The 144,179-nt window shown below is 42.6% G+C and overlaps 2 protein-coding genes across 2 annotated transcripts in view; both read right to left on the bottom strand.

The window, feature by feature from the left end:
* Positions 1 to 13,175, bottom strand: part of LOC306928663 (CCR4-NOT transcription complex subunit 4-like) — a gene marked incomplete at its 3' end in the record, with an annotated part of 379,642 nt that extends 366,467 nt beyond the window's left edge. Inside the window, exon 1 of the mRNA XM_079508933.1 lies at positions 12,969 to 13,175. The remainder of the gene's footprint in view (positions 1 to 12,968) is intronic.
* Positions 13,176 to 34,028: 20,853 nt separating this feature from the next.
* Positions 34,029 to 121,404, bottom strand: gabrb2b (gamma-aminobutyric acid type A receptor subunit beta2b). The gene is made up of 10 exons (XM_079507382.1): positions 121,189 to 121,404; positions 120,938 to 121,038; positions 120,194 to 120,261; positions 78,878 to 79,098; positions 63,391 to 63,473; positions 46,806 to 46,943; positions 42,288 to 42,440; positions 39,105 to 39,349; positions 36,900 to 37,040; positions 34,029 to 35,667 (listed from the first exon to the last, which is right to left on the bottom strand). The coding sequence occupies exons 1-10, from the start codon at positions 121,275 to 121,277 to the stop codon at positions 35,320 to 35,322; spliced, it is 1,587 nt and encodes a 528-aa protein (XP_079363508.1). The 5' UTR covers positions 121,278 to 121,404; the 3' UTR covers positions 34,029 to 35,319.
* Positions 121,405 to 144,179: the final 22,775 nt, after the last annotated feature.

Genomic DNA, 144,179 nt, shown 5'->3' with positions numbered 1-144,179 from the left:
CTCTGGGTAACATCATCAGGGAACACTCGGACGACACTCAATTATATCTATCAATGAAACCGAATGAAACGGATCAACTAGTCAAACTTCAAGCATGTCTACTCCTCAACTCTGACAAAACGGAAGTTATCGTGATTGGCCCTAAGCCCCTAAGAGACAAACTAGCCGACGAGAACTTTTCCCTAGATGGCATTACCTTGGCCTCCAAGGCCACTGTAAAGAAAACTTGTCCACGCATTTGTTACCTCAAGGCTGGACTACTGCAACTCGCTATTATCAGGCTGCCCAAGTAAGTCTCTGAAAAGCCTACAGCTAGTTCAAAATGCTGCGGCGCGTGTGCTGACAGGTACCAGAAGAAGAGACGCAGAGCGTTTAGGTCCCAGGCACCCCCGCTGTGGAACCTTCTCCCGGCTTCGGTCCGTGGGGCTGAACCGCTCTGCACATTCAAGACTAGGTTTTTTAGGTTAAAAACCTTTCTCTACGACAAAGCCTATAGCTAGACTTGTCTTCAGTACTCGCTCACCCGACAAAGTCATAAGGGTGAGAACTGAGTAAGGGGAACCTCCCGCCAAAACCCGCACCTGTGTTGTGTGTCTGCTAAATGCCAAAATCGTACATCGTTTGTGTGGGTTTGTCTCCCAGCAGTGCTTGTAATATACACTGTATAGGCTCCAGTAAGGCCTGCCACTAACTCAACATCCGGGGAATCCCTCCCCGGAGTCTCTTTTCGTCTTCCACTTCGCAGTTCCGTGGACCTCTAATATTAACCCCCAACTGACTGCCGAGTGTGACCGTGGACCAGGCCTCTTCATGGATCCCATCAGAAGTGTGACTGTGGACCCGGCCTCCTCACAGAGCACGACCTGGACCAGACGTGGACCAGGCCCCTCCACGGAGCCCACCCTGTCTATCTCTCTTCTATTCTTTCTTCCTATTCTTCCTACTTGAGACAACTTGTTGTGATTTGACACTTTATTAAAACTTTAATAAAATTGAATTGAATCGAATGACTGACTCACATCTTAATGACTGCCTCAGACTGGCAATCACTATCAACCAGATTTCAAAAGGCTTGCCAATCAACAAAGGATATTCAAAAACAAGATTAAACGGGGCAGGCGTCTGATCTGCCCAACAGCTACAACAACAATATAGCCTATGAACTATAGGCTGAACTGAACTAAAAAACAGAGAAAAGAGAACCTACAAACCAAATTATTAATATTATTATTAGCTTGTAGCTACTATGCTCTTTGGGGCATTTCCACAATACAGCAATGAATTGATAAGTACTACAAGGATTTGAATAGGCCTACTTGTATTAAAAAATGCTTGTTTTCTTTATATGGGCAGCCACCTGTAAATAACATTTCCTTTTTTTTTAATTGCTTTTAATTTAAATTTATGATTTTTTTATTTTTTATTTTTTGTTGACCCACTGTTTGGGAAACAGTGGGGTAACCGGTACTTGCTAATCTGTGCTACGGTTACGGGAAATTAAATTGGTGCCTGCATGCGTGGAACACTGAGAAAACACTGCTTGGTTATTATCGATCATCAGTTACAGATACAGACCAAGAGTGAACATGTTTTAACTGCTCATTTGGTGTGCCAGCCCATTCAGTCTGTTAAACATGCCAAACTCCCACTGTACCTTCGACAGGCAGCCTCTGTAGACATTTTTAAAGCACAGCTCAAGACCCACTTCTACACCCTTGCTTTTAATTGATTTTTTTTTTTTATTATTCATGTCCTCACTGTATTGCATTACTGCTTTTGTTTTTTAATGTTTATGCCTTGCTTTTTTCTTTTTTTTTCTCTCTTCATTGCTCTGTAAAGCACTTTGAGCTGCATTTCATGTCATGAAAGGTGCTATATAAATAAAGTTTTATTATTATTATTATTATTGCTATAGCTGTACATCCAATGAAGTGGTACAAATTAGGTCATTTAACTATGGAATTGTGCGTTTTTCATCACTCAAAATCCCCATACATGGGCCGTCATCAAACCCTGTACACTCAAGACACTGCCCCCGCTGCCACCTGTTCTGACATTCCATATGTTGATCTGACCTCATCAAACCCGGTACACAAGACACGTTCCATATATGGCCAGTGCACGCTTCTCGCCCTCAGGCGTGTTGCTGGTAATTGGTGTGGTTTATAGTAATATTAAATGTATTGACTGTCACACAACAGAGTCGCATGCTACTAAGTATAGTAGATTTTCAAGCTCCCAACATGTCACATTGTGATGCATTGCAAGCTTAAAGAGCCTGTGATCAGCCTGCAGACACAGCCTTCATACAACCAAGTACAAATGATTCTTTGGGAACTTCAACTGTTCACTGTGCAGTGTGACAGACATGCAGACAGACAAACAGACAGTCCCCGTCAGCCCCCAGAGCCCCTGTCTCCTTTCCCTGTCTGCACTGGCAGATTCCTACATAATTATACAACATTTGTGCCCAGCGAGGGTGCCCAGTGGGCCCCACCTGGCACCGGCAGCCTGTGGTGGGGCTCTCACAGCACCTCTCTTCCTCTGCACATGCTACTCGCAGGAAATGGAGGTCATTCAAAAGATGACCTAATCGCCGCTGTACATCCTGCGGTGTCATGACACGGAGTGATGTCACCACCTTTTTCTTTTAAGCAGCAGAGAGACAGAATTTTAGACTGGTCATATTCCTGCTCATATTTTCCATTTGTTACATTGATCTCTAACAGGGACATTAGTTAAGCTGCAATCAGGGACTCTTTTTACTTTCTTTTTTATTACACTGTCAATGCAAGCTTCTTTAACCCATTCAATCCAGGAAAGCATCCGTGTCATGTGTGTGTGTCAGTGTGTGTGTGTGTGTGTGTGTGTGTGTGTATTTTTTCCTACATTTTTATCCCACAATTTTGCAATTTTGTCTCCCTTTTGACTGATACCTGTCCATTTCAAACTCTAGACGGGCCTGGCCCAAAGTTATTAGTGCAGCCATGCCCGGCAGCCGGAAACAGGCCCGAAAATTAAGGCCAGGCCCTACCTGGGCCCTTATCAAACCCTGTACACTCAAGACACTGCCCCCGCTGACACCCTTAGATCTCCATATATGGAGCTGACCTGTTCTGACATTCCATATGTTGATCTGACCTCATCAAACCCTGTACACTCAAGACACGCTCCATATATGGCCAGTTGGTTCCTGTCCTCTATGCACAAAGAGATGCACAACACTGCGAAACAAATTATTCGCTGCACACAACCACAATAAAAAGCGTCTGGACAACGTAATCATTTTTGAAGGTCATAATCTAAAGTAAAACTGAATGCAAGATGCACACACAAAAATCAATACACCACCCACATACATTATGTGAACAATTTTCTGAGACACATCATTACTGCAAACGTGCAATCATTAGAATGCCATTCCCCACATACTGTGACAGACTAGTCAACAATAACAGAGAAAGCAACAATGATTTTTATCTTGTTATCCTACTATAGTGTGAACAACATTGATTGTTTTATAATTTAAGCCTGCTGCTAACAGAGTCTCCATGTGTGCTAGTGTAGCCTACTTAACAACAAGCTTTTCTTCCACAACATAACGAGTTCACACGCACGCAGACAGCATTACATTCACAGAAAACCCCCCAATGATGGAACTGCAGAATTTTTGATTAATTTCAAACTGTTTAATTGAATAATTTATTAACAGCAATTAATCGATTAACAATTAACATCCCTACTTGACACACTTGCAGTAGTGATTAATAAATCCTCTTGATTCTTGAAGGCTGACAAACAAAAAACTAGGCTATGTTTTTCTCTGGCCAGAACACTATAGTGAATTATAGATATGGAGTTTATCTGAATATCAAAGGAAAGACACAGCAGCAGCACCTACAGTAAAATCCTCAATTGTTGAGCTTGGTTAACTGAAAATGAAATACGGTATAGTCATTCACCTAAAGACTGTCTTCCTGGTAAAGAGGCCTCCCTCCCAGGCATGGTGGCTTGGATGGAGATACAGTAAGGGGCAATTCACACTATGGTCCCGGGTTCGGACTCGGGACCACTTGTCAGATGTTGTGGTAATGTGAATGATGCGTACCGTTCCCGGGAGCGGATCTCCTAACCGTCCCCGAGACCGCATGGGGGGCGGGTCTCTGGACCGTTGAAGTGTATTCAGATACGGATCGTTCCAATGTGAATGCATGCGTACCTAAAGAAGGAAGTGGACTGTTTTTTTTAGAACGTGACATGATCTCTAGTCGACGAGCCAAGCGTCAACAAAGAAAAACACAGACGCTGCACGAAGCGTAACACCAGCTCATTTCTCAACGCCGCCCGTCGCCGATCTACAAGCTCACAACGCATCGCAGCGCGACGCGTTGTGAGCTTGCAGATCTGCTATGTTGAATTTGCTCTTGGACTACACGTGGCTCTTGGGCTTTGCTTGGCATAGTTTCCAAAGTAAAACAAAATAATAATAATGCTAAAGTAGAATCCATTAAACTAATATCAAACACGACCCTGGAGCACAGAACTGACTGACACAGTGAATAGCAGGCAGGCTGACAGTGACGTAGTATAACGGCAACGAGCCAAAAGAGGCAATGCAATGCAGTGTCTGGATTTATTGGAGACAATGTCACAGAGTTGATGGTCTGTCCGTGCGCACCAGTCATCAAGCACACCACCATCTGGAGGATCAAAGTGTGCTATGCAAGTGTACCCGGGTGCGCTGTTGAATCTCGAGCAATGTGAATCATGGCCATCGGGGACCAGGCAACCGTATTCGGAAACAGTTCCAATGAAACGGATTCAGTCCCTCTCAGTGTGAATTGCCTATAAGAGACTACTCTGGGCAAGGAAGGGTTAATTATCTTAATGCTGCTGCTGCATTCACCCTGGCAGCTACAAAGACAAATTCTACCATTCTATTTCAATGGAAGCCAGCGACATGAAGATACAAAGACATCCCAGGCCCCCGGAGCGGTGAAGCCACGCTACCCAACTGGCCAAAGCTGGAACGGTATGTGTTCTTGTTAACCTTTGGTGCCCTTGCCTAAATTGAGGACAGAACAACTGGTGGAAGAGACCCTATATAGTGGAGGAGCATAGGGAGAGATAAGGGTGATTTCGTTCTAATTAGTCTAAAAACGGCAAATTTTGCACAGATGTAGCCCAGGGCATGCTCGAACGATTTAGCTAGGGCGCCCGACCCGGCGACCTTCAGGGCAAACCACAAATCCATATTGCCACCCTGAAGAATCTATACAAGGCAAAATGTTCTAAATTTAATTATGCTTTAGTAGCATCATGTGACGTGTCAAACTAGGGGGTTTTCATGATTCTGAATCCATTCCAAGCAGTTTTGCAAAAAAAGAAACTATCCTTGGGCTACATCCGGCCATAACCACTTGGCACTTGCCCAAATGTGCTGACCTCATCACATTTGTGATGACGGCTATGGCCATTTTTAGCCCAACAAGTGTTTTTTTGTGCAGAACGAATGCTTGGAATGGATTCAGAATTTCAGAATCATGAAAACCCCCTAGATTGACATGTCACATGCTACTTAAAGCATAATGAAATGTAGAAATGTTTCCCTATAGATAGTTAATGGTGGCCATATGGATTTGGCCGCTTGGGCGCCCTAGCTAAATCATTCGAGCACGCCCTGGGCTACATCTGTGCAAAGGTTGGTGCTTTAAAGCCCAAACCACACCCAAAGGGGCGGGCCCTTTGGTGTGGTTTGGGTTTTAGACAAATTAGCACGAAATATCCCTATATGCTCTTAACACGAGGCCTGCCGGGAACATAGGAATTTTAAAACGTAGAATCTTGTGGCCTGCCACAAACGGAAAAGCCGTTTTAACAGCGATGTATTAATTAATGCATGTTTTAATACGATCGTATCGAAATCTACCGTCAGTTAGCTTTGTTATGCTTCTGACACAATGGGCGCGGCCATTTTGAAAATGCGCGCGCATCCACTTACATTGCCGGCTCTGGTTTCAGACGGCTTTATCTCACAGAAGCGACATTGCAGAGGACGCTTTGTCCCAGACAAGCGTTTTCAACGGCCTGTAGCAGGCGCTGTGATACTCGCGGTCAGCTTTTTCCACCGCCGAGCGAGACAACAACAACCGGTCATGATACCACACACAGCAGCTTTTCACAGGAACAATGCGATTACGGATATTTGGATCTTCAAAGTAAGTGTTACGCGCGATAAAACCTTGGCAATACGCAATCGAGGGATTAATGAATGGCGGCAGGCAGACGGTTAAGACTCCTGCTGTAAAATGACCATAGTTTTACATATTCTTCCCAGTTTAGAAGGCACGTTCTTGCAGACATGGCAACTTCATCATTTTCACCATGTTGAGTGGTTTCAGCAGGAGGGTGAAAACAGATGCTGACTGTCATCATGACCTGTGCTTTACTGTGTGTGTGCGTGCGTGTTCTGTCACTGTGCCCTAAGGATTACGCCTATGGATTGCCATGGGCATTTCTTTGTTAACCCATTTTGGGCGGGATCCCCTTTTGGTGTTTTAAACATTATGTTATAATTTAGCTATTGAAAAATAGCAGATCTACAAGCTCATAGCGCGCCACCGAGTGGCGCGCTATGAACTTGTAGGTCTGCTATTTTTGAAAAATCGTTAAAATGTGCCTCAAGTCTTTCCGAAAATTGTCATGATTTAGAAAAATAAATAAATACATTTCGACGTCAGGCCTGAATGGGTTAATGCGAGTCGTACTACTGTATGTACAGTATGCATGGCACCCATGACACCTTTTTAGTCTCACTCAAGGAACATCTGTCTGGCAGAATGGCTGATCAGTGTTGTACTCAGCCTGGAGCAGCCCCCAGACCAATGCCGTTTGCAAACACTCCAACTAGGTTACACCTCCAGATGTGGTGTGTACTGGCTAACTGCTCACCTTCGTTGCCCTACTTTATGGAATATATGTGCATCACTGCAGTCGCCCCTTTGCGGTAGAATGCACAATGCTACTTTTGTCAATACTGGTTGCATTGACCCGTGTTTAGTAGGGAAATAGAGATAAGCTACATGACAAAAGGTGCCTTCATCATTATTTTTGCCTATAGCTAGTCGCACTAGCATAAGAACATGTGTAACTATCCGGCCACGATGCGGTAACATGTATCCTAGAAATCAATCTGGTGCCATTAGAAAGGCTCTAAGCTCGTTCGTTTTGTCCTCCCTCTCCATTTTCATCGTCAGCTGATGTGCAACAAAACCTTATGGCTGTCTGTAATGTTTCTTGGCTGATTTTTCGGAGCTTAATGGATGGAGCATGGTAATAAAACCAGACAGGTTCAGTGTGTTTTGATTGCCTCTGGGACCACGCGAATTAACAATAAATGCCTGCTCTGGATAAGAGTATAACCCAAATGGTAGCCCAGTTATTCAGCGAACTGAATAACTGGGATCCAGAACCCGTTGGGATCCAGAACCGGGAGTAACCGGATCCAACATTGATCCATCACATTTGGAACCGTTTCAGGAACCGCTTTTATCACACCGTCAGAGCTGGTATGGACTTCACGTCTGCTATGCAATTACAATAACGGAGGTTCTCAAACTTTAAAATTCCTTGGACCATCGTAACTCTGAGAGTGTATAAATAGAACCAACCAATGGACGTGTAAGATTGGGTCCATGTGATTCCATGTTTGTGAACACTCAGAGTTACAGACCTGTAACGGCCCATTTGGAACCCCCTGGCCTAATTGGAATCATTAAAGGGAACCGTTAGAGATTAATTACGTCAATAACGTCAAGGACAATGATGGGGTTAAGGAACCAGAATCGTTAAGATCACAACCCTAGGAATGACACGCGCACACACACACACACACACACACACACACACACACACACACACAGCTTCCAATCTCCATGCATATGGACTAAAATTAGGTCTACAAAGAAAACAATCATTTGGGCTTCGGCTGTAACCTTATACACAAAATGCCAAACGATGCCTAAACCTATAAAGAAATCTACGACACTCACTCAGACACACGTGCACACACCTCATGCCACACCTCGTGATGACATTTGTTGGCAAATGTTAAGGTTTACGAAAAACGGATGCAGTGATCCTGAAGGGGTGTGTGTGTGCGAGATATATATATATATTTATACACACACCATAGCAGATGGTTGAGACAACAGTGGTTGAAATAATGGACTGACACACCCCTGCCTACAAGAATGTGTACTTCAGGTGTGTGTCATGTGATGTGAATGTCTCTTCACAATCGAGGGGTCATTGCGTTCCCAAATATCTCCATCTTTCTCTCTCTCAATTCAAAGGATCTCTCTCTCTCTCTCTCACACACAGTCTCTCTCGTCATCAAGCATGACCTATTTCCATAAACTCTCACAGCAGCTATCTTCCATGGATGGTAGTGCATATATAATACTGAGCATGCTGCTGCATTTATGCTTGTACCATGTGCATCCACATTTAACATCAAAGGGCATATGATTAATATGCATGACCGAAGCAGCATGGGACATTCCTCTGAGAAACAGTGAACTGGAAAGACCATCCTATGAGGGGGAGAGAGAGATAGAGTGTGTGTGTGTGTGTGTGTGTGTGTGTGTGTGTGTGTGTGTGTGTGTGTGTGTGTGTGTGTACTGTGTGTGTGTGTGTGTGTGTGTACGTTAAAGTGTGTTGTGTGTATGTATAGTGTGTATCTCAGTTGCCCTCAAGTCTCTCACTACTTGATAAATGAACATTTGGACTCATGCAGTCACAGCCTGGCGTCCATTCATGAGAGGATAGAGCCAATATGGCTATTAGCCTGTTTTCAAAAGGCATCTATCTTGTAAGGCCTGGCCTCTCGGCTGGCATTTACAACACAGCAGCCAGAGTAATTTAGAATAGAACCGATTACCCTTATTGAAATTCATATTGGGGTTCCCCCCCCTCTCCATTTCATTTTATGATGAGGATTGATTGCTGTCAATCTGAAGGGTATATGGAGGATTTCAGAGGGGTTTATGGGGAGGTGGGGGTCTACTTCGCGGTCATGAGCAGACGACTTCAAATGGCTGCGACAGCTGCCTGGTGACAAGACAGCATGACTGACTCAGCACGCAGCGAGGTTGGAACGGAAGGAGACGGAGCCCATTTTTGGATAGATGGGGGGAATTGTGTGTGTGTGTGTGTGTGTGTGTGTGTGTGTGTGTGTGCGCGTGCGTGCGTAGGCTACATGTGCATGGGCAATGAATGTGAGAATGTATGAGAAGGAACAGGTTGCAGGGCTGCAGGCAATCTTCCCTTCAAAGAAATCACACCCGTGTGAAGGCGCTTTACCAACATCACATATGACATATGACATCAATTTAACACAAAATAGCAGTTTATAAGAATCGTGGTCCCTTATTGGCAGAGGTTTTCCTCCGACATGCATATGCCAATTTGCTCAGTGACAGACAAAACAAACATTAAACTCTTTTAATGTTTGTCTAGACAAGACACACATTAAACCTGTGTATAGGAGGGCCCCTCAAAAATCAGACCAGTCTGAAGTGAGTGGTGCAACAGCGCCCCCTGTTGGTAGGCTACTCTAAACATAGGGATGGACATTGATGTTAAAAAAAAGTCCTCTAGCAACGCCCCACCGCAACCTGCTGCATTCACCAGAGTAAAATAATAGGCCTATAGAGCGTCGCAGTCCCGCCTCCTACCAGGGACCAGGAAATGAATCCCAATGCATTTTTCCCATAGACATTTCAACAAGTATTTATTTAAAGACGGTTACACCGCGGACAAAGCCAACTCGAGTCGTGACAACTCATGACAACACAAACAAAGAAAGTGTTGTAACCTGCCGTTTTTTTCTTCTTTCTAATTATTATTTCGGCCCCAAAAATTGTGTTTGTTGTCATGATTTGTCACGACTCGAGTTGGCTTTGTCCGCAGCGTAAACGTCTTTAAATAAATACTTTTTGAAATGTCTATGAGGAAAATGAACGGAGAATCATTTCCTGGTCCCTGGTAGGAGGCGGGACTGCAACGCTCTATAGCCCCTAGGATGACCCGAGGCCCACCACTTAAAAACCACATGCTACGGTGCCCAAATCTCCCTGACCACCTAACTTCAGATTTGGGCATAATTACACCATTGCTTCAGTTTCAGTTCATTTGACAACCTTCTTTCAACTTTGGGCACTTTTACATGTAGGCTGACCCAAAGTTGAAACAGTCCTCATCATTGGATATGTTGTTCCCACAATCGAGAAGAGTATTTTACCCTTTACTGGAGGCCCTAAAATTAGAAACTACAAATCATTTCAAAGTAAAAAGTTCCAGCATTTGTCTTCACAGTAAGCTGAATTATAAAATGTGTGAATAGAGTTTCTAGGTGAAAGTAATGTGTTGACGTGCCATAGAGCTGCCATTGAGCCCCATTATAAATTTATCAAATTTGAAAGCACTATATTTCTAAAACTATGAAACATTTCAAAGATTTCTTTTCAGGCAAACATGTCCACCGTAAGATGAACCTAAATAGGTTTGAATGGGGTTTCTAGGTGTAAGTATGTAGGACTAGTAGCATGCCAAAGTTTGTGCTATTGCCATTGAGAATGCATTGGGCGTTTAAGTTAAATACGGGGAGAAAATATGACAGCAAACTGCCTGTCATATTTTCTCCCTATTCCAAAGCCCCCCCCCCCCCAGGTACATTATATATTTAAACTATTTTCAGCAATGGTACACTTATTTTTTCAGTGGGTAGATCTTGTTGAGCTGGTCATTTTGAAAGTAGATCTCACGTCATAAATGTTTGGGCACCCCTGTTCTAGCCCCTAGGATGACCCGAGGCCCACCACTTAAAAACCACATGCTACGGTGCCCAAATCTGAATTTAGGTGCTCAAATGAACTCAAACTGAAGCAATTCAGTAAAGGCCAACACTTCCTCCTGGGGTCATTTTAGGGGCTGGGACCTCCAGTAAAAGGCCTAAATACTCTCCAAGAGTTGGGGAACAACATATCAAGAGAGTGGAGTGGTAGGTCCTTGGATTGACCCAGGACCAGTGATTAAATGTACCCCACTGAAAAATAGCAGATCTACAAGCTTGTAGCGTGGCACTCGGTGCCGCACTACAAGCTTGTAGATCTGCCCAAAGTTGAAGGGCTTCAACCTTGGGTACTGGGTAGCTGAAGTTGAAGCTCTGCCCTTCAACTTTGGGCACTTTTACATGTAGGCTGAACCAAAGTTGAAACAGTTGCAAGGGGGACATCTTTGGGCATGGGGTCCTCATCGTTGGATATGTTGTTCCCACAACCAAGAAGAGTATTTTACCCTTTACTGGAGGTCCTAGGCCCTAAAATGACCCCATGAGGAAGCGTTGACCTTTACTGAATTGCTTCAGTTTCAGTTCATTTGACCACCTAACTTCAGATTTGGGCACTTTTACATGTAGGCTGACCCAAAGTTGAAACAGTTGCCAGGGGGACATCTATGGGCCTGGGGTCCTCATCATTGGATATGTTGTTCCCACAACCGAGAAGAGTATTTTACCTTTTACTGGAGGTCCTAGGCCCTAAAATGACCCCATGAGGAAGCGTTGACCTTTACTGAATTGCTTCAGTTTCAGGTAATTTGACCACCTAACTTCAGATTTGGGCACCCTAACATGTGGTCTTTAAGTGGTGGGCCTGTGGTCATCTTAGTGGCTAGGAGGTCCATTGAAAGGCCTACATACTCTCCCAAGATGGAGGAACAACATTTTACAATCTGGGAACCCTAGGCCTTTGTATGGCTATTGGCTACAGTGCGACTGGTTCAATCCTACTCTAAATCTAGGCCTAAGACGTGACACCTCAAAGTGGGGTACATTGCATCCACTGGTCAATCCAAGGGCCTACCACTCCACTCTCTTGATATGTTCTTTCCCAACTCTTGGAGAGTATGTAGGCCTTTCCCTGGACCTTCTAGCGGCTAGAAGGTCCAGGGAAAGTCCTACATTGTAGGACTAGTAGCATGCCAAAGTTTTTGCTATTGCCATTGAGAATGCATTGGGCGTTTAAGTTAAATAACTCAGAAACTACAAATCATTTCAAAGTAAAAAGTTCCAGCATGTGTCTCCACAGTAAGCTGAATTATAAAGTGTGAATAGAGTTTCTAGGTGAAAGTAATTTTTTGACGTGCCATAGAGCTTCCATTGAGCCCCATTATACATTTCTCAAATTTGAAAGCACTACATTTCTAAAACTATGAAACATTTCAAAGATTTATTTTCAGGCAAACATAAGATGAACCTAAATAGGTTTGAATGGGGTTTCTAGGTGTAAGTATGTAGGACTAGTAGCATGCCAAAGTTTGTGCTATTGCCATTGAGAATGCATTGGGCGTTTAAGTTAAATACGGGGAGGAAATATGACAGCAAACTGCCTGTCATATTTTCTCCCTATTCCAAAGCCCCCCCAGGTACATTATATATTTACCAGTTGAGCTGGTCATTTTGAAAGTAGATCTCACGTCATAAATGTGTGGGCACCCCTGCTCTATACTAATGCCACAGTGCCATACCACTGCCAGGGCTCAGTACTGCATACACACACACATAATATTATCACCAAATAAGCCACAACATTAACAGGAACAGAGAATTTAGACTAGATCAAAGAAGTAGCCTATACCACACAGACAGAAGTTCACAGCATGTTCAACTTAAAAAAGGTGTGTGTGTGTGTGTGTGTGTGTGTGTGTGTGTGTGTGTGTGTGTGTGTGTGTGTGTGAGTACACACGCGTGTGTGCATGTGTGTGTGTGTGTGTGTGTGTGTGTGTGTGTGTGTGTGTGTGTGTGTGTGTGTGTGTCACCATGGTAGTCCTGTCATGAACTATAGCCTCAAACTCAAACCTCAACAGACATGTAGAAAAGGAAAAACATCGACATGAAGGATGCTTACCTCATGCATTCTTCTTGACTTTATTGGTGCAGCAAAATCCATTATTCCGTCAACGGACATGATTATCATGTTCCATTCCATTAGCAATATCGTCTTTTGAGGTTTAAATGGTGGGTCCTGTGGCTTTTGGTCCGTGATTTACACATGTGCTAAGCTAAATAATAAATACTTAAACACGGCTTGACCAAAACAACAGCTCACTTTCATTGTTTCAGAGTTCAGACGTGAAAAAAGGGCAGCAGCTGCAGGCATGTCGTTAACTTTGAGAAGCTATTCAGGTGCGTCTAAAATAATTTAGATAATAGCCTATACGCACGCAGTGACACATTCCATAATTATTTGTATAGCACCAGCCTGTGTGTCGTGTTGCTTAATTAGCAATTAAGCAGCAAACTTTGAATTCTAGCTTGCCCATAACCATAGAGTAATATACATATCAGAATGTTTACAATGTAAACAGGATACAGGCTTCCGCAGCCGCTCCTCCTGTCTGTGACCAACTGACGATGGGATTGGGTAATAAACATCAACCTGTCAATCACGCACGTGAACGTAACACCACCCACAGTCAGTGGTGGAAAATTAAGTTTCTAAAACTCCGAAAATAAAACTCTGAGGAAAATGTACAAAAGTACATTTATCAAAATGTAGCCTACTTTAAAGTAGGCCTACCAAATGTAGAAAGTCCGCTCATTATGCATAATGTCCAATTTCACAAGTTTTCAAATATAAAATGTGTAAAGATCTTTTGAAAATAGCAGAGCTACAATCGGCTATTTTCAAATGGACGAAATGTATATAGGCTATATTTAAGTGGTTAATTTATATGAGCTTATAACCATGTGTTTTGTAATAATAACTTATATACGTTTTCAAATAATAAATAGTAAAGCAGGAGGTGTAGTGGAATGTCTACTGCCTACTGAAAATTGGAAATACTCCAAAAGTAAAGTACTTTGACTTGCATTTTAGAAATTCAGAGCATTTTTTGTCTCTGGCTTTCATTGCACTCAGTATTTCCGAATTCATCCATAGTTCCGAGCTGGTTTGACCCTGATGGTTCTCAAAGGAGCCATGTTGTTCAGTATTGATGTAAATTTGGTTTTGGCCTGACCAGGTAAACACAGCCGAAGGTGATACATTATTGTGGTTGTGGATGTGTTTTGTTTAGTTTTACTGTGGATACATGGACAGCTCTATGCAGTTCAACTTATGCTGGCACAGATTCAGCTGTTTGCCAATAAAAATTCTCAAATGTTGAGAAAATACATTTTTACATATTTCTCTTTTTCAGCGAACCCTGTTATTAATAATTGATACAAAGTATCCTGTGTGAGCTGTGCTTCTGCAGTATCTCCTGTCAGAGAGTGACTTAAGTTCCTTATTTGTATTCATTCAATTGTATCCCCTGAAATACTCATCTGGCCTCAAGAAAAGAGCATTGACTTTATTGGCGGGGGTCATCTGTGTCATACTATATAGCCTACTGTGTACAGAAAACCCATTTGCTGTTATCAACTTGATGATCGTGTGTGCGGATTGACTATTCTTGTGCTTTTACTTTATGGTGCCTTTTATTTTTCTGCCAAGCCTGTGAAAAGCTGAATGTCATAAATAAAAGTACAAAGAGAAAAACAGAGGGGCAGTAATCAAGTACATGGAGGTCAGGTGAAGAATTATAAAAAATCACACCCGTTTGAAGTGAGGGGCGCTCTTATCATCGTACATCATCCAATAAAACAAAAATACGAAAATAAATATCAATAAATTAACATTAACATTTTATAAAATGTGTAAAGATCTTTTGAAAATAGCAGAGCTACAAGCTCACAATGTGGTGAGGCATTATTGACCTTGTATCGGCTATTTTCAAATGGACGAAATGTATATAGGCTATATTTAAGTGGTTCATTTATATGAGCTTATAACCATGTGTTTTGTAATAATAACTTATATACGTTTTAAAATAATAAATAGTAAAGCAGGAGGTGTAGTGGAATGTCTACTGCCTACTGAAAATTGGTACAAGTCAATGCAAGTCAAAGTACTTTGACTTGCATTTTAGAAATTCAGAGCATTTTTTGTCTCTGGCTTTCATTGCAGTCAGTATGTCCGAATTCATCCATGGTTCAGAGCGGGTTTGACCCTGATGGTTCTCAAAGGAGCCATGTTGTTCAGTATTGATGTAAATTTGGTTTTGGCCTGACCAGGTAAACACAGCCGAAGGTAATACATTATTGTGGTTGTGGATGTGTTTTGTTTAGTTTTACTGTGGATACATGGACAGCTCTATGCAGTTCAACTTATGCTGGCACAGATTCAGCTGTTTGCCAATAAAAATTCTCAAATGTTGAGAAAATACATTTTTACATATTTCTCTTTTTCAGCGAACCCTGTTATTAATAATTGATACAAAGTATCCTGTGTGAGCTGTGCTTCTGCAGTATCTCCTGTCAGAGAGTGACTTAAGTTCCTTATTTGTATTCATTCAATTGTATCCCCTGAAATACTCATCTGGCCTCAAGAAAAGAGCATTGACTTTATTGGTGGGGGTCATCTGTGTCATACTATATAGCCTACTGTGTACAGAAAACCCATTTGCTGTTATCAACTTGATGATCGTGTGCGCGGATTGACTATTCTTGTGCTTTTACCTTTATGGTGCCTTTTATTTTTCTGCCAAGCCTGTGAAAAGCTGAATGTCATAAATAAAACCACACCCGTGTGAACTGAGTGGTGTATGGTCTTATATAGACTGATCAGCTGTGGTCTGACGTAATGTCTGACGTAATGAAATCACACCCGTGTGAACTGGGTGACCATAGCAACCATGCTCATTTTTTGAGCACAGACAGACAGACAGACAGACTAACAAAGCCAGTTGTAGGAGTGGTTTACACCACTCAAAAAGTACAAAGAGAAAAACAGAGGGGCAGTAATCAAGTACATGGAGGTCAGGTGAAGTGAAGAATTATAAAAAATCACACCCGTGTGAAGTGAGGGGCGCTCTTATCATCGTACATCATCCAATAAAACAAAAATACGAAAATAAATATCAATAAATTAACATTATTTATTAATGAATGTCTTCTGTTCTCCGATAACCTCTTAGACTGCATCCTCTTTGCATTTATTTTCTTAGATAATTCTAACTTGTCCTCCATTGTCCTACCTATTGTTATCAAAGTTTCATCCCTGATATTCCCTTCTGCATGTACTGTACATTTTTATCACAACCTATTTCTACACCTTTCGTATCAAGAGCTATCTTCTGTGTCTTATCCTGTTTTCTCAAATTTTACCATGTTATCTGTCTCTGCGTTCCTTTTTCGGTGAAGTAGAGGTTTTTTGTCTTGATATCGCTCCCATCCCCTCTTTGATTTCATCCACCCTACTTGTCTTTGCTTAGCCAACTGAATCTTCTTGTCCATAATCTTTCTGTCTGCTTGTTTCTCTCTGCTTGTTTCTCCCTCCGATTTGCTCCGATACACACGACGTAAATTCCCCTTTCATTGTCAATGGCAAGTGTGACACGAGTTAGGACAAAGAGAAATATGTATGTACCCCCCCCCCCCCCCCCCACACACACACACACACACACACACACACACACACACACACACACACACACAGACACACACACAGACACACACACACTATCCACCCACGCACATGGCATAGCATGTGAGCCATGCTGAAGACAAAGTGGGATCCCCAGCGAATGTGGAAAACAGCACCACATCCATCAGAAAATAGAAAATGTGATGAAACAAAGCAAACAAGGGATGGGGGTGGAGATGGAGAGGGAGGCTATGAAAAGATGTAAGTGATGTAGAAGGGGAGGGGGTAAGGGAAGGGGGTCAGAAAGAGTAGAGAGAGCGAGGCTCAGAAGAGCCCATGAAGCTTTCTTTTTCATCCTCTCTCTTTAAGCCACGCTGGATGTGCAAGCTGAGGGATACAACCATATTACCACGAGTTCTGAGTTCAGAGTACATGAACAATATACTGGACGGAACTGACAACTCTGAAGCCTTGTACAGGAAGACAGTGAAAGCTGTTCTTCCTGAGGAGGCTCACATCCTCCAATATGTAAACGGGTCCTCTTCTTTGCGTGGTAATTAATATTAAATATATTTGTAAATATATTTTCATGAACGTAAATGACAAACAGATTCTCAACTAGCAATCGAAGATTGTGAAAGAAATTATGTCTAGCTTGAGAGAATATACCTGTTAAACTCACGATTGTCCGGTAAGACCGGACTGGACCCAATCTGGAGGTGCCTCCGGAGGGGAAGATGAGGAGGCTGGATGCTATCCTCGAGAACCCCTCCCACCCCCTCTATAATGTGCTATAATTGTTTAAGCAGAAGGGAGTTCCAACCGCGCCTCTAGCCTATGGCAGGCCAGTCTGGTGCATCTCAGAGGTAGGACAGGTTACAGGAGGAAAGGAGGCACTGGAGCAACTCAGACAGTTTAAGCCCTTATTTTATTATCATGGTGCAACTAAAAAAGCGACAACGCTTCGATGTATCAGTCACATGCATCTTTGTCAGGTTGTACCCTGATAATAAAATAAGGTCTTAAACTGTCTGAGTTGCTCCAGTGCCTCCTTTCCTCGTGCTATAATTGTTTATTTTATTGTATCTGTATTCTCTCTCTTACCTCAACTTCTCCGTTGTTTCATTCTTACTGTTGATGCTACAACACCTGAATTTCCCCCACGGGATAGATGAAGGTGTATCTTTCCGCAACATTAGAGAAATTGGAGATTACAGTATGTTTGCAGGTAAATTTATAGCTTCAAATTCAATGAATATAAATTGTAATTCAAATCAACTGTATAACAGTGAGTAACCTTTTTTTGTCAGGAAGGATTTCAGTGCTCAGGCCAGTGACTTTATATCTCTGCTGTTTGAAAGAAACAATTGTAGCCTGGCTAATAAGTCAGACTCGTATCACACTGTCGTGTGCCGGCAGGGACATTATTATTATTTATGAAAATAAATAAAAAATAAATAAAGGAATAAAGAAAAAAGAAGAAAAAGAAAGATGACTAAATGGGTGGAGTTAGCTGGTTTGGCAGATAGTTTGAGGATCCAATGGAGTTAGGAGGTTTTCGCCAAAGCACTTTTTAATACTTTACATTGGTTAAATATTTTTGTAAACAAACACACAGACGAGACAGAAAAAAAACTTTACCTTTATTTTATATTTTTTATGGAGGGACAGACAATATAGGCTGACAGGAAATGGGAAGAGAGATGGGGCAGGCGATGACATGTAGTAAAGGCCACTGGGATTGGGAGTCGAACTCGCGGCACACTGCCAGACTGGATTACCAGCCAAGGTGCCTGGACTACTGAGCCACAGCCCTGCAGGCCTCTTCCTGATATCCTAACTGGAGAACAATTGATACATACAGACACAGTAGCTTGTTCCTGTTACCCAAGTAACAGGACAATCTCTCTCTGTCTCTCTCTCTCTCTCTCTCTCTCTCTCTCTCCCCCCCCCCCCCCCCCCCCCCCCACACACACACACACACGCACACACACACACATGTTAACTTGCTGACAGTATCATCACTCTAATCAGAGTCCTAATTAGTCTGCTGGCGGCGTCCTATTAACATATATTCCTCCTAATTAACCAGGGCGAGCGCGCGCGCGCACACACACACACGCACGCACGCACGCACGCACGCACGCACGCACGCACGCACGCACGCGCGCGCACACACACACACACACACACACACACACACACACACACACACACACACACACACACACACACACACACACACACGCACGCACACACACACACACACACACACACACACACATGCACACACACACACACACACACACACACACACAAGAAGATGCGCTGCTATACATTATTCCATTGGAGGTGGGGTGGTAAAACATGCAAAATGGAGGAAATAAAAGAGCAAAGCCTGTGTGGATGGCATACTATCTGTACACGACTTTGCTGTTTTATTTCCTCCATCTACACAGTTTGCCACAGTGGCTTTCAGGAGGTGGCGTGATTGAAAGCCTACCTGGAGCCACCAGCTTGTAGCACATGGCTCAGTGCCTGGCAGATGGTCAGCTCTACTAAGACAGGATAAGATGAACTGGTATTGATCCAGGCAGAGGAAGACTCAGGTGTCACAGCAACAACAGCAGTGAGAATGAAGCACATGTAGGAAGAGCACAAGTCAAGAATCAAACTAAGATAGATAAATAGAATAAAATAAAATAAAAGGAAAATAAAGGTCAAATTAAATACTGAGCAGCTGGGCCCTATACAGATCAGATATACTATTAACACACTCACGTTATCCATCAAATAGTTAATGGATCATTTACAAACTGTTAATGTGTTAATATTACTTTTTACATGTTTGATAATAGTTATTGTAAAGTCTTACTGTACCAATCAGTGGAATCATTTCTCTGCAATAATTTGCTCATTATAGATGACCAACGACAGTTCAATTAAATACTTAAGCATACATATTCTCATACAAAATGACCATATCATACATGTTCAGAGGCTAATGAAACACACATGTGGCACACCGCACTACGTATATTGCACACACATACAGTACAGTACCCAGTACATGGTTACTCAGATGGGCGGAACTACATGTGTCTTACAGGGGCATTCTCACTCGCATATTGAGTGAGCCAAGGGACATACTGGTGGCAATCAGATTCTTCGACAAACAGCCTTTTTCAGCTATATAACAACCATATATACACCCTATATTCACACTGATGAAGGCTGGATAGCCGAAACGTTTGTCCTGTGATGTAGAGAATAAACCGTTTGAAAGTATATTCTTGGAGGACATATTCCCTACTTCTTCTCCACTTTTTTCTTAACCACTTATACAAACTCCCAACACTTGTAGATCGGCAGCTTTGCAATTCTTTAATTAAACGTATCCCCACCGGTGATACAATGTAGTGGTGGTGGGGAATAGGGGGGGATATCGAAAGCAAAGAAATGGATTTCCCTTCCATCCACCCCAGCAAATCAAACCCTATTATCATTCCAGCCAAGGTGTCTGGACCACTGAGCCATGGCCCAGGCGCGAATTAATGTTTTGTCAAGTTGTAATGGTCGTTTATCTCAATCTGAGCCCTAAAATGCTTTAGATCCGTGCGTGCGCGTGCACGAGGAGATTTTGGATATTCGATGACTACACACCATGGGAGCTACACATACTTTCAACGAGAGACCCGGAAAAGAATTCCCCGTTCATTTTCCTCATAGACTTTTCAAAAAGTATTTATTTAAAGACGTTTACGCCACGGACAAAGCCAACTCGAGTTGTAACAAATCATGACAATAAACACAATGTTTTGGGCCGATCAAATAATTAGAAAGAAGAAGAAAAGGGCAGGTTACAACACTATTTGTTTTGTTTTTTATCTTACAAATTATTTGATTTGCCCAAAACATTGTGTTTATTGTCATGATTTGTCACAACTCGAGTTGGCTTTATCCGCAGCGTAAACGTCTTTAAATAAATCCTTTTTGAAAAGTCTATGAGGAAAATGAACGGGGAATTATTTTCCGGGTCTCTCGTTGTCATGAAAGGGGGCGGACTGCGACGCTCTATACCGGAGGCTAACGATGGCTGCTAAAAACTGTAAATAAAATACTATTAATTCTGGATTAAATGACATTAAACAAACCCGAGAGATCTTGTGTTGGCAAAATGGCGGTTGCGAGCACGAATCCAGAGACTTTGCGTGTGTGGCAAATATTGTGTTAAGAGCTGGCTATATCAGTATTCAGTTCTCTCTCTCCCTCCCAGCTGTAGCAGAGTTTGGCTGTGTTTTGGGTTTTATTTACCAGTAGATTTCCTTTACAATTTATTCCATGCAAACTTTACATGTGTTACTTTGGAATTATTCTCTGTCACATTTGATTGTGAAATGATTCACCATGCCGTTTTGGGGGAGAGAGAGCTTTGTCAGTCCCTGGTAGTTTTTTTTGTCCCTTATAGCTTTTCTTTTTGTTTGCAACCACTTTGCACTTAAACCCAGTGAATACATTTCACCTGTGTCTGCCTTGTTGTTTTTTTTATTTGTATTTGTTTAATTTGTTTTAAACATAAATCTGCTATATTCAGCAAATGTCCCCTCCCAGAATACAGATGCTAGGGTTCAAGTGGCTAAATGAATAGCCCATATTCTTGGTGTTCTATTCCCCTGCTAGGTTGGTTCTGCTTAGGGAATACATTGTTTGAATAGTGTGGCAGTGAATGTGGGAAGGACGTTCTGCTCGGGAACACCTCAGTGGCTTCTGGGGAAGGGTCATAGGTTTAACCAGTTGCCTTCCCAGTTCCCACCCCAGGGAGTGAACAAACACAACAATTTATCCAAACGTGGATGGAGTCCGAGCCTCACTGTATGGGCCACAGAAATGCTTCTGCTCAAGGTGTTAAATAAGGTGTGTGTGTGTGTGTGTGTGTGTGTGTGTGCGCGTGCGTGCGGTGTGTGTGTGTGTGTGTATAGCTTAACTGATCATTTTAGATTTAGTCCTCAAAAGTTGAGGACGAAATGTGTGGACGGAACTCGTCCGCAGATATTGTGCGCTGTGATTGGCTGGAAGGTGTGTCATTCTGCACTGTGATTGGCTGAGCATCACATAATGGGTGTGCCACAGGACACCCGTTATAAGTGGCAGATAGAGGGGGGAGACAGAAGGGTGAGAGAGAAGGGGGGGAGAGGGGGGAGCTGAGAAAGAGGGGGAGAGAGAGAGAGAAGGGGAGAGAGGTAGCCTATAGGATTGGGTATGTCAATAACGGGTATGGACTAGTACATTTAATATAGATCTACAAGCTTTCAATGCATCCAACCACGGCATATTAATTGAGAGCTCTCCCATGACCTGATGAAGGCCAACTGTGGCCGAAGCGTTGTGCCATGAAAAAGGTCTGTGTTTTAATGTAAACACTTTGGACCTAGCTTCCAGTGCCTTGAATAGGGTGGCCTATTCCAGGCACCAGGCACGTGCAGAGGGGGAGGCTAGGGGGGCTTGAGCGCCTGCCCTTTTGCCTCAAAGTTCCCTTTCCCTCACAAAAAACATCCAGTCAATCTGCGTGACATGTCATTTAGACTTTAAAACAAGGAATGTGTTAAAGTAGTCTTGCATCCTCGATCCACACTTGTAAAGGGGTTATGATTATTATAATTGAAAGCTGAAGATGAGCATAGCCTCCTTCCCCCAAGAGAAATAAAACAGGTGTGCAGGGGAATTAAAATAAACAGGGCCGTTTCTCAAAATATGTTTCAAACCTTCATAAATAATCAACAGACGTACACAAATCTCACAGGTGCCTTGAAGTTGAATGAGGTGAAACTGTTTGTAATAAAAAACAAAATCTAACTGATTATGTTTGGGTGGTTTAATTTGTATGTGACAGCCATCTATGGCTTAGTGAAGGCATGCATGCTGTGCCAGCTGTCTGAATCCTCTGCCAACATCCTTCAATGTGTTTGGACTGTCTAGGGAAGAAGATGATCTTGCATCTGCAAATCTCCTTGGCAATCCTATGGACAACTCTAAAAACGATTGACTTTGGTACATAAAAAAAAGACCTGCTGTCACCTGATAAGACATCCCATATGGGCCCACCACAAAACACAGATACGGACCTCGAAAATGATGTCTCCAGACACGAGCCTCTCCTGGTGATTTTTTTTTAGAAAACTGTTGAAAGCATGCCTATAATGTCATTCTTCACATCTGTGTACATCCTGAGGACTATTCAGCCGGGCATATCGGGTGGTGTGCAGAAACTCCAAATTTACAAAGAAATAATTCATTAACAAGGATTCAAGGGCAAACCTCTACAAATCAGAGATCAGAGATTCTTTTCACTAGTTTATCTTTGCTAAATTGCACTGTTTTGACATTATTAAATTATGTTTTGGCAATTACCACTCTGTAAGGCAAGATTCTGAAAGATGTTCAATAATCAAGCGAAACAGGCAGCCAGTCCCTTAAGTAAAAAAATAAAAGGAAGAAAAAAAAGAGAAGCTGTCCCAGACATATTGCAATCATAACAAGCTGTTTCAGCCTCTTGCATTCAAGAAGCACTTAGTGTACACTCTATCTACATACTGTAGTGTACAGTCAAAGTGGCTTTGAATATGGGCTCTATTATGGAGGATTCTTCTCAGACTCCTTCAGTGGTTAATGGATCAGTGTACGAAGCACCAAAGAATGCTGACCACTTTGATATTGAAGTTTCTGATAAACACTTGTATTAAAGTAAACGTAAAAACTCTTCTGAAAAGTAAACTGGCAGAAGATGACATTTTGTCTGATGAAGATGTGGGTAAACAATGAACATGATTTTACCTGCAGTGACTGCCAAGGCTTTAACATTTGAACAACAAAAGGAGTTGTGAATATTTAAATTGTGAAGTCAATTATAAATGATACAGCATAAACAATTTGAATTGTGATGAAACAGATACATTGGAACTGGAACACTGTAAATTAAAGTTGATAGGCAAGGGAAAGACGTATGGCACCTGTGCTGTTCAGGAAGAAAACTGACATGGTTGATCTGAGGTATTGTAAGATTTAATGAGCTTCAAGGATGAATAACTTCTCTCACCTTAAGCCAATGTCACAGCGAGAGCGAGAAGCACCCTGAGAGCTACGTACGCTCAAATTGGGGTAGATGTCAAGGACATTTTCCTGATATGTATGAAGCATCTCAGATGGCGATGAGACGTGTGTGGAGAAAGCTCTGACAGCACCCTTAACCTCCAGCACCAGATTCTCTGCATCAATGTCAATCAAGTGTTTTCTCCAGTCTCTGGCATGCAGCATTCATCCAGTTTCCCCATGCAGTGCACACTGCTTCTCATCATGCCATGGTATGCCATACCTGTATAGCTTATATAAGAAAACCTCTCTTCCACTGCAACCAGAGTTGTCTATAAAGGACAGGGAAAGACTCCCTTTTGAAGCACTTCTCTGCAGTTGACACAGTTTGTTCTCTTCCTTCGTACTCAAACTGTCTAATTCTGTTTTGCTGGCACCCTTCTGGCCAACTCATGTCCACTTCAGTATTCTGCTATCTCTCTGGCATTTGTTTTGACAGAGAGGTGAGACCATTCTTACGATATTCCTGCAGGTATTCTGACACTCCTAGGGTATATTTTCTCAGTGTCACGAGGCACGACTGAAATATTTGGGCCCTGCAGGAACTTGCTCACTTTGTTGAACACAACACATCGCACCGTACGGTCCTAATCACAAAGGGCTGGCAGATGCTGAAACAACATCTGCCTCCAGTTGTCGTGCCACACGTTCCTTAAGGTAAGGTATGGCTTTTGCCTCTATTCTCCACAGAGAATATAGATGCACTTTGCATCCTCAGGCCAACGCCTAGCTAGGTGCCCAGAATGCAAAAGCTTGATTGCCAGAGGTAATGCGTGGGCGGAACAACCAAGCGGGCCCTGTCTAAGGCTGCAGGCTGTGCTCAGGCTCTTGAGAGAACAGGATATCTAAAATGTAATTATAAGAGCGTGGCCTTGCAAGGCTTTAAAGGTAATACAATCATAAAACCCAACTCACTGGCAATGTGTGAAGAGAAACTAGGATTGGTGTAAAACTGTTTTACTGTACCAATTAACCCATTCTGGACGGGAACCCCTTTTGGTGTTTTAAGCCTTATGTCATACTTTAGCTATTGAAAAATAGCAGATCTACAAGCTCATAGCGCGGCACTCGGTGCCGCGCTATGAGCTTGTAGGTCTTTCAGGAAAAAAATGATTTAGAAGACATTTTGTAGAATCGTCTTGTAGAATGCTTGCATCCTGACTGAAAAGGCCAGTCCATTTTGTAGAATCGTCTTGTAGAATGCTTGCATCCTGACTGAAAAGGCCAATCCATTTGTTTAAAAAAAAGTTCAAATCATATCAGATGAGCCATTTCATAACTGAGAAAGAGTTAGTTTGGGGATTACAGCATTTTGTATGCTGGTTCTGGGACCCCTCTCACAGTGTACACAGACTATAATCCCTTTACCACTTTGCGGAATTTTCATTGCATATTTTCTAATATCACCCCCTTCACATGTTTAATGAACCATGCCCCCTAGCTATTTTAAGATATTTTTCTTGGTTTTCGCCTTTTTTCTTTCTTTTTAGAGCGATAGATGAAAGTAGGCTGACAGGAAATGGGGAGAGAGATGGGGGGGGGGGGGGGGGGGGGGGTTGACACGTACGCAGTAAAGGCTGTCGGGATCGGGAGTCGAACCCGCGGCACACTGCCAGACTGGTTTACAGCCAAGGTGCCCAGACAACTACGCCAGGGCGGCCCCCTAGCTATTTTTAAACACTCTGCAAACCTTTGACGAGACCCCTTGTTCAAGCCAGAGATCACCATGTAATGTTTCCGTCAAACCAACAATTCCCCATTTGACCTTTACAACGGTACATTTCTTTCAAAACCCACCTTTACCATAAGTCATCTTTGCTGTGCTAAATACAGAAAGTGACAGTGGCTGTCAGCAGTAAGAGTTGCCTGTCACCATGAGCCTGAACCCCATTAGCAGGTGCCTGGAGAACAGCAACAGATTATCAACAGAACGTCTACAACCACTGATTAGATGCAGAGGCATCATTTCAGAAGAAGTGGTGGCAAAAAAAAACATAACACTTAAAGTTACGACCTATTTAAAAGATAGCAAAATTAGCCTGTGTATGAGTTCACAATTATGCAACACATTCCCAAAATATAAATGAAATTGAAAGATTGAAAAAGGCTAATGAATGTATGGTTGCAGACAAGAAAACACTTATGTGTCAAATGTCACACAGTCTTTTAGTTTGAAAGCCTACATTAGGCGGTGGCAATAAGCCTATCTCACAGAATTTCCCCGCCCCCTTAATACGCCCCCTTTCGGGGTTAGTGGTGATAGCGTGACGTCACTCCATAGACGCTACATGTTAACAGAGGTAATTTAAGAAGTCTACAACTTTTGTTTTCTCAAGGTAAGGTTTGTTCTATCTGTTCGAGCCGATTTACCATCTTGTTTGCTTCATAATAATATTGGTCTGTCACATTTTTACATTAGAGAATCTAAGTACATTAGAAAATGTACTTAGATTCTCCAGAGAAAAAAACGTGTAAATGCTAATGTTAAATGACACCACTATTTACCGGAAGTGGGCGTGGAAAGCGGGCTGTGAGATAGGCCTATTGCTATCCCCATCAGACCCATGGTACCCTAAACGAAATTATATCCCGAATTAGATGTAAGGAAGGCACAGCGGGGCCTGGGCCGTGGCTCAGCGGTCCAGGCACCTTGGCCGGTCTGGCAGTGTGCCGCGGGTTCGACTCCCGATCCCGACGGCCTTTACTGCATGTCACTCCCCCATCTCTCTCCCCCATTTCCTGTCAGCCTACTGTCAGGAACAGTGGAAGGTACAGTACTAGGAAGAAAGAGAAGGAGGAAGTAAAATAAATAATGTACTCCCAGATGAAGAACTTTTAGGTTCTCTCTGCTCAGATTCACAATGATTAACCCATTTTGACCTGAGATCAGATTCTAAAAATGTCTTCTACATCCTGACAGTTTTCTGAAAAAGCTATGTTTCTATGTCAGTCGTTCTTCGATTTTTCAAAAATAGCAGACCTACAAGCTCGTAGCGCGCCACTCGGTGGCGCGCTATGAGCTTGTAGATCTGCTATTTTTCAATAGCTAAAGCATAACATAATGCTAACACCAAAAAGAAAGAAAGAAAGAAAGAAAGAAAGAAAGAAAGAAAGAAAGATTTGTCCTCTCTACTCCTGGCATATAGCTTAAACGTGCATGCTGAACTTCCTGCCCTATATGCTTCTGTCCAATGCACCTTCATTTGCCCTTATGAAATAAAACATAATTAGATTAAGTAGCTGGCTACAGCATTTTCCTTTCTGATCGGCACTACTCTGGCTTAGAGGTTTTTCAACCTCTATAACCTTAGCTTAGTGTAACTAAGCTCAAGTACACATTTTAGGTAGGCCTATACTTGTTTGTTGGTTTTTACTTTTCTTCAGTATTTCTATTTTCCATTCCACTGCATCTCAGAGGTAAATATATTGTAGTTTTTACACTTTGGCTATTTTCATCACAAATGTCATTCCGAACAATCACTTTTGGCGTCTTCACTTTTCTATCCTCAATTTTTACGAGGCAGCCAATCAGGACGATAGGTTTGTCAGTACAGCCAATGAGAAACATAGGTCTCAACTACAGCAACTGGGCGTGAAAGCACCGCAGAGTGACCATCTGTGCTTACACAGCAGCTGGTGAAAAGACTATAGGCCTACCTGAAACGTTACTTATTTTATTCATTAATTTTTAATTATCCCCATAGAGAAAGATCAAAAAGCTATACAGATGAGCAGTAAAGGGTACCATGTGTTGCTCTGCAGATTCACTTAACATTTTCAGAGAGATGGGAGTCATTGGTAGATAGTACGTCTCCACCCCTGATGGAAAGCAACACATGGTGCATGCATCTGAAAGGCTGCTTTGATCTGCATTCCTGCAGGGAAACGGACACACCTTTGGTGGATGTATTAACATAATCAGAATACATTTTATTCACACACAGACAGGCGAGCGTCTGTACGTCCGTCCATCCGTGTGTGTGTGTGTGTGTGTGTGTGTGTGATTATCCACCTGTTCCCACTGTTCCATGAGCCTTTTGCGTTGTGTGTTCACAGTGTTGCCAGATTTTGCAAGAGAAACAAGTGGCCAGGTCTATGAAAACAAGCACAAATCTACAAGATCTACAAGCTCACGGTGACACGTTCTGAGGTTGTACATCTAGCTGTTATTTTCCGAATTATTGAGAATAAATACAAATATTTTGAATACACAAATCTTGTATGGGTGTCCCTGGCACAAAATATTTTCAGATGGATGTCCATGGACAATTAGGCTAGATATTAATCTGCCAATCTGGGGTTCCTTGACGTGAAGAAATGTGGGAACCACTGGTTTAAACAATATTAGGGAGCAAGCCCAAATAAGCAATTACTTTATACTTTAGAAACAAGCCCAAAAAACAATCAGCAACTACTGTACCAATATTTACAAGTGACTTTACAGAAAAACAAGCCAAAGGTCGCTTAAAAAGCAGACATGGCAACACTGGCTGTGACAACTGAATATAGGAAGTTGGGAGGAAGTGAAGCAGAAGCACACACAACTTCCATGCGCGGCCAAAGGAAGCAGAATGCCGCTGAGGCAAGCTTTTCCGGGAATCTGGCCGACGCGGCAACCTGCCGTGTGGGTGGAGCTTCATTTCCATCCACCAGCTGTCTAAAAAAACGGAAATGACGCAAAACACAGCTTCTTCTGTCATGGAATCTAAAGTGTGCTCAGACCCAAGGAGATCCAGTATACATTCCTGCTGAAACAGGTGAATAGAGACAAGGAAGGAACTCAATTCCAGAATGAGTGGGACTAGCCAATCACTCACTGTGACTAGCCAATTTGTTCGGCTGAAGCTGTGCAACTATTGCCTTGTCGTTGATAGTCTGTGCATGTAAAAAAAAAAAAAGCATTCTCCTGCTAATCTAGTTACACCAACATTGTTGTGGTGAAGCAGTGTTTGTCTCATTGGCCAATGTCTGCACCTAATTTCATCACCATCATTTTTCGACCACGGTCGAGATCATGGCTTTCACAATGCCACGCCAGACTTTGCGGTCCTTCATTGCCATCCTCAGTTCCTGCTTACTGATGCATGTGTCCCTATAGATGACATCAGGGAACGACTTGCTTTGAGGCAGGATTCCAGAGAAGAAGGGAAGATATAACCTCATTGTCAGCTCTGTAGCAGTGGCCGGCAAACTGTGTTCTTCTGGATCGGACTAGTGAAGAAACACGGGGAAGGTTGCCGTATATTAGATTAGTCCTAATTTAGGCCCTGCACACCTATGACTCGCACACATCTGCACGTTCTGTACAGTAAAGAGAAGGTGTTACTGCTTCAGACTCTCCACTGAGTGCCCCTTTCTAACATATCTATCTGTGTGTACAGTATGTAAGCATTCCACACTGTACATAACAAAATAAACTATCATCATCAAATCACATTCAATTCCGTGAAGGTAGTCTGTAACTACGGGTTCATTTGGTTCCATTTGTACACTCTCAGAATTATGGGGGTCCTAAAAGTTTAAAAGGTCTGTACTGGACTCCGAAGTTCATAGTAAGTTGATCAGTTTCATACATATTCTGAAGAAAGTTTGGACACTGACATTCAGTAATTGGGTTTTCTAATCAAAATAATGTAAAAACTAAAAACTAAATATAACATTTGCCACAGACAAGGACAAGTCTTTGCCTCCGACACATTTGTCTGTGTACGGTCATATTGATGACCACTGAATGTAGAAGGATGCAATGAGAACTTGTCTCAAGCCATTTCACTTCCCTGCATTAAGTTTCCTATACATTATGTAAAATAATGATCGATTTGCCGTTTGTAACTTTTTGTAAAAAAGTTTGTAACTTTGCATTCTTTTTACACACCTTTAAGTTGACGTTGTCTAGTCTTTCTAAATGTCTCTGAAGTACGGCTGTTAAGGCAACCTTACTTTATTAGTGTACAATAGCTCATAGTCGAAGTCAGGCTTTTGGTGTGACTCATTTGAAAATTAAGTTGTTGGATTTTTACCATTTGTGTTATGTTCTGTGTTGAACTTTTAACTAGAACAATAATGCTCTTCTCCATTCTCTCTGCCTCCTCTCAACAAAGCAATTGGGCTATACAGAGAACACATCAAGCCATGCACATGTTTAGAACTATATACAATATTTATTGACAACACACTCATCTCCATAGTTTTTCAATGTAGTAAAGACAGACTTTATTCTTGGGTTTATATTTAGGAAGGTACAGCTCTGGTTTGTCTGGGAATGTTCTAGTGAGTGGCACATACAGAAGATAGGTAAAGGTGTTGTGGGGGGAGAGGATAGATCCTGCTCGGTCCGGAGTGAAGTCCAGGCCAGCAGGAGGCTATTGCTTAACTTATACTCCGTTGTAAGACAATGTCGCACGACAAAAATAGCTGATCCACAAGCTCACAATGCACCGCACCGATGTGCGCTGTGAGCTTGTAGATGAGCTATTTTCCGCACACGATGTCATCATACAATGAAGTATAAATCGAGCTTAAGGCTTCTTTAGTGAGTGTGTGCAAACATACACTGGAACCAGGAGGTGTCATTTAGGCTTTCTTATGTCAACTCCATCCATATATTTTGCCCTAGACAAGGACTATGTTTTACTGCTGCCGGGCAAAAACCTTGGATTTCCAAAATATCAACTGTTAGCCAATTGCAAACCACTGGTTTGTCGAATCTCTATCTTTTAAGGCAGTGGTTCTCAAAGTTCCCAGGCGTCCTTGAAGGGGTTTCAGGGGGTCCCCAGAAAAATGTGTTAATACAGCATAAACATACAGCTGCTGTTTGGAAATACCAAAATGTAAACTCAAAACACATCGCATCGTGAGCTTGTTCAACACAAGTCTGTATGGGGTCCCTGGCATAACAATATTATCTGATGGGGGGGTCTCCCAAATTAGTATTAGTTTGTGGATCCCCGACTTGAAAATGTTTGAGAACCACTGTATTAAGGCAGGCGTGCTCGGCTGAGCGAGCCGCTAGCCAAGCAAGTACCCATGCCGAGCGGAGTGATGCAACCGACGACCCAATGCCATCTGATTTACTTACAGACAGTTATAATCTACTTTGAAACTATACAAAATAGCCTACTTGATATTGGAAATCTAGTCTGAGTCCACATGATCCGCATTGGGAAAGGTAAAAAGGTGATGTTCTTCCTTTTAACAGGAAACGTCAACATTCACCTGTGTTTTCTCTACCGACCAGACTGGACGACGAGTACATTTGAACTCGGCCCACTGAGAATTGTGTAAACGTTCTATATCGAGCAAATCTGTGAACTAGGTGGAGGTGCTAGTTTTTTTTTCTTTTTCTTACCAACAGTATTGTTGCTTTAATACATAGGAGTATAGAAGTATAAAAATATCTGACAGAAATAAAGTGGTGAGGTACAAACACAAAGTGAAGAGCCTTGTTTTATGAAATACAACTTTTTTTCTGCCAGTTTGAGTAGCCTCGGAAACCCAGACGTTTGATGTGTTGAAACACAACTACTGGCCGACATACATACAGTATACTCTCTCTGACTCAAACACACTACATATACAGTATAATCATAATAACAATAACAATAATAATCATACTTATAATAATCATAACATACTGCAAATGTAGAAATGAAACAACAGTTAATATAGTAGCATTACTGGGCAGTGATTGAGATTGGTCTATTGGCAGCATGGGTGTTATTGTATTTGGAAATCATTTAAAGCAAATCAAGGTTTAGTCGTCGTACCCCCCCCCCCCTACTAATCCAAGTTCAAATATTCCCATGAACGATTTCGAAGTACTTCCTAAATTACAATTGTGGTTTTGTTAGAGTGACTCATGCTAACCTGAGATGGGAGTAATTCCTTCCTTCCTGCTCTGTTACAGTAGATGCATTATCAGTCTCTTTTTCAAATCACTTGTGAAAGAAAATGTGTGTGTGTGTGAAAATGTAGCTCAGATTGTGTCATATTTAGCTGATCATTGGTAACAGAAATGATTATATTTTGCTGACACATTATATTGACAGCTCATATTAATATCAACTACATTCTTTATAACATTTTATAATTTGGCAAAAACTAAAGATGTGGTTAGACAACGGTATGTATAGAGCAAAATTAAAAAATAATATATTTTCTGTAGGTGATCACGCTTTCTTTATAAAATATGTACATTATTTGCTTTACAACATCTTCAACCATGACATTGATTTGCATTCTCTTTACATAAATGACTTGGAAATGTCCTTGTTTATGTTTTCATTAGAAATCTCTGGTATTTATCTACAAAGCTGCTATTCTCCAATTAATGATTAAGACACTATTTCATATAAACCTGGGTTCAACCAGTTTGGGGATGTGTTATGAGACAGACTCTAAATAAGAGTCGGACGCATCCCTATCGGTAGAAAATCTTAAAATGTTACAATAGGCCTAACAATATATAAGAGTCTGGAATGTTGCTAGCTAGGGTGTAGCTGTGACTAACAAACTGAAAGAATGTCAATGATGACATCTGTTCAAATAATAACGTGCACTACTAATTTGTTAGTTTGTGCAGTTTGCTATTAATATCAATCAACACATTCTGACCTTGTTGTAGAAGCTGATGTTTGCTTTACGATGAGAACTGTGATATCCGTGTCAGGTGTTGAAAAGAGTATGTGTTGGAAGCTGAGTTGAGTTATAATCATATGTGGAGCAAATGCAACCGTTTGGTTTGTTTAATCATAGCAGATGTGAGTGATGATAGTTGTACTGTGACAACAGGAAACAAAGTAGCTAATAACATGTACTATGAGAGGATCAAACAATAAGCAAAATCTCAATTGATTTTATACTAAATTCGTATTTAAATTATGAATGAATACATTGTCATAGATCTAATAGAAAACAGAATTCATACTGTAGTTTATATTTGGTTTAAGGAGACTATGAATGAATAAATTGTTCATTTGAGACAATTAGAGCATGCATACCGTATGCAATTGGAGATGGCATGGCTACATTTAAAGTATTTTAAGTACAATGGAAATAGAAATATTTATGATTGAGTGTTACTCTTTTGAAATGGCTAATAATGACTAATCTGCTATGATAAATCCCTATTGTTTTAGGTAGGAAGCATGTGAGACAAGGCTATGGTTATAATTGTCATTTCAATGCAATTCTGTAAGATCTGTCAAAACGTGAAATCCCATGAAACACACTGTGCAACCGCATGGCCATAATGCATACTGTACTGGGCATTACTGTGCAACCGCATGGCCATAATGCATACTGTACTGGGCATTACTGTGCAACCGCATGGCCATAATGCATACTGTACTGGGCATTACTGTGCAACCGCATGGCCATAATGCATACTGTACTGGGCATTACTGTGCAACCGCATGGCCATAATGCATACTGTACTGGGCATTACTGTGCAACCGCATGGCCATAATGCATACTGTACTGGGCATTACTGTGCAACCGCATGGCCATAATGCATACTGTACTGGGCATTACTGTGCAACCGCATGGCCATAATGCATACTGTACTGGGCATTAAGATGAACGGAAAACACATTACTTCTCTTCCCTCTCTCCCTTTCCATGTCACATGAATAATTCCAACATTTTCCATGTTGCCATGAAGCTGTGACTTTTTCTTTTTTGTGTGCCCACAGGTCATGCTTGTGGTTAAAATAGCAAGTGTAACCATAGCCATGTTTAATCATGCTCATTCACAGGCAGACTCCATAAGGAACGCACAGGCCAAGGGCTCACCAGCACCAAGTATTTAGAGCAATGACCATAGAGCCACTATGGCTTTCAAGAACTTATGTGCAACTTGTGTGCAAATTTGTATATAAAATCTACCTATCGTATAGTAGTTAAAGGCAGAGCATCATGATCATGTTCTCAGCTGTGAAAACTGTCATTTTGGGACGCCAACCCGACTGTAATTTGTAGAATAGCAGAACAAACAATATATGACTATATATACTGGCTATCGCTAATTATTATATATAAGAATTGCAGTAATCTGGCAGGAGAAGAATATATATGACCAACAAAAAGGAACATGTCATCTGGCATAAAAAGATGACACTTTGTCAGTAGATATAAGAAATATTGTGCTTTTTCATGCACTCTGGTCTTTTCTGTGGATCAAAAACAGGCTTTTCCTTCCATAATTAATACATTACATTAATATTCATTGGGACCTATTTTAAATAACAATTGATATCCAAAGTCAGAGCTGACATAAACATTACGGGTTACATTATCAATATTTATAAAATCTTAGACAGAGGATATTTATATGTACAGTGGCTCAAGGAATGAGGCAATTCATTTCTTTCACATTGATAAGTGCTGGCGCAATGGGTTAGTCCTTAAAAAACAATATAGGTACCGTACAACAATGTGTCACGTATATGTTTAGTAATGATTTCCTATGAAGTAACTTTCTATACTATATATATATTTATATAATGTATTCTTTATAACAATTCGACACAGTGGACTGGATCACCCTTCTCTAAGTAAATAGATGACTAAACCGATGCAAACATTGGTTTGTTTTATGTCATCTCTTGGCTTTTCTGTATTGAGGCAATTCATTTGCTGACCATCAATGAGCTTGAATGCTAGTTGCACCTACACCTGGAATGTTTAGAATGGTCTTAGTTTGTTACCTAATTTCATCATAAAAACAATTCAAAATGCTTTATGGAATAGAGTTAAATGTTAGAAATAAATGATGCAGTGTCTTCATTATAAGTAGAAAACAATGTTTGCGTTTCACAATGATTTAACTTTACACAGCATTGTAAAATGCAAAACAGCTTCAGAATATCAAGAAGAAAACAATTCTAATATAGATTATTTTCTGTCTTAAATAATTTATCTTAGAAAAAAACGAAAAAAAAACATCAAATATTGTTGTACTTGTATTCTCATGTGTTGATAAAAAATATTGGATAATCTAAAACCAATATCTATGTAACTTATTCCTTACTAAGATTTTGGCAACAGATTCTATTTTCTGTAGAGTTAGCAAAATAAAAAACATAAAAATATATGCAAACAAACATTGTAAAATGGCAAAATACACAATTCACAAAATAATCAGTGTAAAATTATAAACAGTTACTCAGAAACAGGCACCATGTATATGTTTTTAATCTCTCCTATAAGGTTTCTATGTGTTAGCCAGCAATTGTGGTGTTCCAACTTAACCCCTCGAACCCCAGCATGCCCATTCTGGGGGGGGGGGGGGGGGGGGGGGGGGGACCCCATATAGTTGAAGGGAGTCCCTCAGGGCTCTGTACTAGTGTTTTGTCTGTTTTCTGTTATGGTGTGGGGAAAGCTTTAGCTGAAAATAGCCACTCGACAAGCCAACAAGGTGATGCAATACGGCGGGTTGTGAGCTTGTTGATCTGCCGTTTTGGTGGGGTGGGGTTTAAGTGGTTAAGGTGGATCCAGTCCTGACATTGATATAGTATATACGTCTCGTCTTGCAAGATCGCACACAAATAAATTAAACAAACCAGATACAAAATGGAAACAAACAACATTTTCTTGTTTTTGTTTTTTGCCCTTATGAAGTGAACAGCCCCCACTCCACCCTTCCCTAATTAACGTAATAAAGCCAATACACGACGTTGAAGAAGGAGAAGACAGTGGGGAAGATGATCCTCGACCACTTGTCAATAGAGTTCACGTCGGCCAAGTCGGGGATGTTGACTTTGAGCTGCGAGGCGTGCCTCCGTAGCCGGCCCTTCTTCTGGGTGTTGTGGCGCTCCAGCGCATTGCGGCCGAAGTTGTGCCTCGCCAGCCCCGCCTTACGATACTGTAGGGCGGAGCTGTCGTACGTCAGCATGGTGTTCCGCGGGTCGTTGAGGCCGAGGGCCAGCTCTGATGGCCCCATGTCGTTCTTAATGTCCAGGGTGCCCAGGAGGATGTTCTCATGCGAGTCCATCTGCCGGTGCAAAATCAACTCATTTATTCATTAACACTCTAATTGCCCGGGGTTATTTAATCCATTAAATTATAGCGCCCAATCGATTTATAGCAACGGAGCACTTTTACCGACGGACCGGATGTTGTTTCGGATGTGGCTGTAGCAGCTAAATGATTTAGATCGCGAGTTATTAACGTTTTAAGATTTTCGTTGTCGTCGGCTAAACGGGGGGGGAACATTTTCGATGACGTCTCACTGTTGCGCAACATTGAGGATTGCGCAACAGGCACTCCTAGGCTGTGGAGTGATGCGATCCGTTTTCATATCAATAAACTTCGTCTTTTGGATAAAACTTTGTCTTGGGCGCTGGGTGCTACCAATAGAAAGGACGGTGAACTTCATCCTGGGCGATTGGGGTGTTAACAAACTGGAGCACAGTCGTCACTGAAGTGGGGCTTGGCACGTGCACTGTGTAATCTATGAACAAGACTACAAAGTCGGTTTAATCAACAGTTTTAAGACCAGAAGACACTGAAATAAAAAGGGTCAGAAATTGCAGCTAGCAAAGACAGAATTACTGTATGTGAAAACATTATTGCCAGTCATAGACAATATACCACTTGTTGCAATTCAATACCACTGTATTTTTATTTGATTTACGCCTAGCATTATTTATGTTTTATTTCAGATGGTCATGGTAATTAGAAAGGGCACGGGCACGAGGAGAGACATTTGAGACAAGACAGGGGTCGGATTCAAACCCGACTTCATCGGGCTTACGACTAAGGATTATGGTCTATGCACTAATTGGCTGAGCCATCAGGTACTCTGGAAAAGTGTTGTGTTTTCACTCTTTTGAGTTTCAACTAGAGATGTCCCGATACTGTATCGGTATCGGGAAAAGTATCGGATCGGCCCTTTTTTGTCATATCGGGTCATATCGGTATCGGTGAATATGCCAGTCTAACCACAGATCCCACACAGGGGTAAGGGGTTGACACTATGGCAGGTAAATACAATGTTGGGACATGTGGAGTTTGCTTTGGAGTTGCCCAAACTGCAAGTGCACATTTGAGTGAGGAATCTGCTATAAACACAACACGAGAAATATAGCTAGATAGCTATAAACACAACATGAGATCACGACACTGGTATCGGTATTCGGTATCGGTCAACACAGAAATGGAGGTATCGGGATCGGATCGGAAGCGAAAAAAGTGTATCGGGACATCCCTAGTTTCAACCAATACCTTGTTCTTTTGATCGCTTAATCCTAGTCCTGCATCATCCACAAAGATGGGCTCCCACATTGAGTCATGCCCATCCAGATCCCTCTGTTTCATTCTGGCATACAAAGTATCATCCCGCCCGAGAGCATTTCCCACCAGCCACTGTAAGCATACAAAATTTGTCATGGTTATTTGACGTTGCAAAGGGTAAAGTAATGGGGATGGGTTTGGCGAGCTGCAGTTATGAGTGCATTCAAAAGGTAATTGCTTTCTTCATCATCTCCGAGAGGCTGGACCAGCCGGGTATGGAGATGATGTTTTCACACCGGTCCGTCTGTACGTGTCTGTGTTTTCTGAGTTATTCTTGATCATAGCACAACTCACACTATACTGGAACTCGATTTTTGCCATTTTACATATTTGTTCCATAACTCGGGCAGGGGGCCTATTCTAGATTAAAATTGCCCAATGGGGCCCTCACATGCCCCCCGTCAAATGCACATATACTGTATGGAGTCAAATGCAACATGCACATCATGACGTCAGACACAACATAAAACAAATTGATGTCCTTGGGGACCCAGGCAGTCAAATGTACATACAGTTTATGGAGATTTTCAACATGCATTGATGTCAGACAATATAAACCATCCAATCGTGAACTGATGTCAGACATAACCAAACCGGCAGGGCCCTGCAGATATACGGAGATCGATCATGCACTGATATGAGACAACTAACACTCCTGAGGATAGAATGCATGCTTTGAGGGCCAGAAAAGCAGCTGAGAACAGGCAAGACCAGGTAAGTGACACCGACCATGCAGCGATGTGCACAAAGCAGTCAGATCAACATGCACTGATGTCAGACACAACATGAACTCCAAATAGCAGGATCGGTGTTGCAACAAAGGTGAATCAACCCCCATTTGGAAATGCACCCAAAAAGCGCTTTCACTTCTGACCATAATAGAGAGTGACAGAGACTGTAATCACTGGATACACCTATCCAGTGATTACAGATGTAGAATAGCTTTGTATACTTGTGTCATTGGTAGCACATCAATTCTGAGTACAGATTCAAAATCAATGGAAAATCATGTAAAACTGTCTAAACATAATCATAGTGAATCTTAAATATAATGAAAAGAAAAATGACACTTAAAATTTGAATCAAAACATTAATTAAAGACCGTGTGTAAACAAAATCACAACAAGACTTTATATAAAATATAAAAATAAATGAAATACTGCTTCAATTTTTCTTCTTCAGCCTTTTTAATTATTGTTATTATCTTTTACAGATTATTTAAACATTTTACTGAACTCTCAGATTTTTGTCAGTGGGTGTTCCACTGCTCAGCTGCCTTGACTGATTAAACTATATTAGATGTTTTGACAGGATATCTTGTTAACTTTGTGCCAGAAATGCATACATGTTTACCTGCGATGACGTACACGTCATAAAAAACTTCCCCCCCCTGCAGCTTCCTCCGTTACGGACGACTGCAACCCATGACTTATACATCTCTGGGTAGGTCACCCTGCCTGCCGGAGATATACTCCAACGAGCACACCTTTCTAGATGTATTTTGGCTAGGCTAGGTTAGTATCCATCTATTATATCATGGGAGAAAAGTAACTGCTCGTTGTTGTATTCACCAATAACTTGTCAGAACTACGAACTCATACTGTTTGTATATGAACTCCATTATACAGTAGGCATTGTAATAATATTGCTCTCATGAGAGAAAACTCAGTTTTTCTACCACTTTTCCTTTCTATCGGTGTATAGGGATTCCAGGGATTCTTTAAAAATAACGTATTTTTGCTGTCCATAATCCATCACTGTGCTATGATTTGGTGAGTGTCCTTGACTTTTTGACTTATTTGGTTTAGCTCCAAAAGGAATTTAAAGTGGACTATGAGCGTAATACGCTAAGGCAATTGGCAGATAGAACTTTCTACCTCTCTTTCAGATGCCTGTGTGTCTCATCTGTATTCCAAACATGGGCAGTAAAAGTGTATTACCGGTATACTGTTTTTCCTTGGCACAGGACAGTAGTCACTAATACTATAACATACTAGGTTTTACTGGACTCCTTAGAAAAACAAGGAGAACAAAGTTACTCAAGATGAATGTTGTACTGGGCAGTTTATGAAGAAATCACCCTTGTTAAACCCTATACAGTACTGTATTCATGAGAAGGAAGCTGTTGCTACCTACCTTGTTTGGATCCATCCTCAGCTTCTCATTGTTGGCCAGTGCCGTCTTCTCTGCTGCCTTCTTCTGGCGCTGAGGGCCCCGTCCAAAGAAGATGTAGTTGACCAACGCATACTCCAGAAGAGCCAGGAACACAAAGACGAAGCAACCCATCAGGTACATGTCGATGGCCTTGACATATGGGATTTTGGGGAGCGTCTCTCTCAGATGGGTGTTAATGGTGGTCATGGTCAGCACCGTAGTGATACCTGGGAGGGGAAGAGACAGGCCACGTTCATTTCAAAATAGGAAAGGTTAAGAGAGAGTTAGGATCTATCGTTTTGTTTGGGATACTAACTGGCACGGAGAGAAATGTAACTTCACCTCCCACACAGTTAGTATCAAAGTGTCAAGATTTAGTTAGTGCCAGAGTTAGTGTCCAAGTGTCCGTGAGCAAGACGCTGAACCCCAAATTTCTCCCGATTTGCAGGTTGGTGCCTTGGATTGTTTCCTCCACGATTGGTGTATGAATGTGTGTGTAAATGGGTGAATAAAATGCAATTCAATCTATTAAATCTCATCAAAATGCAATAGAGGACATACAGTAGACAGTGCATTCAAATTTGTTTCCCCATGAGGAAGAAGAGTATTATAATGAAGTTGTAACTTTGTTTCATTAGGAATGGGTCCTCTTCAATCTTTTCTGTTCTAAGTTAATGAGATGTTGACATTGCTGAGGAGTTATTTTATTTACTGTATATGAACAGTATATGACACTCCTGAATGTGAAAGCACCTGTGTGGTTCACACAATAATAATTCTCCACCTGATTAAGTCGGCCACGGCCAGTGTAATCCCTCAGTTTGCCCTGTGAGTTTAAACTCTGCATACAACGTGGTGCACCTTAAGTGATTAAAGGATTTGAAATTCATATCTAAACCTTGGTCTATGCTCATTAGCAGCGAACCCCTGCAGAGAAAATGTGTTGCTCAAAACCTTCAAAAGCCTCAAGCTTGCATGCCCTCGGTGAGGGCAAGCCGAGGGGATAGTTACTGTCAGCCTGTCTCTGCAATTCGATACATTGACTTTGTAGTTACTCTGACTGACACCATACGAGCCCCCACTGACTATCGCAGGGCTGTCGAAGGCCTTGCTTCATGCTTCAACTTTAATTAATCTGTAAAATGAAAACTGAGAAGGAGTCTGTCACTGAAGTTGGCCGACTTCACAAATGTGCTAGTCATCAAACCTGCCTCATTACTGAATTTGTTTTGCGTGCTTTATGTTTTATGAGATAAAAGTATGCCTTCATGGCTACCCATAATAAGATTATATCATCCAAAAGCTGTATAAATTCATTCTACCAGTGTCTATAAATGTCATGTTAAACCTTCAAAATATGCTATATTGGTATAGCGGCATTCCAGTGTTTTGAATTCCAGCTTAATCAAAACAACTTCTTTGTTTTACCTCAAGAGTAGAATAATCTTTATTTGCCATTTGCACAAGTGCATATACTGTAGGACATTTTTAGAGCTCAGCTCCCAGGGTCAGCTGAGCTCCAAAATAATACTATTAGTATTATTATTATTATTATTATCGGTTTCCGTGACATTACTGCTTTGGAAAACTCATTTACACATGAAGGCAATACACACTCTCAAAAAGTTTGGTTTCAAACGAACCTTTGATGCATAGTTCTCCTATGCCACCTGCATAATTCTACTGGAAGGCAGAGGCGTACTGGGTGTACTGGAGCCGTCTGTGGAGTGTCTGAGCAAACAATGCTTCCATGACTGCTACAGCCAACAGGCATCAATCTTCAAAACGGGATTCAACTTTCCCCAGCTGTGTCTGTGCCAGCTCAACAATGACAACAATGGGGTTGGCGGTGCACACTGCGGGCCACGTGATCGAGGCTCTGCGGAGAGGCCTTCTAATGCCTGAAACTGGGTCAAAACAAAAGTGGCTCCTGTTTGGATCGGAGGTGACCCAGCATCTCCCAATATCGCTCCGTTTACCAACCCGGCCCACATTATGGAGCATTACTGCTATTATTATTTTTCATGAAATCCCCATGCGTGGCCTCTCTCTCAGATCACCAAATGCAGGCCAGTCTTCAATCAGCGAGATTGCTTCTTCGTCTAAAGCGAGACCTGGATGGAAGGCCGGACGGAGAGGCCGGTGAAAGGGAGGAAAGGTAAGAATGTTCCTAAACACAGAACCATAACAACACACAGACCTCACAGGCTACTCCATGCAGTTCTTAGGTAATCGAGGATGACCCGGCTGTGGGCTGGAGTGGGAGATGGTGAAGTGACATAAAAAAAAGAGTTTGTAGGGTCTGATCAGACTTGCAAGATAAAGATATGGGGGTGCAACCTTTGGTTGCTTTGAAGGCCAGCATCAGAGTTTTGTACTCTGTATGCGGGATGCTTGTGTCTTCCAAAAATGTACAGAGCTGCTCAAATCAGCATTCCAGATAGGCTTTCGTGACCTCACTGTCACTTCAACATGGACCTTTTATACAGTTGTTTTTTCTTTTTTCTGATGAGCTGAGGTACATAATTATGCACAAAGATCACACTACATTTAAAGGTCTTAAATCAAATTTAAAAATACATTTTTAAGTAGACCTACTGTGTATCTATAGGAAACAATCCGGAAGAAAAACGGAGAAATATTTTGTTAGCTTACCTCGAGTCTCGAGTCTATTATATCGCTAGAAGCTCCAAAGCATTCATATTTTATATCATTGAGGACGTGCTAGGACGTGTACACACATCCTTTGTACGTGTCGATTGGGTTCCCTAGGACGTGTGGAGCCGTCCTACGGACGGAAACGGTTAAGGAATAGGGAAACTAGGGGTCATGTAGTTTTGTTTAAAATGTCCTTTTTGTTTTTAACCTCAATCCCTGCACTACTCTCACTGTTGGCCTGTAGAGGCTGTATGGTGTGAGACAACCACATCTCCGATATACAGAGTCGCCAGCTGCCTCTCTTCAGCCGACAGTAAGGACTTTCATAGGGAGAGTAATGCACTCGCACGTTCCTTTCCCAGTCCTGAAAAGCAGAGACAATTTGAAGTGGAAGTGCTCAGAGGCGGCCGCGAGCGCTCCTGAATCATTGAAAACGGATGCCTCGTGGACGCATTGCCTTAAGTGTGCTTTTGACCACATGTTTCAAAATGTACCGGAGAACCTCACCTAGAGCCACCCTCGCGGCGGATGCATCATAGTTGATCCAGAAGGAGACCCAGGAGAGGATGGTGATCAGGATGGAAGGCATGTAGGTCTGCAGGATGAAGTAGCCGATGTTCCTCTTCAGCTTGAAACTCAGGGAGAGACGAGGGTAGGAGCCTAGCGAAGCAAGAGGAGAGGAGAGGAGAGGAGGAAGAGGAGGAGGTGATGTAACATGTGGGGGGCGGAGGGAAAGGGAGAGAGAGCAAAAGAGCAAATAGAATCACCGTTAGATGAAAGAATATTTCCACTGACCTTGGGTCTCATGGGCTTTATGTATCCAGGTTATGCAATCTCAGACCCCCATCACTCTCAATATATCCGACCTATCAGAAGCAGTTATTGACTTGCCCGGTACACTAAAGACATAACCAGTGGTATGCCCACCCATGCCCTCAACACATCATCTCTTATCACATTTTCAAAAGACGTGACACAGCAGTAAGGTTTATTCTCTCCTATAAGTAGTATCAGCACTCACCAGTTTTGCCAATACTTGTGTTTATGTACACTATTGTGAGAGAGGGCTGTGGGTCTCTCTCTCGAGGGATCCTTTTTGGTTTTTGCTTATCTGTGCTCTATCTGAAATATGTCCCTCGGCAGGTCCTCGGTTAAGGCAAATTGTGTAAGTTTGCACCTTTTCGGTCCTGTGGGAATTGATGGGACTGTGGTATCTCTTGTCTGATCGAATCAACCAAGCAGAAACCCCACCGGGAGTGCATTTTTAAAAAGTGTCCAAGCATGGCACAACACAACGTCAGCGAGCTAGACAGAAACAGAAAAATGAGCTAGACTAGAATTGAATGAGAATTAATAATAATTACCTTTGGGGTAATTTGTCACTGTTCAGTTGCATATGGGAGCATATGTGCTATTTCCCTAAAATCAGGTTTTAATGGGTTATATGGGTGTATAATATATAATTTCTCTTTTAATTTGTACAATGAACATCATACAACATCAAACACTTGAAAGCAGCAAAATATGCCCCTCCAGTTCACAAATATCACCACTTACAGTTTTGCAATGTCCCGCCCTATATTTGCATACCCTGGTTGATTTATAGCCTGGTTCCAGACAAATCTGGTTGGCTCGTCACCACTTCGTCAATGAAGTTCTCCCACAATTGAGAGGGGCCAGACTTAATCTGCCTAGGGCAATATGCATTGCAAAGGCAGATGAAGGCTGGCTATGCGAGGCCAACTTACAGTAGCATTGTAATTTCAGTTAGGAAGCTAAGTATGTACACCAGCTGTATCACTGAATGATGTCCCGCGAAGGTAATGGGCCAGTGGGACAGTGAGAGGGTGGCTGGATGCAGACGCAACAGCCAAGCATTATTATTCATGAGGCAACAAGGACATTGTCTGTCCTCAGAGTCAAACAAGGCTCAGGTATTGGATTAATGCCAGAGCGCTTCTGCTGATGCCTGCCTTTCTGCGCGACCCCAGGGTCAGTCCCTTCACTGTCGCAATAGACAGCACGCTAAATGGGAATACCCCCCCCCCCCCCCCCCCCCGCCCCACCACCGCCTGCCTTCCACATCCTGGCATAACATAATAGAGACTATACTACACAAGACGACACAGGTACGACACGCACAAACACACACGTGTCCAACGAGCACCCACATACAGTACAGTATACACACATTTTCTATGCATCCAGAAGCATTGTGTTATTAATGTGGGGGCTGCGCATAGCAGTGGGAGCCAGCATAGACAAGGTTAGCCCCTGAGACGACTGCCAGAGCTGGAGTGCGGTGCCGCGCTATGCCTAATTTACACTCTGTCGCACACCAGTGCCGTGCGGCGAAAATGGCTGATGTACAAGCTCACAACACACAACGCCGGCATATTCAACGGAGTATGAATCATGCCTTAATTGTGTTAATATGTCCCTCTCAAGTACAAACCTCGACCACCCACACTGTGCTCAGCAGAAGCACTGACCCTCTATCCTATAACAGCCCGTATGAATAGGAAAATGTAAAGGGAACTGAATAAGTCATGGTGTCAGATAGCATTCTTTTTTGTTTATTGCTGTTAAATAAGTCATGAAGGTCCTCCTGTTTCTGAGGCGGAGTGCTTGAATCTAATCTACATTCACGCAGGAGTTCAACTCTTAGGTAATTAGCTAACTCTCTCATCCAGAGCAATAAGTGCAGATGAATATGGAGAATGAGTAAGCATTTGCATACTGCCATCTTTGCAAGTAGTCTGGTGGTAATAACATTACCAAGCATAATGTGATGGAAAGATTATTTGTTAACTATTTGTTAAAAACAAGACACACACACACACACACACACACACACACACACACACACACACACACACACACACACACACACACACACACACACACACACACACACACACACACACACACACACACACACACACACACACACACACACACACACACACACAGTTGCATAATACATTGAACATGACGCCTCAATTCCACCAGGCGCAGCCGTGTTGCGGAATGTATGCAACGCTCTAGACAATGCTAGTGATTCAAACAAACATTTCATCCCAGAAGTGGCGTATGCACAGCTTTTGGTAAAGTATGCACCTATCTATCTATCTATTTCATTGTTATGTTTGCTCTACGTGGAATGCAGCCAAATAAACAACACATGTCATATTGACATCATACAGTATTGTATGATTAGTCTAATCTTGTTTAGTCTATTACTTTTCACTAGTGTTTCAGGTCTGTATCAACAGAATGTTGTAGGTGATTGCCAAGTGAGATTTCCACTATTTGGTGCAGTAAAATGTTACCATATGTTTTACCTGTGATAGACTATGACCTTCCCACATGATTTGAAAATCAGCACTGTGTTACACTATTAACACATTAATAACTGCCAGCCTTGCCAGGTGGTAATTAATGAATAAATGTTTCCAACACTGCCAGTGTTTTTCAGTGAAGACCCTCATTTTGAAGGCCCACGGGACCCGAGACTTGAACCGGATGTAAACAAACGTTGTGTGGAGTGATGGACGATTGTCTTTTCTCTCCCGCAGGGGAAATTACGTTCCCAGAGACAGCATATAGTTCACAGCATTTAGAACACAGGGCAGCCAGATACATATGAAAAAGTACATAGCTATATATAGTACATTAGGCCCACTGATGTGGAAAACACTGTAGGTGCTGTACTAATTCTGTTACTGTGTCAAACTTCCAAACCCCTTGATTGCGTGGGCCGACAATACATTCAAGCTTACTGCCCTCAAACCACAGGCCACAAAGCATTCGGAAATAACGCACTGTGCAATGCAAACTAATGTTGTTGTATGATAATGGGGGAGGGGTTAGGGTTATGATGTCACTAAAGTGGTGTATTTCGACTGGGCCTTTTGACTCAAAGGCTTTCAGCTTTCAGTAAGAAACCAAAAATACACAGGGAAGACATATTTGAATATTATAGCCATACCTGGGAGTCTATTAGAGTGTTAACACCATAGACACATAGCCTATGTGAAAAAGTAAAAAAAATCATGGTACTCCATCTTTAGCAAGGTATTATTGGCCAAAGGGGTCTGCTAGTGTGCAAGCACACATATGCACATCACATATGCATATCACATGTCAATTGTGTTCCATTTGTACTGAGTGGTAAAGGAACACTTGTGATTTTAAAGTTCACTGAATGGCTATTATGGCTAATTTTAAAATATAAAGTAGAGGTCGCACAGCTCGTAATCGTATTCACGATGCCAAAAACACTTTTTATTGGATTACCAACATTTCGACATTTCTTGCCCTGATGTTGTTGGTCGAAACATGTTGGCAGCTGCCTTTTTAATTTAATAAAGGCGTTCCTCATTGTTTTACTTTGAGTGCCCGGATCCTCTCTTTTTATCTATGTCTTGATCCCGTGTGAGCACCTTTTTATCATTATCACGTTTTGCTATCTCCGTTGAGCACCTGGTTAGTTCCTCTTTATCTCTAATTTCGACAAACAAGTTGCCATCTTCAGGATAAGAAGAAGGCAATCATACCCTGAAGAAGGCAACTTGTTTGTCGAAACGTTGGTAACCCAATAAAAAGTATTTTTGGCATCGTGACTACGAGCTGTAGTGCGACCTCTCCTTTCTATTTTAAAGTGTGTCTACCGTGGTCAGCACCTCCCTACTTTTGGTGTGCGCGCTTACCTTTTTGTTTGCTATTATGGCTAATTTCAAATGGCATTTCCTAGCAGCACAGAGACCAGCTGAGCCACAGGAGGGAACCCACATGTACGTCGTACAAATGTACAAATGGAACCTAATTGCTAATTTAAGAGTCCATTTGGTATTTCTTCACTCAGGCATATAGGCGGGCACTCCCTGGAACCCACCCCAGGGACCCCTGGGAGTCCACAAACCTGTGTCCTAGCTGTATGGCATCCGGTGTACAGTATATACAACTGTGTAACTGTGAGGGGGGGGGGAAACATCATCAAACATACTTGCCATGGAACATTACCTGTGGAAAAGACAACATTCTTGGAAATGAGATTGTGGTCCACTATAGAGAACTGGGGCAGCTCTATTCTCTCCACGCCAGTCACAGCACCGTTCCCGCCTCGCCAGTAGAACTCGATGTCGTCTGTGGTGTAGCCATCTGCGAAGGGAAGACAATCATTACATGAAGAAGCTACTGTGTATTGTGTTCATTCGTGCAGGTCAGAACATATGGGCAAAAATCTGAAATGATGAAAGGGAGAGATGACAAACCAGCATATATAAAAAAAAGAAAAGAAAAAAAGAACACACACATAATTGGGCCAGAGAGAGAGAGTGAGATACCGGAGTGGTGCTAAACCATTTTCTGCCACATGGACCACAATTGCAACAAGTCTTTTAATTGCAACAGGGCTTTTTGTGGTAGCCCTTTAGCATCATTGTACAATGCACAACTGTATCATGTGTACTTTTTGCAAACTGTTGATAAAGTATTCAATCAATTCATACTATCAGATCTTCAAGATTGTAGTTCTACATGGTTGTATAACATAGATCCACAAATGTAATTCGACTTGGTCGAGCAACACCGTCGCACGGAGACGGTGACCTATAAATCAGGATTTACTTTATCAATGGTAATCTATTACATAGCATGGGCTCACTTCAAAGAGAGTACCTGTCAATTAATTTGCATTAAACAAATACATTCTAGATGCTGTTGACACCCAATTGACCCCTCATTATAATAGTGCACCAAGCCACAGCCGAGGGGGACTGCAATATTATTATGCAAGGTATGTCGTTTTAGAGTGAATTATGGCACAACCTGATTGAATCGTTACCATCAATATTGTTTTTGTCATCATGTCCACCATCATCGCCATCTGTTGTGTTGAAGGGCATATTCAAGGCTCAGAATCAATTTGTTGATTGGGCTGCCGTAGCGAGTGGGTATACAATATAGGGCACGGTCTCCCAAACAGTGGGTCGGGGATCCGTTTTTTTTGTGGGTCGTGAGTAAATATCGCCTGTAATTTCATTTCCAATATTTCTCATCAACTTTTCATCAATTCAAAAATACAACGTATTTCATGAATAGAATCGGAACAAAAAAAACATCTACGTACGGCACCTACGGCAGATCTACGTACGAGCTTGTAGATCTGCTATTTTCACTAGTTTGGGTCCCGGGCAAACATCTAATTTCTCTTTTGGGTCTCGAGCTAAACAGTTTGGGAACCACTGCTATTAAGGCCGTGTGGGAATCGGAATGTTCACTGTTCGCCCATCAAAGAGAGAGAGAGCATGTCCAGTCTATGTGTCAATTTGGATCGGCGGTTCGAATCCCGGCTCCTCCTGTCTACATGTCGAAGTGTCCTTGGGCAAGACACTGAACCCCAAATGTGCTGGTTGGTACCTTGCATGGCTTCCGCCACAATCGGTGTGTGAATGTGTGTGTGAATGGGTGAATGTAATGCACAATCTATGTAAAGCGCCTTGGATAAAGGCGCTATATAAATGCACCATTTACCATTTACCAAGGTGTCACATAATCCCTAACAGCTCCCCTATGCCGTGTGTACTCATCTGAGACACCTGAGTAACCATCTGCTGGGCAAATGCAGGCCCGCGGAACGAGCGGTAAATACACACCTGAATAATAGGGATGAAAACATGTAAAGTGATAATTTATTAAAGCAGCTTTCACGGGCGGTCATGGCGTGACCACAGAATAGCTGCAGGAGCCCTGAATGTACCAACATGACCCAACGCACACGGGAGCAAATCTGTGTTTTCTGTGTTTTGTCCTGCGTGCTGCTAAATGTTTAAATACAAAAACCGAGCGTCTATTCTCCCCCCTGAAAAAGAAAGAACGAGGAAAAACAAACAAATCAGTAGCCTAAAGACATGTACATGCGCCACACTCCACCCCCTGTGCTTTTTCACTCTCGTTGCAGCGAATCGGTGGTGGCCATGTCAGCGGGCTGCAAATTACACACTGGGAATAATAAATGATTGAGTATAATGCGCTGCATTGTAGAATCACCGATGTACTGTAATAAAAAATTAATATTAAAGACGTCATGGGGGGGTAGTGAACTTTCATCAGACCGTGAAGCATGGGCTCTTGCATAATCCACTGGAATGTCTGTGTGCTGGAGGGCATAGAGCAGTGAGCTCAGAGGGATGAACGCATGCAGCGCAGGGTGGATGATGATGATGCCGAGGCCTCTGAAGAAGGGGGTGCCTGCCCGTGCCTGAGATGTTTCTTAAAGTCTCCTACTATACACAGAAAGGCAAATTATGCATGCGAGTATAGTATGTATGTGTGGTTCTGCAGCATGTGCTGAAAGGGATCAAATGAAATACTGCCATATGCAGAGGCTGAAACGTGGCTCATGCAGCTCTCTGTGGCAGTGTTTTCTATAGCCTACGGAATGCAAATGAACAACTGTGTCTTTGTTCCATCGATATGTGTAAGAAAATCCCAGCGCAATTATTTGTCATGCTTCTAGCAGATATAAACATTGTGTGTGCAGTGTTGGGGGGGAGGGGGGGGGGGGGCGGGGGTAGTGTGAGGAAACGATAAAACAGAGAGTATACTGTATGAATATACAGTGCATAGATTTAGTGTATACACATACAGAGTGTGGTGGATAAAGAGGCGAGGAAACTCCCAGTCGCATACTGTATAGCCAACCGTTTCAGTGAATACTCCTGAATACATCACCATTCCTGTCTTTAACATTCTATCTTTATTTCCCCGTCTCTCTCAATCGCTACCCTCTCTTCCGACACCCTCCCTCTATTTCTTTCTCTTTCTCCCTCTATTTCCTACCCCTCTCCCCCCCCTCCTCTCTCAGTCTCCACCTCTCCTGCCTCTCACATGCCCTGTTCTCCTTAATTAATACTTGTGTGACCCATTTAGCTGCTTTGAATTATTAAAGCCACCCCTTCGCTGACTGCATCCACCCATCCTCACGCTATGACTGCCTACTGTTCCTGTTGGCTAGCAATGAAAGTAGTGGAATCCTGGCACAAAGCTTCTATTTTAAGTGTGTACTCCATCCTTTTACTGCATTAACCGTGGTGTCCCTATTTTGTTCACATTTTAATACCGGCATGCATCACAATGCGTCGCCATGCGATGCATTGTGAGCTTGTGGAGCGCCTATGTTCGCCATTTGTCGAATGATGAAATATACCCTGTAGAGCTTAAGTGGTTCACACATGGCTTTTTCAGCACAAGAATCCATGTCTTGCAGTATTCACCTCAGCATTTTCATGTGAAAACGTGTTGGGGTTGAAGAGTGACACGTGTGTCATCCCTATTTGAAATCCAAGCTGATAATGATGAGGCATCTCTTCTAAACGTAGGCCCTATAAGCTTTCCATTTGAAAAGCTTTCTGAAAAGCCTTTTCAAGGCTTGAGAAAATGCAAAGAAACACATACGTACACCCAGCTGTTTTCAAAGCAGCACAAGGGAAACTCAATGACCAAGGCATTAGATTCAGTAGCCATAAGTTCCCCTGCCTAAATTCTGACAACATAAATTACCATTCAAAAGTAAGGTTTTACACAGTCATTTAATTTTTATATATTACAATTGGCTTAAAGGAGGACCGTCTGACAGGCCACGTCGTCACGCTCATGGCCTGAAAGAACGCTGCCTTTGCTTGTCATAGAGGGGCGGATCCAACTAGCGCTAGAAACAGACACTGGCCCCCATTGGTTCACCAACCTATACAGTTGGGTGCCACCGATACTGTCCCTTATCATTTGACCCATTTAGGCCTGACCTCAAAATTTAAAAAAATCCTTCTAAATCTTCCAGTTTTCTGAAATAAATATTTTCACGATTTTTCAAAAATAGCAGACCTACAAGCTCGTAGCGCGCCACTCGGTGGCGCGCTATGAGCTTGTAGATCTGCTATTTTTCAATAGCTAAATTATAACAATGTTTAAAACACCAAAAGGGGTTCCCGCCCAAAATGGGTTAACTGTCCTTTTGCGCAGATCACGCAAACCTCAGCAAAAAGAAAAGGACAATATCGATGGCCTCCAACTGTAGGTGCATGCCTTCTGCTGATAATTTATGTCTCAGTTCATTGCAATGAGGTAAACATTAACAACTTGTAGATTACAGGCGGACACTTAATGATTATAGCACTAAACAACAGATGCCACTGTTGATTTGATGGCAGTGACAAACAAAATATCTGTCTTGGAGATAATTATGTGCCGTCAGTTTACAAGGACAAATCACTTTCATTATTCTGGAACAATAATAAGTAATTTCCAAATAATGAGCGAGATATGCAATTCTTCCGACTTGTGAGCACATCAAAAACCCTTCTCTTAAATATCTTCCCTGGTCTTTGGGCTTGGATTGTTGAGGTGTGCCACATGCACTTAATTCCATTGTTTCTACGTCACTGAGCCTGACTTTATAATATTACACTTAGCCTCCATTCTCTGTCATGGTTGATATCAACCACAAATAGTGGGAAAAGAGAGGAAGAGGCAGAGAGAGTGGCAGTAGCCCACGTAATACCATGTCGCTTGATTAACTGATTTTAAACAACAATTATCACGACGATGAGACCAACATCGAAAATAGCTGATCTAAAAGAAGAAGAACGCAGTGCATTTCAACACGCTCTGAGCTCGTTAATCATAGTTATTTGATATAGAGGGGAGGGGGTAGTATTAGTTTACCAAGTATAGAGGGTTTAAGTGGTGAGGGGGGAAGCAGAGTGAAAGCGAGAGAGAACTCTCCCTGATATGTACAGTTGGGTGCCACCGATATTGTCCCTTATCATTTGACCCATTTAGGCCTGACCTCAAAATTTAAAAAAAATCCTTCTAAATCTAAAAAAAATCCTTCTAAATCCTCCAGTTTTCTGAAATAAATATTTTCACGATTTTTCAAAAATAGCAGACCTACACTCGGTGGCGCGCTATGAGCTTGTAGATCTGCTATTTTTCAATAGCTAAATTATAACAATGTTTAAAACACCAAAAGGGGTTTTGCGCAGATCACGCAAACCTCAGCAAAAAGAAAAGGACAATATCGATGGCCTCCAACTGTATGTAGCCTAATGCCTCTCAGTTAGTTATCGAGACTGCAATGTCAAACTGTGAACAGAATGACAAGTGACGACAGATAGAGGGAACGCAAACAAGATGGAGTGAAAGAGAGGGAAAGGAGAAGTCTCCCAATGCACTGCCAGGGTCTCCTCGAGTGGGGAGAGATTCAGACCCAACCTATAGACTTGATGAACTCAAAGTTGTGAGTTTCCTCCCACAATGTTAAGTTGTTAATAACCTGGGTAAAATGTGCAGCATGGGAGGTAAAGGGGAGACACTTTATTGTGAAGGGACGACACTATGAGGAGAGGTGTTGTTGCTGCGTATTTGTCGAGAGTAATGGCTGTGCGTGATATTGAACAGTCAAAACTGTTTGTATCAACAGAATAATTATGTCATAGTTATATTTGGGGGCCTCATATTTGGTCTTGAAACGGGCCTCCAGATTCCTAAGGCCGCCCCTGTTCAGATCACAGCGGTCTGCTACACTAGCAAAAAACATTCCTCTCAAGGATTCCAGAATCTGGGAACAATAAATGGACCTAAAAATAAATGGATTTGTTGGTGATAGCATCAGCCGAGATAACAACATAGAACGGAAAAGAAGGGCGAAAAAGCTATTTCACTTGAATCCTGGCATATCTCACTGGGTAAATCTAACTGCAGGCTTCTTCTACAAAGCTTATGCAATAATGTCTCAATTGATTTGTTTTAATGGGCAAAGGAGGGTTTTAAATGGAGATAATAAAGACAAAAATAATGTAGCTTCAAGCTTGGGTAGATCCGTCTATTTTAAGACACATTTCTTTCCAAACTACAAATTAACAACATTGAGATATATTGACAGATTATTTATTGTCATGTCATGCAATAGCAATCTCAGCTGAAGTAACAGATTAAACACTTCTTCACTTGCAAACATATGGCCTTTTCACTCAAAACTGAGTGTCAACTTCAGCAGAAAGCAACATCCCAAAATCAAAGACTGGCTTGATTCTTTATCATCTTAAAATGTTTATGCTGTGCCAACAACCAACTCCCTGAATTCACCTAGAGGTTCGGGACAGGGAGAGCCATGCAGGGCATATGGCAAAACATGCTAAACAGAACAAGAGATGCTGTTGAAACATCCCAAGAAGACTTGTAGTGTTAACAGTGAATGCACTGGGAGGGTTTGTTTCCACAGTAACCAGCTGTACAGGCACCGACTGAATGCGTAGCAAGAGACTAGGAGTACACAGTACATCAGTATGCACATCACACAGTGCCATGTGCATGGTATGAATCTACAGACAATGGATGGATCAATTCAAACTGGTTCAACCTTCTGAGTAATCGTGTGTGTGTGTGTGTGTGCGCGCGCGCGCGCGTGCGTGCGTGCGTGTGTGTGTGTGTGTGTGCACGTGCACTATGGGGGAGGATATTCCACTTCTAAACAAGGCTCAGATAAATTTTTGATCACCATGCAGTTCAAAGCAACTTTAATGTTATTCTTGGTGTCCAATTAAAAGTATCTCCAAACTTTGTTGGTGTGCGGCGAGCACAGCCGGTGTGTGTGCCTGGGCAGGAATAGGAACATCTAAAGCCAAAACAGATAAATAAATAAACCACACAAGCCCCAGGGTGTGAAGCATTCGCTCCCAGAGGACGTGTGCAGTCTCCAAAAAACTGTGTCTGATAGCAATGACATAGCAGGCGGAGAAATCGGTGGAGGATCTGTCCATATGATGTGGGTCACTGGTGTGGAAAATGTGACTATTACTTGGTGGGGATGCTGTGATGAGATGATAGTTTCACTGCAACAACACTGACAGCGCTGTAAAATAACCGTAATAATGTGGCATTGGCAATGATAAAGACAAACCAACGTGCGTGCGCACGTGTGTGTGCCCATGACCTTGTTTGTGAGCATGTGTGTGGACTGTCTATATTCATGGTCCGATACTACCATGGTTCTCACTCTACTCGTTTGAAAGCAGTCGTGTTTGAATGTCACTCTCTCCACTGAGCGGCCCGTCCGTCCCCTCAACAGTTATTTAAGCCATGCAGCATTAACAACATGTATGGCAGCGCGCCTCAGTGTTCTGTTGTTAATGGTTGAGTGACCTGCAGGCTCATGATGATTTATTGAACAGGTGCCCAGCTGCTAGACTTGTGAAATCAATGTTGCATCCACTTTTGCAAGAGCCAGCCTACTGTGAAGGTGGAGCGACAGCAAAGCATATTCGTCGTAAACTACATTATCGTAACACTGACCCAGACCACCAGGAGTTTAAATTTTTTGAATGATGCATGAGTGTGTGTGTGTGTGTGTGTGTGTGTGTGTGTGTGTGTGTGTGTGTGTGTGTGTGTGTGTGTGTGTGTGTGTGTGTGTGTGTGTGTGTGTGTGTGTATGTGTGTGCGGGCGGTGTGGGTGTGTGTGTGTGTGTGTGTGTGTGTGTGTGTGTGTGTGTGTGTGTGTGTGGGCTGTAGGCAAAGTCTTGTATGACCTACTGCACTCACTGGAGCCCCCAAATGCACATGCATTATGGATATTCTGGGTAAGACGAAAGTAAACAAATGTGGACTGAGAAGGCTAAGCATGGTGCCTGAGCATCTCTCTCAGCATCCCAAAGAACCATTCATTGTTCAAACGTTTGCATTTCAAGGGTCCTCAGTTTTATGCATAGGCCACAGACAGCCATTTTATGTTTTCTCTTTCATTCCATGGGACCAATCTACACTGTAAAGTCCTGGGTCAAGGACTCTTACAGGTCCATTTCCATTTGGACTCTAAAGGGTCCATTTGGGTCCATTTATACACTCTCTGTGTTTCCTAAAGGTATGGGTCCATTTGGTTCCTAACTGTCAATCATTTAGCTGCCAACGCCCTGCAACAGGGGTGCTTGAGGAGAGAGCCCACATTGAAGTCTATGGCAAACCAATAAGTTAAACATGCGAACGTGCCACAGGTCAGAGTAAGGTATATATATATGGATTTCATGTGGAGAAAGGCTGGTGTTAGCACTGCAATGGATCAAAGCTACAGTTTGTATATGAAATGTTAATATCTAGGTGTGAACAAGTTCAATCTATGATTACGTGGGTGTCTGAAGTTTCAGTTCTCTGTTTTCAGACTTTGAGAGACGTTGTTTATTGATCCATTTATTAGACCAAACAAGTAACTTTAAAATGGAATCAAATCCCTACTTGATTGAATCAAATACCACTGTTGTTTTGGTAATGTGGGGTTAGGGTGCTTCACAATAAAGAAGGAATTACAAACAATAAAAGTCACACCTGTGTCTGAAGTGAGGGGCGCTCTCATCATCAATCATCATCATACATCATCTCATTCCGGCCAATCACAATTTGCGTCCTCACTTTTGTCTTCAATGTTTGTGTTTTCACACACACTCAAAACTCGCCATTCATTGTCAATGGCATTCAATGTTTGTGTTTGCACAAACACTCGAAACTGGCCATTCATTGTCAATGGCATTCAATGTTTGTGTTAGGACAATGTTTGTGTTTACACAAACCCTCAAAGCTGGACCAAGGAGGGTCTAGTGCCCCCCAAAAAACAGGACACAAAACACACAGAGAACCATTCAAAGGTATATTCTGAACAGATGTTTAACCAACCACACATTAACAAGACAGGGTCAAATGACAGCATGGCATCCCTGTCGATCTCTGATGTTATGCGGCTCGGTCTACGAGGTCAATCATCTATCTATGATGTCAGTACTATGATGACAGTCAACTTGGTAAACAATATGGTGACTGATGTCGAGCAAGACGTTGAACCTCTAACTGCTCCTGATGTGCAGGTTGGTGCCTTGCATGGTTTCCTCTGTCATCAGTGTATGAATGTGTGTGTGAATGGGTGAATGTAATGCACAATCTATGTACTGTAAAGCGCCTTGGATAAAGGAGCTTGTATATAAATGCACCATTTACCATTTACATGACTCAGTCATCTATTCTATGACATCAGTCAGCATATTTTTGCCAAGTTTCAGCCCATATCAAACCTCCATACAACTCCATACAAGTGGGCCCAAAACCCAGTCTGGCAGCAATATATTATTACAGGTTATTTGGAGTGAAGTTGGAGATCTTTTTGGATTTCCAGACACACTCCATCCTTTGGCATTTGTGCCAGAAGCAACAAATACTGTCATACATCCATGGGAAAGATTTAGTAGGGTACCAGGGGGATCTAATCTAGTTTTTAAAAGACTGCACTAGCAAATCTACATCGCCATGAGAAATCAGAACCGAGCTTGGATCAAAGGCTGAAGAACATTTCCCAGCAGAGAGGCGGTTTAGAATGTGAGCGCGAGTAAACACATTTACAGGGTCGATTGTCTAACTTAAAAGACCAATCAAGCCGAACACATGAATGGTCGGTAAACATGTCCTCAGAACAAAGTCCAACCAGTTGCACTTCACATCACATAATCTGTCCAGACTGATAAAATGGCCACGTTAAGAAATGTAGCAGTGAAAGCGCTCGTAGCATCACCCACATGAAGGTTGTTAAAAACAATAATAATTTAGGATAGAGGGCAGTCTCTGAATTCCCATACGAAGGAATGATTTGTGCCAGGAGGGACAGTAAATTAAAATGCGATAAAAAGGATTTCATGTCCAACTTTAGTCATCTGTAAGTCGGATGAGGAGAAGAGCCCACAGCTCACTACCCAACATGTAAAGCAGCTCTTAGGCAACACAGCACGTCCTCCACCCGTCCTTCATTTCTGGGAGTGCTGGGGGACCATATTCTACGCTCTTCTACCAGGTTTTGAGTCAAATGGAATGGATCAGTGATTCTCAAATCTTTTTAATTTCAAGAACCCCGATTTGAAATGCATTAGATTGATACATTATTTATGGTACCCCAGTCTATTGCAGGAGGATGCTTACGAACACCAAAGTACTTGTAGCGGTGCCAGTCCACGGGAGAATAAACGAAGAGAATAAAACAAGCCACTTTATTTATTTTTTTAAGATTCCCTCTTCACCCGAGTCTATTGAACATGAACATATTTTATTGTTAAGATTATGATTTGGTTTGTTATGGTCTGTCATTTGGTCCAGAATTCAGTTAGGCCTACTGTCTATCAGAGTAATGTAGGTATAGATGTGAAATAGCCATTGATCCCAGCTGTATTTACCTTTGCAGGTAATGATGCAAAGCATTGTGAGCTTGAAGATTGGTTATTTTCAAAACATTTTGAAATATTCTGAAATATTTTGGGAAAAAAAGAAAAAAAAACATTTGGGAACGGGACATTTGCTGCCTACTTATAGTAGTATAGATACAGTAGTAGTACTTTTGCAATGCTTTTAGTACATTTTGAAGCCAATACAAAGCCAATACAATTTTTTTTGGAAATTGGGACTTTTACTTGAAACAGAGTATTTCTACATTGTCAGTCATGTTGATACTTGGATGAACAAATCGGAGAACTTATTCCACTACTGAAGAAAGGCACTCAACAGGAGGGACAAGGTCAAAGGCAGGGCAATCTGATGATATATCTAGGAGAAACCATTCACTTTAATCCATCCAAAACTCACAGGAAATGTTCGAAGTTTCACAATACTCTTAACTCTCCTCGGCCTCAAATTCACCCCGCCGCCACCCCAGTGCGCAGGTCGCCAACCAGAGGGCATGTCAAGCAGAGTCTGGTGATCAAACACCAAACACATCAACAACAGAATACAGTACACATCCTGGACAAACACGAGTGCAAACAACAACACAACAGCACAGAGGGAACGGAGGAGGGGGGGGGGGGGGTCAAAGCCAAACACAGGAGCCATCATGCTATACATCAGCAGCACGGCAAAAAACTGCAATCCACAAATACACTCTGCAAACAGTACACTACATCTGACTCAATCCCAGAGGGGTGGGAAGCTCATTTTGATCTTTCAAACTCATCTGCCCAAGTGGGAGCAGGAGCGTGCCGTTGTGGTAGATGTACAGTATTTTATTACATTCGAATCACACCCTAGAGAGGGCTTAGTTACTCTAGATAAAACACACACGGCATTCTAATTGTGTTGCGCCTTGAGTGCTCTCATAATGCAGATTACTGGGAGACGTTTGGCCAGTGATTGCTACCGCTGTGGGCAACGCGTTGGTCATCACACCTATTCTGCAAAATAACAATTTAACCCATTAAGACTTCAGGCCGATTCCACAAATGCCTTCTAAATCAGTAGTTCTCAAACTTATTATAGGCTACTATAATTCAGAATGATTAAAAAATGTTTTAAAGCCGTAGAAAAATAGAACACTGACGTTGAGAGAAATAATACCATACAATTAACATATTTGTTTTAAAAACAATCTTGAAAGAACTACTGGTTTAGAGGGCATTTGTAGAATCGGCCTCAGGTCTTAATGGGTTACCTATTAAAACCTGGAAAGCATCGGCTGTCATTCTATTCTAGATTTGAACCACATTAAAGGAGCATTCAGTGATTTGGGTGATTTGGAAAATCACCCAGTCCGCCCCGGTAACAAAATGTGCACATGCACGCTCTACAGTGGGGGGAAGTGCAACAGGCCAACAGCATGTGCACCAAGGCCCGCCCCCACTCGATCATGATTGGAGGAAGGCCCCTCTCATCCTGATTGGATGAAGGCTTTGCCACCCGCCACCAAAACTGAAACTAGGGTTTTTTGACCCCAGGGGCTCGCTGGGGACAGGGAGGAACTCCTTATATGGTCAGCACACTCTATAGTAGGGAGGATTATCCAGAAAAAAAGAAAAAACTATTCATAAATATCAGATATACAAGGGGGTCCGCAGCCAAATAAATAATGAACGGGAAATTCAACAAAGACAGGACATTAAAGCTACAGATATTACATACTGTAGGCTGTAAATACAACTGGAGAGAATTCTGACGGACATTATGTTTTGCTCTTTGACTCCAGGGACTGTCTTACTAATGTACGACGTGCCCTTTAAGTTGTTTTCTACCTTTCCTTTCCTCCCCCGCGCCTCCTCATTCAACATACCACTGAGAGCAGGCAGACAAGGACATCTTCAGCATGATTAATATTCTATTCTACGACTTTTGTTGCATGTGTTAATTTGACGATCATAACAAACGCGTGAACTTTCTTGTGGAACTGAAACATTGTGGACTCATCGCTCCTTGCACAAAATACCGTTGCTGATTCAGCAACAACCGCCGCTGAGACAGCTTGTTTTCAACTTTTGTCTCAAACAACTGGAAAAGGTCAGAAGGTAATGGATGAAAAGCCTGATCCATAAGTGAAAGTGCATGGAAGTTATACTCGACCTGTCAAAGCTTGTTAAAACACATTTTGTGCCCAAAACGTCTGTGGACGTCCTGGGTATTACCGCACGTGCATAGCCCAAGACGTCTGTGGACGTCTTTTTTTTTTTTTTTTTTTTATTAAAAAAAATCTAAACACTTTTTTTTTTTTTTTTTTAACACGTGGTGCCAAAGTTTGTTTTTTTCGCCATTGAGAATGCATTTGGCGTTTAAATTAAATAACTCAGAAACTATAAAACATTTCAAAGTAAAAAGTTCCAGCATGTGTCTCCACAGTCAGCTGAATTATAAAAAATGTGAATGGATTTTCTAGGTGAAAGTGATTTTGGGCAGTTAAGCGTGGGCTCTCAATGTGTTAAAACAGACGTTGCAGTGGCTCCACTAGCACTCCAGCATCTTTGAAGGCAGACTAAAGCCAAGCAAAGTGTGTGAACCGCATGATAACCCATAGCGTCCCTATTCTGGGGCATGTCATATAACAGGTGAATGTTAGGCGACAAGGGGTGGACTGGCCACAGTACGTACCGGGCTGGGAATATATAGGTGGGCCGCGACCGTAGAGGGCCGCTCAAGTTATGATACGATATATGATATATGATTTTATTTTTTATTGTTTTGACAGGCAGGCAGGCCAATAGGCGGCAGGCCACCGGGAAAGGTCCCGGCGACAATAGCAGATCTACAAGAACACAACACGCATCGAGCTTGTAGATCCGCTATTTTAGGGTGAACAGGGGGAAGAAAGGAGGGGGCCAAGTACGAACCCCCTGAGGGATTCTGGTCAACAATAGAAGAGAGACAGACGGAGACAGACGGAGACAGACAGCGAGAGAGAGAGACCAAATTAGACATGTGTCCCCAATCAACTGGTTTGATTAAATGTGGTCTAATTAATATGCGCACGCACAGAATGTTTCAAACTCGGTGGAATGTTTGTGACCAAGGTGTTCCTTTATGTTCCTTTTATAAACTCCAAACATGTGCCCCCAGTCTCCCCGTTTGTCTGTCTGTCCTTCTTTCCAGCTGTATCTGTCCAATCATTAAAGACCCAGTGAAATGAAAAATACAGGCATTTTATTTTTTAGTTTCACTCTGAAACGGAAAGATGTGTGTTTTTTAACCAATCAGAGCGTCGTATCCCTCCAGTCTATGGGACGTAGCTCTGCTACATGCGCGACGCGTGCACGCATATGCAGACAAAGTCACAGGCAGCAAAGCTCATGGCTCATTTCTAACCTATAATGTTTTCAGATATATATTTTAGCGTGCTGATTGAGTTTAAAACAAGTAATACACTGGCTGGATGTCATCTTGAATGAGATTAAAAACGGAGTAGTTCGGTAATCATCATCAGCTGTGTTTTGGACGGACACGCAGAGGTGGGAATAAAACAGGTGAATGAAATCAAGATTAATTTGTATTCATGTGAGGCTCGACACGTCATCACACATCACGTTTTCGTTCAAAGGAAGTAATTACATTTTAATTTTGATGGACTTTTGATATGAAAATACACAAAAATGGAAAGTTCGGTATTCCCATATGACCGGATATGGTCTAAAAGTGTGAAGTGTGGTTTCACTAGGTCTTTAACCACTTTCGACCCAGTGTCCCTATTTTGGTTAAGAGCGTGCCGGAGGTAACATTTGCAGTTACAAGCAGTCCACAATCTCACTCAATATCAGATCGCCCATTAACCATTAGGTTGGATCAAGGATTCTTCTTACTGTTCCCTGTGGCAGGAGAAACAATAGATTGCAGGCCAGCCGTCGTGTAGTTATGTCAGCCTGAAGATCAGCTTCATTAGGATAATGTCAACATAGCACAGTTTCCCAGTGGTGGAAAGAAACTAAGTACATGGGCCTACTTTTACTTGTACTCCACTCCACTATTTAAACTTTGCCTAATTCAAAATAGCTGATCTAAGCAAAACACGACGTGATGCATTCTGAGCTTGTAGATCTGCTCACATTTTAGACAACTTGTGAAACAAGTACACTAGTACTTTTTGTTTTGGTACTTTGAGTATATTTTGATGCCGATAGCTCCTGTTCTCATCTCTCACATGGTTTGTGACCTCGTGTGTGTGGCATTGGGTGTTTCTAAAGGTGCTTCTGTGTCCGTTTCATTATTTGGTGAAAGAAATTGAAGAATAGAAAAAGTACTTTTCTTTGTGGATTGAGTCATTTCGGAGTCGTTCATACAAGTCTTTATAATCGCCAAAATAACCAGGTCTTTCTGGTCCTTTGTAAAAGATGCCATGTCCGTTCGGGTCTCCCAGATCATGTCTGGATCGAGTTGTTTACTGCAAGACAAATGCGGCTGTTCTACGTTCTCTTTTGATCTTTTATGACATCCGCAATCAAAGTGTATTATTTTCTCCATCTCTGCTGGTCGGTCGGTGTCCACTGTGACATTATTCACTTCTGGTACAAGTAAAAGCGAGGCGATGCCGACCTGTACACCACCCGGCCCAGCTGTCCCTCCAGTCTCGTCGTCGTCCTCCTCGTTATCACAACACAAACTCCTGTTGATTTGATCGAAAACAACGCCATGGTCTTCATCATCAGCGTCAGATTCATCCGTGTCCGTGAGCTCTAAATCCGAGTCACTGCCACCGTGTATGAAATCTAAAATAAATCCTTCCAGGAGACTGCCTTCTGCATGTCCATTTAAAGCGTTAAGCAAGCGTTCTGATTCAAAGTTACTAGCCATCACAAACAAACAACAAGTCAAGAATGATGTTGTGTTTACTGACAGCCTGAACACATGGTACTTATGGGCGGTGATCGGCTACGTGAAACTGGAGAACAATACATAGGTATGGCCAATCGAAACAACTCTATGTAAATACTGCAGGAATGTTCACACCCCCAAAATACGCAAATAATCTTTCATTACAGAGACATTTTTGCAATGTAATTACAATGACTTAATGACACTAAAACAACTTTCTGATGGAATAAACACATTCTTTAACATTCCAACTGTGTTAATGTGGCAAAAAACGAAAACCACAAAAAAAAAAAAAAAAAGCTATTTTGGTCTATTGTGGAGTTTCATTAGAGCCGACTTGTGGTTGAAAATACTGGAAGGGGTCACATTTGTATAAACTTTGGGGGGAGAAGACACACCGGAAGCAAGCAGCATGTAACAATATTTCCATTTTTCTCGAGAAGAACACAAAAAACAAAACAAACATGTCAGCAGCTGACCTTGACAAGAAGCTGCAGCACTCCTACCTTACCTATAACCTACCCAGGCCACAAGGGGAATCACAACAATACGAATAGGAAAGTGTGTAGTTCAGCTTGACCCTGGAAACAGCAGTGTTATTTTGTGATCCAATTCTGTTCGGCTGGAAGTTGAGTCATTCTTTCGAAAAATCTATCTAAAACTTTCGATTATTTTCTTAGCCATTTTTACTTTTTGAATTGAGCAGCATGCAGGTGCAACAAAATGATGCACAAAAAATACAAAATAGACTAAATTGAGTTGTCTGATTAACACTTTAATTGCCCAGAGTTATTTAATCCATTACATTATAGCGCCCATTCGATTTATAAACACGGACCCCTTTTCCGGACGGACCGGCGGAAGTTGTTGATATGTGTGTAGCAGCTAACAATAGCCACACCACTCTAGAGTCGATCGCGAGTTTAGAGCGAGTTATGAACGTTTTAAGATTTTCGTTTTCATCAGCTAAACAGGGGAGGGAGTTTTTCGATGACGTCTCACTCTTGCGCGTCACCGAGGATTGCCCAGGAGGCGCGCCTGGGCTATAGAGCCATGCGATCCGTTCTCATATCAATAATCTTCGTCTTTTGGACAATACTTCGTCCTGGGCGTCGGGCGTTACTAATAGAAAGGACAAAGTACTTCGTCCTGGGCGATGGGAGTGTTAACCACGTACGTGCTGCTTTAGGCTATACTAAGCTCCGTACACCAATGTCGGATGTTTTTATGCCTGCATATGACTGGCAGTGGGATAATGATGATTCATTGAGTTAGGGATACAGGTAACATTGTTGGCTGAAGTGATGGTTGTCTGTGCGTGCTTGCTTCAACAGTGGGCAGTCTGCCATGCAGTAACAGACATTCACTTTTATAGGTCAGCCTCAGGGTCTGGTAAAAAATGAACAAAAAAAGAAGGGGGAAAAAAAGAAAGAAAAGACAGAATGAACAAAATAGATGAAAGACTCACAGCTCTCTATCTCCAAAGTGCAGTTCTGCTCATCCAGTGGATATCTCCTCAGGTCCATCATACAGGCAGCAGTCGTGGTGATCCTGAAGAGAGACAAGCACACACCTTTAAGACTAGTAAAAGTTAACAACATGAACTCTAGTATCCCCTGGCCATTCTACATTGGCCATATGCCATAATGGGTGAACATTCTACAAAAATAAGGAAACATTTTGGTGAAAAACAGGCGAGCATTTGGTGAAAATAGCAGATCTCGTCATTCAATTATGAGCCTGAGCAAAGCCAGGAGGGGAAGAAGCGCACCACCTATATGTAGACGCACTGCGGCGCGACAACACTGTAGAGCTCAATAACCTGATATTAGATAGGAAAGTGTGGAGGGCAGTGATCCAGGAGTCCCAACTTGGTGTTGGCCAGACCTCACTCTCATCATAACTAACCAAGTATACGTATGTATCGCCTATAGGGTTTAAATGGTTACATCAGACTGACATTTTACATTGACATGTTGATTTGATCAGACACTGACATAACATTATTGTGTGTAGTGTGTGTGTGTGTGTGTGTGTGTGTGTGTGTGTGTGTGTGTGTGTGTGTGTGTGTGTGTGTGGTTAACTTGTTTAACAACAAGTTGTCCAGTCATGTTGTCCTCCAGTGATGACAAAAACACCAGGCCTATGTGAGTACCTAGAAAAGTGCTATATAAATTGTATGTGTATGTATTATTATTAATTGCACAAGTGCAGTGGATGGTCAAAGTGGCATACTGTAAGAGCCCCCCCACCTCCACCCGCCCCCAGCCCTGACTCAATCATCATCTCAAGCCTTGCTGCCCCGGGCAGATAACTGCACCCTCAAGACAAGGGCACATGCATGCCACTTAATCGCTTTCCGCTTTTTATTGCCTCGTTGGGATTGGCCTCCTTAGCGTGCGGCGTGCGCCATGCCGGGCCCATATCTCCTTAGCGTGCGGCGTGCGCCATGCCGGGCCCATATCTTGTCACTGCATGTAGATAAAGTTAATAGCATGATGAGTAAGATGATAACGATGTTGGTGAACCTCAGCTGGATCATCATCGGGAGGCAGACACGTTTAGATAATCGGCGCCCTGTTCCACAATCACATGTCTGCTACGACAGACACTTAGGGACCTGACCCAGTCACAATTAATGAGATAAGTGAGTTTAGACACACTCCTTCCTCAAGCTCCTCCTCTGTGGCTGCCACATTTCACAAGATCCTTAAAACTTTGCGACGAGTGATGTCGATGGACGAGGGGACGCAAATGCACGACCACCAAATCGGAGGAACGCCCTGTATCCGTGAACGTGGATACTAAGTAAACAAGCCCCTAAATGGTTCATGCTACATTCACGTGGAAGACTGGGAGGGGGGTGTTCAGGAATTACAGGGCAACAGATAATGCCTGTCCCAGTTCCAGCAATGTTTGGATAATCCCACACTGGTTCTCCGTCGGGCCCTACCTGAGAGGTGAGGCTCAGCTGCTCACAGCAGGGGACAAACTCCCAGGGACAGCAGCATGGGGAATGAGGCTGGAGATAACAGCAGCCATGATGATACCACTATTAAATTGTGCTCTCTGATGATACAGTACACACACCAGGACCTTCTGATACAGTACATACACCAGAGCATGGACTGGATAGTGTTCCAATTTCCAACATGGTGATATTTCGGGTTTGTTTTTTTTAGTTTTTTTTTAAAGAATAGATTATCGGAAGTTGTGCATTGGCCAATATTTACTTTCAGGAGTCGGCTGACTTTATTGTTTCACTTCTGAGCATGTGCACCATCGTAACTCTCCTACAATATAATATAGGACTACTAAATCAGTGTGTGTGTGTGTGTGTGTGTGTGTGTGTGTGTGTGAGGGGGGGGGCATCCTCAATAAGATGTAGGATGTGTATTACATTCATTCAGTCAAGATAGCCTACTATGACAATGCACCTGTAGTACTGGTTAACATGCTGCAACACACCCGTCACGTTATAAATCCAATCAAACTGGGAAAGCATCGGTGTCATTTTAGATGTTTGAGGTGGCTATTCAAAAATAGCACCTATACAAGCTCGCAGTGCAGTGCAGTGATACGCTGCAAGCTTTTTGAAAAATCTTCAAAGGGTGAAGACTACCGATTTAGAAGGCATTTTGTAGAATTGGTCTCAGGTCTCAATGGGTAAAGAAAGAGGCTGGTACCGGTAGTATACACAGTATCCCTTTGCTAGAAATACATATATTATAACTCGGCAACCTATGTAGCTATAGAAGTGCTTGTTATTTATGATTAAGTCAATTGTGTCTGTGACATTGTGGTGGACGTTGAGTTGTAGTGCTGTCTGTTTGGCCAAGTGAGTAGGAAAGAAATCCTTCTGGTACTTTTAATCATACAGCACAGACAAACACATTAGACACGGATGCGTTTCGGCGTCAAGACTTCTTCAGTGTGTATGGCCAAGTGAGTAGGTCACATCCAATTAGGAGCATCAGCTGACAGACTGGCTGCACCTCGTATGATATCTCTCGCCTCGGTCTTCATTTTGTTCCAAGGAGAACATGTATGCCAGTAGCAGCTTTGATTATAGAGAATGAAATGTTTTCTGGTATTTATATTCACAGTTTTGACAGCACAGATGTCTTAAATAAACAATAAACATGTTCATCAATGTCAGGCATATGGACATGTAATTATGACAATAAATCCAATCTTAAGACAATAAATCCAATCTAAAACACATAACACTTGTTTGTGTGTGAAACCCATGGAATGTGAAGGTAAAGAGAGGAGATACACGACAGTGGGAGGTGTTCTTTGTTATGTTGCTCGGGCTCAGAGCTGAAGCTCATTTCAACTGCCAAAATGACTTGAGGAGGGAGATGGTCGACTGAGGTGCTATAAACGGCTGGAACAACTAGGCTACACAATATAGAATTGTGTATCTGTTTCTCAAGACACTAAAGAAGAGATATATAAAACAGTATATGGTTTACTGCATGCATATTACTTATATAGTGCCAGTGAGTGCCTATAGATTGTGTCACAGCATGTGTCTTTCACTGACCCATATGGTTACAAACAGTGACAACTATGGTAACGAGATAAATAGTCTAAACATCAATCCATCCATCCATCCATCCATCTTCAACCGCTTATCTGTAGTCTGGACACGGGGGGCAACAGCTCCACCAGAGTGCTCCAGACTCGGACAAATGCCCGAACCACCTAATCTGGCTCCTTTCCAGGCGAAGAAGCAGCGACTCTACTCCGAGTCTGTCTCGCGTGACTGAACTTCTCACCCTATCTCTAAGGGAGATGCCAGCCACCCATCGAAGAAAACTAATTTTGGCCACTTGTATTCGCAACCTACTTTCGGTCATGACCCACACTTCATGACCATAGGTGAGAGTAGGAACAAAGATTGCTCGGTAGACAGACCGCTTTTGTGAATTTCTGCACTTCACCAAATAAATACATACACAACCGTTCTGTAACAATTTGATCGACAGTCACTGCTGTGATGCCCTACTTTACAACTGCAGTGATGGTTTTTGGCCATACTGCTTATTGCTGTTAATCATTGTGTCCAACTTTAGAACTAGAATTTTAGTCCAAATAGAATTCATAAACTACTAACAATTGGATTTTCTTTATGTCAAAGCTTTCATTGACAACAAAGTACTGGGGGAAATGCTGAGGTGCATGCGGTAAAAGCCTGCTCCTCCCCCAACAACTGTGTAGCTTACTTTAATTCAACATTATACAACATTGTAATCATTTCCATGTTAACACCTGGACCTACAGTAGTTATCAACCCTGCAGTGTTAATTAACTAAATGTCTCAGAGTTATCATTTTCGCGACGAGTTTTCATGGAGGAGGCACTCAAAATGACAAATGGAAATCCTATTATCCCAGGCCTGGCCGAAATGGATCTGTCATCTGAAACACCCGAGGTGCCCATTAAAACCTCTCGGTACCTGAATCTATGAAGTGTGCGGAGAAAAAGATCAATACGTCTCTAGATGATTATCTCCATTTCAATGGATCGCCTGGAGGGGGATTGTATAGACAGCTCCTACAAGAGCTTGACCCTAAAGGGACAATATCCTATGAAGTTGACCCCTTTGACCAAGCTATTTTACTTTCTCACTGACAGACTACATCATGGGACACAATATAGGTCTTCTGGGCTAATAGAAAGGTCAACTCAATTTATGAGCAGTCAATTATGAGCAGACTGGGGCTATTGCTTTTTAATACTCAGCCCAGAACAATACGATACACCTGCAGTGTTTTGATTTTGCCCTGGTATACAGTAACTTGCTTCTTGATGCTGTCACAGTGGAAAGAAGCCCCTCTGGGCATTTTGTGTCATCAGTTTAGCAGAGTTTTCTTTTTTCTTATGATTTGTACTTAATAATTTTCTTTCGTATATGAAACATTGACATAGACATAGACAAAACACAACCAAAGAAATGCATAACAAAACAAACACATAGCAAAACAAAACAATATAACAGATGCACAGAAATATCCCGCAGTCCACCCAGACATATTCCTTCAGTGTATTTTTCTAAAGTTGCAGCCCGTTCAGAGCTCACTCAGAGCCAGACACTAATCAGAGTCCTGATACGTGCATATGGTAAAAGCCCCATTTTAAGTCATAGTCGTCCATCCTATTGAGCAGCCTGTATGACAGTCGCTCGTAAGCGGCCAATAGTCCCATCGAGGCATCCCAGATGGATGGAGCAGGTGCAGATGGAGCCTTCCAGTCCTTGACCAACAGCCTCCTACCTGACATAATGGCCGTTTGTATCCATTCAGCTAAAGGAGGAGCAACATGCCTCAATGTGGCAGGATCCCCCAGAATGAACAAACTGGGTGAAAAAGGAATGTGTATGCCTGTTATTCTCTCCAGTCTTTCATGTATAGCAGTCCAATATTCCTGAATTTTGGGACAGCCCCAAAGCATGTGTAAAAGTGTACCGTCTCTATCCTGACACCTCCAGCATTCAGGACCTGTTTAGCAGAGCTTTCTTGACACAAACCTTATCAAACATGTTAATAAAAGCTGCCCACCACCATGGAGTCTGGGGGTTCGAGTCCACCGCTGTGCATCCACCTTTGTCAAGCGTTTATGCATGCGAACACAATTGGCCCGTGTTTGGGGGAGGGGAGCCAGGCGGTGAGGGTGATATTTGTCACTACACATAGCACCATTATTTTGAAGAATTCCCCAGCTAAAGTTGTTTTAATATGCAAATACAGATGGAGACCTAATCTACTGCTCAGATCTGCTGTCTGCTATCTTGGCACGCCCCATCCATGCATAGGGTACATTTTGAAGCAAAATACACAACCCTGTTACGACCATCAGAAAGTTATTTTCTGCTCCTTAAGTGTCTGTGGGGAATGGGATCTATGTTAGCACGGCAAATACGACTAATAATAAAACTGGCTAATAACTACCCTATATAATATTATCTGCATAATATATTGGCACAAGGCAATTGAATCCACCCCATCATTATGAACACAAATTGTCTGGGATGACTGATAAGGGATAATAACTCCAGCCCAGCCTATCAATAGGTTTGAATTGTCCATCAGGCTTTGTGGGAAGAATATAAGGCAAAGGGCAGTGTGAGTCTGCCATTCTTTCCCAAGTTCTGGGCTTGTGGGAGAATTTGACTCCCCCTGCGAGAGCTGCCACAGAGCTGCACAGCATGGTGGGTAATCGTCTAGGCACACCTGACAACATAGATAAATTTGTGCCAGAGGAGAGGCTCATCTTGAGTCCAATCCTCTGTGTTACACTGCCGAGATAATCACCCTCCAGTCTCTCATTCCCTTTATTCTCTCTCCTCATCTCACTCTCTCTGCTCGTCCTGTCTCTCCTCATCTACACACCTGTGCCCGGAGCCACCATCACACGGGACAGTTTTCTACACACCTGTTCCCCTACTATAAAACAATTGCCACAAATACGCCCCCATTTCTCCCCTTGGGAATGAACCTTCTGGACAGCCTTTCTAAATATCCTCTTTGTACAAACAAAAAACAAATGGACCACACACACAGAGTTTTGGAATTGGACGGTCTCTGGTTTGCCCCATATGGCACACCCATGTGTCACATATGTGTCAAAGTGTCCCTGAGCAAGACTATGACTGTTTCCTGGGTGCTGTATTAATAGCACCCACTGCTCTTAATAGTTAGGCTGGCTATATGCAGGACACATTTAATGTAGGTGCAAATGTACAGTGACAAATAGCCCAACAACAACTCAATTATACTCAATTTATACTATCATTGAGTGACTCAGCTGTTTATAGAAATACTAATACTAGAGAAAGACATTATGGCTGGCTTTCGAAAAAGAAATTTTGGGAAAATTGGCTTGTGGGAAGTCTGGGAATGTTTTATTGCTTTCCTCTGTCTGTGTGTGTGTGTGTGTGTGTGTGTGTACATTATATATATATATATATATATATATATATATATATATATATATATATAGAGAGAGAGAGAGAGAGAGAGAGAGAGAGAGAGAGAGAGAGAGAGAGAGAGAGAAGTCAGCAATATGAGATGAGAAAGTATTGTCACTATAAAGTCAGTTAATAGCAATACAGAAGTACAAATTACACACATCAAGGGTCTCTGCCGCAACGTAGTGAGGCAGGTGAGCTCCTGTGAGCCGATATCAAAAGCGGTTACTCTTGCCCTCTATCCTGGTGTCCCCCGGTCTTTGTCAGCGTTTACTTCCACTCGGACGCGCTTGCTGCAGGTGACGCGGCTGCCTGACTTCCAAGTGTTTAACCAAGGAGCAAATTGCCGCATTACTTTCTGGCAACTTTCTGATCTCTGTGTCAAGATGGAGCCAGTGGAGTAGAACTTTAGAGCCAACGCTTCTGGCAGAGTGCGTTGCTGTGTGTGTGCGTGTGCGTGTGCGTGTGCGTGTGCGTGTGCGTGTGCGTGTGTGTGTGTGTGTGTGCGCGCGCGCGTGTGTGCGTGCGCGATATGTGATAGTAAAAGTAAATAAAGATTCAGAGTGTGTGTGTACGCGTGCGTGCGCGCATGCACATGTGCGTGCGTGCGTGTGTCTTGAGCCCGTCTGCTCTCACAGCCATGCTCGCTCTTGTCCTGTCCATTATACATCAGGGTCAGGTGGAAAACCTTGTATGCCTAAAACCATTCCTTTCTTATTATTAGTGAAAATAGCCGATCTACCACCATGTAGTGAGCTTTTTGTGAGCTTGTAGACCTGCTATGTCCACTACTTTTTGTGCAACACTCTTGTATGACAAAGTAGCTCACTAATTTACGAAAACAACCAAAGTAAACGCTTATATGGGGATACAAGGTTTCTGCCCGACAGCAGCGAAATAATACATGACAGTGTCTCTTGCACAGTCTTGGCACGATGCTCTCTCCGTTGCTTGGTTACTGCCTGAGTGAGCGCTGCCAAGCGCGCCAACGTCGGAGGCCCATATGCTGGATCACCTGCAGTGACCCTGCGTATGTACCAGACTCTCCTCTGCCTCTCGAGACCAGGGCGGATGAAAGTTGCGGGGTCAAATAAGAGCCAATCTGCCCCAGCGGGGACGTCCTGCAGGTATATATATGGGGTGGAAAGTCGAGGTTGAAGCCTTCACCGCTTGGAACACAGGCGTGGCTACACATTTATCACAAGTTCTCAGCCAGAGTAAACTTGGAGTGAGACGAGGCAGATCACGGGTTGCAGGGATCAGACCTGTGACCCTTTGTCTCTCCGCCACCCCGTCTGGGTGTGGACACGCGGTCTGGGTGGAGACACGCGGTCTGGGTGGGGACACTCTGTCTCCAGAATCAAAGAAACATTCCATTGCCTTCCTTGGTTAATTGAAAGTGTGCACATAAGGTTTGACGCTGATTAGTGGATTATATGCTTGGGATTTGGGACAGTTCATTAACGTCTAGTATCTTGGTTCCAGGACCTTTATGGCTAAATTCAGGCTTTTCCTGTTGCATTATTTTTATGATCAGAACAACAGTGAAACCCATGAGGTTACAGTTTCCTCTGCATCTAACATAATATACAGTAAGCTGTTAGATGAAATACTGTGCTCGTTCTGCTGGTGCATTTCACAACGAAACTGATGCATCCTTGTTTGTTTACCGATGTTTGCTGACATCTCACAGTGCCTGTTCCCGCTTGCGTTTCCCCTACGACTGCTATTCCTCTGTGACAGTTATGAATCCCTTCAACAAAGGCTAGTTATGCACTTATTGTGACTTTTCTAGTAATGCACTTACAGTCATAGGCCTAGCAAATAGCCTTAGCTATAAAGACAGGACTGCTGTTATATGCTGGCTAGGCTATAGTGTGGAAAATCAAAGAGCAGCACTTTTCTTATTTGTACCATTTCTAACCATTGGCTTTTACACAATTAAAATCCTTTCAGAAGTGTGTGTGTGTGTGTGTGTGTGTGTGTGTGTGTGTGTGTGTGTGTGTGTGTGTGTGTGTGTGTGTGTGTGTGTGTGTGTGTGTGTGTGTGTGTGTTGAAATGGTTTATTCAGCTTTGAATATCAATGAAATTACATGGTATAGAAAAAAAAGGAAACACTTTTACTACAGTATATCGACAAAAACATTCATATGAATACACTGAAGATAATAAAAGAAAATCAGTGTTGTGTGCCTTGTATAGCGACCGAAATTAAGCCCCAGGCTGAATAACATGCATGTAAATGAGTTTGTCTGTGTGAATATTCATTGGGGTTTGTTTTTTTTACACTCTCTGTGAATGGCTATGTCCATTATCGGCATCTATGGAACCAGCAAATTCAATTGCACCTCAAGGGAAGGGCTTCAATGAAAAGATTCCCTTCTCCCTGATGTCCTCTGTGCATGTGGATAATTAGACTACAGTTTCCTGGTATTGTGCCTATTCCATTAACAACATGGTGTCCATATTGTGGGAGTGTCATTATTTATACAAGCTCACAATGCATCACGTTGCAAAACATTGTGTAGATTGGCCAATGTCTATATTTGTTCAACTATAAAGTATGGTATATGTGGCTTAAGTGGTTAATGTGGCTTTTGTCTATGTCTACAAGACTTTATAACAAGGGACACCAATAACTGTTATACTTAACTAATAGTGAATGGTTGTTAATTATCATTCTACTGTTTTATTGCCATCATGCATATAAGTGACAGGATCGCTATTGGTCATAGTCACAATTACATTTGCAATTTTGACATTTAGCAGAGGCAATTATCCAGAACGACACGTACAAGATGAGAGTAAGCACAGAAGTATGAACAGGGGAAAGAGTCACACACTGTCAGTAGAGTGAAACGAGAACAATGCAGTGCCTCAAATCAACTAGGCACCAGGTAAATATCAAACCTAGCATCTTTCTAAACAACATGCTTTCTTCGTAATTAATACTTCATGTTGTGGTCAAGAAAAAAAATATATAAAAAACATACATACAACACATACCAGTATGTGTTGGCACAGTATACCAACACATACTGTATATCTGCCTAGAAAACTAGCATCTATCGAAAAAGAAGACAAGAAGGGATACAAGGAGAGTGGAGTGCTAAGTGAAGTCTGAAGAGGCGAGTCTCCCGTTCTTCTGACTGCAAGGCAGAGTTTAGTCTACAGTTTGGGAGCAAGGAGTCTAGGACACCGTTTCCCAAACAGTGTTTCACATTTGTGAGGCGCGGACCAATTGTTATGGGTCACAACTCATTATTTTCCTACATTTAAATATATACACTGGTATACAGTATATATTTCAAAAGATTTACATTTTTATATAAAATGTATTTTTTATAATTAAGTGAAAAGTGTCAACAAGCTTGCAGCGCAGCACGGCACGACGCTGTGCGCTTGTATATATAATTTTCACTATTAGTTTGGGTCACAGGCAAACCCTCTAAACTCTTAGTTTGTGGACCACTGGTCTATAGGACATGTAGATCAGTGGTTCCAAAACCTTTTCATGTCAAGGACCCCCAAATTGACCCTTATCAGCCATAAGGGTCCACTTGGTCCCTAACTGAAGTACTGAACTCCCTCAAGGACCCACTTTGGGAACCATGCACTGGTCTAGGACATGTAGAGTGTTGGCCAGGGTGTTTTAACCCATTTAGACCGGGAACACATCGGTGTCATTTTATATTTGAGCTAAAAGGCATTATTTTTTTATATTTTGGCTATTCAAAAAATATCAGATATACATTCATAGCGTGTCACTACGAACTTGTATTTAAACCATTTTTGAAAAATCATGAACATTTGTGCAAATCTTTGAAAAAAAAGAAGTCTGTCTGACTTGCAACGGGTACTTTTCATTCCCTGCTTGCCAGTAGAACTAAAGTAAGAATTTCAATAAGGCACAGAGAGTTTCTGGCAAACCTGTAATAAGCACATGCCGTGTCAGTTGGCTATACATATTGTATACATTAAACTTTTCTTTCAACCGAGTCAAAGCCTGTCAATTTGCCCCAGTATTAATGCTATCTTTTTCATGCATAATACAGCTCACATACTTGAAGTGGAGACTATGGTGTCAAAGAGTAAGATGATGCTAAATCATTCGTAGCAGAGTCAAAAAGAGGATGTACATGGGCATGTTTGTATCGATCTAAGAGGCAGGGATCGCTTTGTGAAATTTCTACAAGGCTTGCAGCCTGATCTCTCCGACATGTGTTCAAGACACTTTTAGCATTTCATTGACTGTTTAACATTCAAAACACCTCTCTCTCTCTCTCTCTCTCTCGCTCTCTCACTTCTGCCCAACTGTAAATTGCCAATGTTAATACGTTAATAATTCATCAGTGGTTCTCAAACTATTTGTAATTTCAAGGACCCCCATAACTCTGAGTGTACAAATTGACCTATGGGTCCATTTTGTCTCGTTTGTACACTCTCAGAGTTACAGACCTCTAAGGATCCATTTGGAACCCGACCGAAAGGAACCCTGAGGGTCACTTTGAGGACCATTGATATACAGAAGACGAATCATATGTCATTCCCTGGTAAAAGAAAGAAATAATGATGTAGTGTTTGGTACTATGTGTTCCCATGTGACAGTGTGGGGTCCTTAAAGATGGAGTGCCATGATTTTGTATTGTTTCCAGTTTTTCATGTGTTTATGAGGTGACGGTACTTAATTAGACCCCTGGTGTGGTTGTTATGTTCAATGATGCCTTTGTATTTAGGGTTACTTCCTGGAGGCTGAAACCTTAATGGTCAAACATGCCAATGAGAAAAACAGTGATATAGTGATAGTACATCAAAATATATCCCCTCCCCTAACCCCTCCCCCTTTATCATTCAGCAACAGCTGTGGGTGCGGCTTCAGTTCAGGTGGATTAACCACCCATCACCACCCACCAGGCAAACCAGGCATACTTAATGCACTGGTGGGCGTGTCCACATAAAAACGTCATTTTAACAACTACTGTACACCAAAACAAATCTTCCTCCTTGTATAATAAAAATAGCCGATGTACATGTTTTAGGGTGGAAAAGAAATCACGGCACTCCATCTTTAAGAAATCTGGTCACCCCACTTACACTATGCTGAGTTTCAGGTACGTACTACCACCTTCTTCTTGCTGCCTAAGGGCCGAAGTCCAGACTGATATTGTGGGGAACGTGTGATAGTGATCCCACGTGATCAGTCTGGCAATGCCAAGCTAAGTAATTCTGGCTCTTCATTTGCACACATGGATTGACAGTCGGCACTGGCTCTGCCTGTCACCTGTTTGGACTCAAATGACCCATCACGGGGTCCAGATGCCATGCTGTCACGGTTCTATTTCAGTACAGTCCGACCTTCATCAATCTACCAGTGCCTCTTTATATTCCTCTCACACGTTTATGTCCACATTTGAACTTGCAATCAGTGCATAAAGATTGGCTCTGAAGCAAGTGAGGAGCACTTCAACAGATTGACGGCTCCAGTACCTGAATGGCTAATAGTGGTAGCTACTACAGTAGATAGCAGAGGTTACATTGATGTACTAAGGTATCATATTAACACATTCCCTCCCGTTACTATAGGCGGGATTGTGAGGCTGCAGTGCCAGTATAATGCGCAAAAAACGCAGAAAAAGCTATACACTTCCGCCTGACCCGGAAGTGATAGCCCTCCATATTTAAGCCACATCCTCATTCTAGGCTGTGTATCGACACGCGATGGATTAAGTTTCTTAGGTCCCAAAGATCACAGTTTCTCATTTTGAGGAGAAAAATAACTATTACACGTGCACGTGGCCGCGTCGGATCAGGATGTAGGTGTTTGAGTGAGTAAAAGCAAAAGAGAAAATGAAAAAATATTTTGAATTACTGGATTAAATGAAATTAAAGAAAGATGAATTTTCACATTCTGGCAGAGGCGGTATGTGGAGATTAAAATGGATTCTCACGTTTCTATTGGGTTAAAGGTATTGCATTATTGGTAGCCTACCATTTATAGTACAGGTTAAAGTTGCTTTGTTCTTTGAAGCATTTAGCAGTTGCTGTTTTTGTAGTTGGTTTATTTATTTATTTGTATTTTGTGGTGGTACAGTGCTACAGTTTGTAGTAAAAAGGCCAATTTCCCTCATCACAAAGTCATATGGGTTTTTAGATTTTTAACTTTTAAATTGTTTTTGGTTTAAAAACTAACCTGGAATAAGGTTTGTGGTTAACATTAAGGTATTGGTAGACCTTCACAAGGCCTTCCCTTGTGAAGGTCTGAGGAAGGGCTACGGCCCGAAATGTTACCACTTTAAGTAAAAGAAAGTTCTGGGAGCAGTAAATGGTGTGCGGATTATTTTCATTTCTTCATTTGTAACCTAAAAGGTATTCTCATATCTTGTTCTATGACATAATCTTTGAAACATGCCACTAACAACTAATAATAATAATAATAATAATAATAATAATAATCCTCTGAGCATTTTGCTAACTACATTCTATACATGTTTTCATTGTTTTGTCATCACTGGACAATAATTCATTGACTGAAGTAATGGCATTCCAGTCTACAACTAATTCCCAATTTATTTTCAAAGCAAATGCATATTTCACAGCAAACCCAGCTCGTACACAAATAATAATAAAATAAGAATGTGAGAGAGACATTACATCATTCAACACTCAAGTATAATTGGACACTTTGCTAGATTATAGTGTGAGCTCCTTTCCCCCTTTTCAAGGATATACATGATTAAGGGCCCCAGGGGCCAATTACCATGCCTTTGTTTGGCACATAAGTCCTCAACTGGCTATAAAGTGATTGTTAGAAATGCCCTTGTTAGAAATATAGCAACTCAGTGTCTTTCTACAACAAGCTGTTGACGACTCTTGGCTCCGCTCCTTTTCCCATGAAAGCCAACATTTAGCTATAGACATTGTTGACGGTGAAAGATTAGGAAATCGGTCGGGCAGAGTACAGATTACGAGAGAGCAAAGGGCTGTACCCTCTTGCTACTTGCATTCATGATCTTTCTTTCTACTCCTCCCCCTTCACATCTTAAACTCTACATCCATTTTTCCTGCATTCTCCCAGCCTCCTTTTACAATCTACTTATCTGTTGTCAAATGCCATTATCACACACAGCTCGGCACAAGCAGCACAAATAATCTCGGACCCTCAGTACCTCTCATTTGGCCTATACGTGGGCAGAGATGATGCTGTGGTTGATATATTGTATTAAACAATTAAGCTTTTCCTGAAACAATTGGCTAATTACTCTCCCTCGCTAATGAGGGCAGATAAAAGAGATGTTGCGCAACAGTGAGGGAGAGCCCCGAGCAATCAGGAAACACATCATTTAGACATTGTCTAAACTTTCAAACTCATTCCTTATCAGACATCTCTATCCCTCCCCTTCCTTTCTTGACTCCAATATCCCAGGTTTCTTTCTTCCTTCTCTTGTTCTCCCTCTCTTTCTGTGCGTGTGTTTAATTTGACCCCCTCATAGCAGTAGCGCCAACTACCGTCTACCATTATAGATATTGTGTTATGGTTTTCAATATATATTTATGGAGTTTGGGCATCAGAGGCCCATTAGCAAAATGAACTGATGAAAATGTCGATGGGGACGTTCTGTGGGAAGCATGCTGTCATCAAATTGACAGGGGTCGAAACTCAGTGGTGATATCCGACACCTTAATGGAATGAAATCAGTGCGGGCAAGGCTTTTTTGTCGAATTTGTATGGTTGATGTAAACTGTAAAATATTAGAACTGAAAAGTATGACTAAAACCATATTAAACCTATCCTCCCGATGGTAATATAATCAAACGGTTTGAGATTTGCTACGAATGTCAGATTCCTGTATCAGTCGATTAAAAGCGATCCAACGGTTCATTCCAGTCCAGCCATATGCACCTTTTTGACCCGTTACTAATCAAATGGTATTTCAAACTCATTGTTTGAAGAATGAGGTTGAATCAATTGCTACTTGCTAGACATTTCTCCTTTGTGAGACAGCCTGGTAACAAGTTTATGGAGAATTTGCTGTGCTCACATAGGGCACTAAAATGGCTATAGGAAGCTGAAGAAAATGACAATCATGAATAATTAAACTAAAAATCATTGGGCTAGCACTTTCAAAGGTGTGCCCAACTTTAACATATATCTCTGCCTGACCTTAATGTCAAAAACTATGCATTGAGTCAACATGGCCTTTATCCCATTGGTCATCATGTGGTTGGAAAAAGTACCCAAGGGGCAAAGTATTATGTAGGCTACAGTGATGTGAGCAGGCATGTATCTGTCAGAAGAAGGTTACAGCATACTGTTTTGTTAAAAAATTATGAATTGTTAATGAAATGAAGAAAAGAAGAAAAAACCCACCCCACCCTTCATGGATGAGGTGCTTGTAGATGACAGCCGTCGTTGTCTGAAGAAGTCAACTATTACAGTTTGAGGAAAAACAACGCACCATCTGCTCCAAAAGTAGTGTCCTACTTGAACCAGTGACTAAGATGGATGGCGACGTCAGTCACCTCGAGTTTACATCAAACAGTGTGTTTGGATGAAGTCATGTCTTTTATGAGTTTTGGTTTTATTTGGGTTCTACAAAGATTTTGTCCTGAATGTGCCCTGTGAATTTGGATGCAAGTATAGGGGCCACACACACACGTCTGTAATCCCTGTAACTCGATTACCGTTCGCCCCACCGACTTCAAATTCGACACGGGCGTTCCACACCCCCACAGGGAGTGCAGTGCCCGGTGTTGAGTCAGTCAGATAGCCGGTTGGTTGTCCAGAACCAGCACAAAAGCAGCTAGTGTTTTAAATGAATGACTTTGAGACATTCACTGTGCAAAAGAAGTCAAGGACGATCAATTAATTTCTAAACAACAGAGAGCCACTATTATCTTGTGTGTTCATTTCAAATTTACCATATATATATATATATATATATATATATATATATATATATATATAGAGTTTACATCTCACCTGAGGCCATACAGTACTGTGCCATCCGGGTGTAGCCGGATCATTCGATTTTTCACTGTGACGCCGTGGACAAAGGATTTCTTGTCATTGAGGAAGTAGGTGTCAGGCACCCACAGCTGATCAGCCACTCGGTTATCTAAGGTCAGGTTGAGGGGAATCTCTGAGTAGGACAGACGCTTGTCTCTCCAGGCTTGCTGGAAGTACATGGTCAATGTGTAGTCCTGTAAGGGCATGGCGAGAGGACGAGAGACAGAGACAGAGAGAGAGAGAGAGAGAGAGAGAGGGGGGGGGGGGGGGGGGGTAGGGAAAGACAGAGAATGAAAGTAAGAATGAGTTACAATAACAGACATTCTTCAACTTTTCTCTCAGACTAGACTGGTGAAATCAATTTAAAAGCAAACCAAACACAAGCGTATGTGACAGACCGGGACAGAAAGAAAGGGTCTTTGTCTCTAGACCAGACACTGCTTTTCATGCACAACCACAAAGAGTTTGACTGATGAGCTGCATGGGGCTTTAATGAAGTTCTGAAAAGGTTCCGTTTTGGGAACAAAGTCCTTTAGGAAATAGGGGTGAAACCAGGACTTGGGCTGCTGTCCATGGTGCTGAATTGTTTGGCTTTAATGTTGTTTAGTCTTCCTTCCTAAATAAAGTGCTTTGTTTTTTTTAAGGGGAACTAGGTAACATTTAGCGGCGCCTATATCATTCTTTTTTTTAAAATATAAGCATATAAATATTTTAGCACTCATTTCCCTCCATCAGACACATTCTTATGATGGTGTGTTGTGTTTCCTTACAGAAAAACATTCCTCTGGCTGTACTTTGGTTTTGTTGCGCGCCCCCCCCCCCCCTCCCCTCCCTTTGATGCAAAGTTTTGAGTTTTTCTAATTTCTCTTAGAGTAAACTTGATTTTCCCTTAAATCAAATTACGGTAATACATATATATTAAGGTTGGGTCTATTGATGCCATTATGAACACATTTATAATGCATAATGCATTATAACACTTTATTTCATTATCATGCATAAGAACATATAACAAGGTTTATGAAGTATTCAAACTTAATTTCAAACTTAATTGCTGGTCAAAGACACCAAGTTAAGGTAGTTATAATATGCTGTTCCATTGAGCTTATAATTCTTACATTATATAATGCATTATAAATGTGATTACAATGCATTATAGACCCAACCTTTAACTAAAGTGTTACCAAACTCACATTTAACAATCTAGGCATTCATAACATGGTCTTTATCCAGAGCAACTACCACTTGTCAATTAACAACACAGTAAAGTGCTTGGTAAAATTAACTATGAAGAGTGTTGAAATGTAACCAAATGAACCTGTGTAGGTTACAGTTAGTCTCTTCAGTGGTAAACCAACAGCAAGGATGTCACAGTGATCTCTGTCACGTGACATACCGGTCACACCCATCGTTAATGTCGCTCCAATCGCGGGACCCCTGATAGGGTAGGAGGCATATTGGTGCAAGGACCTGCACCCTGTAGTAAAGCAGAGTCACACACCGAAAATAGCCAATTTAGAAGCTCACAATGAGCTTGTAGATTTTTTGTTCCCTCATATAACAAAGTATAAATCAGGTTTAAACAAGTTGAACCATTTCCCATGGTTGCATGTCGTCTGCCTGCAACCACAGTACAGATAGCAGGCGTGTCCTCGTCGTTCTGACGTCCTGTGCACTCGCGTCGCATCAAGTCAGACGCAAGACAGCTCAGTTACACGTGTGTGTGCTGCGTGGCGGAGCCCCCGCTTTAACTGTGCCACAGGCGTTACATAACGTGCATGTTTCTGGAGAGAAGAAAAAAATGAAATGGAACTCGTGCGTCACAGTGTGGTCCTCCTACCTACAGTGTAAGGAAAGAAAAGCCGCAGCCTGTGCTCCGGGAGCTTTCTTTAAGAGATGTCAGGGCGGAGAGGAGCGGAGAGGAGAGGAGAGGAGAGGAGAGGAGAGGAGAGGAGAGGAGAGGGGCAGTATTTAGCCCATTCCAAACAAGGGTATGAAAAATGTATTCTTGATTATCGATGACGTTTGTCAAATATCCCTGGGTAAGAATGCTGACAGACTGACAGAGAATCACAAGATGGCAGCAGAACAATCTGGTCAGAGGAAATCCCATACGAGCACTTCTCCTCTGACAGGATCAGGATGGATATACAGTAGTTAGTTGTCCCTGCACCTTGTGCCACGATGCCCTGGTGTTCCCTACTTTGTTTGACACACATGTCCCCGCATTCTCTGCACTATATTTCACCAAAAACTCATTCACTGACTTTTTTTTATTGTATAGTACTTGGATTAAAGTGACTCTGGTGTACCAGTTCTTCCACCAACTTTCAACCAGACATTCCTAAAGAAGTAAAGGAAGTAAATTACACTGGTTGGCTTGATTACAGACTTAAAACACTTTAAGGATTTACTGAAAGGTCTATGGAGTAAAGGAATGGAAAATTCTCTTCGGGAATCAATGCCAACACAAATATTAATAATATGGTTATCAACATCATAACACACATGCACACGCATACCCATAATACACAATAAACAAAGGTTCAACATTAAATAATTCATGAGGAATGACATGTAGTGGTAGTCACTGGTGAAAAAGTACTCACATATTGTACCTGAATAAAGTATCAATACCACAAATACCAGAAATACTATCTAACTACTATCTAAATACTACTGAGTACAAATTTGGTATTCAAAGCTTACTTGAGTTAAAGTACAAAAGTAGTGGGCCTGGCATCACAAGTACCCATCATGCAGAATGTCCCATGTATTCATGTTTTTTGTGCAATTTGTGTATGTGTGTCCAGATACCCCATCCAGGACAGGCGTGCCTCCTCAGGAGACTTGGCTCAGATCTGAACCCATTTGATTTGGCGTTAGGAACCTATTGCGACCGCATGCCCTTGCTGACGTGGACTGCTCAAAAAAAGTGCGAAAGCAAGTGTGAATTTGGGACACAATAAAAGAGCAAATAAAGCCAGTTGACTGCTCACGTCACTGACTAAAACGCAACAATGCATAAATTAACAATCCATCAAAAAGAGAGTTAAGAACTTGCTGCCTCAAGGAACTTTTGTCACGTTTGTCACGACTTGCACATCTGCTTCCTTGTGCCGAGGCTGAACATGCAGCTGGGTCTCTGTCTGGTTGCTCACATACGGAGAACTGGAGGCTGCTGGGATAGAACTGGATGGAGATGGGTGAAAAGAACAGCTTTTGGAATTTAAGCCCTTGTTTGATTGAAATGGTTTTATAGTGTCTGGGTGCTGACAACCTCCAGTTTGGAGGTTATAATACAAACAATAAAGATGACTCACAGCAAGTTCGATGATGGTCAGTCGAGGCTACAGGATTGCAAATAATGCTTATTCAAACCACAATGCTGAATACCATCAGAGTTTTGAAAAACCTTCAGACACAGTGGTGTCTGAAGTGGTGGAAAATGTACTGTATTCTATTTTATTTTTTTACATAAAGTGCAAGACGACTTTGGTCGAAGTTTGGGGTTGTGTTACCTTGCCATGTTTTACCTTGCCATGACTGGAACTCCGGACTGAGGACTGAGTCACTCTTTTAGTACGAAAACAAACACAAACTAAGTTGATTCAGATTATAGAGCATCACTATGTTTACTTTGATCCTGTAGACTGTTCCCGTTTACTATTTGAAGATCTGGAGTTTTGGTGATGTTTTATAATATAGAACATTCAGACAATATTATCAACTTTGTGTCCGTTTACGTACTAAAAGAGTGACTTTGAGAGCTGTTTCAGCGTACAATGTAAGTCAATGAGGAGCATATTTTGAATTATCAATCACTGGAGCAATTAGTTTTGATTTATTGTCCACATTTAGAGTTCCGGTCATGGCAAGGTAACACAACCCAAACCTCTACCAAAGTGCTCTTGCACTTTAAAATATCAATACTGCATTATTTAAATACTATTTATAGTATAATTAATTAATTCTGTTATTCAAAAGGTATTTAAGCCATTTAGGCCTGACCTCAAAATTAAAAAAAATCTTCTAAATGCTCCAGTTTTCTGAAATAAATATTTTCACGATTTTTCAAAAAATAGCAGACCTAGAAGCTTGTGGCGCGCTATGAGCTTGTAGATCTGCTATTTTTCAATAGCTAAATTATAACATAATGTTTAAAACACCAAAAGGGGTTCCCGCCCAAAATGGGCTAAGTAAAAGTATTGGCATCAAGTACCAAAAGTAGAAAGTAGGTTATGCAGAATGTCCCATTTCAAGTTTTCAAATATAAATGTCTTTTGAAAATAGCAGATCTACAAGCACACACTGTGAGCTGGTAGATGGTCTATTTTCAAAAGGCAGAAATGCATATAAGGCTGAGGTGTATGTTTTGTAATAATAATCAAAATCTACAAAGTGACTACAGTTTTAAAATAAATGTAGTGGAGTAAAAGTACAATATTTGGTTCCGACATGTAGTGGAGTAGAATTAAAAGTATTGAAAATTGGAAATACTCCAGTAAAGTACAAATGCCTCGAAATTGTACTTAAAGCTGCTATAAACAATAGGTCAAAATTTTAATTACCCTTTTTTTTGTATTTGCCAGCAATGAGTAAAACGCTCCCAAAAATGACTCATCTAGGGGCCGCAATCTGCATTCAAAGATTTTCCTAGAAGCTTTGTCATTGGTCGATTTGCCTGTCTACTTCCTGATTTAATTTTGACCGGGTGTTTTTCGACCAATGACAAAGCTTCTATTTTTTTGGGGAGCGTTTTACTCATTGCTGGCTGTCTGAATACCAAAAAAAAAAAGGTCATTCAAATGTTGACATAGCAGCTTTAAGTACATACAGTACAAGTAAATGTACTTGTTACTTTCTACCACTGCATGAACCCTATAGAGCGTCGCAGTCCCGCCCCCTACCAGGGCCCAGGAAATGATTCTCCGTTCATTTTCCTCAGACTTTTCAAATAGTATTTATTTAAAGACCTTTTAAGCCTCATACAAAGCCAACTCTTGTCGTGACAAATCATGACAACAAACACAATTTTTTGGGCCAAAAAAAGAATTAGAAAGAAGAAGAAAACAGCAGGTTACAACACTTTTTTTGTTGTTTTTCTTCTTTGTAATTATTTGTTTGGTCCAAAATATTGTGTTTATTGTCATGATTTGTCACGACTCGAGTTGGCTTTGTCTGCGGCGTAACTGTCTTTAAATAAATACTTTTTGAAATGTCTATGGGAAAAATGCATTGGGTATCATTTCCTGGGCCTGGCGTCGTCATGACAGGGGGCGGGACTGCGACACTCTATAGTGTCCCTATTCTGGGAATGTCAGAATATAGGAAAGACATTGAACGACATTTTTGTTTTTCCAATTATTTTGTATATGTGATGTATTGTGGGCCTTGAGCCTGTAATAACGTTTATAATAAGCAAACATTCAGCACAAACGGCAGGTCTTCAAGCATTGTGAGCTTGTAGGTCGGCTCTTCCCAGCGAAGAGATGTGGTGTAGGGAAAAAAGGGAGGAGAGTCAAATATAGACATAATAAGGCCTATAGGGTTTAAAGTAAATATTTAAAGGATATCCCAGGCCCTGTGATAGATGCATGCCTCATTCCTTGTGATACCCAACGTGATTTGGGGTTAAGGAAAGGGAACAGTGCATTCAGGGACCAGTGGACACCACAGGCAAGTGAAACGCCTCTTCTAACTTGTATTATTCATCCGTTTTTAATTATGATTCAGCACACGCTGACCTTTTGAGCTCGATTTGCAAAAAACCTCTCGAAAGGAATTGAACAGAGCTTCCATTTACGGGAACAGATCCTTCAGCGTACTGTCCTTGGTCTGACGGGACCTACACGTAAACTCCTGCATGGTGGCCCAGTGGGATGCTGGGAGAAGTGGGCCTGAAACACCCGTGCGTGCTCTTTGCAATTAAACTAGGATTTGTACACACTCTTGACTTGAAAATCGGTGACCAGTTTTCCCTTTTATAGAATTATAATATTATACCTCTCAGAGATGGAATGTGAGTGACCTATAAGTAGTACTATTGGTTTGACAAGAGGTTCCTTTAAGCTCTTGTGAGGCTAATTGCTAATCTGCAGCCACTGACACTAATGCCAGATTGCCCGGGGCACATACAAAAAAAGATTCGGGCAAATGGGAGTTTTTTTTCTGGTTGCTACCCCCCACCTATTCTCTCCCTCTCTTCTCACCAGCTGCCCAATCATCCACTGCCAGATGAGATGGAAAACTCTGGGTACAACAGAGAACATTAATGAATTACTTGCCCTGCCGTGGCCAATTTGGATATGATCTTTGCATAACAACAAGAAACATCAATAGAGGTAGCTGGGAAACGTTAGCTAAAGTATTGCCCATTAATTGTTTAAAATTGATGACAATGTTATTTTTCAGGCAAGTAAACATGACCTTTGGGGCATTAGACTAGAGCATGACCTGTACTTGCCCGATGTGGGTTAAGTGCTTTGGAGACCATAGTGTCCACCAAGTTCAACCGCTGCCTCTTTCAAAAGTCCTTATGAGAAAAGTTCTCATGAGCAAATTGACCCTCAGATCTCCTCTTAGGGGAAAGACAGCGAGTCCTCCAGCACTTTGGCAGAAAGTACTGCTCGCCCTGGGGAGTCTCTGTACACCCTCAATTATTTGGGTGTCCTGTGAGGACAACAGACATTCAGAGACATTCATAGAGTGCGAGCACTGATCTATGCAGCTAGTGATCTGTGCAGTCAGTGGTGGAAGTAGGCCTACATGTAGTATGTGAGCTTGTAGATCTGTTATTTTCAAAAGATTTTGCATTTAGAAAACTAGAAGTGGGACATTCTGCATGATGCCTTTTACCTTTGGTACTTTTAAGTACATTTTGATGCCATTCATTTTGTACTTTTACACAAGTAAACTTTGACTACCAAATTTGTACTCGTAACGGAGAGTATTTCTATATTGTGGTATTGATACAAAGTCAAAGTCATACGATTTGTCACACACGTTACCGCAGTGAAATTTGTTCTCCGCATTTGACCCATCTCTTGGAGCGGTGAGCCGCAGCGTGCGCCGCGCTCGGGAATCATTTGATTAGTAGATTTGACCCCCAATCCATTCCCTTTGATGCCGAGTGTCAAGCAGGGAGGCATTGGGTCCCATTTTTTACAGTCTTTGGTATGACCCGGCCGGGGATCGAACCCCGACCTCCCAGTTTCAGGGCGGACACTCTAACCACAAGGCAACTGAGCTGGCCTAGTACAAAATGCTTCCACCACTGCAGCCATTCCTCACTTGATCCGCTCACGCACACATGCTGCCTCCCCGATACTGAACCACCATCATTATCCACCTTGTATTGAGCAGCCAGACAACGGTGGCAAGCGGGGTGTGGCTTTTGGCATGCAGGGCACGTCAACATGTGCTCCTGGGCAGAGAGACACTTGTTGCCGTCTATTCCTCTCTGTCTATTTCCTTGTCATTGAAACATGAAACAAGCCAGGGCTTTCCTTATGATGTATTAAATATCAAAGACTCTTCTCCATCACCCACTCTTCATCTCGCCGTCTCACACACGCACGCACTGACGCATGCAGGAATTCTCTTTCGTCGTTTTAGAAAGCTCTGTCTCTCGGGCATAGCATACTTACATCACTGTAACCCATTTGTGGGAAAGAGAGAGTGTGTGTGTGTGTGTTTCCTGATACAGGAAATGTTTTGTTGACAAGTTCTGGACCAGTTGGACACACATCTGATTTCTAAATTGGTCTCCCCGTGTGATTTACTGCAGTCCATGCAATTGTCCCTAAAAGTATGTGATGCGTGCGACGTGCGTGCGTGCGTGTTCACTTTCAACCTGGCATCCCTATTCTGGCGACATTTATTTAATCTTTGAAGATTAAAAAGGAATTCATAAAATAAAATAAAAATAGAGATATTTGCAGATCTACTAGCTCAATGTTGTGAGCGTGTAGATCAGTTATTTGTGTTGTTTTTCCAGCAATTAAATACATAGGAGCAATATGTGCATGCTGTACATCAGCTATTTGTGTTGTTTATCCAACAATTATATAGGGGCAATGTGTGCATGCTGTACGTGTACAGATGGTGTAGTTGCGTGCGTCCTGTGTCCAGTTGAGTGCAGGTGGTTGGACACATGTGTCTGAGTGATCCAGAAAACAAGCGCCGTCAGGCACAGGGGGATTGCACCATCTCTCCCTCCGTTACGAAATGGCTCGCAATGTGGAACAGCAAGGGTTGGATAACAACCATTGTAATAGTCGCTGTTACATCACATCCCAGCACTAGTTTTCTGCTAACGAGCTTCATTACAGTGGTGGATGCAGGCCATCGGTTGTCCCGAATCGTGCACCATTTCCTTCACACGGCGACATTTGAAGAGTTCAAATGTCTTTTTCTCTTCCCCGAGGTGCCCTCAAGTGGCTGTCAAAACTTTTGCCGAGACCACGCGCAGCCGAGCCGAGATGAAAAACACAAGTACCTTGTGACGTGTGTGGAAACGAGGCACGCTTGTTATGCCTGGCGCGCGTACCTGCAATTGTCAACTCTGAGGAGTTATTGTCGGGAAGGGGGCGCACACACCCCGGTTTGCCTTGTCGGTGCAGAGGCCTGCCGAGGTGCCACTGTGGCCAATTTGCTGCGAGTGCACGGTGGAACAGGCAGCGGCTGAAAGACCCCGCTATAGCTCTCCATTCCTCTCTCCCTCCTCCTCTTCTGTGTGGGAGGATGAGGCTGTAAATCAGCGGAATAACTGCGGTGGCCCCTGTGCATGCATAAGTGTGAGGGAGGATGTCATAACAGCAGTCATAATGAGCATCAGAGCGAGAGAGAGAGCCGAGCTGCCAAGGAGAGCACAACACACGGCATTCATTACATTCTTACACCCACACTGAAAGCTATTTAGTGGCTGTGCATGGATCTTCTTGATAACTCACTTCCTATGCCTCAACACGCTCCATACTACTGACACGAAGGACCTTCTTTTAACCACATGAACCCTAAGGTCCCTGTTCTGTAGACTTTGCATTTTTGTTCAGGGAGATTTACTCCCTGAACAGGATACATACATATTGACCATTGGCATTCAACCTCGTCACCTCTTTAATTCCAAGGAAGGCCACTCCCTCTCAAAGGCTGTCCACACCTAGAACGATTACTATAACGCTAATGATACGAGCATCCATTCTCCATCCATCCGTTAGGGGAAAGGCGTACATTGCTCATGGTACTCTAAAATACAGCCGTCAGAAACATTGTTGTCCCTCATGCAAACTGACAAACTTTGAAGTAATGAGAGGCAATCAGACTTTTATTATCTGTCTGCTTGCTAAGATATCACACACACACACACACACACACACACACACACACACACACACACACACACACACACACACACACACACACACACACACACACACACACACACACACACACACACACACACACACACACACACACACACACACACACACACACACACACACCTTGTGGCAAAGTTAAGTGAACTATTTGTTTACAATTTCACAGTAGGCTACCTTCAATCCACCACTCCCGGACCAAAATTTGGTTGGCAAATGCGGAAGTAGAGCACTCTTCCGGGTGCTTCAAAACGCCACTGAGCAACTTCCATCGAAATGAATAGCAGGGGGCAGCCCTCCGCTCTCTATCCTTTATAAAGTTATTGAAATGCTAAGACAAAGCCAGGATATGGCAGGTGAAGGTCATGGAAGTCTGGCATGCCTTTTCCTGGCATGAACCATGAATACAGTCCTTTTCACCTCAACCACTTTAATTAGGCAAACTGGGGAAATGGCCATTGTGTAGATTTCCAAGATAATAAATAAATAACAATAAAGTTTGAAAAATAACTGAAAAATGATCCATTCTAAGATACATAGATACACGGTACATAGATACATCAAATAAAAATTCCCTTTCAGCCCTTTAGTCTTCGCTTAATGTTTTTAGCCTTTTGACTTTTTCTCTCCTAATGAAGTTGTATATTTTGATTTTTTTTGTAAAGGGACTTTGGGTACTAAGAAAAGACAGATTCACTGAGTTAAATTGACAAGGTTTCACATGCAGTCATTTGTTTGTGAAGTCTCCTGTCTTAAAGCTGCATTATAAAAACCTTATTTCTATGTATTACACGGATGGCTTGATTCTGATTGTCAATCACTGAATTCAGCAGTGTGTTATTTTTGAATAATGACCTCAGAACTCAATATCAGACAGCTGTCTAATCAAATACTCGGAACACCAACTTGGCATAAACAAACACAGGATCGATATCATTACAGCTATGAACATTGCTTACAAGAATGTTTTTTAAAACGTTTGAAGCGAGACATAGACAATGCAGTAGCCTATCCAAATATTGATTCAAATTTATCAACACTTCCCGTTTCCAATGCTGTTTTCCAATGCTGTTTTCCTGTTTTCTTCAGGGTTTATTTCTCAATAATGACCTGTTCCCCAATGATTAACCCTTGCATATTACAAGCAGCACATTTGTAAAGTTGCTCACTGTAAAATTATCTATATTTTGTGTGCATAATATGCATTTGCTTGTATTACTGTAAGGCATTTGCAGTATTCGAAAATGTAGATGCATTGTAGAATTTGTTTAATTGTTAACAGTTTGACGGCCGAGAATTGTTTACTCCAGTGTTCCGATGCTGCGTAATACGACATCCCCGCTTTTTGTTTTATGTGTCTAAATCGCATCGCATTAATAATAATAAAAAAAGTCCGCCTCTGCCGCGCAGCAGAGGGAGTTAGCTTTGTGTGCTGATCTCAAAACCGGAAATCGAAACTTATGCTGGGCTGCTAGGGCTTCTGGGAAATTGAGTCCAATGCAAGTGAACGGAAGACACGGCCTCATGGTATGTGGTTTTATGGAGCCGGCTTGTGGTGTAGCAAGACGGTGGGTGGTGCGATCGTACAAAAACAGACCGGATTTTCACGGATCAAACGCCCAAATACTTCAGCGTATGATCTAAAGGTAATAAAACAATCCAGGCAGCGTAGGATATTTGATTATAATGCGGGAAACGCGGATTACGCAGTAGAACTGTTAACAGAATTGAATTGTAATTGAATCAAATTGCGGGTTCAGTGAAGATTCACACCTCAAGTATTGCAGAACAGAGCATCAATAGTTTTTAATTATCCTCTAATACTGTATTACACTAAAATCACATGTTTTTTCATATAGTTTGTGTATATAAAAATCAGTGCAGGGAACAGGACTCGGAGACACCGCGGTAACACCTACAGGCTGTCATACATGCTGCCTTCTACAGTCCCCTCAACCTGCCACATCTTCACCACCTGCACAGAATATAATTAAATGTGTTAGTCAAGTCTGAAAATAAAACCAGTGACATTTCTCACACAATAATTACTCTCCACAATCTCAATATATGCAGAGCAACTTCACCGTAGCAAAACTTAGATGCACTTTGTTCAGCTATCAACTTTCAATTTTCAAATTACATCCTGGGATGGGGATACCACAAATGTCCGTGATAATTCTGCCAAGGTGTGAAACAATGAGTAAGAATCAATGTTTAAAACAGTTTAAGTGCCAGGGACGTTAAGACGAGCCCGTTTTCACTATGTACTGATTGCCAGGGACGTTAAGACGAGCAAAATATATATATTTCTTTATTGGTTTTTTTTTAAATCCATGTTTTTGAAAATTCCTCTAATCTGGTGATCAGGTTATGACATGCACATTACATGCACAATAGAATTACATTTTCTTTATTTTATTTATAATGGGAAAAGTGGCACCCCCGACCAAAACTGGTGTCCACCCCCTGGCACCCAAAGAGTATTCCCAATAGCCGTTCTCTTGAATGTATGGGCTGGACCAGGCCCAGCATTAAGGCCTTACATTTGCACAGAGAGTCTGATGTGATTTTGTATTGGTCAGTTGATCTGTTTTAATAGCACAAAAAGGGGGGGGGGAAACACCACATTTGTGCAAGGGGACCAACCCGATGGAAATGTACTGTTCTGTAGTTGTACTTGTTTTGCACTCACTGTCCCCATATTGGCAGCAACGCCCATTCTTCACTCTTAAATCACTATCCCTTTTCCCTCCCTCTCACTTTTCTCGCTCTTTTTTAAAAGTTTTTATCCCACGATTTTGTAACCCATTTTCTCACCCAGTGCCAAATGCCAATGCCTAAGCTGTAATCCTGGGTGCTACTCTCCTTATTCTGCCAACCTGGGGAGAGCCCCAAACTGAGCTCATGCTTCTAGGCCATTAAATAAGCTGAAAAGTGACGTGACCCAAAATAAATTGCAATAGTAATCGTTCAAGGTTTTTATGATCCATTCCTTATAGGGCCATCCAAATAACATTAAAAATTGATTATTATGGCCTGGGCCGTGGCTCAGCGGTCCAGACACCTTGGCTGGTAATCCAGTCTGGCAGGGTGCCGCAGGTCCGACTCCCGATCACGATGGCCCTTACTGCATGTCACTGCATGTCACCACTAACCAACTCAGAAATTACATATACATAGACATAGACAGGCAAGCTGGAAGGTACGTAGCAAATAGCTAAATCTAATAATTCAATGTGTGAGGCTAAGATTTGAAAGTTTGTAGCGGTCTACAGCACTTGCACACTCTGCTTGCGCACTAGTAGGCCATTTATGGCCTACTTGTGTGCAATAAGCAAGTAGGCACTCGACAGAGTGCAGTTCTAGTTTTAATATGTTATTTGGATGAGCCTAAAATACCTTGAACGATTACTATTGCAATTTCTTCTGGGTCAAATCTTAGATTGACTGGTCTATTCCTTCAATGCATGAGTGAGCAGGCCACTTCTCATCACCTGACAGACATTAATGCCATCAACACATTTGATTAGCAATTAGTAATTGTGAGGTCATGAAATAGATTGCTAATCAAAGCTGGCATAACTTGAACATTGTAAAAAGCTGGTACGTACATGCCAACAAGAGTATCATCTATTCTGCAGGATATCTTGCAAGCACGAGTGGCATAAGGCACACAACAAACATGACATGTGTGATAATTAAATATTCATCAGGTCTCGTCTTGACTGAGCTCAACACATTTGAAACCCTCCACCTATGGCTGTCAATGTGTGCTGCACTGTTTTGGTAACAGACAGAACAACTATGTTGCTTCACCTGACAACTGATAGAAACGTGGAGAGAAATGGAAACAATATAGCCACGGGAGGAGGCAGAGGAACATGAGGGACACTCTTCTATAGCCACGGGAGGAGGCAGAGGAACATGAGGGACACTCTTCTATAGCCACGGGAGGAGGCAGAGGAACATGAGGGACACTCTTCTATAGCCACGGGAGGAGGCAGAGGAACATGGGGGACACTCTTCTAATCATTCAGTCATGCATGCATACCACAGTGGATAAAATGGCAAATTGTCATGCAGCAACAAAGCATGTAACAAAAGTAGCAAGAATTGGTAGGTTGCTATTATAGAATCACCAGCTGGACCCAAGGTGCCACCTGGTCCACTGTCCACGCACAGACGAAGGTATTTGGCTGCACACAGAAAAAAAAAGGTTCAGAACTATTTCAATATGCTTTCCTGTTATGTTGTTGTTTTCAGATGACCAAGCAAATTGCAATAAACACATTTTGTCAGGTTCGCTACAATATTTCAGATGCTCACTTTGTCATTTTGTTCTCTGGAAGCCACTGGAATAGCAAAACCTTGACTTGAACCTACTGTATGCAGTCACAGCACACAATGGCTTTCCTGAATGACTGCTAGTCCTGTCCGCCATCCAAGGAGCTTAGGTGGATCTTTCAGAAAAGAGGCGGTGATTGAAAGGACAATGACAGACTAACAGTGGATCAAGGGTGCTCGAGAAAAGGCATACGTCTACCGTCAATACTAAAGGAAAAGCCTTAGTGAGCTCAGGGATATTAAAAAATGTATAAACATGAGAGCGAGTGTCCTTAAGAGATATTCTGTCTTTGTGTTACTTTTTACAAAGTATCAGTGGCTATACCAGTAGCAGCATAGAAAACATCAAAAGTAATGATAATAACAATGACAGCAACAACAAACACATTTCCTATAAACATATGTTATTGTATATGTAATGTTACCCTGTACTGTGTAGTGTACACCCCCCCCCCCCCCCCCCCTCTGTTGGAATGATGTGTCCTCTGTCTCATGTTGTCGGAGAGAGACAGAGCAGTACAGTAGAGATCGATATTCAGTATGTGTATTTTTATATAACAATAAAGTTGAACTTCACTGAACATGAACAACACGAGTGACAAGAACCAACCATAAATCACCTGAATGGCCAGTTCTGCAGTTTCCTTACAGCTTCCTGACAGCTATTGTAACAGGTGTGCAATGTGTACTTTTCTCCTGGATTGTGTATTCTGAACATAAAAAAGGACTATTCCAGAGCATTTCATGCCACTTCTTTGCGACTTGAAAGCAAAAGATGAAAATATACCAACAACAACTTTAATTGAGTTCATGTATGTGACCAAACTGGTATCCTACGGCTAAGTTAGAGAAACACATTTCGGGGCGAGCGTGAACTGTTCAAAACAACACTAAAATTGCAGCGGTAGAACGTCGCAGGTTCTTTCGATGTCTCCCTGAGGTAGTATCAAGATCCCCGAGGTGCTAGATGGATTCTGAAGGGGCACGCCGAGAGATTGGATTTGAATAAATCATTTGTATTATGTATACATGTGACGTTACCTTTGGTTGAAAAAGGTGAGAAACGTTTAATGTGGCATTTTCACAGCTGAAAGCAGGTCATGATTTCTATTTAAAATGAGAGCGTAGTGTGATTGAAGCTTTCAGAAAAGCATGGGGGAAAGGGATAAACTGCATGTCTCTTTAAATCATTTCTATAGTGCACCGACCTTGAGGAGTGACAGTGAATCCTAAAGCAGTGTCCACCATTTGCTCACTCTGTCTTTCTCTTCCTCGCTTTGCCCGTTGTTTTTTTGTCTTCCCATCTCTCCCCTTCCTCTTACCTTTCTCTCTCACAAACTCTGAAAATGACACTGTCTCTCTCTCTGAAAGCATTAGTGAATAAGGAAAGTGATCCCCGCTGCTACTGTGTAGTGTGTATATGTCCCTATTGGACTCGTAACATGTGTCCGTGTTTGTGTGTGTCCGTCCGTGCGTGCGTGCATGGCATGATACCTAACAAAGGCTGGACAGTGTGAGCTTGTTGCTGTTGTTTTGAGTAACTACAAGGGTGTGTCTCTAAAACAACAACCCCCCCCCCCCCCCACTCTCTCTCTAGCGAGTCTCCTCAATGAAGGTGAATCAAATTTAGGAAGGCACTCTTTTTTAGCTCCCAAAGGTAGAAGTCCACAGTCTGCCAGTTGGCAGCTGTGCAGTTAACTGACTACACGCAATTTATTAGAGTCGAGTGGAGCATCTTGCAGACCCTTTTTCAGTCCCCGGAGAGGAGAGGAGAGGAGGAGAGGAGAGGAGAGGAGAGGGGAGGAGAGGAGGGTGGGTAGAGCTGGAGAGAAAGGAAGATTGAGAAGAGGGGGTCATCTGTCCAAGGATACAGGGAGTGTCCATTTCACCACTTGCATGTTGTGTGAGTGTGTTCCACTTAATGCTCCTCTGATCCACAGTTTGATGTTGTTGTTACTGTTGTCTGTGCATGTACTGCAAGTCATTGTGAGACTTTGTCTACTGGGCTGTATGTGTGAGCACGTGTGGGTGTGTGTTTCTAAAGACTATTCTGCCAGGCCTCTGCCTCCCCGCTGCTGCCAACACACACACACACACACACACACACACACACACACACACACACGGTGGAAAGTGAGTCCCTCGCCTCATGCATTATGGAGGACGGGAGAAGTGAAGAACTAGCTGATTGCTATTCTGACAGCGTACCGAGAAGCACAAGCCACATCTCCACGTTGTCAACACTGAAACGGTGCCATATATAGACATGAGTGGATCGATGCCAGGTTAGCGTGTGTAGAAAATAAGTTATCAACAAGACAAAGAAGCATCTTAACCTACAAAATCTGGTGCGTGTGCTCGCGTGTACTGTACGTGCATGTGTTTGTGGTGTTTGTGTGTGTACATGCATGTGTACACGCTCACAGGTGTGTGTGTGTGTGTTGTCCAGATTTGATGGCCCACATTCATCCTTGAGCAAGGACACCTGAGAAGAAGCAATATCCTCTCTCAGTTGGAGTGACCTATAATAGACACAGGGGTGCTTTAGGGAGGTGTGATTGCGGCGGTGTGTGTGTGTGTGTGTGTGTGTGTGTGTGTGTGTGTGTGTGTGTGTGTGTGTGTGTGTGTGTGTGTGTGTGTGTGTGCCTGCCTGCATGGTGGTTGCATGTGGCAAAGACGTACAAGGATAATGCTGGAGCTGTGTTATTGTAAGAAGTAGTGATTCAATCTATCTTGCTTCTAGTGCACCTTTCAGCATGACACTACTGGTCAGTAGCTTCTAGTGCACCTTTCAGCATGACACTACTGGTCAGTAGCTTCTAGTGCACCTTTCAGCATGACACTACTGGTCAGTAGCTTCTAGTGCACCTTTCAGCATGACACTACTGGTCAGTAGCTTCTAGTGCACCTTTCAGCATGACACTACTGGTCAGTAGCTTCTAGTGCACCTTTCAGCATGACACTACTGGTCAGTAGCTTCTAGTGCACCTTTCAGCATGACACTACTGGTCAGTAGTTCTAGTGCACCTTTCAGCATGACACTACTGGTCAGTAGCTTCTAGTGCACCTTTCAGCATGACACTACTGGTCAGTAGCTTCTAGTGCACCTTTCAGCATGACACTACTGGTCAGTAGCTTCTAGTGCACCTTTCAGCATGACACTACTGGTCAGTAGCTTCTAGTGCACCTTTCAGCATGACACTACTGGTCAGTAGCAAACGGAAAATGCAAGCATAGATACTGACAAGAGGGCATTTACACATCTATGCAGCTTAAGAGTCACTCTTCCAAACAAAGATGAAAAACAAATCTATTTCATTGGACATGGGCAGAATGTATAATAAAATAAAATGTACCAGCCTACGTGTCAGTATGTATACAACTACTGTTAGGAGTTGTTATGATCCAAACCTCTGCTCCCTACGGCACGCTGGATAAAACACCTACCGTACATACCAGGCCTGACACACTGGGACACAAATACCCTCATGCTGCTATACTTCCCCTGTGTGAAGTGAAAGTACAGTACGCTGGTGGGGATAGAGCTGTGCACAAGTGGAACACGGTGACTAAATGGGTCAATCTTCCGTTTAAAAAAAAGGGGAAAGTGGTCACATGTCACTGAACAATCAGATGGAGGTTTTGTCTGCGGTTGCTCTCAGGGCTTTGTTCCAGCCCCAACAAGGCTTTACTGCCTCACTCCATTCCGTTCCACCAAACCTCACATTTTGTAGAGTCTAAAAAAAAATCTAGATAAGCATACTCATAAGCCTGTTCTGACACTCCATATTTGGGCATGCCTGACATAGAACTCCATATAGGAATAAAGGGACACAGAGAGACAGATACAGAAATCTCCATATATGGGCATAAAAGGGACACAGACGGACGGAACAGGTACTCTGCATTTCCGGTTGTCCAGAACCAGCACAAAAGCCTAATTTGGCATGCCTGACAAAGAACTCCATATATGGGCAGAAAAGGGACACAACTGGGTGGGGCATGCATTTCCCGTTGTCCAAAACCAGCACAAAAGCCTCTGCCCGGGCTCTGGACTTGATCACCCCTATATCTCCATATATGGATCTGGCCTGTTCCGACATCACAACATGGGCACCACTCTAGTATCTATAAATGCACCATGTCTCTGTATGTCTGTAATCCACGTGATTTAAGAACTTCCACACCCCCACAGGGAGTGCAGTGCCATTTTAAGTGTGTTCAAAGTTACACCAGACACAAAGTGAATATTATATTGTTGCCGCATACAAAGTCTTTTCGCGAAAGGATGCAAATAGAACCAGGCAACACAAATGACACAATGACACATCATTAGCCAAAACATGATCAGAGAGTCGATTTGGATGGAGGAAATAAGAACTTACGACAAATAATCTGCATCGTGTCTGTTACGAGTGGTTTTGTGATAATTGCCATGCCTTCTTACAGGACATATTTTTCGACTTAAACCTGCGTCGCTCTGTATTCACTTATCGGCTTTATTCCTATCCCATCCAATTCAATCTGGTACATTTTCTGATTGAGAGGACATTCAAGATAGACAGGAATCAGGGTTCACACACACATTCAAGATAGACAGGAATCAGGGTTCACACATGCAACAGCATGCATCATATCTGGAGAGAGCTGTGGGTAAATAATGAGCTTGTGATGGGAAGCCCTTATTCACATACCCACTCCTCTGGTGCGATGAAGCATACTCTCTGGCAATACACACAATACATGCACACAAACATGCACACACACAGTATGGTACTATAGACTAATCCTCTCCATTCTATTTGTTGTTCTAGGGAGCTATACTGCCCATTCAATCACACCAAATCTGACTACCTTTACTAGCGTAGGGAAACAGGATAGCAGGCACTATTTTCGTTTTGGTGACTGTGGTCTAACACTATGCAGTATAATACAACCATTTGCAAATATGCACAACTTGTAGCCAGTAGACTGTAGGCCTATGTGTCTATGCGGAACAGGGATATTGTGTATTTTGACCTTTTCATCCAACGCAATATAGCTACCCTGCTCATCTGCAGGACAGAGAGAGAACGACTTTCGAAAGGCCATGGTCTGTCTCTCTTTCTCTCTCTCCGTCGGTCCCCTCTGCTCACTCCCACATTCCATCCACATCACCTCAGTCCCACCTATTCCTACTCGCTTCATCAGGACTGCAGTACCCCACCCATCTATTCAACCATTTCCATTCCCCTCATCAGCTTGCTGCCATACGTCCAAAGTAAACTCTTTAAACTCACCCGTTGCCAGATAATAGTGATGTTACCACGTGCTTGGCGTCGCAGACATTTCGGTAAAGTAATTGGCTATGATCTTAATGTCAAAGCCGGAAGATGATAGTCAGTTATGCATCTCTATCTCAAAATAAACAGTTTCTGGTAATATTTAGATTCTGTAATGACTTATACATCACATTGGAATTTAGATTTTTTTTGCCTTCATTCTTTGAACTACTTTGCCTGTTCGTATCCGTTACCTATGTGTGACCCCTGCTTCACCACTTTGTATAAGCCTGCTCCCAACCGATTATCTGAGACACAGTTTGAGCTCATTCTGACTCTGGTTGTCTGCACCTGGGTACTATTCTCCTGACCCAGCGGAGCAACAACTCTTCGAAAGGAAAATAAGTAATTGAGTTTGACCGAGCAGTGGCTCGTCTCACTGCCTCTTCCCCAAATCTAGTGCATTAATCACCAGGGGAATATCATAGTCCAGCACTATGGTAGCGACCATTCACGTTGTTCCCCTCCTGGGTATCGTCCGTGGAAAGCTCAGGGGAGCAGTTAGGGGTTAACCACTTTCTGTGGAACATTCACCAATCGACAAGCTTGCAACACATCACAACGTGAGCTTGTAGATCTGCAATTTCTGGTGAAGATATTTGGTGTAAAAAGAAGAGCAGACCAAGAGGTCCGTTTCACCAAGTATAGAGGGTTTAAGTGGTTAAAGGTATATTCAGTGATTTCACTTAATTCAAATATCACTTATTTTTTTGTTTTGTTGTGATAATCCTCCCTACTAGCTGACCATATAAGGAGTTCCTCCCTGTCCCCTATAAACCCTGGGGGTCAAAAAACCTTAGGTTTCGTTTTTGGCTAGGTGGCCAAGCCTTCATCCAATCAAGATAGAGGGGCCTTCCGCCAATCATGATCGAGCAGGGGCGGGCCTTGGTGTGTGTGCTGTTGGCCTGTCGCATGATCCCCCACTGTAGTGCGTGATGTGCACATCTTGTTACCGGGGCGGACCGGGGGGGTTTCCAAATCACTGAATGCTCCTTTAAGTGACTTGCTTAAAGACACTTCGACACATAGCTGGGGTGTGAACCAGGCAGGTACCGTCTGTTTCCCGGCAGCCACTCCATTCAGTCCATTCAGCTATGACTAGGCTAAAGGAGGCTCTTGCAGTTCTAGTCTGCAGGGCTCTCCTTCCCACAATGACGATCCGGTCCAGGACTATGGCGTGTGTGTGTGTGGGGCGGGCGGATTTGATAGCCTGCGTTTTAAATTCAGAATTCATTTTTAAGATTAAAACAATATATACCTGATCTAAACTCTTTTGTACACCAGTCTGTTCTGTTTTTAAACCAAAATCGGTAAACCAGAGTATGTTCTTGTTCCCCGTCTGTTTCTGTGATTTGTGTCCTGTAATGTATCTTTGTCTCCACCAGGCCGAAGGCATGGGGAGAGAGTATGTTTTGCACTCCGTCCGTCCGTCCGTGTGTCCGTCCGTGTGTCCGTCTGTGAACAGCTAATCTCCGGCACTGTTAACCCGGTCGATGCCACATTTTGCACACACACTCCCTGGATGCCAACGATGAACCTCTGCCCCAAAATGTCCATAACGGCCTGTTATAGCGCCACCAGGAGGCCGCTTTGTGCAAAACAAGTTTTTGGACAGTACACCTACAGATTTTGTCCAAACATCACGCAAATTGGTACGCAGTCTCTCTAGAGCCATTCAACCAAACGGGTCTTTCAGATTTCTCAGACTCCATCCTGATTGGCTAAGATTGGCTTCCAAAGTTCGCAGGAGTGTTCAGTTTCAAACAAAATGCTGCAAATCATGAACACATCGTGTGATTTCCGTGAAATTGCGCACGCACATTCCCACTAGGCAGAGGAAGAAATGCCACGTGAACATTTTCAACTCAGCCTCATGGTGGCGCTATAACTGGCCGAAAAGTGTTTTTACCTCCAACTGCACGGATTTGTGGATAACTTTGTATGCCAACTCCCTAGAGGCCAAGGAAAAACCTTTGCCTGGAATTTTTCACATCTGCTCTTTATAGCGCCACCAGGAGGCCGACATATGTAAAACACATTTTCTAATATTACTCCTTCAGATGTTATCCAAATTTCACGCAAATCGGTACACATGCTCTCCATAGTCATGTAATCCACCTTCAATGCGTATACGATTGGCTTCTAAACTTTTCAGGAGTAGCCCGCTTGGTACCCGTTTTGTACAAATCGCCACAACTACTCAACGCAGCGTCCGATTTCGGTGAAACTGTGCATGCATATTCCCACTAGGCTGAGGAAAAAATGCCACTTGACAGTTTTCAAATCAGCCTCATGGTGGCGCTACAACAGGCCAAGCTGTGTCTCACACACACACACACACACACACACACACACACACACACACACACACACAAAACATGATTATATTACTCCTAAACATTTTGCCAAACATCACACACACTCCTATCCTCCTGGTGGAGACCTGTGCCCAGAAGGGCACTTTTTCTAGTTTTGTAATGTATTTGGTCTGTCTTGTCTGTATCTTGAACGGTGACGTCATGGACGCAAAACAAATTTCAGTGCAAACTGACAATAAAGTTGTATCGTATTCGTATCGTATCGTAACATTCGTGAAGATCTTGGCCTAGAATGACATGACCAAAACAGGGACAGAGGTGTTAGACTACTTTGCACACACTGCCTAGCTGCAGTTGACCCCTGCCTGCTTCATCACGCTGTAAGCCTTGTCCCACCTGTTGTTTATTTAATACATTTCATCCTGTGAAGAAGAACGTGCTCTGCCTCCGGTTGTCGGCTCTTGGGTCCTATTCTCCTGACACACCGTAACAAGGAAGGCTTTTCTATATTCGGCGTGCACCACTTCCTGTACTTGGTTCTTGCCGACGCCAACTTCTACCGCCTCTAGTCAAAAACATCCACTTGTGGTTCAACAATCCCACAGGCATGTATGGCAGACATGGAAAAACTTCTAGAGTCATTGTGCATCAGTGTTCGTCACATTCTTGTGCACATAAATAGTGAAACGGTACATGCACAGTTGCACACACATATCCATGCACGCGCACCCACCACCACACACAAATACAGCTTCCGCGGCTCTGAAAAGCAGTGAGTGAGAACTTCTGTGCACGGAAAATAACTATTTCTCAACGCCACTCCGGTCAACTTACTCTCATCCATTTTTCTTCGCTCTTCATTTCCTTGAGTACGACCCCCTGGCTGCCAGTGGAAAGCTGAATAATTAATGAGGTGGGAATTTCTGTGGGAATCTGACTTTCAGCGGCTGTGCTGATGTAGAAGCCAACGCTCCTTAAAAGACAGCGCCACTGTACCCGTTTCTCTGCGTACCCTTAACGTCCTTCTCTCAAGGGAAGGAACTAAGCACTGCAGGATATCTGAAGCGCTATATATATATATATATATATATATATATATATATATATATATATATATATATATATATATATATATATATATATATATATATATATATATGGTCACATGCACATCTCCGTCCCCCGTGTCGTGATCAACGCATCAGAATCTCAGGCTGATCCGTCAGACGCATTCCATTTCCCATGATGTCTTGTAGGGCAGTGGGGAGCACAATGCCCATGTTCTGGTGTCATTTGACTTGCGATGGCGTTTTGGCTCACTACAAGTGAAATGGCTGCTATAAGTGTGCTCACCACTGTCCTATTGGTTGGCGCACGGTCATGGTTCATCAATGTTCAACCTGACACTTGAAGAAAATGAAGAAATTATTTATTTATTAGATTTGGCTTTTTGCCTTTATTGGTAGATTACAGTAGGCTGACAGGAAATGGGGAGAGAGAGAGAGAGAGATGGGGAGTGACACGCAGCAAAGGTCGTCGGGATCGGGATTTAAACCCACAACGCGCTGGATTAGCAGCCTATGTGCCCACACGTCTACGCCAGCCACCCGGGCCTAAAACATTGCCTTTAGCAAGCACAAATGTGTGCCTATTAAGTATTATTATACAGTAAGTTCAAGTTCAAGTTCAGTGGTCAGATGGGTGGGCCGCTAACACTTGAGATTTTCAAGTACCACTAGCTAATCTTACTTTATATTACTTTAATTTCTTGCTGATTGTAATGAAAATACAGATCAGTGAAGTGAGGGGAGTGGAGAACAGAGCAGAGCCGGGGACCTCATGAAACGGCACGCACCAACGATTAAGCCATTTTGATTTGAGAATCAATGTAATCCCCACTGCCTTCAAATCATAACAGAACAGTGTGTGTATTTATGTGTGCTATGTGCGAGCACGCAAACGTGCGTGCGTGTGTGTATCTGTGGGTATTGACGGCAATAAGCCTTGCTCGTCTTTATTGCCCAATGAAGTCAGGCTTGAAAGACGTGCCGTGCATGTGTGTGTGCATGCGCGCGAATGAGTGTGTGAGAGACGGCGACAGTGTAGTTTGGGAGAGCAGGACAGGTGTGGGGATTATCGTGCGGCAATGAGCTAACGGCGCCACGGCAATATGTTGTCAATTCCCCATGCGTGGCCTGTTGACAAGCAAACAAGATGTTGTGCCCTGATGCTTAGGCCTGCAGCTGGAGGGAGAAAACATCCAACTCATCACTCACTGTCACTGGCATACAGCAAGTCAGAGGGCCCAACTAGTGCACTGCTTTAACCTGGGGGAACCCATGACATGTCTGCCTTCCCGTGACATTTGGAGCACTGTCACTAATTGCGCAATGAATAGGGTTCCCATAATTCATAATGATGTAAGCGACATCTTTAGCGCTTCTGTCAAGGATAACGTATGTGATGCATGCTGGGATGTATGCGTGTATGGCTAGACCATTCATTAGGAAGATGATTAAATAAGTCGGCGCCCAGCTCCAAATCGGTAATGTTAAAACCCTTGTGGTATATTAAGCACCAAAACAACAGTTCTACCTTAAAATAACAAACAAAGAAGGAGTGGAGTTCTTAAAAACAAACAGGCAGAGAGATGCAGATGAAGCAAGCAGATGTTGACCATTTATTCATGGATCAAAGGCGCAAATACTTCGGCTTATGCTCCAAAGGTAATTAAACAATCGGCAGTGACCGTGGCTTGCAACGCACGGAATGTGTTAACCTATATCTCAAGGGACACAAGCAGGCTGCCTTCTTATTAAGTTTTATTTGGCCAGAATATGTTGCAGATTTTGCGTAAGAAGACGTCAACCATTCTCATATCCTCTTTCATTTCTCTCCAGCACTCTCCAGCCATTTGCAGGACAGCCTTAACATGCTTGCTTGGTTTCGAGGCTATATTGTTTGGACTTCCAGATGTTGCGAAGTTGTCTGAAAGCACCACTTGCTTTGTTTAGATGCGTCTTGATGTCATTTTGCATTCCACTTTCTCTGCTTATGAGGCTTCCAATTGGTATGTGAAGTCTTCAACACATTCCAATGTCTCTCCATCGATGGTGATTGGAGGTGCTGTTAGGGTGTTGATGCACATCATCTGGGTCTTTTTCTGGTTAATGTACAGACCAGTTAAGTCACAAGGAAATAATTGATTAATCGTGTGTGTGTGTGTGTGTGTGTGTGTGTGCAGCATACCTGTAGGTACCTGTAGGTGCGTGCATGCGTGCGTGCATGTATATTATTAGTATTACTACTACTAGACAGGCGGCACCAGCCTACTCAGACGATGCAAGTCTGGAATGATTAAGTTGGAAATGCTTGCCCCACCCAGTTATGCAATGCCTGTTGTACCTTGCACATTTATAGTAGGATTGACAGTTCTTTGCATTATGCAAAAGTCAGGAAAGTGAGGGCCGCAACAATGGGGAATAACACATTATCCGGTCAGCCTCTAGCAAGGCCACTGGTGTGCAGGTTTTATGTCCAAGTTTCTTTTTTAATTACTTTTTTCATTTATTTTTAATAATGCTTTTAGATTTTTTTTAATGGAGCCCTAACCCTTTCCCTGATGCTTTTCCTCCTTACCTATACCTAACATACTTGTACTATTATGGTGGTGCATGCAATATACCAGCGGACCAGTTCTAATAGTAATTAAATATCATCCCGCGGGCCAAAGATAATTCATTCACAGGCCTGATTTGGCCCGCGGGCCTTGAGTTTGACATATATGATGTAGCCCATCCGATGAACTTGTAACTAGGTTTGTGCGACTAGTTCATCAGCATCTCTAGAACCTGTACCTGAGCCACTGAATGCTCCTTAAGAACAAATTACAAATTTTAAAACATATAAACAAACACATTTTTACAATGGCAGTCAAAGGTATAATAAAGCAATAAGCCACAACAGGTCTCAGTTTACCGGGTATTTTATAATCATATAATGGCTGAGAGGCATAGTGAGCCATTAGAAAATATCCGGTAAGCTGGGACCTCGAGTGGCTTATTGCTTCTCTAAAACGGTTACAAACATATATTAACCTCCAAAGGATTGCCAATTCATAAAAGTAGGTACACTTTGCGCCGTTTTGCATCCACCAGAGCGAGCCACACTTCCTTGATTTTACTCAGACGGGGGAATAGGAGGCGCTTGGTGTTTTTACTAGGCCGCCCGGAGCCACACAGTCACAGGTCATATGAGCGCGGGCGGTGCTTAGACGCCCGGCCAGTGTTTGTAAGGCAATCAAGTGCTCCCCTTCCCCAGTTCAGCTACAGAGCTGCGGGATCAATGTAACGCAGCTGGGAATGATATAAAGTGATTGAAGGTGTGGATTATTGTGAGATTTACCATGGCAACCAGCCAATCAGAATCAAGTATTGGGACTAACCGTTTCAGAATACTCTTTTATATAGGCAAACCAATCAATTATAAACTAGCCTGCTATTAAAGGTATATTCAGTGATTTCACTTCATTCAAATATCACTTATTTTTTCTTTTTTTTTCGATAATCCTCCCTACTATATAGTGTGCTGACCATATAAGGAGTTCCTCCCTGTCCCCAGTGAGCCCCTGGGGTCAATAAACCCTAGTTTCAGTTTTGGTGGCGGGTGGCAAAGCCTTCATCCAATCAGGATGAGAGGGGCCTTCCTCCAATCATGATCGAGTGGGGGCGGGCCTTGGTGCACATGCTGTCGGCCTGTTGCACTTCCCCCCACTGTAGTGCGTGCATGTGCACATTTTGTTACCGGGGCTGACTGGGTGGTTTTCCAAATCACCCAAATCACTGAATGCTCCTTTAAAAGATTTTTAAACTTAAAAGGAGAGTTGCCTTCTCAGGCCCAGTTGACTATACAAGAGAAACATTGAGTAAGGATATCAAACGGAACACAACCACCCTAAAGACTAATCATTGTGTATATTCCTGCACTATACCTGCATCCAGTGATCTTGGTACAATATAGAAATTGATCTATTGAAGATTCTGACGTTCAAATGTACATATTTTTGTTTTGATTGTATTGCTGTATTGTTGTATTGTGCTTTGGCAATGTAAACGTATGTTTTCTCATGCCAATAAAGCCCTTTGAATTGAATTGAATTGAGTATTATAAAATGAAGAGAGAACAAAGGCAGAGAAAAGTCATACTGGGAGATGACCTCTAAATCGCTGTGGAACTTGGAGGGAAATGTAATTTTAAAAGATCATCCAAAGGAACAAATAGGAATTTTATGCTGTATGGACAATTTATATGCTGTATGGTCGATGTGATCCAGATCCCAGGCTACCTGCTAATAGAAGAGTTATGATGGGGTCTAAGGCCTCATTCAACATTCGCCCAGACATTACAGCCCTGGCAGCTTATGAGTTTTTGATTGCAGTCTGGCCCGTGGGTATCGGCAGTGATCTTTATGCTGTGCTCTGCTCATGTTCCCATTACCAATTGAAACCTGGATTTAACTACACTATTCTGCTCCAAGTTTAAAGGGGCATTCCACTCATTTTCAACATTTTACTATGTCATTAATGTATCTTAGAGCTGTTGTGTGGAAATAATAAAAAAAAGTTCCCCCATTCTGTGTTTCCTAGAACTAGAGGTCTGAAAAAAATCATTAACATGGTGAAACACATCTTGATGACATCATCAAGATGTGTTTCACCATGTTAATGATTTTTTTCATAATTACAGTTCTAGGAAACACAAAATGGGGGGACTTTATTATTTCCACACAACAGCTCTAAGGTATATTAATGACAAAAAAATAAAGTAAAATGTTGAAAATGGGTGGTTTTCCCCTTTAAGTAGTTATTCAAATGCATCCATTCTGGCAGTACAGCATACAGGTGCATTTCGATGGATTCTGCAAGAATGAATTCACTTGGCAAATGGTAAAACTTGTGTTAAACAGCCCAACAATGTTTACGTTATGATTCCTTTACAGTGAAAAAGGATATCACTTAGCAAAACAGGCCCGCAGGCAGTAGCCTAGCATCAGACCACACACGCTGGTAGCCATTATGAGTAGGATGCCCGGTATCAATACGCTTTGGACATATCAAACCTGTTATCGAGCATAGCAGCCCATGACGTTCATGTTTAAACAATCAAGACAAGAGGTCTCATCAACAAATAAATCTAATCACGCATGCTGGCACAAACATGTCGGTCTAAAACTGTATTGATGATACCTGCCAACCAGTGCTGCCCGGGTAAACAACATTACGCTTTCAAAGTGACGGTATACACACAACACACATTAACCAGTTAACAGTTTCAATATTATTCGTCAATTGCCTTCCGTCCGTTAGAAAATTACTGTAATTGAAGGCCCTAGTAAAAGATACTAGTTCTGTTCAGAATGTATTGTTGTCTCCCATCTTTCCACAATAGAATACAATAGAAAATGCTTGATAGTGGGCTCGATACAGAACCCAGCTTGATAAGCCTGATCAACAAGGTGTTCTTTATAAGAATTACACCCGTGTGAAGTGAGGGGCACTCTTATCATACGTCATCATCTCATTCTGGCCAATCACAATTTGCGTCCTCACTTTTGTCTTCAATGTTTGTGTTTACACATATTTTGTCTTCAATGTTTGTGTTTACACAGACTCAAAGCTGGACATAAGAGGGGCTAGAGCCCCTCAAAAATCAACGAGCTCTATCCCCAATTATGGGTGGGGTAATATACTGTAAATAAATAAGCAGATAAACAACACTTGATTGCGTTGTACACAGTAGCGTTTAAGAGATATACCTGCCAGACGAGTAGGCTACAAAGGCTGAAAGCCATGCATTTGCATTCCAATGGGTGATTGAGGGTCGCGCTCTGCGCACAACGGCCAGTCCGCTGCCCACTAATAGTTCTCAGGTCTGGTGTTTGTCATCTCTTTTCTCAGTGTATGGATTTTGGGCAGGCAGAAATGGATTTGGACAGGCGGACGCCTGTCCTCTCCTTATTCTACATACGCCACTGGTTGTACATTGTAATACAGTGTAATACCAGTCATGGCACAGGGGCACACTGGACCTCACAGGGGCCCTGGAACACGCTTTGACTCTAATGAACTTTGACAGGGGTCCTCTTCAGAGCAGGGTGGACAAGTGGCTGCTCGTGGCTATTGCAAGTCAAGTCGGTAATTACAGTCCTCGCAGAAGAGCCCCCGGTGTGAACGGAGAGAGCCACGGGTGTTAAAGACATGAGGGATTCTGCTCCCACACATACTTCACACTAATTAGAATGTCACAGTTAAAGTGTGCGAGAGTAATGTGGTGGCTAGAAATACCACCCTGATGTCCTGGTGCTTGACCATTGAAGGTTTAACCCGTTAAGACCTGAGGCCGAGTCTACAAATGGCTTCTGTATCTGTATTTCTCACACAAATTGTACTTTTGAATAGCCAGCCAAGGCAAAAATCTAAAATGAGATGCTTTCCCGGTTTAACTGGGTTAAGTGGAAAAGGGGCTTAATTGCAGTAGTGTTTCACTGTTCAGGGAAATCAAAGATGTACTGTATTCTTCAACGCTGCGATGCACGGTAGATGTAAACCTTATTACGGTACGTCTACCTTAATCTCCAAAGGTTTTAACCACTTTCAATCTTATTATAGAGGATTTTAGAGGATTTTCATTAAAAAGGGTATCTTTGAAAAACAAAAAAAAGAGGTCCCGCACACTGTCAGACACTTGCCAAAACAATGTTGCTCTTTATTATAATTATTATTATTGGCACACAAAAAGAACTGCCAAAGGAGAAGAAAAAAATAATCCAAAAACAGCAGATCTACAAGCTCACAATGTTTTGCAATGCAACGTGTTGTGAGCTTGTAGATCCACACAGTACTGTAGGGCTTAAGCAGTTGAATGCTCATACTGAGAAATAGCTGAACACAGTGGTTCTCAAGGGGTCCACAGAGACCCTCTGTGTTCTAAGGGAGGGGGGGGGTCTAGATGTACCTCTACAGGTCTGACAGTGTAATAATACACTCTCAGGGTTATGGGGGTTCTTGAAATTGTAAGGTACTTTGAGGACCAGCGGGCCGGCCACAGGCATTATATCACATTGCCGGTCCTCAGTTTTGCACTCGTAAATAGTCCATTTCCAAAAACGAAAAAAAATTGCAAGGACCATTTAGGCCAGTGTTGTTGTGCCAAATGACTTATTCATAACCAGCGTATCATATTATTCCCGCTGTTGTGCACAATGTTCTTCAAGGGTCAGCAGGCTGCCTGCAATGTTCCATTAGAAAGCACAGAGTTGACTCCCCAATGGAAGAAACTTTTCAATTAATCCATTGAGACCTGGAACGCATCCATGTCACGTTAGCGTTTAACCACATTAACCATTAACCCATTTTGGGGCGGGAACCCGTTTTGGTGTTTTAAACATTGTTATAATTTAGCTATTGAAAAATAGCAGATCTACAAGCTCATAGCGCGCCACCGAGTGGCGCGCTATGAACTTGTAGGTCTGCTATTTTTGAAAAATCGTTAAAATGTGCCTCAAATCTTTCCTGAAAATTGTCATGATTTAGAAAACTTTTTTTATTTTATTTCGACGTCAGGCCTGAATGGGTTAACCACCGAGTGCAGTGAACCACCACGCAGATTCTGGATCAGTGGAAAGAGCATCATCTCCATATAATGTTCAGACCACGGACAGCGAAAGTTACACAATATGGGATCCGGAGAGACGAGAGAGGTCCCTCTGGGCCACAAAAAGTTATGGTATCAATTTAAGAAATTTCCCTTACAGTGGGAAAAAAAAAGAATATCACTTAGCTAAATGGGCCCCAGGCAGCAGCATCAGTGCAACCTCACATCTTTTTAAATTCTGAAAAGCCAACTCTTTAAATTATATTAACCCATTTAGACCTGAGGCCGATTCTAAAAACACCTCCTAAAACCTAACCTATGGTTTTCTGAAAACCTTCAAATTCTTATTAAAAAAAATAATGTTGATACATGAGACACAGATATGTATGTGACACAGAGGGCGCAGCTGGCATTTAAGGTAAAGTGGGAGGATGGAGAATGGGTGCACACTGCACAGCCTTCCTTTTTTTAACTAATTTTTTCACCCAGTGTAATCATGGGTGCTACTGCTACACTAATCATGGGTGCTACACAGTGTAATCATGGGTGCTACAACCTGGGGAGAGCAACGGACTGACCTCATTCTTTCTTCAATGCATGAGTCCAAGCCGCTTTTTTCATTAATTTGGCTCTGCTGTGTGACTGTCTGTGCATGCATGCATGCATGCATGCATGCATGCATGCACAGAGTGAGTGAGTGAGTGAGTGGGATCAGGGAGGATACGCCCACTGTTCTGGAAGAATGCTGTGAATGTCCAGAATGGCTCTGTGACCGGCGCGAGCGAGACATAGCCTTGCGTAGCGATACTAATATCACTGTGTTGATAATCTGCCTGGGACAATAATATGCATTACAAAAGGCAGATGAAGGCTGGCTAGTGGCTACGCGAAGCTAAGCGAGACAGTGAGTGTAAAGTCGAAGAGACAATTACAAACCTCCAAAGTGTGGTACATTAACAGAGAGGGAAATTACTTTGAGCACGTAATGTGCAATAAATGCGATGCCATAGTTTTCTGCAGAAGTGGTTCTAACTTGCACGTCCACAATGAGGAAACATCTCAAAACACAAGATTAATCTAGGCACATGCAAGTTTAAAGCCGTGCCCGCAGGTCCACCATGATGAAGAAGACGCTGAGTCTGCAGCTGGTTCACTTTACCCAGGCTAGTAACATTAGAAAATAGACAAACTACTAACTTCTACGGAGCTTTTTATTAGGCTTATTGTACAACTGTTGTTTATGGTGTTAATTTAGAACGCCAATGACTCAATGTCTGTCTGATTTTATGAATCACGTTAACTATATAGAGCCATAAATCAAACAATCAATTTGTCTTCACTTCACTTACAGTGAGTTACAACTTACATTGCAACTCAACTGCATTTAAATTGTCTCTAAATTTATGTTCATGAGGGTAGGTAACGTCACAAAAAAACATGCACTAATCCTTTGTCCACAATTCCATGCTGTATTGATGTTGGTACCATTATAGGAGCGATAACGGGCAAACGATCAAAATAACAATTATTTTACATTCTTTAATTGTAATTCTTTGATTGTAGACTTCTTGTAAATTAAGTAATGCAGATGTTTAACAATAATGTAACTCTTGAGATTGGTTTGGAAAGGACCTGGTTGGAATAACGTGTTCCTTCCATGCGCTACGTCCAACAAGGGAAATTCCCCCCTGTCAGGTGAAAAGAAGCACTTGTACTGAAGGATGAATGAGGTCAGTCCATTGCTCTCCCCAGGTTGGCTGAGGGAATGTAGAGACCAGGATTACATTAAGTTCAGCACTTGTGCGAGAGACCTGTGTGAAACCTGTGTGTGAGCGTGTGCGTGTGGATGAATGCAGCGCACAGTTGTGAAGTGCTTTACAACCACTGCCCCCATCATCCTTTACTTTCAACTGTGTGCTAATGAACACCCATCTAAACACTATCGTTATTAATGACATAAAGTATCTTTATCAATATGAAAACAACAACAAAAGAACAGCCTATCGTCTTTCTGCTTTTACAAGGCACATCAGTGTTATCTAAATGGATTACCAAGGCTCTGCATGGAGACCCATGTATCTAAACAAACCAGCAATGAATAATGCAAGATGGAGGTGGGCTTGTTGCTGTTTACGCACACTCCCTGCACACAATCCATCTATTTCTCTCTCGCTCCCAATATCCCTCCCTCCACACATCCCTTGTGACTTTCCCTCCGGAGGCCCTCTGAAGGGCTTGCTACATTCTCTCTCTGAATGATGTATGACCCGGCTATATGTAATGTATACAGCTTCTGTTGCGTGTGGACTACTTTTTCCTTTCCGAGAAAAATCCGTTGATAAGCCCAGCAGGTTGCCGCCAAGTTCCTCAGGTGGGAGACAGAAAGAGAGAGGGAGAGAGAGAGAGAGAGAGAGAGAGAGAGAGAGGTAGCTGGGATGTTAAAATCAAAAGGTGCAAGAGTGAAACTGGGCTCACACTTAAGCTATTTACGTGTAAGGGGGCACTGAGACTGTTGTCGCCTGACAGATGAAGGTGAAGGACCAAAATAGGAAGAAAGTTAATTGATTCTATAAATACAAATGCGTGACGACGAAATCCATGGGAAATTTCCATCTGAACTGAGATATTTGCGAATAAACCTCCCATGGCCACCGTGACGTGATGGCCATGGGAGGTTCCTTCGTCATCAGCATACACAGTATTCTCTCTGCCAAGCGATGAAGGCTATGTTGGGGACTTTCTGGTTGGATGTAATATAATGACCAATCCTGGATGGTCACCTTGACTCATATGCCACCCCACAGGCCCCCATATCATGAGGGACGATATGGTCCATTGACCCGAAATACTGGGTGTACTCCCGTGCCACATATAACCACCGGCCATCTGTGCACTTGTGGGTTACAGACGACCCACTGGCGATGCTACAAGTCTCTTCTGATATGCTATATTACAAGGCTATTAATTCATACAATTTCACACGGCCAGTTGGCAGCAAAGATGAACAAAATGTGTAACAGTGAACATTAGGATAGAGGGAGTGACACAAATGCTGAATTGGATGATGGTTCGCGCACACGCGCGCGCGGAATGGGTGTAGCGATTGAAGTACCGATTGAACTGAGACTAGTCGTCTTAAGCAGTTGTTTACGCAGTCGCTCGAGCAGACCAGTGCTAGATCACTGTTCCTATTCTTAGAGGCTGGTTTCCTTCCTGTATTCTACATACCACAATCCACCCCCCCACCTCCACGAACCTCCCCAACCCCCGGACCCGCACTGTAGCCGTTACATAACTTGAACAGCCACTTAACCGGAGGCTAACTTCACATTACCAAGCTTGTGACGAAACATGACTGGAGACAAGCGAGAAATTAGGGTTTATGGTTGTGTGAGGGTGAGGGTGTGTGGGGGGGGGGGGGGGGGGGGGGGGGGGGGGGGGGGGTAAAGTACATGTGTGACTACGGAGGCTTCCTTACTGTTCAAGTTCTTCCATTTCTGCTCTATCATTATGGGATTCATATTCAGAGAAAAAAAATGGTTCACACAATATATAATAAGGTTTTTTTGTCCTCTATCAACACACAATGTGAAGACATTTAAAACACAGGGTCATTAGCTCAAGGTTATTTTATTGTGTCTCTGGGGAGAGATTTGTCTTGCATGGAGACCAGCTGCACACAATACAATACCAAACCAATCAGACACACGGTGACACATGCACAACTCCAACACATATACAGACAATGCTGATGAAAGCTTGAAGCTGAAACGCGTACATTGTTCAGTCTTCTCCGCAGTATACCATGCCAACTCAAATGTATGAATAAGAATCACACCCATGTGAAGTGAGGGGCGCTCTTATCATCACACGTCATCATACAGCACAACATCTCATCCTGGCCAATCACAATTTGCATCCGTCACCTTTGTCGTCAATGTTTGCGTTTATACACATTTGTGTTTACACAAACCCTCAAAGCTGGACATAGGAGAGGCTTGCACCCCTCAAACGTGCCTTAAAAAGGACAGTTCCATGAGTGCTGGGATTCTCTTATAGAGATTTATTGTAAAGTAACTTTTCCAGACCGCTCAGTAATAGCAAAGAGTTGTGCTCGCACCCTTGATTTAAACAGTCATGTACACCGAACATTAATTTTGGCCTACCCTATAAAACACCACCATAGTATATCACCCCAGCCAATATACCTACTAGTGCACAAGATTACCACCTTAGCACCACATCAAAACCTTCTCGACCTCTGTCTACCCTCAGGAAAGGAGTCCATTGAGGATTTTGATTGACACCTGGGGCCCTATTTCCACCAGTGCTTTACGCCTCTAGCCTGGCTAATAAGCCAGACGCAAATCACACGGTCGTGTGATGAAACGGCAGGCAATTTTCTTTTTGCCAACAGCTGATTCGCGTCTGGCTTTAGCCAGACTATTACCCCTCATGACGAAAAGTATTTTTAGGTATATGTTTTTGAGGGGCGCTATAGCCCCTCCTATGCCCAGCTTTGTGTGTACCACATAGTGATGATTTGATTGGCTGAGCACGGAATGTGATGTATGATGTTGCATGATGATAAGAGCACCCCTCACTTCACACAAGTGTGATTTTTTAAGATTTTTTTTTTTAAATGGTTCAACTAGCCAATCTACATAGACACGTTGTGAGCTTGTAGATTGGCTATTTGAACTAATAAATATCATGTAAATATTTTAACTTGAATAATAAGGCAAAGGAGTTTAGGGATAAGGGACTGACGAACAGGCCCCTGGTCTGTCCAACACTCGAATACTACTGGCTGGGTTGCTATGGAACTGATTTTGGTGACCCTGATTGGCACCTCTTGCAAAATCTAATAATACACATTGCCTTCCATTGAGCACCACCCCCAGCCGAAAATGTCCACTTAGAACTCAAGATATAATTGATCAGAACTTCATTGTCTTAAATACGCTGAACTGGAATAACATCAAAGTCCATTTTAAACTTAAAAAACATTTTTCACCTTTGGCTCCTATATGGAAGAACCCAGATTTTCTTCCCTCATATCAGGACCCAGTATTCAGGGTTTGGCATGATAAAGGGACTGGATCAGCTTGCTAAACTATATAACAGAGGCACAATGGAGTCATTTGAGAATCTAAGGAATAAATATTCATTACAACAGTCACATTTCTTTAGATTTTTACAAATCCGTCATTATGTAACAAAGAACATGCAAGCCCCTAGGCCTAGGACATCCTTCTTAGAAAATATTCTTACACGACCTGTGCCAGAAAGATTTATTTCCTATCTGTATGAATGTTTTGATATAAGTTCAAACCACTCCACTGATCATATTCGAAGGCAGTGGCAGATTGACTTGGAATGTCAGATAGAAGACAATACTTGAACAATTATAGGAAATACACTTACTATTTTGAGTTGCAATAATGATAGAGAAAGACAATTCAAATTTTTACACAGACTCCATTATACACCTCTACTGAGAAGCAAGCTTGGTCTCAGCTCTCCTAACTGTAATAAATGTGACACAGAAGTTGGTACATATGCACATATGCTTTGGAAATGTACAAAGATACAGGTGTTTTGGAATGAGGTGAAGAATGAGCTGGACACCTTGCTTGGATATAATTTGAACTTGTCACCTCTCCAGTGTGTACTAGCAGAGCTAAGATATCCAGTGCAAGGACCAGACACAACGCCAAATTGGTTGGAATACTCTTATACATAGCGAGGAAGACTATACTCAAGCTTTGGATTCATAGAGACATTCCTACACTGGATGATTGGTACAAGGAGGTAATGACTGTGGTTCCTCTGGAGAAACTGACTTATCTCCTCCGTGATAACATGGAAGGGTTCACAAAGGTATGGGAACCAGTCTTAGATACAGTGGACCCTTCTAGACTGTGCTTCAATGTACCTTATTGAACGGGAGTGAATAACAAAGACTCTGGTGACCTGTAATGTAATCATGTCAAGACTGTGGTGTACTCGTTTTTTCGTGTACTTTTTTTTTTGTGTTTGTTTGTTTTTTGTCTGTGCATTGTAATGTCCGTATTGTGGTTCTTGTTGTTTTCCTATGCTATGTTGAAAAAAGAAAAATGTGTGGTTCTATATACATTGAATTGTGATTGAACATTTGTGAAATCTCAGAGCCTCAATAAAAATACATTGAAAAAAAAAAGAGAACTCAAGATATCTCCAAACCATCCTGGCAGTGGACTGCCATGAAAGTTGTCCATCAACACTTCGGTCGCAAATAAGATATCTTGAAAACTATTGTCTGGTCGGGGTGTGAGAAGCAATACAAACTCTCAGCCCCTTACTCTTGTTTCTGATAACACACACACACACACACACACACACACACACACACACACACACACACACACACACACACACACACACACACACACACACACACACACACACACACACACACACACACACACACACACACACACACACACACACACACACACACACACACACACACACACACACACACACACACACACACACACACACACACACACACACACACACACACACACACACACACAGAATGCAAAAGACACATTTAAGCAATATCGACCACAAACATGTCTATAGCTATCTTACTCAGCTTCTGACTGCCACAGGACGGCTGAATAGCTGAATAGATTAAGATAACAGCACTACCAATGTGAATAAAGACGTTTTAAAGCTCTCACGTCAGGTAGAGGTAAAGAGAAGTGCATTCAAATACTCCCTTCTTCCCATTGACCATCCTATACGCCATAGCATGCAGTAATCTCTGCTGATGTCCATTAGGACAAGGAGAAGGCGACATGGGTTTAGATTGTAAAATGGAGGCCTGTTGAATTCCTAGCACCTTCTTGAGTGTTCAATAAACTCATCTCATCCTTTGTTGGCATTGGTATGTCTGCCATTTGCAGGAGTATAATGTGTTTACTTCACCCTTTTTTATGTGAAATACATAAATGGGGTCTTTCCACTCGTTCCAGTGGAACAGGTACATCTTCCCAATGGGTTGCATGTCTGACATGCCATTGGCCTTCAGTGTGTGTGTACTTGTGTGTATGTCCACCTCTGAGTCATGTGGTATGACACCTCAGTGCCGCTAGGTACGTGACCTTCCCTCCAACACCATTATGATCTCTTCACATGACAGGGTGCTAATGTCAGGACTCTCAAACAAAGACAAATACGCATACTGCTGCTAGACCTGACCCCTACGTCTAACATGACTGCGTCATACATATCCAGCCCCTTGAAGTTGGACACCCAGGAGTGAAGGATCTTTTGTGGGTACGTAACGAACCCAGCCACCGTTTTCTCACTCCGTACCTGGCTCCCGGGCTTCACTACACTAAGTAATCTGTAACTTGCTGTATGCCATATGACTCAGTGGAGCCGGTAATAACCTGAGGCCTGCGCTCCATACACCATACCTCATTTACATTTATACATAATTCACATTGTGTTCGTTCACTGTGCCCAGGTGCCTAGGCCCTCCCTCTTTTGAAACTTAGTTTAGGGGTAGAGGTGAAATGGGGTGAGGATCTGCTCTGTACTGCAGAAACATAAACACTGTTTGTGAAGGCAGAGCTTAGGCCACTTATCAACTCGACACCTGAAGAAAACACTGCTGGTTGGTCGCTCATGACACTTCCTGTAAGTTATCAGTGTCACTTTAGAGCCCCGTCAACCAATATAGAGGCAGGAACAGAGGATCTTATCGGCAGTCTATTGGTTTAAAGCAGGGGTCCAGGACCTCTAGTGGGTCCTCTGAGATTCTGAACGGGGCGGGGGGGCTTTACATTAACCACTTGAACCCTTGCATCCCTATTCTGGGGTGCGAGAGCACATAGCAGATCTACAAGATCACAATGTGTGTAGATCGGCTATTTGCGGCAAAGAGGTTTGGTGACGTACAGGGGAAACAAGAGCAGACCGAGTAACAACCCAAAGGTCAAGTTTACAAAGGATTGAGGGTTTAAGTCATTGGGGGTCCTTGGCCTGAAAGACATTGAAGACCCCTGGTCTAAACAAACGTTACGAAGCAACTTGATTGACGCCGACACCTCAACCTGGTTGGCGCACAGCATTAAGCAGAGGTCAGGTAGCAGTTATTTTTCGGCAGCAGTCCTTCTAACTGCTCTCTCAGGTTCCTATTCTTTGGCCGAGGCATCAAGAGCGCTACAACAACATCTTTGCAACTGTAACATTGCAAGCACGCCTCTGTCCACACACACACACACACGCACACAGTGATGTTACTGGTAGCCGTAGGGGCCTAGCACTCCTCCATAATGGTCAATAGTATTTTGCTATATCGACTGAACCCCCTTTCGCTACACCTCCTGCATTATCTCCCTCCCGTAGCTTCCGTGGGTATATCCACAAAAAAGTGAAGAGGGTGGCTCCATCTTTTCACCAAACTAAAGGGGCATAGAGAGAGGGAGCCATATGGAGAATGACCAGAGAAGACAGAGGAGGGATCTAGATGCTCTACACCAGCTGCCATTAGGTGAATACATTACCGTCATAGAGAAGATCAAAGACACTGCTGCATCTCACACACACACACACACACACACACACACACACACACACACACACACACACACACACACACACACACACACACACACACACACACACACACACACACACACACACACACACACACACACACACACACACACACACACACACACACACACACACACACACACACACACACACACACACACACACACACACACACACACACACACCAGTAGCACAATTAGAAATGTGCACTCTATGGCCAGAAAAATAATATAGTCTGTGTGTTTGACTAGGGTTTGACTGGATTACTACAATGATCATAATGCTTTGGTGCACTCACCCCACCTTGTGGGGAGGGGGAGGGCTGTCTTACTGAGACAACATGCAGTCCAAGGACTATTGAAAGAGGACGGGAAGCAAAGACCGTACGGTGGACTCCATGTTGCTCCCTGGAAGGAAAGAAACATGCACAATGGGCTATATGCAGCCAACACTTCCGCGTTCAGCTTCCTTGGTCTCAATTGCGCATTTTCCATGCTCCTTCCAGGGAGCAACATGGAGTCCACCGTACGGTCTTCGCTTCCCGTCCTCTTTCAATAGTCCTTGATGTAGTCCAGGAAGGAAGTGAGACAAAGTGTCTGTGACATGTCATGCACACACTTTGAAATACTAAAATATCTAAAAACACATATTACCCACCTAAAAAAACCAAACAGGAAAGTACTTCTTGTCAAACATCACTAAAATAAGATGTGGTTGCAAAAGGGGTGAAGTGGCCCTTGAAGACCCTGCATCACACCTGGGGTTCTGTAAAGACGCTGGCCCAGTACAGACAGGAGTGGAGATCCTTGCTGCTCTTGCCAGCCAGCCAGGCATAAAGGGCAGTAAGCAATAAAGTCCAATAGTTCAGATGCTACAACTTTTAAGATTGACAGATTCTTTGTACACACATTATACAGTACTGAAAGCGTGCCACATTTGCATCACACACGTGGATGCCCTCCAACACATACGCCCACTCCGAAAACATTGAGTTAACTGCATGACACATGACCCTGTGACATGATGCTTTGGTTACACAGATGTTTTAATCCACTGGTTCTCAACATGTGGTCCGGGGACCCCCAGGGGCTCTAAATGGACTCGTTCTACCGCTCTGTAACTCAGAGAGTGTCCAGGTGGAACAAGGTTGACCCATAAGTGTCCATTTGGTTCCATCCGAGTTCAATTATTAATGGTGATTTTACAGTGTAGATGCAGTCCTAAAGGTATCAAATATGTTAGGTCCATTTTGAAACTGGGGGTCTTTTAAATAAAATATTGAGAATCACTGATTTAGTCCATATGAACGCAAAAACAGCACCCAATAAATTACTGTGCAGGTCATGAGACCCTAGTGTGTGCACGTTGTCCTGAAAGAGTATATGTATGTATACAGTATGTGTGCGAGTTTGCGACTGCGACTGCATGTTGCTTGGTCACGAGTGTGCATGTGCGTGCGCGTGCGTCTTGAGGTGTTTAGACTCTCCAGCAACTCAATGCACTCTATACACGTCAATGCAAATATACATGCATGCAAATGCACCGCTGCTTCATCCTCCTCTCATCTCGCCACTCATCAACACACGTTGCTTGAACACAAAGATAACAACGAGAACAACAGCCTTCGGGTATACTGCTGCCAGAAATACTCTGGCGTGTAATCACTCTCTGACATCACGTCATGACTCACATCACAGCTAGAATTACAGAGAGAGAGAGAGAGAGAGAGAGAGAGAGAGAGAGAGAGAGAGAGAGAGAGAGAGAAGAGCTATCTCCACAGTTTGTAAAAACTATAGCCAGTGAAAACTTGATGAGTGCAACTCCAATAAACATCATCTAAGTGATAAATAAACAAACACATCTGTGAAATTGTGAAATAATTTAGTTGACAATGGTTCAATCAGAATCGTATGATCCCCCCCCCCCCCCCCACAGGTTGTTTTTTAATGCCAATGTCAAGAGGAGTGACTTTCCTTAAAAATAGGCTATATAGGCTAGCCTATATATAATGGCAAGTTATTTTTAACCTAATCTAAGGCGCAGTACCTAAACTCCATCACTAGGGGGTGCTCTTGTATGAAGCAAAACCTGATCTCCTCATGCCACCATCACACGTTTCAAGTTATAGCCTACTAGTATGCTGACATGTGAACAGGGAGACGGGCACATCATTAATCTTGATCCTAATGTTACCTGCTTGAAACTGCAGGCCATACATGCTGAGCGTATGGCATAATAACATCCATTTTTTATATGAGACAGCCCAATAAAAAGCCCACAACACATGCTCACACATTATACACGCTCACTCTCAAGGCAATCATCTGACACGGTTATAATTCGCAGCAGGTGCAATGCATCACGAAGCGGGCTGATCCTTGACAATAGAAAAGCGGACGTGGCTCGTCTTTTGTCTGTGAGGTTTCAATCATAATCTGCATGCGTCGGAACAATAAAAAAAAGTTGCATGTACAAAATCATAGCCCAAACGTTTTGACAACCCAGCACTGAAAGGGGGTATCCCGTGTTCCCTGGTGGCTGGGGGAAGGGGAGGTGTCCCCCGCGGTGTGGTTATGCACACTGTCACTGACACACTGCACTGCAAGTGTCGTGGGATAAATGATTGGTCAAGTAATACAAATAAGGATCTCAACTTACCATATTGACTTCTGATACCATGTCTATGCTTGCTATGTCTATATTCATTCCAACTTCCACAGGAGGACCTGAAGCGACCCAAAACGAAGACAACAAACACATTATATAATTAATAGTCAGCAAACACGGTGTCACGACTCATTTGAAGACAATGACACTCGTAATAATAGTGTGAAATAAAATGACTATTGTTAGCCGGGATACATTTTTGCAGTGTCGCGCACGCAGCTGCCGATAGTCGGGGATAATGCCCCGAGAAGTTATCCCCATATGGGCTAATTGGTAGGCTACTCAAACATAATCTCGTTAAATGTCCACCAGATCCAAATAATACGCGACTATAAGAACATATTCACACGAATGGACACAATTCAATTCCCAATTAGCCTAGATAGAGAGTTGCAGTGCGACTTGTCACATTGTAGTCCAATTCGTATACGTAGCCTATATGTAAAATCCTACAGTGAGCTATACTATTTTAACCACTCATCCACAAGGCATGCTTTAATTGTGCTAGTAGCCTATATGGTGTCGAATGTGTTTATTATAGGCTATTTAGCACATGTGGAACGAGCTGTCCCCGATCAGGTGTAAAAAAGGTCCTGTGTATTAGCCTACCTAAAGAAGCGGAATGGCAAAATGTAGCCTACTATCGTCAAAAAAGCTACTATACTTAGTGGTATGCCGGCTGACAATAGGACATACAGTCAAATTAAGGAGTTGGTGAAATACGAGCTCGTTTACCTCCGAAATCTGGCCTCAATCGAATATCATAACCTTTCAACAGTCTATCCACCGTTTCTTTTACCACAGACATATTGCTCGGTTCGTTGGCTGCTCTGGCACTGCATGAGGAACAAAAGGAGATCAAAAGAGGAACATCAATGCTTAAATGCGAAACGTTGCTCAGGTCTCCACATGTCCAAGTAACGTCCACGGTGTCTATAACATCACACACACAGAAAGTAAAGGAGCGTGTAATAGCAGCCACTTACCTTTTTGCACATGCCACAGCCACGATCAGAGGAAAGGACCAGAATACGCCAAACAGACGGCTCCTTCTCCTTATTCTAAACACTGCCATTGTTGTGATGATGTGATTTTGGGATTTTTCTTTTTTCTTTTTAGTGAAGACAGACAGACGAGATAGGCTACAACTTATTCTGGCCAGTGCGGTAATTCCAATGTCGGGCGCATGCGCAATACTCGACCACAACATGAAGGAGTGGTAGAGTTTGCTCCCATGTTCGGAGGAAAATTTAAAGGGGAAAGAGGGATTCCGAGTTTGCAAGATATACACACAGCGGTTAAACGGGAGGGGGGATTCCCCCGTTTGACATCGTAACGTGTTCAAGTATAGGATAGGACCCCCTCTCCCCAGAAAACCTGCCAGTAAAATCCGCAGTAATTTAACTGCAGGGATGGAAGAAGTAGGCTATAGCCTATAGTAGGCTACACACATGTTTTATACTTAAGTAAACGCATTAATACTGCATTGTAGATATGTAGCTTACTCTGTTACAATTATAAGTCCTGTATTCAAAATGTAGCCTATACTTGAGTAAAAGTACAAAAGTATATTGGCATCAAAATATACTAGCCTACTGTAAATATACTGGGATGCTACAATACTTAAAGTATAGTCCACCAAAAGTAGCTTACAAAAGTCGTATAGGCCTACTGAAATATTGGAAGACAAAAATCCCAATTATATACTTACAAAAATCCCAATTATATACTTACTATACTTTACACCGCTGTTTAACAATGTTTTGATGAATTGAACATGGTGGACCCTGTTGTAAACAAGTGTAATGCTTAATTGGGTCGTCCACTCACAGTTAACAGCCTTTGTATTGAGTTTGTGCTTGAAATGTACTGTAATTCTGCAAACTGTTAATAACATTTTCAATCAATCAATCAATCAAGTACAAATGTATGAGGCTATTGGCTACCTCAGAGTTACGCATGTAAACATTTTCCACTGATGATTTTACTGTGAACATTAAACAACCTCGTGAAGTTAACGTTACAAACTAAATTAGTTTGTAACGTTAACTTCACGACTTTAGAAAGTAACGATCTGCCCAACACTGAAACTAATAAGGGGAATGAAGGGATGCCAGAATAAACGAGCCGTTGGCTAGAACACGTTTATGAATGCACATAATAGCTAGCTAGCCTATTTAATGTCACCTTTTGTGTGTGTGCTGCATGGACATTGTTGAGTTTTGCACATTAACTCCTTTCTTTGTATGCGCGTGTACGTGGTGCGCACGTGAAAGAGAGAAGAGAGAAGTGGGTTTTGATACCATGCAGTGATGCACACCACCGTGGTGCCATGGGTGTTTTTAGATTCATGGAAGTCTGGGCTAAAGCCCTGAAGCCCCGGGTCTTAAAAGGTTGGTTAAATTATATTAATAGGCCTATATTATTTTCATTATTATTAAAGATCATGGGCTATTCATGCACTAAAGCCCCCTAAAATATCAGGATAGCCTATACTTTTGATCAAAAAACAACATCAAAGTCTTATGTCCTCCTCCTGTGTGTGTGTGTGTGTGTGTGTGTGTGTGTGTGTGTGTGTGTGTGTGCGTGCGTGCATGCGTGCGTGCGTGCGAGAGAGAGAGAGGGAGGGGGAGAGAGGGAGGGGGGGGCACTTATTTACAGTGCTTGTCTGTGTTGCACTATAGGTATACAGGACATTAAGACCTTTAAGTTTTCAAGTCAAGAAAAATAATTAAATATAGCTGCAATCTCTGATAAGGCGGGACCAAACAATAAGCCATTTTAGGCTGCTCAACAGTGCCACTTTAGGTCACCCAGCAGTATTGCAGATGTTTGTACCCCAAACAGACAGACAGACAGACAGACAGACAGACAGACAGACAGAAATACGAAGCATGAGTTATGCCTGTTATCACTGCTTGCAGCTATATTTTTTGTACACATTTTCATGTACAAACTTCTCTTCATCTGGGATTTCAGATAATGATCCATATATTGTGTGTAGAACATTTCACGCAAATTGCTTAAAAATTCTGGACGAAAATCAGGTAAAAGCGTTTTTCAAACTGCTCAAAATGGCGGAAAATCTGAGGGCGGAGCTTACTGGTCAAAGTGACAGATGTGTTCCTCATTAGTCAAGGAACATGTGGAAACAAGTGCCATGACTTTTGGCCAAACGAGGCATGAGTTATGCCTGCAAAGGTTTCATTTAAAAAAATTGCTATAGCGCCCCCCTTTGGCCAATTGGAGTAGGACTGGTTTCAGTGCTATTTGGCATAACCCCATACTGTAAAGTTTCATAAGCATGTGACGCTGTATGTATGTATTAGGGGCAGAAGAAGATATTTTTTAGAAATGTTCGTGCATGAGCTATGCACGTTCAAAGTTTGCATTTTCAATTGAGTGTTATAGCGCCACCCTTTGGCCAATGGTCATGGGCTTTGTGTTCTCAACATTTGGCATAGCCCTCTACCATATTGCCAAGTTTTGCAAAAAACGACTGCACGGTTCAGCCAGAACTGCTATTTTGGCAGAAGAAGAAGAAGTGAGAAGAAAAAATAAAACAGACAGAAACAATAAAGGACCAAGAAGTCCCTTCGGGCTTGGTCCCTTAAAAGGGCAATGACAGTGAGGTGATGCTGTTGTTCCTGCCACTGTCAGGTTGTGATGTGTGATAAAACTCACTGTTAACGCCAGATCATTTACTTCATCTTACGACGGTGTGTCGCAGATGTACACTCAAAACCTCAACAAACGAGCTCTCCACCATAGTGTCTTAGATAAGTAAGTAAATAAGAAAATAATTATCATCTCTTCCTTTTTGAACACTCTCCATGGTGCTGAATCTGAGAAATTATGTGGAGATAGTTCTCTCGATTTTCTCTCTCTCTCTCTCTCTCTCTCTCTCTCTCTCTCTCTCTCTCTCTCTCTCTCTCTCTCTCTCTCTCTCTCTCTCTCTCTCTCTCTCTCTCTCTCTCTCTCTCTCTCTCTCTCTCCCTCCCTCCCTCTCCCCCTACACTCAATCTCGTTCCCATTCTACTCGTTCCCATTCTACAAGGGTATATTTCAGGTATAGGCAATAGGCATGCATTCCAGCTTCACTAATGGATCCCCTCGCATTCGACCCTTGGACAAGCGCAAAACGAGAAGCGTGGCTGAACCCCGCGCCTGAAGGCGCAGTGGATGAAAGTAGAGATAATGTAGTGTAGTGACCGCTGATGCATGTATATTCAGCCATTGTGGCTCCATGCTGGATAAGCAGGATGTGCGCCACTGCACTGTGTAAAACTCCGATATGCATGGTCACGGAGAGTAGCCTACATATTGACAATGTGTGGAAAGAAGGGGTTTAATATGAGTATCCATAGCTCAGAACTTTAATGTAGGACAGTGATTCTAAACTAGACCGCCACTCCACTTTAGCATAGAGTACTGTGGGTTTCAGCACCATAGACAGCGCCACTCCATTTCAACATACAGTGTACTGCGGTATTCAGCACCATGGACAGCGCCACTCCACTTCAGCATAGAGTACTGTGGGTTTCAGCACCATAGACAGCGTCACTCCACTTCAGCATAGTGTATTGCGGTATTCAGCACCATAGACAGCGCCACTCCACTTCAACATACAGTGTACTGCGGTATTCAGCACCATGGACAGCGTCACTCCAAATGTCACTCCAAATGTTCCTGAAACGCCTGTTATAGCGCCACCATGAGGCAGATTTTCACATTTTTACATATAACTGCAAAACATTTTTTTTCATAATACTCCTCCAGATTCTGTCCAAAAATCCCACAAATGCAGCAGGGTATGTAGGGGCCCATTTGGTTCCTAACTACTATCAATCATTTAGGTGGGAGTGGGGACCCCCTGGAACCCCTCCCAAGGAACCCACACTGACAATGTGCAATGACAATTGCACATTGGTGTGATGAATGAGCTGGAGGGCTTTTGGACAGTAGCTGTGGGATGTAAAGAGCAGATGTGATGAACATATTCCATATGGCCTCTGAGATACCATAGGGGGTGGAGAAGTCGCACTAGGCTAGGCTGAGGAAGAAAGGCCACTTTTTTCAAATCAGCCTCATGGTGGCGCTATAACAGGCCGAGGTTGCGTCTTTACATATAACTGCACCGATCTGCATTTTTCAATTCTGCCTTTTCGAGCGCCACCAGACTTATGTTCAATTTTTTTTTTATATTAGTCCTTTACATTTTATGCAAAACTCAAGCCTGGTGGAGACCTGTAACCTGAGGGGCTTGCTACCATTACGAGCCTCCAGAAGAATAAGAAAAAGGTGCCATGGTTCAAATGCAATATCCACTTTGACCTGATGGGGGCTTGCTTCAGTGTATTACTATTAATATTGCTAATCACTGCCTTACATGTCATACATAGATGACACATCTTGCATTACAACTTGGACAAACCTGGTATGTGTCATATTATGCTATGCATTCTAAAATATATAGCCAAAAAGAAAGAAAAAAGGGAGAAAAAACATAGCAATGATTATACCAATAATTCTGACAGTTGCACTATACCCTCAAGCACTGCTCTCAAAGAATACAAGAAGGACGGGAACTAGAGAAGAGTGGGGACTTTGGGTGAAAAAAGTTGACAGTAGAGGTGCCCAGTCTTCCAAGAAGAGAATGCTTTGGGGGAGAAGAGCCAGCACGAGGCATCTTTAAACTGATTTGTCCAAGAATGTTTGGATTGAGGGGAAAAACCTTCTGAATGTAGTTGCAATCTAATAGGCCTACATGTGCCAGACAGGTGCAAAACGTGTTCTGTGGACACAAGTGGACTAAGTATTCCTGTTTTGGTTCCCTGGATTTCTCCATGCACTCTCTTCTGAAAACTCTGTTTTGGTGCCCATATTTCACAGTGCCCAGAATGTTTTGGTGCCCAGATTTCACAGTGCCCAGAATGTTTTGGTGCCCAGATTTCACAGTGCCCAGAATGTTTTGGTGCCCAGATTTCACAGTGCCCAGAATGTTTTTGTGCCCAGATTTCACAGTGCCCAGAATGTTTTGGTGCCCAGATTTCACAGTGCCCAGAATGTTTTTGTGCCCAGATTTCAGTGCCCAGAATGTTTTGGTGCCCAGATTTCACAGTGCCCAGAATGTTTTGGTGCCCAGATTTCACAGTGCCCAGAATGTTTTGGTGCCCAGATTTCACAGTGCCCAGAATGTTTTGGTGCCCAGATTTCAGTGCCCAGAATGTTTTGGTGCCCAGATTTCAGTGCCCAGAATGTTTTGGTGCCCAGATTTCACAGTGCCCAGAATGTTTTGGTGCCCAGATTTCAGTGCCCAGAATGTTTTGGTGCCCAGATTTCAGTGCCCAGAATGTTTTGGTGCCCAGATTTCAGTGCCCAGAATGTTTTGGTGCCCAGATTTCAGTGCCCAGAATGTTTTGGTGCCCAGATTTCAGTGCCCAGAATGTTTTGGTGCCCAGATTTCAGTGCCCAGAATGTTTTGGTGCCCAGATTTCAGTGCCCAGAATGTTTTGGTGCCCAGATTTCACAGTGCCCAGAATGTTTTGGTGCCCATATTTCACAGTGCCCATGTTTTGGTGCCCAGATTTCAGTGCCCAGAATGTTTTGGTGCCCAGATTTCACAGTGCCCAGAATGTTTTGGTGCCCAGATTTCACAGTGCCCAGAATGTTTTGGTGCCCAGATTTCAGTGCCCAGAATGTTTTGGTGCCCAGATTTCACAGTGCCCAGAATGTTTTGGTGCCCAGATTTCAGTGCCCAGAATGTTTTGGTGCCCAGATTTCACAGTGCCCAGAATGTTTTGGTGCCCAGATTTCAGTGCCCAGAATGTTTTGGTGCCCAGATTTCAGTGCCCAGAATGTTTTGGTGCCCAGATTTCAGTGCCCAGAATGTTTTGGTGCCCAGATTTCAGTGCCCAGAATGTTTTGGTGCCCAGATTTCAGTGCCCAGAATGTTTTGGTGCCCAGATTTCACAGTGCCCAGAATGTTTTGGTGCCCAGATTTCACAGTGCCCAGAATGTTTTGGTGCCCAGATTTAAGTGCCCAGAATGTTTTGGTGCCCAGATTTCACAGTGCCCAGAATGTTTTGGTGCCCATATTTCACAGTGCCCATGTTTTGGTGCCCAGATTTCAGTGCCCAGAATGTTTTGGTGCCCAGATTTCACAGTGCCCAGAATGTTTTGGTGCCCAGATTTCACAGTGCCCAGAATGTTTTGGTGCCCAGATTTCAGTGCCCAGAATGTTTTGGTGCCCAGATTTCACAGTGCCCAGAATGTTTTGGTGCCCAGATTTCAGTGCCCAGAATGTTTTGGTGCCCAGATTTCACAGTGCCCAGAATGTTTTGGTGCCCAGATTTCAGTGCCCAGAATGTTTTGGTGCCCAGATTTCAGTGCCCAGAATGTTTTGGTGCCCAGATTTCAGTGCCCAGAATGTTTTGGTGCCCAGATTTCAGTGCCCAGAATGTTTTGGTGCCCAGATTTCAGTGCCCAGAATGTTTTGGTGCCCAGATTTCACAGTGCCCAGAATGTTTTGGTGCCCAGATTTCACAGTGCCCAGAATGTTTTGGTGCCCAGATTTCAGTGCCCAGAATGTTTTGGTGCCCAGATTTCAGTGCCCAGAATGTTTTGGTGCCCAGATTTCAGTGCCCAGAATGTTTTGGTGCCCAGATTTCAGTGCCCAGAATGTTTTGGTGCCCAGATTTCACAGTGCCCAGAATGTTTTGGTGCCCATATTTCACAGTGCCCATGTTTTGGTGCCCAGATTTCAGTGCCCAGAATGTTTTGGTGCCCAGATTTCACAGTGCCCAGAATGTTTTGGTGCCCATATTTCACAGTGCCCATGTTTTGGTGCCAACTCTTCCGGCTACCCTCTGGAATCATTCAATAGGGTTGGATGGAGACACTAATGTTTACAGGAATAGATCCTGCGCATAACAGGTTCCAGAAGTCGTATATACACATTTTGTTTCCTTTTTTCCCCTCCTTTTTCCCCAGCTGTATTGTTATCACCGAATGTCGCTTAAAATGACACTTCACGTCCCACCTCCATGCATCCTCGGTGGGAAGACGATGCAAGTGAGGGAACGTTAATTTTAAGGACCTTAACGATGCACCCTGGAACTACAGCTCTAGTCTGCACAGATGGACATGATCGAATTGAATTACTGTCTATGTCTGTGCGTTGTCTGTCTGTCTACCATTTGTCTATTTGGCAAACTGACATCTTAGGATCAGAATGGAAAACAAACCTAATGGTGTTGGAATGGGGCTGTGTTTATTTTTGTCCATGTGTGTAGCATGTATACGTGTGTATATTTACCCTGTCTGTCCTTGATTATTTTCTTTTGTATACACGTCTGTCATGTGTATTTGTGCATGTCTGCGTGCGATTTGTCTGTGTGTGTGTGTGTGTGTGTGTGTGTGTGTGTGTGTGTGTGTGTGTGTGTGTGTGTGTGTGTGTGTGTGTGTGTGAATATTCATGTGTTTGCATATCTACTTGTGTGTGTCTGTCATGTAAGCGCTCATGTGTGTGTGTGTGGTGTGTGTGTGTGTGTGTGTGTGTGTGTGTGTGTGTGTGTGTGTGTGTGTGTGTGTGTGTGTGTGTGTGTGTGGACACTGTGCCTGTGTACACAGATGCGATAGCACATTGCATTACATCCTCCGCCATGACATTGGCTTTGATTTGACAACAAACAGGATGAGTAGAATGGCCAACAGAATATTGGAGCACAGTGCTGCCTGCTGGCTCAGTGTGTGCTCCTGCTTTGCACTCAAAGATGTTTCAATGTCACAACTTCTAGTTTGCCTCGGATGAACGCGCGCACAGGTGCACACTCTGAATATTACCCTACATTTTAGAGCATGGCCCTTCAACATGGGGTCCGGGACCCCTAGAGAGTCCTCAGAGTTACTACAGGGGGACTGCCAAATGTTTGTGTGATAGGAACTATCTTCTTTTCTTTTCTTTTTTGAGGGACCCTAGCCCCTCCAATGCATGCATGGCTCTTGAAGATTATCATTATGTCATATGGCAGCCAATTTCGAATTTGAGGATGTTGCAATGTTTCTATGACACAATTGTTTGCCAGCCAAGTCTATGGACTTTTTGTTTAGGGCATTATAACGACGTAAGACGTCATGTGGCCGATATAAATACAGAGGGCGCCCCTCATTTCACTCAAGTGTGATTTTTGTGATTCCTATACACAGCTTTTTGTCCTAACTCGTGTGCCATTGACAATGAAAGGAGAATTTACGTCGTACTGTATGTGTCATCATGATGAGGTACGATGATAAGAGCGCCCCTCAATTCACACAGGTGTGATTTCTTCTACATTTGTCAAAGTAGAAGATCTACAAGCTCACACTGTGACGCGTTGTGAGTTTGTATATCTGAGCTATTTGCTATTTGTGTAGACTTTAGTCATACACAAATTAAATTCCCATTGACAATGAGTGGAGAATTTACATCATACAGTATGTGTCTGAGCAAATCTGTATTTTTGTCCTACACAAAGATGTAATTCCAATTCGCAATGAATGGAGAATTGTACGTCATAGTGTCTGAGCAAATAGGCATAGTGTATGATGTACGATAACAGCACCCCTCACTTCACACGGGTGTGGTTTTTACCGTAGCATTTGGTGCAGAGGGGAAATGAGCACACCAAGTACAGTGCCAAAGGTCAAGTTCAGTATGCATCGAGGCTTTAAGTGGTTAAATATCTGAAAATACATGTATTACATAATATTCAGTGCAACACTGAATATTACCTTACATTTCAGAGAGAACCAACCCCTCTGACATTAACCCATTTTGGGCGGGAACCCCTTTTGGTGCATATTATGTTATGCTTTAGCTATTGAAAAATAGCAGATCTACAAGCTCATAGCGCGCCACCGAGTGGCGCGCTAAGAGCTTGTAGGTCTGCTATTTTTGAAAAATCGAAGAACCACTGACATAGAAACATGGCTTTTTCAGAAAACTGTCAGGATGTAGAAGACATTTTTAGAATCTGATCTCAGGTCAAAATGGGTTAAAACACGGGTTTCATATCTATCATTTCATTAATTACCTGAATGCATGGGTGCACGCTGTGCATGCACGTTCAGACAGAAAATTGCCTCCACCCACCCAGCATGTGGGGACATTTATGAAGAAAATACCCAGCAAGGTCTCACACAATTAAGCCTCACTAATGCCGCCATAAACCACCGCCAAATATTATGAAATCCCATAAACTCGACAACAATCAGTCTTTATTCCTTCAGAAGACCCGCTCCCACAACCGAGGGGATGGATGGCAATTGGCGAGGAGGATGGATAACTTGTTTGTGCCCGATATTAACCCATTTTGGGCGGGAACCCCTTTTGGTGTTTTTAAGCATTATGTTATACTTTAGCTAAGAAAAATAGCAGATCTACAAGCTCTTATTAGCTTGTAGGTCTGCTATTTTTTGAAAAATCGTGAAAATGTAGTGCAAATCTTTGAATATATATTCTTTCACAGCGAACATTTTTAACTCAAATCTTTGCTTCTGGGGAGGTCCCTGGAACAACATATTTTCAGATGGGGGTCGGCAGCCAATTACATAATAATCTTGTTTTTCAGAAAACTGTCAGGATTTAGAAGACATTTGTAGAATCGTCCTCAGGTCTAAATGGGATAAATCTCTTTTGTCTTGTTGTGGTACCGTGCAGAGTCTGCACCTGGTCTGCCCTCTGCAGGTATAAGACCTCCGAGTCCAAAGCCCACCCCCAGCAGACAGGCTCTCTGACAGGGCAGCTGTCCGGCAGAGAGAGAGACAGCTACAGGGGTGGACTTCTGCTGCTCCAACCACATGGCCAACATACTAATGCAGGATAAGCTCTTTCTGCCTGACTATTTATTTCGAAGGCAAGGCACGTTTATTAGTATGGAGTTTATGGACCATTTAATCGAGGCCATTTAAAGTGCTTTACACGAAACATTAAGAAACAACATGTCAAATAAACACATTATAAAAGGACGTTGGATTCCCCATCGATGATGTCACCATTATTACAATGAGCATCAGTGAGGACCAATTGCATGCAGATATAGGTTGAAAATGGGTCAAGTTGTCCTTTAATCAATCAATCAATCAATTCATTAATACATTAATTGGGTCCCGAGGTGAAACGCCACAGTGGTGGGCTGGTGGCATCGACCTGTGAAGTGTAGATAAGCAGGACAAACTGAATCCATCAGCCAACCTTTATGCCTCATTAACCAGCTGTCACCAGAGGAGGCGCCACCACCTGCTGCCACCTCAAGGTTGCTGTGACCTTCACTACCACAGAGACGGACGGACGGACGGACAGCCAACTCCCTGCCCAACCGACTGTGTTTCTCCTAACCTCTCTTTCTCTCTCTCTCTCTCTCTCTCTCTCTCTCTCTCTCTGACATTGTGGCATTCTAACAAAAACTGCCACAATGGCAAAGATTGTTCATGCTCCTCAAGAAAAATAGTTTTTGTTCTTGAGGGATCAAGCAAAAAAACATTTATAATTGTAATCGTCTAATAATGTGGAAAGGATAGCAATGAAATGTGTCTACCTACTACGGATCGCAATGATTACACACCGTCTTTGTTCCCTTTGCTTCCAAGCTTCAAGGTCTCTCTTATTCAATGTATAATCTATGATCACACAATATATTTAGACTGTGTGTTCCTTGGTAATTTGTCAATTTGATGTCTCTGTTTAGTTTCTTATGGCATTGGTTCATGATTCAATTCATGTGCTCCAATTTATATTTATATTTTAATCTTCTTAATTTGGGGTGCATCATGACTCTGATTAAAGCTAATGAGCTCTCTAAATTTCCACATTGTGGACAATAAATTAAACTAACAAACTAACTAGCTGATCAGCATGCTGGCAAAGATGGTCTACATTATGGGTGTGGATGTTATAGAATATATATAGAACACCAAAGTCTGACTTATTTACACATCGTACCTGGGTCGCGTTTTTCCCCCATTCACAATTCCCATAGACTTTTCTTATATCGTGTCAAATAATAACCAAAAATAAATGAATGATCCCAGTGGTTTGACTGATATGGATATGAAGAATTAACTGACATCAAGAAATGTTACAGCCTGCGAAATAGTTAAATTTTCACCAGAAATATGAGTGACTTACTATCGTCAACGATACAGAACCACCTTCCCGACAATATGGCAGAGACAGTTTGTTTTTTGTGCTTGCTTATATGAGACGACTTTCAGCTGACCCAATGTTATTCTCCATAGAGAAAAACATCCACGATCCAGTGGATGAACTAGTGTCAGGTACTGTACTTCGGTACTCTGCATGTTATTCAAGAGCACTTTGTATTTTGTTGTGTCGTGATCTGACTGATTCAAGTGTAACTAGAATTTCACAGAATTTTGTATGCACTTGAATGTGCAGTGGCTAGAGATAGAGACCACGTTTTCTTGCTTCATTCTATTTGTCCAACGGGCTGGGGTGGTGCCTGTCAGCAGGGGCAGGGGGTGTTGAACATGAGGAAAAGGGAGGTGGCACTATACCTACGCCCTCCCAGTGAGTAAGGGCTCCATGCAGGCTCCTCACTGACAGGTAAGCCTGTGGGGGAAGCAGTGACAGGACTACACTGAAATGTGTGTGGCCCTAATGACTAAACTGGGTGGAAAATTGTAAGGCTACTCTCATTTTAAAGGGGAAAAAAGCAAACCCGTGTGTAGTGAGTGGTGCAACTCCGTGTGGGGGTCCCCGGAGGGGTCCCCGGAACTTCCAGACCCACAGGAACGCGGCCAGGGTGCCGACCTGGTTCCGGCGAGCCGCCCCGCGTCCGAAACGGTCGAGAAATGACAGAGTTACCGTGTGGAACGCGCCCAGGGGGCCAGGCACACACAAAGCTCCATAATGGAGTGGCTGCACCACTCAAAAATAACATAGATAAGTGAAGTCATTAGTAAAGATGAGAAGACCATGAGTTAAAATGTCAATGCTTACAGAGTTGAGAGGCGTTGAGAGGACTTTTCAATGTGCTAGTACTAATGGAGCTACAGTACAGCTCTTTCATGCTGCTAGGCTGGTCATTCCACTGATACGTGGCATTCACTGTGAAAGCTGACCTCAGATGATGAGGCTGAGGTCTAGGTCAGTGAAAAAGAACCCACCACATGGTGTCCTAAGTGCATGTGAACAATAATATAAAACCTTCCTAGTCAGTCTCTCCTGGTCCAGTCATTCTCCCTGGAAATAAAAACGTCTGGGTTTCCGAGGCTTGTCATTCACTGACTGCAAAAATAATCGAGTTGCAAATACTATACCATTATTCCAAATTATTTATTTGACTCAGAACAACATTTTAAAGTTATATAAACAGCATTGTAGAAATGAAGGTCCAAAAAAACATAGCCATCCATCCTGCCAATGGGATCTGGTATCTCCGATAGATCTCGTATAGGCGGGCTCACACACACAACTGGTAGTGATGTCTCTGTGACAACCAAGTCAACCTAGGAACTAATATAAATTGAGATCCCATTGCCAGAACAAGTCATCTATCACTGTTTTGTCTGGTGGTCGTATTTGGTGACAAGTTAAGAAGAGGTGACAAACAAAATCAAACTCTTTTAAAGTTTAAACCCCCCGTATCAAAACACTGTGACAGTTTCTCTCAGTAAATCAGGAAAAAAAAGATACAACGTTGTCTCACAGTGAGTCTCACTGTGTCACTGGTGGTATTATATATAGCCCAGACAACCTGACAATCTGCCACTTGTGAATTTAATTTGCTCTGACACATTAGTCTGGTGATGTCAGGCTAGAATATGGTATATTGCACTTCATTAAGAAGACTAGTTTTGATTGTACGGTATAATCTATACTCAGCCAGATATATGAGTTGCCTCATTTTATTAGCTTCATGGCCTTCTCTAGTTCTTCTTTAGGCCATACCAGGGATTCCTCCTGAAGTGTCTGCCACTTTTGATATAAGGGTTTTTAAGTGAAGGTACTTGAATTTCCATCTAGCCACCAGGACAATGGATGGATGTTTCACCTTGATGTCATGCCGTTATAATATGAAGACATCGGTTTGTATCCATACTAGCTGGGTCTGTACGTTTGTTAACACATGTGGATAGTACTAATAAGGAAAAAGGAAGTCCCTACACTGTTCTACAGCTCCCAGAGTATATAGGTTATTTGAAATGAACAAAGGTCTTCTTCAGGTATAACATAAACTATACTCTGGGAACAGTGTGCGGACCTCCTTCCTTTTCCCTGTACGTATCTTTTTGTTCAGCACCTGAAGATTGTTTTTATAGATGTGCATGCTTCCCTCTGGACTCTATTTCGACATGTTCCAGTTAGGCTACTTATCTTAAATTCATTCACTGGCATGATATAATACATAATTTGTAGTGTAATTTCAAAGGTTATGTTGCTTCTCTTCTATTCAGTAGGCTATAATCTCTATACAATTTCAATGATTTATCCATAATGTACATATAACACATGTTTTACACATCCACAGCAATGATAACTTATCCATGTGTTATATCCAAAACTGTTACTTTTCAGGATTCAAATTCAAAAGCAGCAAAAAGAGCAGATGGACAAGCTCAAAACACCTCGCTTCGTGCCGTGTCTCGAGCTTGTGGATCTGCTGCTTTTTTGTTCTCTTTTCTGTGAATCTGCTACTTTTGCAATGTGTGACAAAGTGTAAAATAATTAAATATAAAACCTAAAATGACACAGATGCTTCCCCAGTCATAATGGCTCAAGAGAGTCATGATCTGGCTCTGTGGGCGCTGTACAGGGATGCACTGACAGAAGCTCAGCGCCACACAGCCAGGACTGCTGACAGGGACCCAGGCAGGGTGTGCCTCGGCTTTACACACAGTCAGAGTCCGTGTGGGAGGGATGGAGGGAAGGATGGAAAAGAGGGGGTAAAAGATTGAGGGGGATTATAGGAAGACTCCTGCCAATAACTTCTCTTTTGGTGCCTTGGCATTGATTTGTGCGCGGGTTTACACAGCGACACATGGCGAAAAAACACCACACTTGGCAAACTACAAATATCACGACTCGCAGTCACAGTTATGCTTTCAGTTTGACCGACTCCAAGAGATGTGCCTCTTTGGAGTTGCCATACTGATCCACAGTGGTGTAAAAGTACATTTACTCAAGTACTGTACTTAAGTACAATTGTAAGCTATATATTTTTACTTCACTGGAGTAGGCCAAATTCCAATTTTCAGCATTTTTACTTCTAGTCCACTACATCTCAGAGGCAAATAGTGTATTAAAAAAAAAACATTATTCAGCACATTGTGAGCTTGTAGATCTGATATTTAAAAAAATGGGTACTTTCTACTTAGTACAATTTGATTCCAATACTTCAACATTGCAGTATTGATACTTTTATTTAAGTAAAACATTTGAGTACTTTTTCTATCACTTCTGATCCGTAAGACCTAACATGCCTGACACACATGTCTGTATCTGACACTACGCGCATTTTTCTACAATGTTGAGGAACTGAAGCCAAATTATTTGACTCTTGTGAGACATAACAACTACACATCTTGAATTGATGGGTAGTAGGGAAAAGGAGAGAGAGAGTGTGCGTGTGCATGTGTGTTTGTGTGTGTGAGTCTGTGTGTGTGTGTGTGTGTGTGTGTGTGTATGTGAACTCTTCTTGGAAGACACTTTGAAACAGGAACGCCATGGTGGAAATGCTGGCCAACGGCACAAGGCTCCACAAAGTAGACAGGTTCACCAGACACCAGACAGACAGGTACACTTAAGAAAACAACAAACAGGACCTTAAAGAATACTGCTAACAGGCTACGTGCCTTCCTTGAGGCCCTGGCAGCTCTCCCCTGATGTTCTTCCTGCATGGCTAGCCTCAAGTCAAAGTGAACATCCCCTCATCTGCAGCATGCCTGCTCTTAAACACGTGGGACAAACCAAGCACAATCACAGCAATTGGTATCAATAACTCAAACAACAGGCATATGAAGACATCGGTTTGTATCCATACTAGCTGGGTCTGTACGTTTGTTAACACATGTGGATAGTACTAATAAGGGAAAAGGAAGTCCCTACACTGTTCTACAGCTCCCAGAGTATATCGTTTATTTGAAATGAATAAACTGAATGAATAAAATGAATAAAAATGCCTGCTCTTAAACACGTGGGACAAACCAAGCACAATCACAGTAAATGGTATCAATAACTCAAACAACAGGCATACCAATAAACATGCAAAATAACAGGAACAAACACCCCTCCTCATCTACAGCAGTGTGGGGGTCATGACACCTCGGGGGTCGCCAAATTATTTTGGGGGGGTCCCCAGATTATTAAAAAGAAACCCGCTTTTTTTTTGAATGTCTGGAAAATGGAAATTAAGAGACATGGCCCAAGCATCTCCGTGGGTCCCCAACCAAAAACGTTGAGAACCCCTGCTCTACAGTACTTTGCCCTTTCCAATCAACATGATTAGATTGCCAGCACTGCAGAGGAGAGACAGGTGCTGACCAACAAATAATTTAACTTCACACGGTGACAATAAATAAATAAACATATTTAAAAGTCTTTCAATCCTTGCATGTTACTTTAAAATGTCAGATGTACATACACATGTCCCTGATTGTGCATGTATGTGTATTACGTTATTAGCTTACGTATGATTCATGATAACTACTTTGTATGTATATGATGTACTGCCATGCTTTTTGTTCTTGCTTAATGTAAATCGCTCTGGATTAAGAGCGTCTGCTAAATGCCTAAATTGTAAATTGTAAATTGACACAGCCCGACACTGCAATCCATTTAAAGATACATCTACTGTGTCATCACCCACGTGGGAACCTTCAGTGGGTTGACTTTTATAGAAGTTTCGCATGAACTCTACGTCCTGAAATGAAATCACTGGAGGGGGAAGGGGGGGCGGGAGAGACCTTGAGCCCAACCTTGACAGATGAGCTGCGTTTGAAATGTCCACCAGGTCACTATGAATCAGATCAGTCCTGTCAGAGATGTGTCAGCCAGCGAAAACTTCTGCACACTCAGTGACTTTGACTTGACATTAGATGCCCTCTTTGCTTTTCCTCTCCTTAATGATGAGCGGTAACCATAGAGACTGTATAATTATAATACATCTCTATTCTTACATCTGTTGTAGGAGGTGAGGAAAATCATATGCAAGGCAGCACAGCGCAATGCAAAACAGCACTGGCTAATGGATTTGTTCATTTTACATAATGAAAATTAGAAATGCATAGATGATGCATTGATTGACCACATACTATTAGGGTCGATTCTCACTGGAGACCTGAGACCTGCATGGAGACTTGAGACTGCATAATCCAGTCAATTGTTTTAATTATGAATATTAACTTAGGTCGTAGTAAAGTATATACATTTGTATTAATTGTATTAATTAACTACATTTCAATGACTGCTTGATTTGTTTCTTTTATGTAGCCTGTCCAACATTGGGTTGCAGAGGTCTATGTGTGTGTGTGCATAGAGTATGTGAGTGATTATGTGTGCACTTGTTGAGTCTGTGTGCGTCCATTACATTTTGACGCATTTTGATATTGATAAGAGACAAGAGCTTTCACTGAATAAACTTCCCAGCACTAGTAAACTATTTGTTTTTTTATATATTCATAATTGTGTTTCAACTTTCAAGTCACAATTTCCAATGGTTGAAATGATTGAAAAACCTTTGAAATGGCACTATATGCTTACTCAGTCATAAATGTCCACTTGGAAGCTTGTCGTCATTTTGTAGCAATGCTAATGGAACCAAATGGGATCAGCATTTACTGGTGAGTCAGTACAACCACCCACCCCCGCCCACACCCTATACAATATTACTCTAAGTAAAATAGAAGTATTAAACTCTCTCTGCAAGCCTCCATGACATCGGGTTGAACCGCAGCTGTGACTTGGAGTCATTGAAAACCCATGCAGCTTTACATTTAGCTTCTGGCAGCAGTCCAGTGAAGCAGAAGTTTCCTATACAAACATTACTTTCTGTTGGTGGGTTACAACAGGTCAGCAGAGGCGGTGAGAAATGATGACAAAAGTTATCTCAAATCCAACACCAACTTCGTCTTAACTGTAACGGGCTTGCCGTTACCATAGAAACGATATTAGAATATGATATTTGATTCCACGCTAGTGTGGGCGCTGTGTTTGTGTAGCATTTGTGCACTGTGTGCATAACACACGTGGGTGCATGTGCAGTATGCGTGTGCGAGTCCCTGGGCCATGGGTGTACACGTTTTTGTGTGCTTTTCCACAGAAAGCAAAAAAAAGCAGCGTGTGCATGCCAACAGCTCTGTTATTTGTCTGGAGAATTAGAGGATGAATCACGCAGAACCTTTTTCTAGACCAAGCAATGACAAGCAGTGCAATTTTCGGTGCGGCGTCCTCTTCTTTTGTTACTGCCTGCTGTGGTGCATCTCCATCTATTCTCATTTCCTTTGCGTTGTTTGCTGCCAGCAAATGGCGGCTGGCCACCATGGTGCAGTAGTAAGTTGTGGGCAAACTTTCTGACTGTTTGCATGGGCAAGAAGGTCAAGGCAGCGTAAACAGATACAGTATGCCCGCACAGTCGTGCACGCACGCACGCACGCACGCACGCACGCACGCACGCACCATTTACTTTATCAGCACACAAAATGCTGCGGTTGCCATAGAAACTGTACTGGAATGAATCTAGATGGCTTCTTCCCTTTCTGTTCCTGTTTTTTCTGTTTTTTTATGCTATAAGCTCACGCGTGCGTGTGTGTGTGCACGAGAGAGAGAGAGAGGGGTGGGGGGGAATGGGTGAGGGCAGTTGGTATTAAAGTTTTCAAAGGAAACTTTTTAGGGAGGCAGGTGAATTCCCTATAGAGATCTGTATGTTGTACACACATGATAACTTGAACTTTCTATCTTATTGACACACACACAGTCACACACAGTCACACACACACACACACACACACACACACACACACACACACACACACACACACACACACACACACACACACACACACACACACACGCGCGCACACGTTCCATCACAAGTGCAACAGTAAGCGGTTACCATAGATACCACACAGTGAGGCGCGAGGAGTTGAGAAGGTCCGTCCCATGTGGGCGGTATATATTTATAGAAGCACTGCTGTACTGTGTTCAGAGTTTGGTTATGACAATACTTATGCATACTTATAGCTTAGGGAATTACTGTAAGTGGCACGCCCCTTAAGGGGGTTCCAAGGGCTACCTAGCAAAATGATTGATAGTTAGGAACCAAAAGGATCCTAACAGGTCCATTTGTATCCATTTGCACACCCTCAGATTTAAATTAACACTGAGGAGTTTACAGTGCATATTGAAGTCGTATGAGAATTGTCTCAAATGACAAAGGTCTATGGCCTAATGCATATCAAACAGTGTTGATTTTGGTTTTAGTCGTAGTCTTTTGAATGACATGTCATTTAGTTTTTGTCTTAATGTTATAGGCTAGTTTTTGTCGACAAAAAAAATATTTTCGCAGGCCTTGATGGTGTCGTAATGGAAGATTTTGATGAAATTGGCAATAGATTTAGTCTTAGTTTTAGCTACGTTTTTATTTAGTTTTCATCAGCGAGAAAAGGTTGTCCTCGAGAAAAGGTTTTCAGTCGATGAAATCAACATTGATATCAAACTGAAAAAATACTGTCGATGGTGCTGAAGTAAACTGTATGAAGTATTGACGCTGTCCATGGTGCTGAGGACTACAGTAAACTGTATGAAGTTGTGACGCTGTCCCAGGTGCTGAGGACTACAGTAAACTGTATGAAGTAGTGACGCTGTCCCAGGTGCTGAGGACTACAGTAAACTGTATGAAGTAGTGACGCTGTCCCAGGTGCTGAGGACTACAGTAAACTGTATGAAGTAGTGACGCTGTCCCAGGTGCTGAGGACTACAGTAAACTGTATGAAGTAGTGACGCTGTCCCAGGTGCTGAGGACTACAGTAAACTGTATGAAGTAGTGACGCTGTCCCAGGTGCTGAGGACTACAGTAAACTGTATGAAGTAGTGACGCTGTCCATGGTGCTGAGGACTACAGTAAACTGTATGAAGTACTGACGCTGTCCCAGGTGCTGAGGACTACAGTAAACTGTATGAAGTACTGACGCTGTCCCAGGTGCTGAGGACTACAGTAAACTGTATGAAGTACTGACGCTGTCCCAGGTGCTGAGGACTACAGTAAACTGTATGAAGTAGTGACGCTGTCCATGGTGCTGAGGACTACAGTAAACTGTATGAAGTAGTGACGCTGTCCCAGGTGCTGAGGACTACAGTAAACTGTATGAAGTAGTGACGCTGTCCCAGGTGCTGAGGACTACAGTAAACTGTATGAAGTAGTGACGCTGTCCATGGTGCTGAGGACTACAGTAAACTGTATGAAGTAGTGACGCTGTCCATGGTGCTGAGGACTACAGTAAACTGTATGAAGTAGTGACGCTGTCCCAGGTGCTGAGGACTACAGTAAACTGTATGAAGTAGTGACGCTGTCCATGGTGCTGAGGACTACAGTAAACTGTATGAAGTAGTGACGCTGTCCATGGTGCTGAGGACTACAGTAAACTGTATGAAGTAGTGACGCTGTCCCAGGTGCTGAGGACTACAGTAAACTGTATGAAGTAGTGACGCTGTCCCAGGTGCTGAGGACTACAGTAAACTGTATGAAGTAGTGACGCTGTCCCAGGTGCTGAGGACTACAGTAAACTGAATGAAGTAGTGACGCTGTCCATGGTGCTGAGGACTACAGTAAACTGTATGAAGTAGTGACGCTGTCCCAGGTTCTGAGGACTACAGTAAACTGTATGAAGTAGTGACGCTGTCCATGGTGCTGAGGACTACAGTAAACTGTATGAAGTAGTGACGCTGTCCCAGGTGCTGAGGACTACAGTAAACTGTATGAAGTAGTGACGCTGTCCATGGTGCTGAGGACTACAGTAAACTGTATGAAGTAGTGACGCTGTCCATGGTGCTGAGGACTACAGTAAACTGTATGAAGTAGTGACGCTGTCCCAGGTGCTGAGGACTACAGTAAACTGTATGAAGTAGTGACGCTGTCCCAGGTTCTGAGGACTACAGTAAACTGTATGAAGTAGTGACGCTGTCCATGGTGCTGAGGACTACAGTAAACTGTATGAAGTAGTGACGCTGTCCCAGGTGCTGAGGACTACAGTAAACTGTATGAAGTAGTGACGCTGTCCATGGTGCTGAGGACTACAGTAAACTGTATGAAGTAGTGACGCTGTCCATGGTGCTGAGGACTACAGTAAACTGTATGAAGTAGTGACGCTGTCCCAGGTGCTGAGGACTACAGTAAACTGTATGAAGTAGTGACGCTGTCCCAGGTGCTGAGGACTACAGTAAATTGTATGTTCAAGTGGAGTGGCAGTCCATGTATTTTTCAGCCATTTGAATTAGAATGTTATATTCCATGGAATATAAAACTTAGAAATAGGTATTATAAAACTAAAATATTAACTGATTCCAGATTTCCGTTTAAGCGGTACGGAACACTGTGGTCCGTGGCCGGAGGCGAAGCGTCTCTATCCAACCAGGAAGCCTCTCTCTCGGTCTGGGGGTGCCAGGCGGGGTCCCCGAGGGTCCCCCACGAGACCCACTGTCGCCTCCGGGGGACCTGTCCGGTCCGTCCTGCGCCGAAAACGTCAGGAAAATGAGAGAGTAATGACCCTGGGCTCCGCTCCCCTCTTCCCCCTCTGCTGAGTAGCTCCGGGGGTCGGGCAGGTCGGGCATGGGCACGGACAGTTTTCCGAATGCCACTTATCAAATATAAAATTCAAATGGCCGAAAAATCACTGTCCATGGTGCTGAATACCACAGTACACTCTATGTTGAAGTAGAGTGGCGCTCTCCATGGTACTGAAGGCTACAGTACATTGCATGTTTAAGTGGCGTGATGCTGCCCATAAGAGTTGATCATTTTCTGATCTCAAGAAAGAAATATCTCTTGTCCCCCACCACCCTCTCTGTCTCCCAACACCAACAGTATATGTAGCCTATCCTGTCTGTCTGTCTGTCTGTCTGTCTGTCTGTCTGTCTGTCTGTCTGTCTGTCTGTCTGTCTGTCTGTCTGTCTGTACGTACAAGTGGTTGTTACATCTTTCCACTTTTTTGTAAAACAAAAAAGTTTTTGCAAAAAGTCTGTCAAGCATTTGACAGCCATAGTCTCGTGTTCTTTCTTCCCCCATGTAATGCTGCAGCACGTTTCACAGTAACCTATCCAGATGTGACGTGTGCATCACGGTCGACTTAATTAAATCCTATTCTATTGAATAAAGAACTAATTAACCAGCGCTCCTACCAGAGATGTGCTTTGTCAACACTCTTTGGGTTCCAACGGGCGTCTCCTTATCTTTTGAAGGCAATCACACTTGCTTAACTGACATAATTGAATTGCTTCCAACCCTGGGCATGCGAGGTATATTGTTCTCATGGTATAAAGCACGACTAATTGCAGTCCTCCATTATGACCATGTAATTTCCAGCACATTCCAGATGTTTATCCTAATGAACAGTTCCGGGATATCCTTTTTTTAGAAACGCGTGTCGGTTAAAGCTAATGGTCTGTCCTCACTTAACACTTAAACATCAACTGGAAACTAATGACCATGTTTTCTAATTGGTCAGAGAGAGGGCAGGCAGGCCAGTCAATGGGGAATACTGCCACAGTGGAACATCACAAAAAGTGTGGACAAATAGTGGTGTTGGGGAGGAGGGGTGGTGGTGGGGGGCTTAAGGGGCTTAAGGCTTGGAAATTGTGCCAAGACTCTGATCTCTTATTATAGTTTGTTTATTGTTGTATTTATATTAAATATTGTGATTTTCTTTTTAAATCATATTAATTAAATTTCCCCTCTGAGATATTCGTCAAAAGAGTGAAACAAAGCTTATGCTGATTATACTGAGATTATGGGTTAGGTTGAAGACAAGAGCACAGCAGACTCAGGCCTGATTCATATACTTAATTGCAGGTGGTTGTGCACCAAAAATTGCAGATCTACCATCTCTGTGCTTGTAGATTATTTTTGACGTGTGACACTTACATTTAACTTATAGGCTTCATAGGGCAGTATTATGCGTGTCTTAACTACCAGGTCTTATGACTTAACTTAAGACCTGGAGGCGTGATCAATGCCATTTGGCTATTCTGAGTGGCCAAACAGCATTGACCACGGCTCCAGGTCTTAAGTTAAGTCATAAGACCTGGTACTTAAGACACGCATAATACTGCCCATAGTCTCTGAACAACCCCGGTGGAAAATGCTGCTAAAACTGTCCATTAGCTTTGCATCTAGGTTTCAGTTTCCCCGTCTGTTCAGCTGCTTTTATGATCTAAATAAACAGCATTAACTCAGCTCATCACAATCCTGCCTTCTAACCCTGCTTGACTGCCTTCCACTTGGAGCCAAACAACAACACAATTTGAAATTAATTAAAGCCACTTGTCCGTCTGTGTCTCGGTCAGACAGGTACTATAATAGGGAATAAATATAGTGGACTTTGCGGTCAACAACTCAAGCCGGTCACTCAGTCAGTTAACTGGACATCAATCCATACAGCCCGCAAGTTATTCTACAAGTCAGACCATGTTCAATGTATACTTTATCATAATGACAATGTCGTTCTGATGTGACTTATATACAGTTGGAGGCCATCGATATTGTCCTTGTTCTTTTTGCTGAGGTTTGCGTGATCTGCGCAAAAGGACATTTAACCCATTTTGGGCGGGAACCCCTTTTGGTGTTTTAAACATTATAATTTAGCTATACCGAGTGGCGCGCTACGAGCTTTGTAGGTCTGCTATTTTTGAAAAATAGTGAAAATATTTATTCCAGAAAACTGGAGGATTTAGAAGGATTTTTTTAAATTTTGAGGTCAGGCCTAA

This window comes from Electrona antarctica, assembly GCF_951216825.1.
Source record: "Electrona antarctica genome assembly, chromosome: 8".
Taxonomy (NCBI): domain Eukaryota; kingdom Metazoa; phylum Chordata; class Actinopteri; order Myctophiformes; family Myctophidae; genus Electrona; species Electrona antarctica.
This window is presented reverse-complemented; position numbering and strand designations above follow the sequence as displayed.

Coding starts and splice junctions, on each gene's coding strand:
- gabrb2b (XM_079507382.1), bottom strand. CDS start 121,277: ATGGCAGTGTTTAGAATAAGGAGAAGGAGCCGTCTGTTTGGCGTATTC. Junction 120,262..120,937: donor ATTGAGGCCAGATTTCGGAG/GTAAACGAGCTC, acceptor GGGTCGCTTCAG/GTCCTCCTGTGGAAGTTGGA. Junction 37,041..39,104: donor TGAGGATGGATCCAAACAAG/GTAGGTAGCAAC, acceptor GTATGCTTACAG/TGGCTGGTGGGAAATGCTCT.